Genomic DNA, 144,179 nt, shown 5'->3' with positions numbered 1-144,179 from the left:
CTGGGCCTTGTGTTCAACTTCATCACAGACCAGGGTGGGCGGCGGGGGACCGGAGGTGGGCATCACCGAAGAGACAACAGGTTTCGACAAAGACTTATGGCACCCCGTGCGACCCCTCCTTTTGCGATTTCCAGAGGACCGGTACCCCTTCTGTTCGACTGAGCAGGGGGGAGGGGGAGCGCGATGGCTATGGCAGGACGGCCCCCACTGGGTTAGCTCCCCAGTGGCCCAATCGAATTGGGGGTTGTGCAACGCCAGCCACGGCATCCCTAGTACCATGTCTACCGACATTTTCTCCATCACCAGGAATGATAGACCTTCCGAATGGCGACCCCCCACCATGAGTTGTAAAACTGGGGTCCTCCATGGAACCAAGCCCGAAGCAAGAGGAGTAGCATCAATGCTAGCAAAACGAATTGGCGTCTTCAGCGCCACAAATTCAGCCCTCAGGGGCTCAACGAGACGCATGCTTATCAGGTTAGCAGCTGCTCCGGAATCAATAAACGCCTGCCCTAGGCTGGAGAAGTTCCGGAATCTAACCTGGCAGGGTATCAGAAGTCTAGGACGTACCTGAGGTCCTAGGCGACCCTCCCTGCAGTCGCCTAGGACTGGAAGCCTTTCTGCCGATTCAGACTGTGGACGCTGAGGCCTCCAGGGGCAAGTTATCACCCGATGTCCAGCTTTCCCGCAGTAGAGACAGAGATTATGTAATAACCGAATCCGGCGTCGCTCCTTGGGGTCCAGCGGGTCCAGTTCCATAGGTTCGGGAACAGAGACTGGTACGGACGGGGAGGGAACAGGACAAATGACCTCCCTGACTCTATGGGTCGGTCTATCTTGCTTCCCAGCCCTGAGCCTCCTATCTGCCTTCACTGCTAACTCCATAGCCTCCTTTAAGGACCCGGGAACGGGATGAGAGATCAACAGTTCTTTGACCGCGTCTGAGAGACCTTGCATAAAAACGTCTTTCAGGGCACTATCGTTCCATGCAGTATCACCCGCATAGCGTCTGAAATTGGAGCAATAATCCTCCACACAAAGCGACCCCTGATGCAGCGCCAGCAACCGAGAAACCGCCAACCCCACTCTGTCCGGTTCATCGAAGATGCCCCCAAGTTCCTGAAAAAAGGAGTCCACCGAATGCAGGGAGGGGGAACCCTCGGGAATGGAAAAGGCCCAAGTCTGGGCAGAGCCCCGCAGCAGGGACATTATGAGCCCGACCCTCTGGACCTCCGAGCCGGAAGAGCGGGGACGTATCCGAAAAAACAGGCGACACGCCTGTTGAAAAACAAAAAACTTGTTCCTCTCCCCAGAGAACACCTCGGGAAGAGGGCACTTGGGTTCGGGACTGGTAACGGCATTCTGCTCCTGCGACAATGCCCACTGCTCCTGGGCCACCATGCGAGCTGACAAATCCCGGATCACCGGCACCAGGTCTTGCAGCTGGTTTGCGAGGGCGCTGATCGCCGCCATGAAAAGAAAAACAGTATTTTAAGGGCCAGTTATTATGTTACGGCACTCTGCCCCCCGAGCGCCAGTTGGGGTGCCCTGGTCTCCCGCACCCCCACTGTCCCTGCCTACTTGCCTCGGCCCTGGCTAACCCCAGGCGGACAACTGGACGGCGGTCCCTGCCCTGGCTAGGGACCTGGCGACTGACAAGCAGGAACCTACCTAATGGGGGGAACAGAGTGCCGACAGAGGAGGCAGACGAATCAGACCAACAAAACTGACAAGGCTGGAGATGGAGCTCACAGGCAAACTGGCAGGGTGCTGGATAGCAACTAGTGCTGACTGGGCCAGACTAGATTAGAGGCAAACAGAACCAACTAAAACAGACTGAGTAACAGGGGACCAGAGGGAGCTGACCGACAACTAGGGACTGACTGAGGAGAACCGCAGACAGACTGGCTAGGTGCATGCAGAACCAATAACTGGCAATGAGCTCAGTTCACTGCCAGTCTTTTAACCACAAGGTTCCGCCCAGGGGCGGAGAGTGGGAGGAGGCAACTCCACCCACTGCTGTATAAGAAGCACAGAGGAGTGCGGGCGGCACCCTACGGGCGGGCACTCCCACGCCGCCGCCCACTGGCCAACCCAAGCTGCTGGGATGACCTCGACACAGGGCTCCAGGCTGCTGGAGCCGACGCCGGAGCGACGCGCGCCGACCGCGGGACCCCATGCCGCACTGTATGGTAACAAGTTGATTTTCATTTCTTTTTTTTTAACTTAATTTGTAGATCCCGACTAGAATGTGCTCCATGTTTGGCAATGCCATCCAGTGTGCATCTTGTGCAATGGATGTAGTCCTTGACTGGTCGAGGGTGCATACTGTTGTACAAGATGTATGTATTTCATGCATTTGGAAGCCCAGATCCTGGATCTAAATGAGCGACTTACAACACTGAAAACCATTGACAACATGGAAAGATGTTTGCTGCTCACTGAGCAGGCGCTTGCTGGGGCAGATATGGGGGTGATGGTAGTTTGGGAGAGCAGGATGAGCAGGCAGCTAGCTGGGTAACAGTTAGGAGGGATAGACGTAAGAGATCCAGTAAGGCTAGTTCTAAACTGGCACACCTCAACAAGTTTGCAAAATTGACAGAAGAGGGGGATGCCATTACAGGGTTAGCATTGCTGCAGCACGGCATGCCCTCTGATCATTGGGGAGATGACTGCTCCAGTAAGAGGGGGAAGGGAAGCACAAGGCATGCTAGACAGGTCATAGTGGTGGGGGGAGGGTGAATTATTAAGGGGACAGAAAGGGCAATCTGCCACAAAGACTGGGATCCTCAAAGGGTGTGTTGTCTCCAGTTCGACACATTGCAGATCAGATTGACAGATTGCTGGGAAGTGCTGGTGAGCATCCAGCAGTCATAGTATACATTGGCACCAATGACAAAGTCAGAGGTCAATGAAGGACCCTCAAAAATGATTCCAGGCATCTAATATCTTGTTAGGTTGTGCTGCTGTAGTTTCTTGTTCTACAGGGTTCCAGGGAAACATCTTCACAGGTGAGGATTAATTGAGCTGGCTAGGTGTGGTTGTTTAGGTCAGCTAATCCCCTAGGTCTGGGTGTAGATATATACCCCAGCCTCTCTGCAATGAAGAAGCTGTATTTCCTCAGTCTTGTCTGCTGTGTGAGTAGTGGCTGGTCAGCTTGCAGATTGCTGTGTGAGTAGTTTCTGGTCAGCTTGCAGCTTGCTGTTTGAGTAATGTCCTGTGCTGCCTGTTTAGTGTCTTGCTAGAGTAGGGACTGTAAGACATGAGGAGCCTTATTGGGGCCTTGCAGCTTAAGTTCATTGGCCAATGTACAAACTAATCCCTTGCTTTTATATTCAGCTTTACCCTCTGATTTAGCGTGTGAAGTTGTGTGGTAAGTGAATTTGTGCATTTAATGTCAGTTCCGCCTGGTTACAAGCATCACCCTTTCGAGGAGAGCAGGGCTGAGGTACCTGCTTGTAGGTAGGGCCAAGTCATCTTTTCTGCAGCATAGGGTCAGTTTTCCCTAACCCATGTCTTTGGGGTCACATTCATGTGGGCCTGTTGCTTAGTTGCCCACATGAACGTAACAGATCTAAGCTCAGGGCTAGGTCCTCCAAGGTAGTTTTCTCAGAAATACTAGCTTTACTACGAGCCACACCACAAAGGCAGTGGGAGATGAGGGAGGTAAAGAAGTGTCTCAAGAGTTTGTGTAGAAAGGAAGAATTTGGGTTCCTGAAGAACTGGGCTGACTTTGCTATTGGCTACAGGCTCTACCGTAGGAACAGACTGCATCTCATTGGGGGTGCAGCTGTGCTGGGGGAGAAGATGGCTAGAAGATTGGAGGAGTGTTTAAACTAGGGACTGGGGGGGGGGGCAACAAGAGAAGTAGGGGGAATACAGTGTAGACAAAGTTCTAGGAATAAAGTCAGAACTGACAGAGCAGCAAATAGGACCATAAGTAGCATAAATACAAAAAGTAACCACAACTGTATAAATTGAGCATCTACAAATGCTTGAAGTATTGTCAGTAAAGTGGGTGAGCTTAAAGTAGGAATGTCTCAGGAAAACTACGATATAGTAGGAATGACGGAAACATGGCTTGATGACAAATGTTATCAGACAGTGAACTTACAGGCGTACAATCTCTTCAAAAGGGATTGAGGGAACAAGAAAGGGGGAAGGGTAAGTCTGCATGGTAAATCCTTCTTAATGCCAAAGCTAAGGGAAGATATAGGTGTAGGAGATGAACACATTGAATCTCTATTTGTGGAAATGCAGGGAGGAAAGACTAATAAAATTCAGAATGAAGTATTCTATAGGCTACCAAAAATAACAGAAAAAAAGTAAAACTAATTAATAAGACAAATAGAAGAAGTGTCAAACCTCAACAAAGTAATTATTATGGGAGATTTTAATTATTCGGATATAATATGGGAAGATGAAACCTGTGAATCTCACAAGGGCGATAAGTTCTTGAGAACAATTAAAGATAACTACCTTACCCAACTTGTACTGGAGCCACATTGAGAGAGGGCCATTCTGAACCTATAATTAACCAACAGACCGCACAGAATTAAAGGGGTGCAGATTGTGGGACACTTGGGAAATAGTGACCACAATATAAGTAATTTCCAGTTGTCATTCAATAAGGGAGTGACAAAAAATCAGATCTTTAGTAAGTCAAAATGTAATCAGCTCAGAATTACTCTCGGCAACATTAAGTGGGACTATGTCCTCAAAAACAGTACAGACGAAACATGGGAGAAGTTTAAAAGCATCCTAAATACCTTATGTTAGAAGATAATACCCTCCAAAAATAAAAGAACTACAAATAGAAGGAAACCAATAAACTCAAAAAGACTGTAATGGATGGCAATAAGCAAAAAAAAAAGAAAGTGTTTAAATTACTAAAACAAGAAGGCAGTGAAGAAACGCTAAAAGCATACAGGAAAAAAAAAGAAATTATGTAAGGAAAAGATAAAAACTGCCAAGGAGGAGGCAGAGAGACTGATTGCCAAAGAGAGCAAAAATAACCCTAAACTATTTTCAATTACATAAGTGGTAAAATGATCTGCACTGAAAGCACTGGCCCTTTAGCAAATAATGCAGGAGAAATTATAGAAGATGATTGCGGAATGGGAAATCTATTAAATAAAGACAAATAAATGTCACATCAGATGCAAGGGGATAAAAAATGAACCTTCCACTAAATATCACCTGCCTAAAGCAAGAGTAAGTGCAAGGCCGGCTAAAAGAAATTAAAATCGACAAATCGCCGGGCCAAGATGGAATACACCCAAAGTTTCTAAGGGAACTAAGTGACGTGATATACAAGGCGCTATTTCTTATATTTAGTGACTCTTTTGAGACCGGGGTTGTACCACTGGATTGGTGCATTGTCAATGTGGTTCCAATGTACAAAAAGGGGTCAAGAGAAGAACCTGGTAACTACAGGATGGTAAGTCTCACTCCAATAATTGGAAAAATAATCAATGGGTTTCTGAGAGAAGCCATCCTGGAATACCTCAAGGAAAACAATATTATACTTAAAGCTCTTCCCTGAAAATCACTTCAGGGGTGCCAGCAGTTCATTGTCTTCAATGGAGCCGCCGGCAGCAGGCACGACTTCCTTGAAGGCAATGCGCGCACCTGCATACTTGTGTGTTTTTGCGCATACGGGGCAGCACACATATGTACGCACCTAGCGTATGTACGCACAAACACATGGTCGTGTGAAGCCACCCTAAAGCCGTATGTACGCCAAAATGGTACCAATAAAACTACAGCTCGTCACACAAAAAACAAGCCCTTATTGAGCTCTTTGAAGGGAAAAATTTAAATATTATGGGACTTTGAATGCAATGATGCAAAAAAAATAATGTAAAACAGAGTTTTTTTAATGTGCAAAAGTGAAAAGCCCTAAAAAATGTATAATTTAGGTATCATTGTAATCATACCAACCCACAGAAAAAAATTATCAGATCCTTTATGCTATGTGATTAGCGTTGTAAAGAAAAGCAATGGCAGAATTGAGGTGTTTTTTGCTCCCTGTCCTGCAATAAAATAGAAGTAATTGTAATAGTTATACAATACATTATATGTACCCAAAGAAGGGTATCAATAAAAACTAGCTCGCAAAGCAAAAATCAATTCCGTCATGTGGCCGTGTCGAAGAAATGTTTCTCACATATTGATAGAGTGTCCACATGCAGATGCGCGTCCATTAACTTTCATTGACTCCATTCACCGTGTATCACGCATCCATGCAACATACGTGTGATAGGTGGTGAAAACACAGCCATGGACATGAGCCCTAACTGCTTAGGCATCTAATTTATTATTTGTGAGGTCCCTGACCTGCTTACATTTGGTGTTGCACTCCTCACAATCCTGCACCATGCTTCACAACTAATTAACTCTCCAATGGTGCTAAAGGCTAGATGCTCAAAGACTACCCCAACCCTACCAGGCCTCTAACCACCCCACCACCCACTGTGGCACCATCCTAGGCGTCCTAGGACATGATTCCCCCAAATATCATTTCTTTTAGGAAATGGCAAACTGGAATGCTATTCCTGTTGCCATTAGCCCATAAAAATGTGGAAGCACCATCAGTTCACTAGGAGGGGGTTCTAATATGCAGTTTCTCATTATCTTTTTTTATAGTGAACTCTATACAAATACGACTGATGTTACCTAACAGTGAATGATTTATATGGTACAAGGCTGGAGGGACCGGCTCTGTGGCTTCATTCCTGCCCGGAGGCGTTGACGTACTCTAACTGGGCCAATGATGAATGACAACCCTTCAGATCCGCACCACATCTGATCCTTCCACAAATATATAGAGTTCAGCCCTGCAGTCATAGATTTAGCACACAGCGTTTTTACAAGTCCTGTACTTGTTGCTTTCATTCCAGAACTACGTCAAAGAAATACAAAGTTACAGACCCCGACCATGGTGTAACCGGCAGTTGTTATGTCAGCCGGGGGCCTGTAACAGAGCCTCTCACCATATGTGAATAATAAGACCTGAACCTTCAGGCCTGGGTTTTTATGGAACAAGCTTGCACTTTTATCGGTACCATTTTTAGGGTTTAAATAACTTTTTCATCACTTTTTATTGTATGCTCCGACCCTTGTGAATCGAGGTGCAGACAACAGGAGCCCAATCACCTGATTTGCCAGGTTTCCAAGTGGTGGACCCCAGTTGATAAAATATTGATTACCTATCCTGAGGATAGGTCTGCAGTAGTATTGTGAGTGGAAAACCATTTTAATTTTTTTTTTAACCTCATTTATTCATCCCACAAGGGGACTTGAGGATGGGACCCTATGATTGCTTAGATAATATACTGCACTGCTTATGCAGTGCAGTGTATTATCGGAAACTGACTACCCTAGGCCACCATACATGACAAACAAGAAGGCCATGATTTGGCCTCCAGCTGCTATGTCAACCAACTGATGCAATCTGATTGCAACCCCCCTAAATGTCACTGTCTGCATTGACAGTGGCATCGATACAGTTAAATCTCTAGGATTGGAGATACAATCCGAGTGGCTGCAGATGGACTGCGGTTGTCAGTTAGAGCCACAATCCCCACTCAGTAAGGGCTTTTACCCACTAGCGTTTTTTTTTAACGCTGCAATATCGCTGAATTTTTTTCAATGGGACTGTCTAATGTTAAAATCGCATTGCACAAAAATCGCAAGTTTGTGCTTTTGCGATTTTTGTGCGATTTAACATTAGAAAGTCCCATTGAAAAATATGCAGCGATATTGCAGCGTTAAAAAAAAAACGCTAGTGGGTAAATGCCCTAAGGCCTCTTTCACACAGGCGACGGCGATATCGCCACTACAAAATCGTGGCAAGGTCGCAGCTTTGTTCCCACGATTTTGTAGCCTCAGCGATGCTTTTTCTTGAGAATAATCACACATCGCATCACTGCCGCCCGCGACAAAATCGTGCAATTTTTTTATCGCGGAAATCAATAGGAATTTCTAATGTTAAAATTGAACTGCAAGAAAATCACAAGTTCGTGTGATGCGATGCGCTAAACAATGAGGCTCTATAGGGAAACAAGGGGGATAGAAAATAACACATCCCAGAAGGATAGAGCATGCCGAGATTTTTTTTTATAACATATCATCAGTAGAGATGAGCGAACGTACTCGTCCGAGCTTGATATTCGTGCGAATATTAGGGTGTTCGGGATGCTCGTTACTCGTAACGAGTACCACACGGTGTTCTGGTTACTTTCAGTTTCCTCTCTGAGACGTTAGCGCGCTTTTCTGGCCAATTGAAAGACAGGGAAGACATTACAACTTCCCCCTGTGACGTTCAAGCCCTATACCACCCCCCTGCTGTGAGTGGCTGGAAAGATCAGATGTCACCGGAGTATAAAAATCGGCCCCTCCCGCGGCTCGCCACACATGCCTTGTGACTTAGCTGAGGGAAAGTACTATTGTGCTGGAGCTGCTGTAGGAAAAGCGTTAGGAGTTAGTGTAGGCTTCAAGAACCCCAACGGCCCTTCTTAGGGCCACATCTACTAGTGTGCAGTGCTGTGTTAGCACAGTATTTTTTTTTTTTTTCCAAAATTGGATCTGCAGAGCATTGCACCCTGCAGTAGGGACAGAAGTGGGGGTTAGGCAGGGAGAGTGTTAGGAGTTAGTGTAGGCTTCAAGAACCCCAACGGTCCTTTCTAGGGCCACATCTATCCGTGTGCAGTACTGTCCAGGCTGCTGTTAGCAGTGTTGCATATTTTTTTTTTTTCTCAAAACCGGCTGTGCAGAGCATTGCACCCGGCATTAATACTACAGGGATAGAATTGTGTAGGCAGGGCCAGAAGACATACATTATTCATTGAATACACGCAGTGTGGGTGTTCCTTGTAAAAAGCAGGGAAAAAATTCTATTTGGCCTGCCTCTGACAGTCCTAAGGTCTCCGTGTACGTGTGTGCTGTGCGCTGAACGTTCAGAAAAAATCAGACGCAGTCAGCTACGTTTTACCGCAGGCGTGCGGCAATTTTTTTCCTGCATGGGAAATCCCTGATCTGCTGTAGGTAGCGAATTACTTTGCATCACTGCAGTTCTGGGACAAATTGGCAGGGCCACAACACAGTTATTAAACTTAGTATTCATTGAATACACGCAGTGTGGATGTTCCTTGTAAAAAGCAGGGAAAAAATTCTATTTGGCCTGCCTCTGACAGTACTCAGGGCTCTGTGTACGTGTGTGCTGTGCGCTGAACGTTCAGAAAAAATCAGACGCAGTCAGCTACGATTGAGTGCAGCCTTGCGCCAATTTCTTTCCTGCCTGGGAAATACCTGCTCTGCCACAGTTAGTAACTCTGCAACAGTAAAGTTCTGTGACAGTTTTGCAGGGCCGCAACACAGTTATTAAACTTAGTAGTATTCATTGAATACACGCAGTGTGGCTTGTCCTTTGAAAAACAAGGGAAAAAATTGTATTTTGGCTGCAGGCTTGCGCCACTTTCTTTCCTGCCTGGGAAATCAAATCACTGGTAATACACCATGCTGAGGGGTAGGGGTAGGCCTATAGGACGTGGACGCGGGCGAGGACGCGGAGGCCCAAGTCAGGGTGTGGGCACAGGCCGAGCCAGTGTGGTGGCCAGGGGTAGAGGCAGGGCCAGACCGAATAATCCACCAACTGTTTCCCAAAGCGCCCCCTCGCGCCATGCCACCCTGCACAGGTCAAGGTGCTCTACGGTGTGGCAGTTTTTCACAGAGACGCCTGACGACCGACGAACAGTGGTGTGCAACCTTTGTCGCGCCAAGATCAGCTGGGGAGGCACCACCAACAGCATGCGCAGGCATATGATGGCCAAGCACCCCACAAGGTGGGACGATGCCCGTTCACCGCCTCCGGTTTGCACCACTGCCTCTCCCCCTGTGCCCCAACCTGCCACTGAGATCCAACCCCCCTCTGAGGACACAGGCACTACCGTCTCCTGGCCTGCACCCACACCCTCACCTCCGCTGTCCTCGGCCCCATCCAGCAATGTCTCTCAGCGTAGCGTCCAGACGTCGCTAGCGCCACAGTTTGAGCGCAAGCGCAAGTTCGACGCCACGCACCCGCACGCTCAAGCGTTAAACGTGCACATTGCAAAATTGATCAGCCTAGAGATGCTGCCATATAGGCTTGTGGAAACGGAGGCTTTCAAAAGCATGATGGCGGCGGCGGCCCCGCGCTACTCGGTTCCCAGTCGCCACTACTTTTCCCGATGTGCCGTCCCAGGCCTGCACGACCACGTCTCCCGCAACATTGTACGCGCCCTCACCAACGCGGTTAATGCCAAGGTCCACTTAACAACAGACACGTGGACAAGCACAGGCGGGCAGGGCCACTATATCTCCCTGACGGCACATTGGGTGAATTTAGTGGAGGCTGGGACAGAGTCAGAGCCTGGGACCGCTCACGTCCTACCCACCCCCAGAATTGCGGGCCACAGCTCGGTGGTGGTATCTGCGGCGGTGTATGCTTCCTCCACTAAAGCACCCTCCTCCTCCTCCTCCTCCAACGCAGCCTCTGTCTCGCAATCAAGATGTGTCAGCAGCATGTCGCCAGCAGTCGGTGTAACGCGGCGTGGCAGCACAGCGGTGGGCAAGCGTCAGCAGGCCGTGCTGAAACTACTCAGCTTAGGAGAGAAGAGGCACACGGCCCATGAACTGCTGCAGGGTCTGACAGAGCAGACCGACCGCTGGCTTGCGCCGCTGAGCCTCCAACCGGGCATGGTCGTGTGTGACAACGGCGATAAGCTGGTGGCGGCTCTGCAGCTCGGCAGCCTCACGCACGTGCCATGCCTGGCCCATGTGTTTAATTTGGTGGTTCAGCGCTTTCTGAAAAGCTACCCCAACTTGTCAGACCTGCTCGTAAAGGCGCGCCGGCTCTGCGCACATTTCCGCAAGTCCCACACGGACGCTGCCACCCTGCGCACCCTGCAACATCGCTTTAATCTGCCAGTGCACCGACTGCTGTGCGACGTGCCCACACGGTGGAACTCTACGCTCCACATGTTGGCCAGACTCTATGAGCAGCGTAGAGCTATAGTGGAATACCAACTCCAACTTGCGCGGCGCAGTGTGAGTCAGCCTCCTCAATTATTTACAGAAGAGTGGCCCTGGTTGGCAGCCATCTGCCAGGTCCTTGGAAAATTTGAGGAGTCTACCCAGGTGGTGAGCGGCGATGCTGCAATCATTAGCGCCACCATTCCTCTGCTATGCATCTTGAGAAGTTCCCTGCAAAGCATAAAGGCAGACGCTTTGCGCTCGGAAACAGAGCCGGGGGAAGACAGTATGTCGCTGGATAGTCAGAGCACCCTCCTGTCTATATCTCAGCACGTTCAGGAGGAGGAGGAGGAGCATATGGAGGATGAGGAGGAGGGGGAAGAGACAGCTTGGCCCACTGCTGAAGGTACCCATGCTGCTTGCCTGTCATCATTTCAGCGTGTATGGCCTGAGGAGGAGGAGGAGGAGGAGGAGGAGGATCCAGAAAGTGATCTTCCTAGTGAGGACAGCCATGTGTTGCGTACAGGTACCCTGGCACACATGGCTGACTTCACGTTAGGATGCCTTTCTCGTGACCCTCGCTTACACGCATTCTGGCCACTACGGATTACTGGGTGTACACACTGCTCGACCCACGGTATAAGGAGAGCCTTTGCACTCTCATTCCCGAAGAGGAAAGGGGTTCGAGAATGATGCTATACCACAGGGCGCTGGTGGACAAACTGATGGTAAACTTCCCATCCGACAGCGCTAGTGGCAGAAGGCGCAGTTCCGAGGGCCAGGTAGCAGGGGAGGCACAGAGATCAGGCAGCATGTACAGCGCAGGCAGGGGAACATTCTCCAAGGCCTTTGCCAGCTTTATGGCTCCCCAGCAAGACTGTGTCACCGCTCCCCAGTCACGGCTGAGTCGGCGGGAGCACTGTAAAAGGATGGTGAGGGAGTACGTAGCCGTGACGCCTCTGCCCCCTACAACTACTGGGTGTCGAAGCTGGACACGCGGCCTGAACTCGCGCTGTATGCCCTGGAGGTGCTTGCTTGTCCTGCGGCTAGCGTCTTGTCAGAGAGTGTGTTTAGTGTGGCTGGGGGAATCATCACGGATAAGCGTACCCGCCTGTCAACCGACAGTGCCGACAGGCTTACACTCATCAAGATGAACAAAGCCTGGATTTCCCCAGACTTCTCTTCTGCACCAGCGGACAGCAGCGATACCTAAGCAATACGTAGGCTGCACCCGCGGATGGAAGCATCGTTCTCTCTCACCATCCAAAACGGGGACATTTCTGCTTCATCAATCTGTGTATAATATTCCTCCTCCTCCTCCTCCTGCTCCTCCTCCTGAAACCTCACGTAATCACGCCAAACGGGCAATTTTTCTTAGGGCCACAAGGCTCACTCATATAATTTTTCTAAACAATTTTTATACGTTTCAATGCTCTTAAAAGCGTTGAAAGTTTAACTTGAACCAATTTTTCGTTAAACTGGGCTGCCTCCAGGCCTAGTTACCACTTAAGCCACATTAACCAATGCGATTAATAGGTTTCACCTGCCATCTTGGTTGGGCATGGGCAATTTTTCTGAGGTACATTAGTACTGTTGGTACACCAATTTTTGTGGGCCCTCGCCTACAGTGTAATCCAATTAATTTTTTGCCCACCTGCATTACAGCTGACGTTACATCAGCTGTGCTGGGCACTGCAATGGGATATATTTATGTACCGCCGGTGGGTTCCAGGGAGCCACCCATGCCGTGGGTCCACACGGAGTTGTAACTACATGTGTCCACTTCTAAAAAGCCCCAGTTTGACTGGGGCATGCAGTGTGGGCCGAAGCCCACTTGCATTAAACATGACATTACCTCAGCTGTGATGGGCAATGCAATGGGATATATTTATGTACCGCCGGTGGCTTCCTGGCACCCACCCATGCTGTGGGTCCACAGGGAATTATAAATGCATCTGTTTCCACTTGTAAAGGACCCCAGTCTGACTGGGGCATGCAGTGTGGGCCGAAGCCCACCTGCATTAAGCACGACATTACTACCTCAGCTGTGTTGGGCAATGCAATGGGATATTTTTGTGTATCGCCGGTGGGTTCCAGGGAGCCACCCATGCTGTCGGTCGACAGGGACTTCACAATAGGGAGTTGTACCTGCCTGTGTCTATGAATTAAAAAGCCCGGTCTGACTGGGGCATGCAGACACCTTGACAGAATGAATAGTGTGTGGCACATAGGTTCCCCATTGCTATGCCCACGTGTGCAGCTCCTGATGGCGGTGGCACAGGATTCTATTTCTCATTGCTTCTGTACAGCATTGTGGGCTATCGCCCCGCCCCTTTTAAAGAGGGTCGCTGCCTAGCCGTGCCAACCTCTGCAGTGTGTGCCTGCGGTTCCTCGTCATGGCAGACGCACTTCTAATAAGACATGAGGGTGGTGTGGCATTAGGGCAGCTGAAGGCTGCGCAGGGACACTTTGGTGTGCGCTGTGGGGGGGTGGGGGGGGCGGTTGGGCAGCATGTAACCCAGGAGAAGTGGCAGCGGAGTGTCATGCAGGCAGTGATTGTGCTTTGTTGGAGGTAGTGTGGTGCTTAGCTAAGGTATGCCATGCTAATGAGGGCTTTTCAGAAGTAAAAGTTTTTGGGAGGGGGGGGGGCACTCTTGCCGCTATTGTGGCTTAATAGTGGGACCTGGGAACTTGAGATGCAGCCCAACATGTAGCCCCTCGCCTGCCCTATCCGTTGCTGTGTCGTTCCCATCACTTTCTTGAATTGCCCAGATTTTCACACAAGGAAACCTTAGCGAGCATCGGCGAAATACAAAAATGCTTGGGTCGCCCATTGACTTCAATGGGGTCCGTTACTCGAAACGAACCCTCGAGCATCGCGAAAAGTTCGTCCCGAGTAACGAGCACCCGAGCATTTTGGTGCTCGCTCATCTCTAATCATCAGTGAAAACATCGCTAATGTGAAGATAGCTATTGAAAAGCATGGGTTTCACAAACATGAGTCTTGTAGTGCTGTCACATCGCCGGAAAATTGTGCGATCTTGTAGCCCCTGTGAAAGCGGCATAAATGTACAGCACTGTGGGAAATATGGCTTTTATTCCTGCCCACTTGATATATAGGAATCTGGCACATGGCTCCACTCCAATGAATGTGCTGTCTCCCCCCCACTGAGATCCGTGCACTTTCTAACTTTCAAGGGCAACATGGAAAATGCATAAAATATACAATAAATGTGTTGTTAGGTGAGGAATGCGCTGTAGGCGATGAAAGGAAAGTCATGTTGGCAAATACCTGGCCTGAGGGTAAAATACCTCATTTTTCTGGTCCAACAAGTTAAACTACTAGACTTTAGCAGCCAGCAGATATGAAATAAAAGTCATAAACATTACTACTGGCTGAGACTACACTGATTATAATCCAAACAGGCAATGGTACAATACCACTGCAGTGACACCTATTGGAAGTCAGCTTCCGTATAAATCAATGTCCGACCTTCCAACAAAGATAAAAAAAAGGGGGGGGGGGGAGCAAGACCCAATGAGAGCAGTGAAATAGTTCTGGAGTAAAAAGTGTTTGGAATGATGGAGGTGCTGCCAACCAGATAACGCTCCTCCATGGTGGGCGTGAGTATAGCGAAAGAGAATGTGGTAAAATATTGGTGGTAAAGGCACAAGCTAGTTGAAAGCTAAAGGTCCAAGATATGATAGTGAAAGTACTTCTTTTTTATATAACAACATAAAGAACCAGCAAGTGAATACGCTGAAGAACCTCTTACTTCCCTGTCTCCCTGCCACATACAGGACTTCTGGCACATCCGAAAACCTTGAGAATTGTGTCACCCCCAGGCATCCTGTCATGTTTAATCCACCCGAACTGACAAAGGGACTTGACCCCGACATGCATATTCACCTGCTGGCTCTTTATGTTGTTAAATAAAAAAAGAGGTTCTTTCACTTTCGCATCATGGACCTTTAGATTTCAACTAGCTTAGAGTGTTGGCCTTCACACCAGTATTTTACAACATTCTCTTTCTACCTCCTAACAGACCTTGTAATGTAACTCGGAATATAAACCAAAACCAGAGTCTTCTCCCGAAGGAAAGGATAACCATGTACAGACAGACTGATTTGACTGATTTTGAAACCTGCTGTACATTTAGGAGGGGCAAAACCCTCTAACTTGGATACAGATGTGATATGCGTGGGAATGGAGGTATACAGGTTCTGTATGGTATCGCTTCACATTTGCTGCAACTGGCCTGTCACAATGGTGTCTTGAGCCCAGCCACCTTATGTGCTCTCATGCATCCACTGGTCCTAACATCTCCAAACAGTCTGGAAAGAACGGCCCAGTGAGGGACAATTCGTCGATACGACCATCCAGCTCTGGTAACGGGGTGAAATCTCTTCTCTGCGTCTTAGAGGCGTCTAGTGGTCAACAAGTTCTACACAAGCGGAAGAAGAGGCCACTACACACAAAGAGCCTTTGAAAGACGTTTTATAGACCATGAGTGGAACCACTTCTAGGGCCTCAGCTGACAAGACCGTTAATCTAATCACACCACAACTCTAATTAATTGTATATCTGCCTGAAAGGTAACTGCATGCCGAGTTTTGCAGCAAAACAGCCACTTCTTCTAGGAGCCTGATTTTTTTGACAATAAGTGTATATCATTTTATTAAAGCGAGTGTAGGACCACAGAGTCACGGTAATCTGTTGAAATAATATAGGAGGTATAACTGACTCTACTAAGTCATACATGTATCAGTGAATATGTGTGCTTCCAGCACCTTTGATTGTTTTTCTCTAACCTTTTCCAATCCACTGTCTGACGTCTTCCTACATTATGATTGAAGCCTGTGCAGCTCTGATATCGGAAGACGTCCAGCAGGGTACTCTTACTGTATATTGCCAGCCGCTCTGTTGTCGGGGGTCTCTCCGGCATGTCAGATACTAGCCAGCAGATGGCACCATTGTATAATGACAGAAAGAGAAAGCCACCCAGGAAACCCTGGATCCAAAATTGGAGTGCAAAGGGTTAATGGTATTAACAGAATGCAGCAATGCCACAACCATAAAGCCACAAGACCAACATCATAATACAGTAGTTAGACCAAAGATTCTCCAGCCCAAATGCATCATAGATCCTGCAAAGTATCCAGACAACTTTGTGGCTTGTGGAGATGTGTTTCCTGATTCTTGCTTGCTGCTTACCTTTCCTAGAGTCTGGCCCCACTTACCCCATACTTATGTTTCCCTTAACCACACAATGTCCTGACACTTAGAATCAGTACCTTGTATGTGATGTATCACTCAACATTCCGGCACTGGCCAGCGTCAGAATCTCATGTGAAAATAGGGAGGATGATACTTTCATCTCTTTTTATTGAAGAAATCTAAATCTAATGGTGACTGCTCTCTACTGATCCTCTCATATCTCTCTGCAGTATTTGATACTGTGATTCCCCATCTCCTCCTCAACACGCTCCGCTATTTTGGCCCTCAGTATACTGCTCTCATATGGTTTTGCTCCTACCTCTCTGACTGCTCGTCCAGTGTACTATTCTCCAGCCCTACCTCTTTTCTTTTTCCCCTTGGGGCTCCTCAGGGTTTGTTCCTTGGTCCCCTCCTCTTTTCCATTTATAAACCCCCCATTTGATTAACTATCAGGAGAATTGGCTCTCAGTACCATCTCTATGGTGACATCACCCAATTATGCACTTTTTCCCGTGACATCATACCTTTAAAAGGTATCATATCTACAAGATTACGTCGTTTCTCTTGCTGAGAACAATCACATCATACCTTTACTACTACAAAAGAATGACTCTGCACCTCAAAAACATCTCCAGAATCTGTCCCTATCTTGCAGTACAAAACGGCTTACCCTCACCAAACTCTCTCCACTCTAATCCATCCAAAATGCAGCAGCCACACTCATCTTTTTGTCTTCACTCTCTGCCAGTCACGGCACTGATGCCTCCACCCTGTGCCAGTACCTGCATTGGTTGTCCATGGCTTGTAGAATTTATTTTAAAGTTATCACTGTTATCATGCCTATCCATAAAGCTCTCCACCGTGCTGCACCACGACATACAGTAGAACCTCAACTAACGTCATTAATCCGCCCGGAAGCAATGGACTTTAGTAGAAATCAATGTTAGTTGAGGACATTTTTTTTTATAGAAATTAATGTAAATCCAATTAATTTGTTTCTAGACGTTCCAAAAAACACACCAAACCCCATTTAATAGAGAATAACTCTGGTCTTTAATACCAAAAACAATAACAATACTGAATGCATATAAAACACAACTGTAAAGAATAAATTAACATTTAACAGGTTCTTGGACATTTAGCATACAGTGCTTTGACTTTTGCTCTCTCCTACCCAGGGGGGAGTGAGGTCCTGGGCTACTACCCCCACTCTCAAGAGCCGGCCGGCGGAGGATGGGGATGCTTTGCAACTGGCTACCCAGGAGGGGCTGAGGAGATCTAGCAGAAGACGCAGCGATGTGTCTCCTGCACCCCTCCTGGAGACCACCCGAGGTGGCCATCGGGCTAGCCAGGGTGAGGGACGGCGGCCCTCCGGGACCTCGGCTGCTGGGACTTCCAGAAAAGGCCCTCCTGGAGCCAGGCCAGGTACTTCTGGGGGAGACCCCAGTTCTATCATCGAGCACTGGGGGACACTGCGGCCTAGGGAGGACATTATCGTCTTTGCTGCCAGGCTTGCTTCAAGGACCCAGGAATACCATGAGGCCGGTAGCACCAGCAGAAGGCTTCAGGAGGAGTTAAAGGCAGCCAGGTCCCTAGCCAATAATTCGGGTGGGTCAAGGAGGGCCCAATACAACCAGGCCATCCAGGGTGCAGGTCCCTTCGCTGAGAAGCTGGGCTCTGGCTGGGGTCTGTGAGGATATGAAGGGCCTAGTGTCCAACATGGAGTGGGCCCCTGCTGGAGAACTGCAGATAGCGGACAGTCAGCAGTCCCTGTGCAGTGACCTTCCAGCCGGGCAAGCTACTATTATTTCAAGCTCGGACTCCTCTGGGGAAGAGGGCGAGGACAGCTGCCCAGGGGGGGCAACTAATGGCGTACATAAGTCACCTGGAATCCCCTGGAGGCCTGGAGGGTCTCTATTTTGGCAATGACCTTCCTGAGCGAGACCCCCAGGCTAAAAAGAAGAAAAGTGGCAAAAAGATCAGAATATTGGTACATCAGCCTCCCTGGGCAAGCCTCTGAACCAGGGGAGGGAGGTAGCTGCATGGGTAGCCGCCGGGTCCGACCCAGCCTGGACTCTGCTAATGTGGGTTCAGTGCAAAGGAAGGGGGAGAGTGCTAGGCATCCTGATCCAAACACCCCCTCCGGTTTGTAATGAAAGGAGGGGTGACGGGCAGAAGCTGGTGTCTGACAGCGAGATTCTTAAAGGAGATGTCCCGAGGCAGCAAGTGGGTCTATACACTTCTGTATGGCCATAATAATGCACTTTGTAATGTACATTGTGCATTAATTATGAGCCATACAGAAGTTATAAAAAGTTTTATACTTACCTGCTCCGTTGCTGGCGTCCTCGTCTCCATGGTGCCGACTAATTTTCGCCCTCCGATGGCCAAATTAGCCGCGCTTGCGCAGTCCGGGTCTTCTCCTCTTCTCTATGGGGCTCCGTGTAGCTCCGTGTAGCTCCGCCCCGTCACGTGCCGATTCCAGCCCATCAGGAGGCTGGAATCGGCAATGGACCGCACAGAAGCCCTGCGGTCCATGAAGACAGAGGATCCCGGCGGCCATCTTCAGCAGGTGAGTATGAAGACGCCGGACCGCCGGGATTCAGGTAAGCGCTGTGCGGGTGGTTTTTTTAACCCCTGCATCGGGGTTGTCTCGCGCCGAACGGGGGGGGGGTTTAAAAAAAAAAAAACCCGTTTCGGCGCGGGACATCTCCTTTAAGAGTGGGGGTCATCCGGCGTCGGATGATACAGATAAAATGTCAAAAAAGGCTGCGAAGGTGGGGGGTCATCCGGCGTCGGATGATCCAGGTAAAATGTCAAAAAAGGCTGCGGAGGTGGGGGGTCATTCGGCGTCGGATGATCCAGGTAAAATGTCAAAAAAAGCTGCGGAGGTGGGGGGTCATCCGGTGTCGGCTGGCCCCCAGAAAGGCCCTGCGATGGGCCTAAGTAAAGGGGGTCACCCAGCATCGGGTGATCCCAAAAGTTCACGGAAGGTGGGGGGTCATCCGGCGTTGGGTGGCCTCCAGAAAGGCCCTGCGGTGGACCCCCAAAAATGTGGTTACCCAAAACGACGGAATTCCTTGGCTGGGGTTACGCAGAGTATGATGGCAGGGGGCGGAGCCAAAGGTCCTGAGTGCGTGTCTGGAAGTCCCTTTCCCCCCAGTGCTAAGGGGGGTGGGTCTGGAGGCTCGGAGGGGACTATATTTAAGAAACCCACCCTGGGTTGCTCCCCTGCAGGCATGGTGGGGGATGAAGGGAGCAACATAATAGCGAGTGGTGTGTGTGAGGGAGAGTCTAGGGGTGTGGGGAATCTAAATAATACAAGATTAAATGTTGGGGTGCCTGCTGGTGGAGGAGTATCTGAGGGAGATACAGGTGATAGTAAATTTACAAAAGTCACAAGTGAGGGTGGAGTGTCTGGTGGTTTGGGGAGGAGTGGGGGCCCTGCTCCAGCTGCTTCCCCGGCGGTGACTGCTCCTAGGAGCTACGCTAGTGTTGCCACCAGGGTAAGTGGGGAACCTTTACCTCACGGCTTCAGGGACCCCAGGTCACACGAGCTGTTCCTATCCGCCTTAAAGAGGGGAGAGAGGTCGGACACTATAGAGGGTGAAAAGCACGACCTATCCTTTTGGATAGATAGGTTTGGCACAGGTGCCTTCCGAGAGCGAAGGCAGGGAGAAGAGGCATGGTCACTTCCTACAGACGGGCAGGGGGGAGGGGGGGGGGTCCAGAAGGAATGTGTCTCCGATGGGGAGGCAGTGAAGCCTGCCCTAAGAGTACTAGGGTGGTGGAGCTTCTCCTCGGGATGAAATTCAGGGTGAGTGACATCTTTGCCCTGATCCACCCCTTTGGGACCTCCCTGTTTGATGTTAGCTTTGTGAGACCAGAGGGGCTCAAGCTCTTCTGGTCACAATACGAGCTGGCTCAGACAGAGCCCGAGTGGCGGGATTTTGCGGTTCAAGCAATTTCCTGCCAGAATGACACTAAGAGAGTGACCGTTCTGACTAGTAACGAGTCTCTCCCTTATGTCATAACCTGGATGGGCAGGTATGGGGAGATTCTCCATTCTCCCCAGAAAAACAGGGACGCACACGGTATCTGGTCAGGGGCCTGGACTTTCATGGTAAAGTTGAAACGTGCAGGTAATTCCGTTACCCACATCCCTTCTTCTGCATTCCTGGGAAGGGACAGGATTCTGGTTTTCTACCAGGGGCAGCCGAAGGTCTGCCACAGGTGCGGGGACCCCACACATTTCAGTGCACAGTGTAAGGTGCTGGTGTGTGTGCTGTGTGGGGCAGAGACCACCCATCCTCCTCCTGTGGCAGCATTCGGTGTAACCTGTGTGGTGCTTTAGGGCACCCATTCAGTCGTTGTCCCTTATCCTTTGCCAACATCGGCTGAGCCCAGTCAGAGGGTCAGCGGGCCCATCGCTCCGGGGGCGAAGCTGGTGGCAATAGGGAGGAGGAAGAGCTACGGGGTCTCGGCAGGGTACCTGACCAGCCAGGTCAGGAGGGGAGTCAAGCTGCTGAGGCCCCAAGGGATAGCGATGTGGATGAGGAAACCAGAAGGATGGAGAGAGAGGAGGTGGCTGCCAGTTCTGCCTGATCCTCCTGTGAAGAAAGTGCGGACCAGGAAAACGAGAAATGGCAAAAGCAGAAAAAAAAGAGTAAGGGAAGAACAAGAAAGAAAAATAGGGGTTCTTCCTCTCTAGAGTGGGATGACTCAGCCCCACTCGCTCTGGTGCAGATACCAAAGGAAGGCCCCATCAGTTCCCTTACGGTCGACCTCTCTAATCCGTACCAAGCCCTCAATAACACCTCCTCTTCCCTGCCAGGGGGAGACGCTGGGGGTGAGGTGCCGGAGGTGGTGGCAGAGATAATTGAGGAAGGAACCCCGGGGGACGCTGGGTCTCTTTCTGTGGGGGACCCGGTTTCCTCTGGGAAGGGGGCTACCCTGAAGCCGGGAGGTGAAGGTTATGATGAGAGCGGTGATATGGATGTCTCAATTCACTTAAAAGAAACAAAGGAGATACCTCTTCTTCCGACAGGGAGGAGGGGGACAGTAAGAGAAAAGCCATCCAGCTCGATTACCAATGATGGCAGAACTCACCCTGTTGACGCTGGCATCCATTAATGTTGCCAGCATTAAGTCAGATGCGACTAGGTTTGTGGCCTTTGATTTTCTCAGCCGAGTTGAAGCTGACACTTTATTTTTGCAAGAGGCCAGGCTGACAGATTTGTCGCTCATGTACAAAGCCAAGGGTGAGTGGAGGTGCTGAGCCTCCTATTGGTCTCTTGCGGCCGAGCCGTATAGTGGGGTGGCGGTCCTTTTTAAGACCACACAGGTAGAATGCAGACGGGTTATCGAGCTGGAAATGGGGAGGTGCCTGTTCTTGGATATTCTCATGGGAGGTCAAGAGTTGCGTCTTATTAACATCTATGGACCCCAGTCAAAGGGAGGGGCACAAGGACCTCTTTATGAGAATTAAGCCTTATCTTTTTACAAGCCGACAAGTGGTCTTTGGAGGAGACTTTAATAATGTCACGGGGCTCTATGATAGGGGAGGTTGCAACAATCAGCTAGGCTATGATAGCGTCGCGTTAAATAGCGTAGTTAGTGAGGCACGCCTTGTGGATATCCACGTTCGACAAACGCCAGGGCACACGGGATTCACTTGGTTTAGAGGTAGTTATTGCAGGTCTAGGATAGATTGGTTTTATTTAAAGGAGGAAGCCGTCTCCTCACCGTTATCGGTGGTGGGGGTGGAGTTCTCCGACCACTGTATGATTCTTTTTTCTCTGAATGTCACAGAGACCCCTCGGATGGGCAAAGGTTTATGTAAGTTGAATTCGTCTCTCCTGGAAGAAGCGGAAATAAGATGGTCCTTTGAGGATTTTCTTCAGAGCCAGGAACCGCTACTGGGCCTATGCAGCAGTAAGTCAGAGTGGTGGGAGATGTTCAAGCATTGGGTAAGAAGGTTCTTCCGACAGATCTCCAACCTCAGAAGCCTGAACAGAAAGCGTATGTATCAGAGCGTTTGGTCTCAACTGGAGGTAGCCGCGAGGAGATCTCCAGAGTGAAATCCTTGCTCAAGAGATATCAGTATGATAGACACACATCTTTGGTTCTTGAGAGGGACTTTGGGAAGTACCGCTCGCCTGACCCCTACAAGAACGGTAAGATGTCAGTGAGTTGTAAATTGGTTACGGGTCTTCTAGACAGTATGGGCTCCCTGAAAAGGTCCAGATCAGGGATCCTGGAGGTCGTCAGATCTTTCTACTCGCATCTCTTGGGTGGGAAAGAACTTAATCGGGACAGAATCTCAACTTTCCTGGCAGAAACCTTTCCCGAACCAGGGGTAGACCCCTCTCTTGGCGTTTTGACAGAAGCAATTACAGAAGAGGAAGTCGGACTGGCGATTGATGGGCTCCGGTCCAAAAAGTCGCCAGGCCCAGACGGCTTAACATCTGAGTTTTATAAAGCCTTTAAGGAAATTTTGGCTCCCCTCTTGAACGAGGTTTTTAATGAATGTCTATCCTCGGGCATTCTGCCGGAGTCAATGAGGAAGTCGGCCCTAATTATTCTGTCAAAGGGTAAAGATCCGCTCCGTATTGAGAATTGGTGTCCCATATCGCTTCTCAATACAGACAGAAAGATTCCAGCAAAAGTGCTGTTCAGTAGGTTGGTGAAATTTTTACCCCAGCTCCTTTCTGGGGCTCAGCACTGCTCTGTTTCCAGTTGAAGCACGTTTAGCGCCGTGCTGAGTGTCCAGGAGGCTGTGGAGCAGGGCAGGGCAGGTCTCTGGAAGGGGTTTTTACTTTCCCTGGATCAGGCTAAAGCTTTTGATCGAGTAAACCACGAGTACCTTTGGTCTGTCCTTTTGAGATACGGTCTGCTGGTGGGGTTCGTAAAATGGTTAAAAACATTGCATTCAGGGGCTGAGAGTTTCCCGCTCGTGAACGGTTAGGTCGGCCGTCCTTTTGTAGTCGGGTCTGGAGTTCTCAGAAGGGTAGATGGGGGACCGTTGGCGGGGGTAAGGATGGACCCGGGGGTCCCGGACCTGGCCTTGAGGACAGTGGCGTACGCTGATGACGTTACTATCTTTGTCTCCTCTCAGGAGGAGGCGGGGTGGGTGATGTCGGAAGTTGTCCGCTACTCGGAGGTCTCCGGGTCAAAGATCAATCGGGAAAAGTGTGAGAGTCTCTGGCTGGGAGGGGGAGATCCTGCTTTTGATCTTCCGGATGCTCTCCCAGAACCCCAAGATTCCGCTAAAATTTTAGGCATCGATTTCGACCAAGGGAATTATCCCGAGAAAAACTGGGAAGGCAGATTGAGGAATGCCGCTCAAAAGGTGGATCAATGGAAAGGGTGGTCTTTGACCCTGAGAGAAAGGGTTTGCTTGATCAAGACTTACCTGCTCCCTTTGTTAATGTACTTGGGAAGTGTCTGCATTTTGCCAGAACCTCTTTGGTCACGGGTCTACAGCCTGTTCTTCCAGCTGTTATGGGGGAATAGGTTGAACCCAGTCAAGAGGGAGGTTACTTACCGTACGAGGAGACTAAGCGGGTTGGGTATGGTCAACCCAGTGGTATTCCTCGTGAATACCTTTTTGAAAGCCAATATTGCAAACCTCTGGAAAGAGAGGGCTCCTCCGTGGGTATCCTCCTGTAAGGCATGGTTTTGGCCGTTCTTCCAGGAGTGGGAGACAGGAGGGCGTGTGAAGGACTTTCGTACACCGCACGGACATCTTTCGGCTTACGTTGCACCGGTTCTGAAGGTTTTACGCCAATGGGGGCTGACCGTGGGGGAAGTCAGGACGCTGGCCAGGCGTGTGCTGGACCAGAGGGTCTTGGCAACCCACTTTCAGAATCCATTGGCCCTCAGAGACTGCCCAGGTGGGGATTTGAGGGTGGGTTTGTTTCTTTTAAATTCGGTAAGAATTCCCTCCAAGTATTGGGACTTGACCTGGCGCTGCTTCCATGGTAAGCTGTATATGGGGGACAATTTGAAGCACAAGAACACCGAGGACAGAGGTTGTCCCCGGGAGGCATGTGGCAACACTCTGGAGAGCATGGACCACTTCCTGCTTCATTGTCCCTTTAATATAGAGGTATACAAGAGGGTAGGGGCTTCCATCGGTTGGCCTCGGCTGGCTGACTTTACCTACGCCGAGTGGTGTTATGGAGCATTCAGAGATCTGGGTGGCAGGGACCGCTGCACTTTATTTTTAGTAAGTCTAGTGGTTAGGTATTACACGTGGAGCACACGGTGTTTAGTATCGACGCAGCATAAAATCCTCCTCGAGGACGAGGTAAGTAGGAATATTCTCGGTGACCTGGTGAAGGTGCGTTCTCTGGAGTTTGAAAGGTTGGGTAGGCCTCGAGCAGCCTTCCTTTGGAGGGGTTTTTGCTTTGGGGTTCCCTAGCCTGGAGAACTGTTTCCCGGTGGGGGGCTGGATTCTTTCACCCTAGCTTTTTGTTTTGTTTTAAGTTAAAAGTTGAATAAAAGGCTTACGGGACCCGAACCAGGGCTGGAGATAATAGTTATATTTTTTTTATTTATTTTTCTGTATATTTGGGCTGTGGATTATTATTATGCATTATATGGTTTTGTGGGTGGTATTATGTGTTATGTTTTTTTTTCGTGGGTGGTATCATGTTTCATGGGTGGTATGTGTTTTCGTGGGTGGTATCATGTTTCATGGGTGCTATGTGTTTTCGTGGGTGGTATCATGTTTCATGGGTGGTATGTGTTTTCGTGGGTGGTATCATGTTTCATGGGTGCTATGTGTTTTCGTGGGTGGTATCATGTTTCATGGGTGCTATGTGTTTTCGTGGGTGGTATCATGTTTCATGGGTAGTATGTGTTTTCGTGGGAGGTATTATGTTGAGTTTTTGCGGGGTGTTAGTATTACGTTCTGTGTATTTAAAAAAAACCAAACAAACAAACAAAAAAAACTAAACTATGTTTATAAGCATGATTGGCAGGTATTGGCAGTGGACCAGGGGATGGGTAGAGGATAATGCGTGTGTAGTTTAGAGGGGAGGGGGGGGGGTATACATTTAAAAAAAATTATATATATATTTATTCCTGTTTTACTAATGTGTGTTTTTTTTCTCTGTTTAGTAGGTTGGAATATGCAGCACTACGGGATTATGGAATAGGTTATCTTGCTTTTGTTGTGATATGTTTTGTTATGTAAATTTTGTAGTGTAAATGGGATGTGTGAGATTGAGGATGCGGCCAGACCGGTTTTTCACTCCTGTACGGTTTCTGTAAAATGTTGTAAATATGAATATGTTTGGCTATTATTTCTTGCAAATATTTCTGTTATTTTCTGTTATTTTTGCAAATATTTCTGTTTTGTAAATGTGTGTGTATATATGCTTCTTGTGATTGGATTTGGCAAATTTTTCTGTTATTTTGCTATTTTTGTTATTACGCCCTGTAATGTTTTTTACAATAAAAAGATTATCACTGTTATCTGTGGTTTGACATAGGACTGCGGGGACATCATTATAGCAGTACGTATCACTGTGTTATCTGTGCTTTGACATAGGACTGCAGTACTGTATTTATTTACAAACATTTCTTTACTGTACTGTACTCATCTATACAGTACTTACATTGTGCAGTACAGTGGGGATTCAGGAGGCAGGCAGCGTTCAGCCGTCACTTTGGGGATTCAGCTGCTGTACTGTGTCAGGAGGCAGGCAGACACAGCAACGTTCAGCCGGCACTGTGCACTGTGGAGAGGGGAGGAGTAGGTGCGTGTAGTGATGCAGGAGAAGCAGGATGTGACCGGCATCAGCTGTGCGCCGGCTCACTGAGCGGCGCCCGGGGTCATAGAACGGTCGGCACCCTTATCTGAGGAATGCAACTTTATTTGAGGGACCGCCGCTGCCCTGACACATCGACTTTAGTTGAAAACAGTGTTACTTAACAGCAATGATACTCAAGGGTTTACTGCATCTCCTCCTTCATCTTTGTCTACCACTCTACCCATACTCTCCATTCAGCCAATGACCTCAAACTAAGTTCCGCTGTAGTCCAAACTTTACACTCTCGTCTCCAAGACTTTTCCCGAGCTGCTTCAGTTCTCTGGCATGTGTTATCTTAGAGAATCATGTTAGTCCCCAATACCCACAATTTTAACCCTTAACATGCATCTCTTTAGGGAGGCCTATCACATCCCCTAATCTCTTTCCCACCCATCCTGTTTCTACGCTCTCCTCCCAACTTGACCACAGGATCCTTCTCCCCACATACATATGAATACACTTATGTACATATGTAGATATTGGCTGGGGACCAGTTCACATAGTATTATGTGTAATACCCCAGCCAAACTAATATTCAGAACATACACTTGCTTCTCATGTGTTATCTACTTTTGTCATAGATTGTAAGCTCTTGCGGGTAGAGCTCTCATCTCTACTGTCTGTTTATTAGTTTTATAGCGTATGTAACACCTGACATCATCTCTATGTGTACCTCTATGATTTGTAACGCGCTGCGGAATATGTTAGTGCTATATAAATAAAGATTATTATTATTTTGTGGCCATAGGAACAAGATGTGAGTGGTCTCGATTCCAGTCTGATGACCACTTTAAAGTTTACAGAACTGGTCACCATGCGGGTCATGGCGCATGAGTCTATCGAATGAATAGTAGCACAGATCTCACCCCATAAGACTTGCCTACAGGTGAGACTATGTGGCTCAGTTGCAAGCTAAACTTTTGCAGCCCTTATTGTTATGCCATTGCTGGGATCTACTCAGCACCAACCCACAATCTTCTAGTGGATCACTATAGACAGTCGTTCTGCCAACCCAGGAATTAAGGTATTTTTCACACATGTAACCACTGGGTTGATGAATAATAGAGTTGATGACATTATAAGATTCAGCATACAGCCACCAGTAGGGGGAGCTCTTTGTGGACAGATCAGTACAGGTACCATTCCAACAGTATAAGAAGTCAGCAGCACCACACTGTCTATGCACCAACCCGGTGTGGGAGTACTTGCCGTGCACGCCAAAATCCGGATCCGGACATCAAGAATCCACATATGAATAATCCAAGAAATAGAGGATAGGCAGCACCAGGGAATCCAGGAAGTAGATCAGCACAGGTCAAAGAAATTCCATATTTTTTATCCCTACCTCTGATATCCTTCCTTACCTGCACTGTGAAGATTGTACCTGAATTGCTGTGAATAAGGGCTCCCACCCACTTGCGTTAGCGATTTGCGTTTTTTTAGCTCTGCGATAGAGCGCTAAAACTTTCTACTTTGAAACAAATGGGTTATAATGTGGCTATGTGCACTTGCGATTTTTTCTCGCAGCTCGGGTGCGTTTTTTTTTCGCTTGCGACTGTCCTATATTAGTGCAATGTGATATTTTTCCCTTGCCCATGCAAGTCAATGGTTGGCGAAAAAACGCATCGCACATCGCAGAATCGCATGCGCGACTGCGTTGCGACGCTTTGCTCTATAATTAGTTTTAAGTGTCAAAAACGCTGCGATAAAAAAACGCAGGCCAGCCACAATACATAGAGCTTAGCGATGCGAGTTTAGTGGGGGGAAAATCGCAGCACAATCACACAAAAATCGCACGTTGGCAACTGCGATATCGCAGCGATTTTAAAAACGCACTATCGCCCTCGCAAGTGGGTGGGAGCCCTTATTGTTTATCAAAGTTATTTCAAGTGAAGTTTATACTGGGCCCTAACCGTTTCTGGGGACCTGAGGTACTATATACCAGTGTCTATGTTTATACTCCACCGTGTGATATATCGGTGTGTAGGAACGGTGGTGTCACCTGTGACGACCACTACCCTCATCATCCTGTTTATTGGCATTCCCTATTCTAGGGGTGTCAACGGTGGCCTGCAATCCTGCTCTGGCCTTGGCTACATGTCATCCCTCTGGGAAAGGAAGCCGGTAAGTGCCGCCATGACAAGCCAACACTTAAAGGGGTTGTCCCGCGAAAGCAAGTGGGGGTATACACTTCTGTATGGCCATATTAATGCACTTTGTAATATACATCGTGCATTAAATATGAGCCATACAGAAGTTATTCACTTACCTTCCCTGCGCTGGCGTCCCCGTCTCCATGGCAAGGTAAGTGAATAACTTCTGTATGGCTCATATTTAATGCACGATGTATATTACAAAGTGCATTAATATGGCCATACAGAAGTGTATAACCCCACTTGCTTTCGCGAGACAACCCCTTTAACCCTCCCAGCTCCCCACGTGTGTCAAGTGTCTGGGTGTCTCTATGGGACATTGCAAGTGCAGAATAGATAGGGAGGGAGAGGGAGGATGAGCAAGCAGCAGAGAAGATTTGTAACTCTTCTGTATATCTCCCTGCCCCAGGGGAATGGTTACATGGACTTTTTTTCAATTTATTAAGCCTCCCATGAACCAGAGAGCATATTTGCTCTTTCACTGTCTAATAAAGTGACCCTTAGCCCGTGTAAACAGGCAATCATTCATCTACGAACGACTACCTGCTTGTCGTGAATGGAGGTGGGCAGCCGGAAGACAGCCGCTCCTCCTCCATTCACAACTATCCCTCCTATGTGAAAGCACAGGAGCAATAGTCTTTGGGACGGCTGTCACGTTTAAATGGCCCAGTAGTCTATATGCTATGGAACGTATGGCATAATTAAATACAAGTTATCAAATGCCTCATTAAATCACAAAGAATGCATTTTGACTACTTCCAGGGAAGCATTTAAGGACAGCGTTCTACAAAAATGTATTCAATCAATATTTGAGATCTAGGAACAAAAACAAATATAATACAACCATTAAAGTGAATGGCAACACAAAGAAATGCTCTCAGAGGTAAAAGAGAAACTCCCACGCCTCCAACATACACAAAGAGAATAAACACAGAACAGCCGTCGGCATGTGAAATGAGTTAGTAAGAAGAACAGTTATCGTCCAGGGATCATACTACACAAACACTGCAAGACATAAAACCAGTAGATTGTCAGTATAACAGTACTGGGATTACATGCCAGAGAATGATAATGCCCCTTAACATCGAAATTCCACCTGGTGATCAATGGCAGACGGTCAACCAGGACACTAAAAGACAGAACTACACAGCTAAACCTGCAGCTGCGGAATCCCACACGAAAACCCACCGGCCTAACTGCAGATTTTGATGTGGAATTGCAGGCAGGTATTAAGCCATTTTCAATATGCAGGGAATAGAACCCATTGATTTCAATGGGTTTGTTCACATTTCATATTTTGCGCATGCATTTCCGTCACGTAAAAAAAAAACACAGTATGCTCTACTTTTCTGCGCATTTGCTCATCAAAGGTCCCTGTAGATATCAATGTGGGGTGCGAAAATGCATGAGCAATATGCAAAGAGAGGCGTAATACGCTGCATAATTCTGCTGAATAAGAACACATCTGGAACTCATTAGAGGAACTCTACCATTTCAGGCAGTGGATATGTGTTTGCCACGCGCAAATGAACATGCCCTGTGGGTGGGAAAAGTACATTAAAATATGCCAACATACGCCCAAAAAAGCAATGTTCGTTCTGCAAAAATGCAGCACTGAGGCATGCCCACATACGCATACGCTTGTGTAAAGGAGCTCGTAGCCTGCGGATTTTGGTGTGGGATTTACAGCAGTTGGCGGTGCGTTGTGCAGCCTAAGGCTGGATTCAGATGAACGTATATCGGCCCGGTATTCACGCCCAGCCGATATACGGCGTCTCTCTCTGCAGGGGGGGGGGGGGAGGCTGGAAGAGCCAGGAGCAGTGCGCTGAGCTCCCGCCCCCTCTTACCTCCTCTCTGCCCCTCTGCACTATTTGCAATGAGGAGAGGCGGGACAAGGGTGGGGCTAATTAACAGAACTTAGCTCCGCCCCTGTTCCACCCCCTTTCATTGCAAATAGAGCAGAGGGGCGGAGAGGGGGTGGAGAGGAGGCAGAGAGGGGGCGTGAGCTCAGTTCCTGCTCCTGGCTCTTCCATCCCCCCCCCCCTGCAGATGAGGACAAGTATATCGGCTCGGCGTGAAAACCGAGCCAATATACGGTCGTCTGAATCCACCCTAAAGGTCTCTGAAGAGATCATCTCTAAGGCCGGGTTCACATGGGCATATTTGTGCAGTGTTTTACACGTTCAAACTCTCCGTGTGTAATATGCAGTGAATAGAATTTGTTGATTTCAATGGGTTCAATCAGAAGAGCATCATATTTTGCAGGCAAATTTTGTTTGCATGAAAGAATACACCGCATGTTTTATTTTTGCGTGAATTATGCACAAAAAGAGATTGTATTAAACTTAATTGCCCATTGAAATGGAAGCATGCTTGCGTTTGCTTGTACGTGGAAATACGCACTGCATGCGCAGGCAGAAAAAAGACAAATACAGACAGAAACACGCAATGTTACCTTCTGCATTCCCTTTCCTCTACCTCTCCCTCCCCCTCCTCTCCCCTTCCTCTATTCCTCACCTCTTTCTTCTCCTCTTCCTTCCTCCCTCTTGCCCCCTTTATCTCCTTCTTCCTATCTTCTCTTTTCCCTCTCTCTTCCTTTCCTTATTTTCTCCCCTCCTGCTTTTCTACCTTTCACCCTTCGTATCCCCCTCTCCCTCTAACATCCTTCCCTCTCATCTTCTCCCTTTCTTTACTCTTCCTCACCTCTCCCCCCTCCATCCTCTCCTCTCCCGATTCTAGTCTTCTTGTCCCCATCCATCCTTCTCTTGTCCATCCTCTCAAACTCGTCCCCCCTCCCTCTCCTCTGCTGTCTTTTTCCTGCCTCTCTTTCTTTCCCCCTTCTATCTCTCTTCTCCCTCTCCTTCTTCTTTCCCTCTTCCTCTCTTTTCCCCTTACTCCTCTCTCGCTCATCTTCTCCTTTCCTCTACACATCCTCTTTCCCTATCCCTCTCTCCTTCCCCTTCCCATCCTCCCTTTTACACTTTTGTCCCTCCTTCTTCTTTCCTCTCCTCTTCTTCTCTCTTTTCCCTCTTCCTCGTTTCCTCTGCTCCTCTTTTTCTCCTCCTTGTCCTCTTTCCTCTCCACCCCATCTTCTAAAAACTTCTAAAAAAGAACATTTTTAGTGACTGATATGTTTCCTTAACGCTAACAAAGAGCTTAGAGGAAAACCATAACATCAGAGGCAAAACTATAAGGGGTGCAGTGGACATACGAAAAGAGGCCTATAAGGTCCCTCTACCCCATATGAGGAGACCAGTTCCATAAATGACCCATGAGACTTGGGGGTCCTCTTACAGAATTTGCACTGGAGCCCAGAAGCCACAAATTCCAATATAAAAAGTGATAAATACATTGAATACATGAAAACCCCTGCGTACACAGCTGATAATAGAACCATTTTATTTCATTATTCATCATATTTTATTTCTTCCATGAAGAATCTTTTACTAGAACTTGTACAATTCACCCCAATTCAAACATTTTATGAGACAGAAGGAAAATGAAATAATCTTTTGTTGCTACATTAGAGAAAAAAAATATACACAATAAAGAGAACAAAACTGAGCGGTCGTCATCTGTGATGTTACACGGGTCGTCACTGCTGTGCTGGTTATACTCAGAATATCCTTACTTTGCACATATGTACGTCCTGTCCAAGACCCTCTTGCAGGTGGTATCGTGTGGGCATTGGTGGGCCTTACATGTCACAGCTCCACCTAGTTGGCAGGTGCAGAGCTGCAAGCAGTTATCTCCAAGAAAATTGTCATTTAACTGTGAAAATAAGTAGAATTAACATAGTATCATAGTATGTAAGGCCAAAAAAGACCTATTATCCCCCAATGTTGATCTAGAGGAATGCAAAAAAAAGCAAAAAACAATGAGGTAGAAGCGAATTTTCCCCCATTTAATGGAAAAATTGCCTTCCTGACTCCAATCTGGCAATCAGAATTATTACCGGATCTCCGACCCTATTGAAGCAATCACTGACTATATGTAATATTACAACACTTAAGAAAGGCCACTTTCCTGCCCAAGCCCCCAACTTATCCAGATCTACTTGCAACCGTATTCTGAACTCTCGTGTTATTTTCTTTTTCAGTTTTGTATCATCTGCAAATATTGATATTTTACTATACAATCCGTCTACCATATTTTATATTTCATCTCCATTTATGTTATGCTAGAAGACAGGCACATACTTATTGAATAACTTGACTATTAACCCTTTCCAATCCAATGTCTGACGTCTGAAGACATTCTAATTGAAGGCTGTACAGTTCCGGTGTCGGAAGAGGTGCGGCAGGGTATTCTTACTGTATATTACTGTCCGCTCTATTGTCAGGGGCCTCTGCAGCATGTCCCACACCACAGTGCTGGCCTTAGCAGTAGATGGCGCCATTGTATAATGGCAGAAAGAGAAAGCTCCCTAGGAAACCCTGAATGCAAAATTGGATTGCAAAGGGTTAAATGGCCACTATAACACCCAGACCATTTATCGCAACCCCAGAACTGAACTTAGATCCTCATAGGGTTCTACTAGTATTAAAGTTTGGTTCATTATACCCCACTAGTGGTAAGATCGTGGCATTGACACCATTCTATGGACCCTAAAATGGGGCTTATAATTTGTGAGAAATTGGCAAAAATCTGCCAAAACCTTCAATTCTTTTTTCTTTAGTCTTATACATTATAGGATAAGCGCTTTATGTGAAGGGAAGACCAACGTCCAGCTTTTTGAAAACTCAGATGCAATGCTCACCTGATGGAGTTATGCTCTCACAACAATGTAAGCTTTGGTACGTGATAAACCGGACTGCAGCGGGGGACGAACTGGCCTGATGGGGAGGATCCCACAGGACAGAAAGTGATGAAGGAATGGGTCACCAGTAGAGCCGATACTGACAAAGGCATTTTTCACAGGCTGAAGAGGATTAGTGTACTTTATTGTATATATCCTACTATGCGTTTCGGGATAGGACCTAGCTTTTATCAAGTTTGGGTACTATTAGATGGGATGATTGTTGGGCACCTAAGTGTCCAACAGCTGCTCAGCAATTGTTGTTCCAGTGCTTTTACACAGGAGCGATAGTCATTCAGTAAATGGAGGCGGAGCGCACCAGAAACTCTTGTGATTGCCCTCTTCTATTCACTGTGAACAGGCAGATGCTCAAAGATGAAGGACTGCCTGTTTACACTAAGCAAGAAGTCTCTCACTAGTTTCACTTTTTTCAGTGAGCTGCAATGAAGCGATTAGCGACTAATGAGCGATTTCATTCAGCACCTTATTTGTTCCAGCTTTTACATAGGACAACTATTGGTCAAAATCGTTCGTTTTAGTGATTTTTTTGGCCAATAGTTGGCCGTTGTAACAAGTGTATAGGGCTTACTATAACATAGTATATAAATGTCAGCGTGGTACTACCAGATGGGATTTGTGTTACTATGTAATTGTATGTGTTATAGCAAACCTGAAGAAAGACTAAGTCTTAACATGGAATGCGTAGTAAGGTATAAACAATAAGGTACAGTAATCCTCTGATAGTGCCGGCTCTATTGATGATCCTCGCCATCGCCAATACACAACAGTAGTCATATTGCTATACTGCTTTTGTAGCTTCTATTCATACTTTAGTCTGCAGAATAACGTAATTCATTAGAAGCCTTTCAGCCTTATTTTTCAATATAAGAATTGGCGCGACGTTTATACAATGATATGGCTTATCTTTACAGTTTAGCCTCCAGCATAATGTTACATATTCAATGCAACAGGTAGAAATAAGATTAGGAAAATTTTCCCAAAGGAGAACAAAGCTTCATTCATGTATCAATAAGAAACGCGGCAGCCTGAATGTAAATCATAAAGTGTGATAATACAAATATTATATTACACAAGAGGGTCATGGGGTCCCCTACCATGGGCCATATATAATAGTGGTTACTCTTATGTGGCAGATCTCACCCTCTTCAAGCACCAGGGTCTGGATGTGCCTGGTACTCTGGAGCCTTTATAGTTAGTCCATTTACTGAGGAAAGGGTTCGGCAAGGAATGTGTAAGGGGTAAAATGTGCGTGTGTGTATATATATATATATATATATATATATATATATATATATATATATATATATATATTCAGAAATAATTGTCCAGAGGAGCTCCAATGAGTCTATACATTCAAATAGAGATGCAAAGTTTGCTATGTAAGGTGTAAAAGTATCATGTGTAACACTTGTTATTCAAGAGTCATTATAGACTAATCCGAAGCTCATGAAGCAATGTAAGTTGGACTGAAGTGCCCTTGTTGTGGGAGCTTGAGCGCCTCCTGGAGACCATATTTAGTAATTGTATCCACATTTATTTACTCTTCTAAAGTAAGCCCTCTTCACATTCTATACTTAGTCATCAGTGTTACATTGTGTAATGATTTCTTACATTAAGGGAGTTTACATTATTCCTTTCTTTGTTCTGCTTTGCATTATAAATTAAGAGCTGCGGAATACGTTGGCGCTATACAGATGAAGATCATTCTAAATAACGTTAATACTGAACTGCTCGCTCAGGAAGAGCACAGCGGTGACGTCACACAGCTGATGTCTCTTGTTCTCTCTCCAATGTTCATTGTTAATTAATTTGGAGAACTCAGATCCAGGTTGCCTTATTGCAGATTTTTAAATTTAAAGGGGTCCTCCAACAGCGGACACCACGGCCGGGAGCTTTCTTTGTGGCTCTGCCAATAGTTCCAGAAAGCTTTAACATGACATCATAACTTATGGCAGCTTGCTTGAGCCAAAAGCTTCAGAGAAAGCTTTCCCCGACGATGGATGACACTGCAGAAGCATTGTACCATTTCCCATTCGCATACCAAATTTCCCAGAGGAGTACTGCATGGCTTTTTAAAGTCTCCTCACACCCACAATTATACCCCTTCCGACCCGACAAAGGAGAAAGCATTCTATGAAATGTGTTGAATAGCTTCTGATCCACACCTGGACTTGGATGTTTGGGCTCATTGAAGTTGTTATTTCAGCATACCATTGACACCACCACACAAGTCATGGTGCATGAGGTGGGCCCGGGGCAGTAGGGGCCACAACTCAAGATAGATGTGGGGTCCCAGAGGTGGAATCTGCTGGAGATATTCCCTTCTATGCAGCGCTATCCGTAAACACGGCCCTCCAGGTAGTCCATATAATGCATAATATCACCCATCATCACATAAAGTAGCTCTCATAATGCAGCTTAGTTCGGACATTTTTCGTCTCTCACTTACTGTGTAGTACTTTCCCTCCACAAGGCATCCACATCTGCCATACTGTACACACTTGTCTATGTCACGATAGTAACCACCATCGCACTGACATCCTTCGGAGCATGTGCCAGAGCAGGTCTCAGTGGCATCAATTCTGCTGCAGGTTGTATTACACGTGTCAGAGCAGATTTCATAGTGGCTGTGAACCGGGCAGTCCAAACCTACGTGCAAAGGATTTCACAGAGAAACCGGAATTAGAATTCTAAATTTCGATTTTTGCAATCAGTTATTATTTGAAACAAACTGTTATTTCATCCAATGTCAAAGTTGGAAAAACCTTTAAAGGGGCTCTGACATAAAAAAAAAAAATTTTACTCATCTTGCCTGGCCTGGCCCGATCGCCAGGCATGTCCCCTCCAGCCGGCATCTTCTTCTGTGCCTTGTAAAAGCAGAGCAGGAGCGGTCAAAAAGACCGCTTCCTGCTCTGCTCTGTCCGTCAGGCACTTCCGAGGTGAACGGATGGGCCGCCCACAGCAAGCACGTCACAAGCAGTGCTTGCTGTGGGCGGCCCGTCCGTCCTGGCTGAACTCAGAGATTCTGCGCATGCGCAGTGGAGACGCGGCCCGTCCTGACTCCTGTCAGAGGGCACCTCTCCACTGCGCATGCGCGCAATCCTGGAGCGGCGCAGCTCGTGCAGGAAGAAGAGGATGACCCCGCTGCTGACAACAACAACAGAAGAAAAGGTAAGTATAAGATTTTTATGCTTTAGCAGCCATTAAACCATGGGTTCCCTGTGTCCATTAGGCAGACCAGGGAACAATGGCTGCTAAAGCATAAAAAAATTATTTGTGTCAGAGCCCGTTTAAGAATCAGCATTGATGCAAATGCAATTTAGTTAAATGGTAAGCTTAGCTTTGCTAAATCTGGAGTCTCCATATACAAGGTTAATGGGCTTGGCTGTGAGAATGTGGCTTCACCCTTTTTCTGTCATCAACGCAGTGCCAATTCGGTATTGGACTGCCATTTTTGCAAAGGCAGAGAAGCAAGAAGTTGGCAAGAATTAAGGGAATTATCCTATAAAAGAGGAATAATCCGGAGCATGGATCTACTGCTCTGCTTCTATTGATAGTGGCTTGATAAAGACCGGAAAGGTCGAAACGTTGCCTATATATCTATCTATGGAATAATACAGGCTTTTTTATGTAGACAGCTGTCTGCTTCATTTATGCTGCCATGCTTTATATTTTACACATCCTATGAAACAGGGGTTAACTAGCTGATCGTTGGCTATCCAACTAATTGAACTCCCATCGATCATAAGAATAGGGATTCTTAAGGTCCCCAAATAAATGGAGTGATGATCAAACCTACACTGGACCTTCCATTCATTTCAATGGGACCACCAAGGATCAAGCTTTTGGATATCTCTCAGGATATTATAAGCTGATGTTCCCTCACAGGATATATATATATATATATATATATATATATATATATACACTACCGTTCAAAAGTTTGGGGTCACATTGAAATGTCCTTATTTTTGAAGGAAAAGCACTGTACTTTTCAATGAAGATAACTTTAAACTAGTCCTAACTTTAAACAAATGCACTCTATACATTGCTAATGTGGTAAATGACTATTCTAGCTGCAAATGTCTGGTTTTTTGTGCAATATCTACAAAGGTGAATAGAGGCCCATTTCCAGCAACTATCACTCCAGTGTTCTAATGGTACAATGTGTTTGCTCATTGGCTCAGAAGGCTAATTGATGATTAGAAAACCCTTGTGCAATCATGTTCACACATCTGAAAACAGTCTAGCTCATTACAGAAGCTACAAAACTGACCTTCCTGTGAGCAGATTGAGTTTCTGGAGCATCACATTTGTGGGGCCAATTAAAGGGGTTGTCCCGCGCCGAAACGTGTTTTTTTTTTCAAACCCCCCCCCCCCGTTCGCCACGAGACAACCCCGATGCAGGGGTTAAAAAAGAACACCGGAGAGCGCTTACCTGAATCCCCGCGCTCCGGTGACTTCTTACTTACCTGATGAAGATGGCCGCGGGGATCTTCTCACTCGGTGGACCGCAGGGCTTCTGTGCGGTCCATTGCCGATTCCAGCCTCCTGATTGGCTGGAATCGGCACGTGACGGGGCGGAGCTACACGGAGCCGGCATCCAGCACGAGCAGCCCCATTGAAAAAAGAAGAAGACCGGGACTGCGCAAGCGCGGCTAATTTGGCCATTAGACGGCGAAAATTAGTCGGCTCCATGGAAACGAGGACGCCAGCAACGGAGCATGTAAGTAAAAAACTTTTTATAACTTCTGTATGGCTCATAATTAATGCACAATGTATATTACAAAGTGCATTAATATGGCCATACAGAAGTGTATAGACCCACTTGCTGCCGCGGGACAACCCCTTTAAACGCTCAAAATGGCCAGAAAAAGAGAACTTTCATCTGAAACTCGACAGTCTATTCTTGTTCTTAGAAATGAAGGCTATTCCATGCGAGAAATTGCTAAGAAATTGAAGATTTCCTACAACGGTGTGTACTACTCCCTTCAGAGGACAGCACAAACAGGCTCTAACCAGAGTAGAAAAAGAAGTGGGAGGCCGCGTTGCACAACTAAGCAAGAAGATAAGCACATTAGAGTTTCTAGTTTGAGAAACAGACGCCTCACAGGTACCCAACTGGCATCTTCATTAAATAGTACCCGCAAAACACCAGTGTCAACATCTACAGTGAAGAGGCGGCTGCGGGATTTTGGGCTTCAGGGCAAAGTGGCAAAGAAAAAGCCATATCTGAGACTGGCCAATAAAAGAAAAAGATTAAGATGGGCAAAAGAACACAGACATTGGACAGAGGAAGACTGGAAAAAAGTGTTGTGGACGGATGAATCCAAGTTTGAGGTGTTTGGATCACAAAGAAGAACGTTTGTGAGACGCAGAACAAATGAAAAGATGCTGGAAGAATGCCTGACGCCATCTGTTAAGCATGGTGGAGGTAATGTGATGGTCTGGGGTTGCTTTGGTGCTGGTAAGGTGGGAGATTTGTACAGGGTAAAAGGGATTCTGAATAAGGAAGGCTATCACTCCATTTTGCAACGCCATGCCATACCCAGAGGACAGCGCTTGATTGGAACCAATTTCATCCTACAACAGGACAATGACCCTAAACACACCTCCAAATTGTGCAAGAACTATTTACAGCAGAAGCAGGCAGCTGGTATTCTATCGGTAATGGAGTGGCCAGCGCAGTCACCAGATCTGAACCCCATTGAGCTGTTGTGGGAGCAGCTTGACCGTATGGTACGCCAGAAGTGCCCATCCAACCAATCCAACTTGTGGGAGATGCTTCTAGAAGCGTGGGGTGCAATTTCACAAGCTTACCTCAACAAATTAACAGCTAGAATGTCAAAGGTGTGCAATGCTGTAATTGCTGCAAAAGGAGGATTCTTTGACGAAAGCAAAGTTTGATGTAAAAACAATGTTATTTCAAATACAAATCATTATTTCTAACCTTGTCAATGTCTTGACTTTATTTTCTATTCATTTCACAACGCATGGTGGTGAATAAGTGTGACTTTTCATGGAAAACACAAAATTGTTTGGGTGACCCCAAACTTTTGAACGGTAGTGTATATATATATATATATATATATATATATATATATATATATATTTTTTTTTTTTTTCAATTGCCTGTTGCTATATCTGGCAGTCCCGAACAGGATATATATTTATATACATTTCGGACTGTTACAGATACTCCGAACCCTAATTACCCCCACCCCAGCAGTCAGAACGCCAACAATCACCTAGCTTTCCTCTATTCAAGGGTGTCAGAGTAGCAGGGCAGTGGGAATTGTTATTTTCCTGGCTGCCAGGTTGTAGAAGGGAATGCCAGGATCAGCAATGGAGCAGGAAGAGTCTAACACTGATCTTATTGCTTGGCTTGTGATTCTGAAGTACACAATGCTGCTAAAAGGGGACAAAGGGAAGTTCAGAGAAGAGTTACCAAGATGGTGAGCGGTCTGTCTTATGAGCAACAGTTAAAGGATCTGGGAATGTTTAGCTTACAAAAAAGAAGGCTGAGAGGAGACCTAATAGCTGTCTACAAATATCTGAAGGGCGGTCACAGTGCAGAGGGATCAGCCCTATTCTCATCTGCACAGGGAGAGACTAGAAGCAATGGGATGAAACTGAAAGGGAGGAAACAAAATTAGATATTAGAAAAACTTCCTGGCAGTGAGGGGGATCAATGAGTGGAACAAGATCCCACAGGAGCTGGTAAGTTCTTCTTCAATGGAAGTGTTCAAGCAGAGGCTGGACAGACATCTGTCTGGGATGACTTAGTGAATCCTGCACTGAGCAGGGGGTTGGACCAAATGACCCTGGAGGTCCCTTCCAACCCTACCATTCTATTTGATGATATACAGGACAATGCTTTGGTGTTAGAGTGGAAGAGTGCAGTGATATGCAGTGCCTGAAGAGCCTGTTGTTGACCTGCAAGATCTGTAGGCTGGAGCTTGTCCATCATGGGAATAGCTGGAGGCTGGAAAAACTGATGGTATGCCTAAGGTAAGACTGCATATAAGGTCTACTAAATTTGAGATAGAGACACAGAAAATATGAGGTGCTGGAGTAGTACTGCATAGCAAGGTAGAGATCTGTCACAGAAGAGAAGACAGTAAGCTGACAGGGAGAGAGTGTCTAAAGCATTGTTTGGCTGCAGAGTGACATCAGACCTGAAAGTAGCTCTGTGAAGTCTGTGTGGGCTCTGGGTCACATCAATGCTGAATGGAGCCATAGCGGCGATAGTGTGGTGGTATGAACTATCAGTCCCATGAGCAGCTGTATCCATGTGGGCTGTGAGAGACATCAGCTTGAGTTAATCCCTTGGCCTGCTAGATCTCCAGTAAAGTGGACTGAAGGAAAAGAGGAAAAGAGGTTGGTCTAAGGAGCTTTTGGAATTTTGGTCAAGTAAAGAGAGTGCAATCCTTTTTCTGTTGTAAGTTAATGTGTTAAACACCACTACAGAGTAAGTTACTGCGGTCCATGTTGAAATAAAACTGACCTGTGGAGATTGACTGCCAGAAGTGCAGAGACCCAGAACAGTCACTACATAATGCTATTGATAGCTCTGACAAATTGCATTGAAGTGTCTTTAAATGTGTTATGCACTTTATTGATGTCCAGGTTTGAAGATAGTGACTGAAGCAAAGCATAGTGCAAGGAGAGATAGAACAGCCCAGTGACTCAGCTCCTTTAAGCTGCAGCCAATAAGCACTAAGCTAGTGGGAGAAGCAAAAGTTCTAAAAGTTATTGTAATCTTCTAGAAAATTGAGAAGAAGAGAGTCGAGTTCATTGTAAAGTAGTGAGCTGGTTTAGGGCGTAGAAGCTCACATTCCATCAGTATAAGTGTATCTTGATGCCACCTGAAGCTAGGGGTTTGACAGGGGAAACGCCCCTCTCACACCCCTAGTTTCGGATTGGCTCAAGAGCTGAAGGTCCTAGTAGCCTGGATTTGTGTCAGAAGCTAGCGGGGCTCAACGAAATAGGCTTCGTTCTGTTCCCCCCCCCCCCCCAGCTCGCGATGCTCACCTCCTCTGGCTGCTCTGCAGCCTCCGGCGGTGCACTTAAGGCGTTCCTCAGCTCCCCTCTACCTGCACTTGTCCGCGCTGCGCCGTTCTCTTGCGGTGGCTCAGCGCCTCGACTCCCCAGCCCTGTGCAGTGTGCCGCTCTGTCACCCACTGCGCTGCACATTTGATGCTCCGCCACTGGGTTCCGGACTCTAAGATGGGGCCGCTGCAGTCTCCCCTGTGCTCCGCTGCGGCCTCCGTAATTGGTATGTCTGCGGCGCTGCTCCCCACCGCCGCTGTGCCTCCCTGCTCCTCCGGCCCTGCAGTACCAGGCCTCAGAGAAGGCCTCCGTTGCAACAAAAACAGCACCCAATGTAGCCGCACGGTAGCAGAGACCTAGGAGGCAGCCAGCTGGTGGGTAACACTGCTGCGGGGGCATGGCACAACACGATCACTAACAGCCAATGCGCAGGTAGGGGTGTGACAGTGCCATCCCTCTATGTAAGCCCTGTTACACCCCTACCTTCCGGTGGCGTCAAGATACACTAATACCCATTCCATCTTGGATTTAGTTTCAGAAGGAGCAATAGTATACAGGACAGCTGTACTCCCAAAGGCTGTGGTGAAAAAAATCACATCAGCTGTATAGAGCTACAGTCTGTCTACATATTCTGGGACCATTGCAGAAACTCACATCAACAGTATGGAGTAGGAAAGGCATCACTTGTTTAAGCTGCCATCCTCAGGACTGGACTGAGATATTAGGTTACAAAGGTTTGTACTTTCATAATTTGGATGTTGAATTGTTGTGCTTCTGGATGAAGTAAACGTGAATTGTGATGTTACCCTTATCCTGACTCTCTGTATGCTTCTTTTCCTGGGAAAAAATTATACTACACCACACCCATATACCAGGGAGCCAAGACCAGCCCTTCACCATCACCCCCATATTTCACTGAAGTATAGTCATTTGGGGAATGCTTTACTTTGTAACCACCACCGTGAGACTAATTCCTTCAGCCCAGAATATCACCCCTTCTGACGCACTACAAAAAATACATTTGCAAGCATACTACTGTATTGCTATTGTTACATGTGAAAGGTGAGTGGTCCTTAGAGATGCAGCAGCCTTTTATGAACAAGTGCATGCACTAAGATTGTGACCACCCTGTCATCTGGCACAATGCACTTGTTTGTGCAAAGAGTTTGGTCACATGAATGCTTGTATGCTCACAGCTGAAGAGCAGTTGGGAATAATTCCATTAAAGGCAGTGGCCCATCAGTCATGAGGACCAATAGAGGTACAGGGACTACTTATAATAAGTGACTGGTGCAAACCTGCAAATAACTCGTAGATAGGGATTTGGGGAGGGAGTAGCTTCCCCATTCACCAGCAGCAGCACATAAGGACAAGCAAAGTGCTGCAGTCATTTCAGATGCAACCTAGCTGTGGTTGGCTGTTGGAATATCTCACTGCCCCCAATCCCAGTCAAGAACTGCTTAAAAAACTGTTCAGGTAATTAACATCTTCAGCAACATTCAACTGTTACCTGCAATCAGCAAGCATAGTGTGCCTCCAAGAGTGCTCAGCAGCCAATAAATGTGTTGTGTCACCTATTTGGAAGGCAGAATTCCTGAAGGTCAATGTCAGACCTTTAAATAAGTCTTGTAACAATGACGCTATTATAAACCAAAGCCAAAAAGATCTCCAAAAGTAGAAGATAACCATGTACAGACTATTTCAGGGTGTTTGCCCCTCATCAGTGTGCAGTAGGTTTCTGGCTTGGCTACTTAGAGGCCTATAGATTTGGATGTTGACTTATAAGGCCATACATGCTCCTCTGGGAAACATGCAGATGAGCATGGATGGCCTTCTCATATCTTTTAGGTGTTCTGCATAAGCAGAAATCATATGCTTCCCAACCTATTTTTGTACCCATGTTATGAAAAAAAGAATAGTCATCATTTTAACTAAAACATTAAGCAAACCTTTCTGTAATAAGGAACCCCTCACCACTAACCATCTCTTGCAGAGTTGTTTATGAGGCATGTTCTGGATGCTGGGTTCCAAGGTTTGTGCCAAAAAGACACTAATATGTGGCCAGTGTTGTGCTACATGAGTGGATCCACTGTGCCACTGATTGATTTGACTTTGGGCTATTCCTGGGGGTTGCACCTAGTGTTCCCCTTGTCTTCACACTTTAATCCTATTTTGTAGGATATGGTCTGAGCTGCAGAAGTCCTAACGCCGATATCTCAGAGGTAGTCTCAGTGCAGTGACAGCGGACACAGACAGGTCAGATACATCTTACATGGTACTGCAGGACAGGCAGAAACATAGTCAACATCACAGGTTGGAGTTAGCACAGGTGGGGTACTTGAAAAGGTAGAGAGAAAGGCAGAGAGTCAGGGCAGGTGATAATTGGTTAAATTGTGGTCAAGGTACAAGCCAAGGTCAGGACAGGAGTAGTTGGGAAAGCTGGATAAATAGACATGGGTTAAACCAGGAGTAAGTCAAGAAACAGCACCTTTGTAGAGCCAAATGAAACCTATACTCAGGCACCCTCCAACCAGGAAGGGTGTCTTAAATAACCAAAGGAATGCCCAAATTGTGTGCATGTGCTGGCCATTTAAAAGGCAGCATTGACAAGAAACATGAATGGTGCGGAGACTACCCCATAGAAGCTGAAGGTGACAGTGATGACTATGATCAGCTTGAGGAGAAGGCAGAAGCCTCTGGTTGCAGTTAGTGGCCATAACAGCTAGGGTATTTAGAGAAAACAACCTCTTCCTCTGGTAAACAAAAGCCTTAGGTACATTTCTGGTTAAGTGATCTACAGTATCATATAATAACCATATTTTTGGGAAAAAACATCAGGTTGAAAACTTACGACAAAATCTTTCACTCCTCCATTTGATTTGAGTAATTCCCACATTTTTGCACATCGTCACATAACTCTGTAAACGGTTGCATAGCACTCTTGAGTCTCCATGTTCTCGGCACAGGTCCAAAACACAATTGTCAAAGTATTCAATAGGATCCACATGGTTGTGACAAGCACTGAACAATCCTCCTTCAGCAATCAATAAGCCACAGAAATTCTTCCCTTTATACAATCCACTTTCATTACATGTTGGACAAACATCAACAGAACAATGATTCTTGCAGGTCTTTTCCAGGTTCCAGTCCTTCCAGGCCTCCTCAAATGCAGCATCATTGATTCCCTGGTTTCCATCTGGTTGTGGAGAATCATCTTCATTGTTACCATTGTAATTTCCACATAATCCACATAGTTGTCCATAGAAGCTGCTGGTAATCTTTATGATTATCTGAACACCCAGGTCATAAATGACTTCAAGTCCAAAGTTGGTAGTTAACAATAGGTTTACACCATGCTGCCAGACTGAGACCCCGCTGTCCTGCAGAGTCAGTGGAAGGTTGAAGGACATATCATTCATCTAAAAGACATGACTCAAAAAAGTGAGGATCTGTCATTCATTTTATGATAATTGCTATGAAACCAAATTCCTCAATTACTTTTACCAGTCTAGTAAAACAGCCACCCCTATGATACTTATTAACTGGCCTAATAACAGATTAGGTCTAAGACTTAACTTTTATTAATGTGCATGTAAAAATAAATAATACTAAATACGACACCCTATATACAAAAATAGATCAACACATACGGTATTGATCATAAGACTAGTGTACCCAACACAATCTTAGGTTATTCAGAGTATATGCAAATACTGATATATATATATATATATATATATATATATACAGTAGCTGATATACCCGCCTTCGCCCGAGTTAATTTGGTACTGGCGTTTATCTGGTGTTCACACGGAAAATCTTATGAAGACGTGGTTACTTTAGAGATACCAGAAAAACATATGTTCACCATTTTGCATAGTTCTCTGCGTTACCCAGGAAACACCACGGGGAGGTAACCATACGACATTTCCTTTATATAAAATGACATCAGGAAGTGAGAGAATTAGATTACATACATAAAATTTGGACACTAATTCTTTTGCGCTTAGAATTGAACAATCGAGTTGGGACCCATTAACTTTTCCTATTTATGACATAATCAATGCTTATGCCAAATTTCGAGTTTCTATGACAATGGGAAGTGAGAGAATTAGATTCCATATGTAAAATTTGGACGCTAATTCTTTTGCACTTAGAATTGAATAATCGAGTGGGGACCCATTAGCTTTTCCTATTTATGACATAATCAATGCCCATGCCAAATTTCAAGTTTCTATGACATCGGGAAGTGAGAGAATTAGATTTCGTACGTAAAATGTGGACGCTAATTCTTTTGCGCTTAGAATTGAACAATTAAGGTGGGACCCATTAACTTTTCCTATTTATGACATAATCAATGTCTGTTCCAAATTTCATGTTTCTATGACACCAAGAAGTGAGAGAATTAGATTCCGTATGTAAAATTTGGATGCTAGTTGTTTTGCGCTAGAATTGAATAATCGAGTTGGGACCCATTAACTTTTCCTATTTATGACATATTCAATGCTTATGGCAAATTTCATGTTTCTATGACATTGGGAAGTGAGAGATTTAGATTATGTACGTAAAATTTCGATGCTAATTCTTTTGCGCTAGAATTAAATAATGGAGTTGGGACCCATTAGCTTTTCCTATTTATGGCATAATCAATGCTCGTGCCAAATTTCACGTTTCTATGACATTGGAAAGTGAGAAAATTACATTCCGTACGTAGAATTTGGACGCTAATTCTTTTGCGCATAGAATTGAATGATCGAGTTGGGACCCATTAGCTTTTCCTATTTATGACATAATCAATGCCCGTGCCAAATTTTAAGTTTCTATGACATTGGGAAGTGAGAGATTTAGATTATGTAAGTTAAATTTGGACACCAATTCTTTTGCACTAGAATTGAATAATCGAGTTGGGACCCAATTAATTTTCCTATTTGGGAGATAATCTATGCTTGTGCCAAAATTCATGTTTCTACGACATCGGGAAGTTGGAGAACGTATATATATATATATATATATATATATATATATATATATATATATATATATATCGTCTAATGATCAGATGAATTGGCCCATCGACATATTGGCCATTGTAATCATAGGAAATTAGTCAGTATATCAAATATATCCTCATTAATCCTTTGGACAATAAATTTTAAAAGTGTCTCTTAATGGGATTAATGATAGATGGGTCCAGATTGTATATTCAGATACTATGTGCATCAATCATCAAAGCAATAAATCTTGATAATTTCATTTATAGTGACTTGATAACCTTGACTATAGGCAAAGTACATCTATACTAAGAGGAACAGGATGATAATCCCATATATCCTCTTTTATATATAGAGTTCAATATGGAAGACTAAATACTGTGCTAGCCACTTGTAGTCATTAGTCAGATAGTGTTATATGTACTTCTAGAATGATCACAGTCATTAGACTCTTTAATTTAGCAGGGCCATGAAAAATAAAGGATCATAAAACGTAATCGGACTGAAACCTTGCCTATATGTCACTACAAGCGATATAGAAACTCTACATATTCGTTATTAGGATAGGGTTGTATTCTTACTGGTTCTTTATTAAACTTGCATGTTGGTTGTTAGACCTTTATCTTGTGACTAATGCATGCTTAGATATAGATATAAAGAACCACTGATTAGTATGATAAGCCATATATCGTTAGCATGTTAGGCCACCTGTCAACGTGCTCAAAATAGTCACTTGTTCTTTATACGTTTTCACCAAGGAACAGTTTTGTCTAATCCTCCTAAACCATCCAAAAGGTATATTAAAGTTTCCCAGAGAAGCAGTCCATGCATGTACGCGTCATGGCACCCATTGTGTGTTCCTTTGGTGGCCATGACATCTGTGCATGCGCATTATGCGTTCCATATGGCGGCCATGATGGCCAAACGGATATCATGTGACCATGCAGTATTCCTTTATTACGTCACCTTTGCACCCAGTGTCTCGCAGCTTCGTCGTGGATCCTTCACAAGTGTTCTTCAGGTAACCATTATCATTGTACTATTTATTTTGAACTGTCTACAATGTTAATTGTGCTTGAGAAAGGCGCAGAAATGTGTCGCATGCCACCAGCTTGTTAGTCTGAATATTGTTTGGGGTCTTTAGTCCCATCTATACATTGTATTTTGTTTTTGTAAGTTTTTATTGAGAATACAAAATTCTGGTAATTATTAGTCAGGAGCGCTGAGGAATTTTTCTCATACTGCATTTTGTGCAGTTACTATATACGGGTTGTCACCCACCACGATTACGTGATTTGGGTTTTCCTAATGCTGCCATCCATATCCTTGGATCTCCATGGACTAGGACCAGAGGCGTAACTTGAAGCTCCCGGGCCCCGATGCAAAACCAGTAACAGAGCCCCCAATTATAATGCTTTATTCATAGTACTGGGTTCCCTATATGGAGAAGAGAAGCCTTATGGGCCCCCCAAGGCTCCTGGGCCCGGGTGCAACCACATCCCCTGCATCCTCTATAGTTACGCCCCTGATTGGACTGACTTCCAGCTATCAAAGCCAGCCAGGACTTTAGGAGCCAGCAGGTTAATCCCTTTTAACAAGGACTCCCGTTGGGCTCCAGGTAAGTCACACACCTCCTAAAGGGAGTTTCTTTATTTGTACTAAGGTCCTCTAGGCACTTTCCCACCCACTTTGTGAATCTCTCAAGTAGCATAGGTCCTCCATAATTTTGTCAACCTGCTCATACAGGTCCTTACATGTAAGGCAATTCCATCTGGGGGGAAAAGCTCTAGAATTCTAGTAATATACTTAGAATATTAGAAAAGTAAATACTTTTTAATTTACCTGTATTGTTCCATTTGTGTCTTCTGTCATTATTATTCGAATGTCATTTACAAATACTCCAACCTTCTTCGGAATAGCTGTTGACATAATAACCAAGAAGTTTGATGGCTGACAGCTATTCTCCAAGCAGGCTTGGGTGAGAACATGGGTACACTTTTCTGGGAACTGATATTTGCCACCATCAAATGTATAATAGTGAGAGCCTCCGAGCACTGAGCACATGGCTGCTTCTGTTGGATGACACTTTTTGACACCATCTTTTATCTTGCAGACCTCGTAAAGACCACAGGTATATGGAGAACACTTAACCAAACCGCCATATTCACAAAGACATTTCTTGTCACAGTTTGGGGTTGGGTAGAATATTTCATTGACTTTATAATATATTCCACCATGACGACAGCCGCAATCAGATGCACGGACACATTGGTCACCTTCAAAAAAGTAGCCATCTTCACAAACACAGTTTTCTCTGCAGTGGTTGATACCTTTGGATGGAACAGTAAAGTGGCTGCAGGTCTTCTGGTAAGCATAGGAGCAGACTGTGTAGTAACTATTTTTTGGGCACCAAGCCCCTAGAAAGAGAATATTTGAAATTGGGCATTAATTATTGAAACAAAATTATTATAAATAATCAGAATAACAATTGTACTCATTGATTTTTTTCTTTGATAATCACCTAGAAGCAGTTGTGTTTTTGCTGCAAAACTCAGCAGCTTAGGCAGATATGCAAATGATTAGAGTTGTGGCATTATTAGATGAATGGTCTTTCCCCCCGAGGCCCTAAAAGTGGTTCCATTCTTGGCCTATAAAAAGGCTCTCAGAGGCTACTTGTGTGCAGTGGACCTCTTTTTCCACTTGTGGAAAGCTTGTTGACCACTAGACCTCTATGACGCAATTGAAGAGATTTTGCCCAGTGAAGAGAGTTTGAGAGGGGGTGCATTATTGAATGCAAAAAGCTGGATGGTCATATCGACAAACTGATCGCCACCTGGGCTGTTCTTACTAGACTGTTCGGAGGTCTTGGAACCAGTGGATGCATGAGGACACACAAGGAGATCGGACTCAGGTTCCCTTCTTCAGACTACCACTAGAGAGGAGCCTCTGATGAGCACAAACTGCTCCAAGTGTTTAATTGTCTGCCATCTAGAGACAGTTAATACCATCATTGCAGGCCCCTTTGTCTATCAGAACCATTCTCCAGGCGCTTTGCTGAAGGACATTCGGTTTCACAGTGGCCATAACCTATGCTGCCTTTGACACCCTCCCAGCATTGCCTCTGTTTGCAGTAGTGTCATGAATGATGAAACTGAACTGCTATGGAGTGGAACCGGGTTGCCAGCAATTAATCCAGGCTTAGTTTGGGCACTGGCGATGGCCATGTTCATGTCTGGAGATCTAGGGGTAAGCGCCTCAATTCTGTCTTTGCTGTGGAGCAGCACTCTTTCCCCATTGGAGTGATGATCTGGGGGGGCTATTGCATGTCAGTCGGTCACCCCTAGTGGTGGTACAAGGGATAATAAAAGCTGTGTTCAGGACATCCTGCAGCCACATGTGTTGCCTCTCATGGCAGGTCATTTTTAATAGGCATTTTCAAACAGGACAATGCTCGGCCATACACACTTGGGTGTCATAGGAATGCCTCCACAACATTGACACACTTTTGTGGCCTGCCCGATCACCAGATTTATCACCAGGAGAACATGTATGGGACCATCTGGGATGCCAAATTTAACAGCCTATGAATGTGCACAACCTAGAGGCTTATTTACAGCAAACGTGGACCAGTATGTTGCAGCATATGATACAGAATCTGTATGCCTCCATGCCCACCTGTATCACATCTTGCATTCAAGCTAGAGACAGCCCAATGGGGTCCTAGAGCTTCCCTTCAAGGGGTCAGTTTTCTGCAATAAGTTATCCTGATAACTTGCTCTGATATTGTGATCACTCACTTTTATCAACAGTGCAATCACACATAGAAAGTTTCATTGGATTCAGGTTACACTAGAGGATTGTGAGTGTACAACTGATAAATACGGTCTGGTAACTTACGGCAGAAGTTATTTCCTCGCCATTCTTGGACAGTCCCATTCATTTCATGGCAAGCAGCAGCATATGCTTCAATCACCTTACAGAAAACATTTTGCCTAGCCAAGTGATAACAGAAGTCATGGATGCATTTTTGGAAGTAGGGTTCAGGGTTCACCAGTCTATGACAGTCCCGGAAAGGTCCATAATCTCTCAGAATAATCCCACAATCAGACAGGAGTACCCTTTGAATTTTGTTTAAGAGTTGCAGTAGTCCACAAGGTGCCGGAACCAGTTCACTGCATTCTTCTGTTTTGTCCATTGTCCTCCAGCTTTTTTCAAAAGTCCTCACATCATTGGTCACGTCTCCATTCTTCAACATTAGCTCATCTTCAATGTGGCCATTGAAATTCCCGCAAAGCCCACAGACAGCACCAGCATAGGAGTCTGGAAGGGTAACTGTGACTCGACTGTCCCAATCAAATGTCACTTCCATGCCAAAGTCTGTCGAGATGACCCCATCCCGCCACTTGACAAATACTTGAATCTTGTCCAAGTGCAAGTAAATTGGAAGTCTGTGTAAAAGACCATTTACCTTAAACATGAAAAAATTGGATATTGTTTTTTGTTTAATCTCATATGGTTGCTCTTAAAAATATGGTTGCCCTAATATGGTTGTCAATAAAAATGACTGCCATAACTAAATAGAAAACTCCAATATTTCTGTCAGTTCTTAAAAGATAATGAGCAAACTTTAGCTACTTATCTAACTTCTCATTTACTAATACAGGGTTATTCAAAAAGAAGGAGCAGATTTGGGGATTTAATCCAAAGAACTACAAAAGACCAGTACACAATCTGCACATCACTGAAAAGAGGAAGGGCCAAAGATTTTTATGACATAATAGTAAGTTCAATTTTCTGCCACATTATAGCGCTGTTTCTTGTTTACCATTTATAGGAAAACCAGAAGATAAATGATTTCATGTGTTCGAGTTTGCTAAGCAGAAATGCGTTGTTCAAGTGCAATGTGAATTCTGACAATAACTCCAAAAACAGCGCCTCGTCACAAGCAAATTTGTCATACAACACATGGTGCCCTTGTTGACTGGGTACCATCCCACGCACCTCAGGGACCATAAAACTGTAAACAAGACACCCAGCTCTGTGATGTGGCAGAGAAATGAACTTACTGGTCTGTCATAGAAAAGCTTTGAAGCTTCCCCTTTTCAGTGATATGTAGATTTAGTACCTGTCTTTTCGGTTTGTTTGTAAAAAAATCCCTACATTTGAATGACTCTATATATGGTCAAATTTTATATTTGGGTGAAAATTTTCTCGAACCCCTTGAGGACATGGGCATTTTTTATTTTTGCTTTTCTCTCCCAGCTTTTAAAACAATTTCGCTTTTTTATTTATTTTTGGTTGATATTTTAGTTGTATGAAGACATCTATTGATGAATGACTTGTATTTTTTCAATGGTACCACTAATGTATTTTAAAACTCTTTAAAATATGTGGGGTAAAATGAAAAAAACAAAACAGCACTATTGTTAAGAGAGTTGTTTTTTTCGGCATTCATAGAGTGGTACAAATAACATATTATTCTGCAGTCAATATAATTATGTCATTACCAAACTTAGATAAATGTATTTATGTATTAATACTTTAAAAAAATAAAATACTTTTTTTTTTAACAGAAAAAATATATTTTCTGTCACCCTCCCCCGAGCTCCATAAGTTATTTATTTCTCCATTGATGGACTGGCATGAGCGCTTTTTTTGCAGAGCGAGCTGTAGTTTCCTTTTTTTATTATTTTGGAGTAAATACTGTACAACATTCTGACCACTTTTTATTCAATATTTTCTTGCTGTAAGGCTGGATTCAGACGAACGTATATCGGCTCGGTTTTCACGCTGAGCCGATATACGTTGTCTCTCTCTGCAGGGGGGGGAGGCTGGAAGAGCCAGGAGCAGATACTGAGCTCCCACCCTCTCTCTGCCTCCTCTCCGCCCCTCTGCACTATTTGCAATGAGGAGAGGCGGAACAGGGGCGGGGCTAATTCTAGTAATTTAGCCCCAACCCGTCCTGCCTCCTTTCATTGCAAATAGTGCAGAGGGGATGGAGAGGAGGCAGAGAGGGGGCGGGAGCTCAGTTCCTGCTCCTGGCTCTTCCATCCTCCCCCCCCCCCCTCCCGCAGATGAGGACACCGTATATCGGCTCGGCATGAAAACAGAGCCGATATACATTCGTCTGAATCCAGCCTTAAGGTGACCAAAAAAAGCACAGTTGTTGCATTGTGTTTTTGTTTTCTGTTAACATTCACAAAACATATTTATTTTTCTTTATTTAGATTTTTTAATGCTAAAGATAGAATGGAAAACATTTTTTGCCCTTTTTTCAATATTTCTTTTTTCTTTTTTTGTCTCACTATGGGACTTGATCTTGTGATTGACCGATCGCCTGTACAATATGCTGACATACGTCAGTATGATACTATATTGTGCTTAGAATGACAACCTGCCACAAGCAGGGCTTAATAGACTAAAATCCATAGCAGGTTCTGGAGCCTTCACTAGATTGCCATGGCATCTCCCTAGAGGGAAGCTTCTCTATCTGTTAAGCCATTTAAATGCCATAGTCAGTGCTGACTGTAGCATATAAAGGATTAATGGACAGGATCAGAGTTCTGTTGTCCCAGCCATTGCGACTGGGTGTCATGTGTTTTCCTGCATCCACCGTAAATGAAGTGATCTTACTCCTTACAAACCCTGCACACATCCACTGTATATGTCATGGAAGGGTTAAAGGGACTCTCCACTTTGGAAAATCTCTGCCAGTTAAAGGGTCTGCTGGAAATACACAGTTCACGCCTACTGGGAAGTCCCCATGATTATCTGCAATCTATGGGGAAACCTGGCACTAATTATGCAATTTCCCTGTGGCTTCACCACATAGGAATTTAAGAGTCACACATAGTCCATTTAAATCAAAGGGTTAGACAACCCTTTAATGCCAAACAGGACAGCTGCTTCAGAGCAAGAAATGTTAATTTTAACCCTTCTGAACTCAAGGCAAGAAATAAAGATTCTCTATTAGCTCAGTATACGCTAATGGGGTCTATGCAACTGCCTTCTTCTAAGTGGACAATCCCATTAAAGGTTTAACCTGCCAAAAAATGTACTACCTCTCTACAGGATAGTTAATAAATATTTGATTGCTAGGGTTCCAACTACTAGGACCCCAAGGGATCACAAAAATAGTGTACCCCAAGTCCCCCAGGGAAATGGAGCAGTAGTATGGATGCATGACCACCTCTCCATTAACTGCCAATGGAGATAGCTGAGTGATTGCTATCTCCATAAGCATGTGCAACATTACTCCATTTTTTCGGGAGACTTTGGGCGTGTACCATTCTCTTGATCCCTGGAGGTGCATGTGGTCAGAGCCCTGAGGGATCAAACATTTATTGCCTATCCTGTGGATCGGTGATCAATATATTTGGTGGGATAACTCTTTAAAGAGAGTGGTGTGATGATTGTCATATTCCTTAAGTAATAATGTATGCCTGCCATTGGGCCATGAAAAAGTAAAGTTTCAAATATGTCCGAGTTAATACTTTGAAGTATTGGTAATTGCAATAATTAAAAAAATATCATCCTCACCTCCAAAGATTGATTTTGAATGAGGCAAGGTTTGGACAATTCTCTTCTTCATTCGGATGCACTCTACTACTAATACACTTACCATAGCCTTGCTGGGGTTCATTCTATTGAGCAAGATCTCAACATCGTAGACCCTAACTAATACAGATGTGGTGAAGGAGACATCATTGACACCTCTTTTCTTGTTGGAAATCTCAATAGAATAGTCTGTCAGTCCAAGACTCTTATCACACAATTGCGAGAACTGAAAACTGCACGTGCTATGGATGGTATACCACATCTTATCAAATGTAATGTAGTGAGGGTCTCCGAAGGCAATGCACTGGCCATAGTTCAGTGGATAGCAATTTTTAATGCCATGTTTTACTGCACACTCCTCTCCATCTTGACACTCAGCTTTCCAGCATTTGATCTTCTTTGAGCTCGAGTCACAAGTACATCTTTGTTTGCAGCCACTATCCCCCCAAAATATTTTTCCTGTGGGGTAATAGCGACCATCACAAAAGTGGCCACAGTCAGTTTTTGGAATGCAAACTCCTTCGTGTAATACAAAACCTACATTACATTTACAAGTTTCCATACATGGTAGCCGACAAGAAGATAACTGCCCTGCGCAGGTCTCGGGACACGCATTTCCACAAGGACTATAGTGACTCTTTTCTGGACATTCAATTTCTGCAGATGAAGATAAAATATATTAACGACCTATTCATGTCATGGGTTAGAGTGATGCCAATATCCAAACTATTCCACAACTGTGGGCCAAGTCAATATTTCCACCCTTTTTGACTAATTCATTAATAATATTTTAAATTAAACAACAGTCTTATCAATGTCTTAGTATCTTGGTAGTCTCTGAGGTCTTCAGAAATGTTACCTTTGGGGGCATTTCAAGGTCTTAGTGTACCAAGGAAAGATATAAAAATGTATTGCCTAAATATATGAAAATTTATGATGAATCATCTGTGTACCACTCCAATGGAAATTTATCATTGTTTGTCTTGGTTTCTAGTGGAGTGAACTAAAGATGACAGTAGACAGTTTAACAATTTGGATGCATGAACCAATGATCAGCGACTGTGCAGTATAGGGTAAATCTTACGGAAAATGGCAATCTTAATTGATACAGATGAGCAGGTAGCTCTTGAAAGCACTCCATATAAGATGTGCTCAGAATCAAGGAAACTAAGACTTAATATTCTCTGGCTTGGGAAAGTGTCCCTCAAAAAAGTGACTTTATTCTAAATGATTGTCTACATATCTACTTTCGGACAAAAACAAGTTTACAAGCTATACGTTTTTCTTACCACACCCAACTTTTTTTCTCCATTCCCCGACAGGAATTCCTTGCACTTGACATGCCACAAGGTACACCGACACAGCATCACAGAGGATCTTCCTATAGCCACCATTCTTCACCATATCACTAACACAATCCTTCTGGAATATGTCCGGAGGAATAATCTGGTGACACTTATGGAAGGGACCATTTTTCAGGCTGCTCGGGAAATTTGTAAATGATAAAAAAATACTCTATCAATGTTATTATTAGTAAAAAGTATAATACAGCAACCCAAACTGGACTGGTATAACCCAAATACGTAATCCCCAAACTAAATGAAGAATTTTTAAGTCATCTCCTACCTTATTATCCCACATGAACTAGGATATATGTATTGTAGATCATTTTCAGGTATAACGGGTATGCATGGTCCTTTGCAGTTGTCTGAACAAGTTGAATATTCATCTTTCACTTTCCAGCTCTTCCCAAGTTTCATCATATCAGAAATCTGGGTTCCCTCAACGGTTTCCAAGTCATCATCTTTGATGCCGTTATAGTTTCCACACAATCCACAGATATTTTCATAAAAACTGCTTGGGATCTCAATGAAAAGGAAGACATTCCAGTCATACCGAATTCGAATGAAGCTAGTTTCCAGCAAGGCATGAAAACCAGTAGTTGTGATGTGTATCCTCCCACCATCTAAAAATATGGGCAGCGACCATCTCACATTGTTCACCTAATGGAATCAAAATTGACATTTCATATTACTAGAAGTTTCCATAATCTATTACTGACCAGAATGAAAAGTCCTATCTCACCAAGTCCATGTTCACTTACCCTGACAAAGCCAACCTCAGACTGAGCCATTGTTATAATGTACTCATGAATATGCACAGACACTGTTGCGATGTAAGAGCTTTGGTGAGGTCCACGGTTAAATCTTTTTGCCTCAATGCTAAATTCAGGTAATGTAGAATCACCTCCTGGTCTGAGATCCATACAAGTCTTTGCAAGAATGTAAGTACAGGTGCCTTGAAAGTCATAGGAAAAGCCATCAAAGGTTTGGTAATGAGAGTCTCCCGAAATTTGACAGAAGGCCTCACTGTCGGGGATACATGCTGATTTCCTTTTTATCATTTGACAGGACTCTTTTTTTCTACACTGTTTATTTGCACAAGAGTCTGTACCTGAGGATGAATGGATTACAATATAATGAAATGTAATCTAATCGATGCATAGAGCTCTCAATATTAATATCCTTCAACTCCAAATTATAGCATGGACAAAAGGGGCAAATTCTCCAGGGCCTCCACACCTCGGGGCTCACACTAGCTCAAACATACTGCAAACAGATGTAACCCCGGTTGGGGGTAGGGTGTGAATAATAATCCTCTCCAACAGGCCCTGGTGCAAACAGATATGGGACACGGAGACCGGGCACCTTTGCTGAGTGGAAGAATAAGTGTATAAACTAGTTTCTCGGCAGTGCCTCCACTCAGGACAGAGCCTTTGACATAACAAGGATCCTTTCCTGAGAATTACCTATGCATTAACATGACCTGATAACCAATTCTATATTTACAGTATACAACATCAATAACAATAAAGATCATCACAGCAACTTTATAAAGTCATAATTGGGTATGGGATAAATATACATTACATTGAATATAGCAGTAGTCAATATTTAGGCTTGAAGTCCCAATTAACTGTATATACCCGGGCATATATGTGTGTGTATGTGTGTTTGTGTGTGCACAATACCTCAGAAGCCAGAAGTAAAATGAATCTTGATGCAGGTTCTCCTGTAGCTGGCTGAAAACAAAGTATTCCTCAGAAATAACAGGAGGATCCACTGCAGGTTAGGAGACTAGTGAGGATAATGATGACTAGAAACTTCTTCAGCCGAGGATCATCAAACTGGAAGCCAGATGATGATGGACAGCCTAACTACACTACACTAGGTCTTTAAGGCCCAATGTCCACGGTCGGATCAGACTCTGCAGCGGAATCTGACCCTGCCCGCGACTGAGGACCCTGCGTTTCCTCTCCGGGTCTTCTGCGTATTGTCCGAGTCTTCTATTTCCTGGTGAGTGAATGCATGAGGAAAGCGCTAGCCAGTGCGCCGATGCACATGCACAGTATTTTTTTTGTTTAACTCCTGCTTTCCTGCAGAATCCGTGACCCATCTGCAATTAAATTGTGACAGGCCATAAATCCAACTGCTTCCATTGACTTCAATGAAAGCTGTCCGTGCGGGATCCACACTGAAATGGAGCATGCTGTGATTTGTTTTCCGGACCAAAACCCGCAAATTAAACCCACCCGTGGACATTGGGCCTAATTCTATCCAGTCAACCAATGTGACCGAACCACTACTCTCCCTAAGGGGCTAGTGGTCACCCAATCTGTTGCGATCCCTATACTGGATACTAACTAATACAATGATCACACTGTGGATAGGATATAACCACATATGATCAACCAGAACAGCTTAAGACTTAGCAGTTACCAATGGGTCATATTAGTGACCAACACACCAAACATAAAAGAAGTAATCAGCAACAGTAAAGGTAGCAGAGTTGGGATCACTAGCTCTGCACAGAGAAACTGAAAGTGAATGCAAATGAAAGTATCTGCTGCTCAAATATAGTTTACACGCAACACCAAATATATATATATATATATACATTACTCATAACTATTACCTATTTGGTTACAGCTAGTATGGAGCAGCTCTCTTGCCTATAGGAAAATGTTTGCCGAATTGAACCTCCCTCCTTTTATATCAACCTCGCAACTCAATCTCTGAGGTTTTCTTACTAATGTCCAGGGTTCAGGGTTGAACCAACTTATCCACACCAGGGGGGTGTTGGGCAAGTCCATTATAACACATTTCTAAACCTGAAAACAGTGGTTACCTTACACAGACATCATGGTTAGTGACATGCCTCCAATGGAGGCAGACAACACAGTTGTCAACTGCTGTCAGTATATCGTTGTAACCTGCATGGCTATCTCTGACTCTTTCTGCTCAGAGACTTGGTTTGCTTCTGACATTTACATTAAGTCTCTGAACACAGAGAAACAGAGATATCCGAGCCGGTGGTCTCTTTCTGTTGATCACTAGACTCAACAGGCAGTCTTGTGATTTTCCAGCCTTCACTTCTTCCTTTAGCTGACTTTTCTGTCTCCATGATGCATTCAGAAAAGCTCTTCTACTCCATCCAAGACAACAACCACCTGGTGCAAAGGTAAGCGAAGGGAGGAACCTCAGGAAGTAGTATAGGTAGTATTGGAGACCTATCACATGGAACGGAATAGACCGCAAGACGCACCGCAAGTCATGGTAAATTCCGTACCATAATCCATAGGCTACCTGTGGATTTTGATGCATTGTATGACTAATTTGTGTCCATTTTTGCCTCCGTATTTGCATTCACTGGTATTATTTTCTATTGGGCAAATATGGATCAGTATTCCCCATGTAGAACATAAAACCAATGACAGCAAACACAGATCAAATAGTGGTGAAAATACTGAAGAAAATCTGCAACAAATCCACAAAGGCAAAACTGCAATTAACATTGTAAGAGATGTTTGTATTGAATTTTACATGCACAAAGGTTATCATAGCCTTTAAAGAAATCTCATTCACCTGGTGCAAAAGAAATCCATATTAAATCCATATGGAACTTTACATACAGCACCAATTTTAAATCCTCAGTATCTGCAATGAAATCCACCACTAGAACCCCAGTGATAGGCTTGATTCACATGGCCGTAGGTGTTTTTATGTGCGCTCGCTGGCACTATAAAAATGCATGAATGGGCACACAAGTCTATAATTTACACGGCACAGGTCTGACACATAGACACCAAGGCCACGATGCTGTTGAGCGGGGGGAGACAGTTTAGCTCTGCTGAGCTGTCTCTTCCTTCCCTCCCCCTCGCTGGCTCTCTGTCTCTCTCCTCCCCTCTGGCTGTTTGCAATGGAAGGGGGTGTGATGGGGTGGAGCTAAGCTCCCACCCCCTCCCTGCCTCTTGTCCTCAACCAGCAATGGGAGGGGCGGGATGGGCAGAGTTTAGCCCCGCCCCTGTCCCACTCCAGTCATAGGTGCAGTTGAACAAGAGTATAGAAGCATAGATCCTTTTGACATCAGGTAAAAGCCTTCAAGTGGTACACACAAGTTTCTGGTTCATACTTGATATCTAGTATTCAAGTGATGAACTACATTAACCTGGCAACTATTTTCTTTTGTGGTAAAGAACATTAGTCTCATTACTATTCAACAAACCATGTCAACTTTATTTTATTATTTGTTTATTATAAAACCTAATAAAAATTATTGAAAAAAAATTATTTTGCATTATATGGCACTGTAGGGTAAAATAATGGCATTATTACTTATCATTATCTTTGTTTAACAAAATAATGTTGGGTGGCACACAATACATTTCCCAGCAGTTTCATAGACCTGGATCCAGCCCTGGCATAAAAGCCCTAAAACATATTTTTACACAATAAGACCACATAATATTATTGTGACTTACTCTTGATGCAAACTCCTGACAATCCATAACTGTTGCGTGATGAAATGCCAACATTCAACACAGAAAACATCAATGTTGGATGACTTATGACATGACTTTTGAACTGGCGTCCATAGCTGTAGTGAGCCCAAGAATATTCTGTGCCAAGAATGCTCTTCCATTTTATACCCGATAGACTTATCCTATTGAACTTGATGCCTGAAATGCTTGATGTCTTGGCAGTAATCAGCAGGACATTATTAAATCCTTGAAGGCCATAAACTTGATATTTGAAACAAAATTTCGAAATATCTGGAACATTGATAAAAAAGGGATCAAAAAGACTAGTCCCAGCAAGTCCACCAGTACAATAAAACAAAACTTGGATTGAAACATTGGCAGAAAGTATCAGTGGTGTATCATACTGGATGGCAAAGTTGGAGACTTGTCCTTCATGGATTACAATGCTCCCATTTTTAACGCTTGAGACATATTTAATTTTTGTGTCTTGGGAAGCCATCACATATACAATATTATCACGATGCTGGAAGGGGAAGGGAGTCACATAGTATTCTTTTCCCCAGCCAGATATTGGAAACAGCTGTTCATAAATATGGCCACAATGGTTGTCCTTCCAAGAGCAGATGCCTCCACTGAGTAAAGCAACAACGTTGTTTGACAGCACTCTCGTCCCTGATAATGCTTGAGAACTTTGAAACTGGAAGATTTGATAAGGATTAAGGTCCACAGTGAAAGGATTGGTAGATGTATAGTTTATGCCATTCATTATAGCCCAGGATTTGGGGTAGATTTGGATTTTAGATGGCAAGTCATAATTTATGACTGCAAACTCTTTTACGCTTTGGACATTTTCCTCATCAGGAGTTATAACATAGTACTGAGTGTCTAGCTGGTCGACTGGAAGCACCAAGATACGAGCAGTAGAATCAGTCTTAGAACTCATCGCCAACACAGAGATATCATAATTAGAGCTTATCAAGATAGAGGAATCAAAGATGCCAGAGCCAATCATTTCAACATCAACTGGTAACTTTACTATACTGGAATCTCTGTCATTGAGACGCAACGACCAACTGCGGTTTCTGTCATTCAATGACACTGTTACTGACGTATGATCACTGAATGCTGATATCATCAGCTGAAATTGAGCTTCGACCAGGAACAAATTGGAGTTTTGAAGAAAAGCGGTTAAGAATTCATGTCCAATATGGAGAGAAACGCATGATCCTGCAAAACAGGTTCAATAAAAACAGTAACTTATCTTATTATGTATGTAATTCAATATAACTTGTTTTATGGTTACAGTATTGCTCTGAATGACCTCACCCTGCCAATCAGTAGCTTCATTGGTTCAAAATACATAGCTTAAATGGTTATTAAGATAACATTTCTCCATATACCCTATTAGAACATATAGAAGTCATAGAGGGAGGGACTCTGCTTTGGCCTCCTCTGTATCAACCAGAATGGAGAACAACTCTGCTCCTGTTCTGGAAGACTTAAGTTGTCCATGTATTATATGGTTAGCCTTTCATCTGAATGGCTATCTTGTATTAATATATGTTACCTGCAATGTAAATGCTTTGCTAGTCATGGGGGCCCCATCTGTGGTGGCTCCACAATGAAAAAGGGGAAGCAGATAGGATTTTAAGAGGGCATAAACAATACAGGAGCATAAAGAGTGGAGAGCTGGTGAGGCAAGTACTTGAGCAAGGGGGGTGCCAACAAGACACTTTAGCCAAAACTAGAGCATAGAGCAGAATCTTCCCCCTCAGTGAAGAAAAACCTAACTATGAATCTGGAGAAGTGGAAGGGGGGGCTTTGAAGAGTAAAGAATTTAAAAAGATATTGGTTAGTAAATGTTAAGTGGAGATGGAGAAGAAGGAAATAAGAGGGGGAGGTAACATAGATAGGAGAGTTGGAAAGCAGATAAAAAGTAGGAGATACATTTTTGTTCTCGTAATAGCAACAGATTTAGATATATGAATATGAGTCAAAGTAAATAAATTGAGAAAGGATCCAAGGAACATTCTACAGACTAAATATATACTAATATACACAATCCCAACAGCATCATTTCTGCAATGAGTGAAAAGACACATAGTCAAAAGCAAATAACTCACCTGTCAAATAAAGTATGTAAATCAAGAGAGAAATGCTGGCTGTCATTTTGGAGTTGACATCTAAATAGGAAATAAGAATAAGAATTTCTGTGAACTTGAAAAGTGCCCTTCTATAATTTATAGATAGATAGATAGATAGAACAGATCATACCAGCATGAGTTGTGTTTTCTCTTTCTCGCTGATGCTATATATGTAGAGGAGTTTACACACAATTGTAGCCAATAGAAAAAAGTTTTACGTCTTTTTCTAAACTGATTCCCTTAACATTTCCCTTTTCTGTCATTGTCTGTTTTCCTGTTAATAATGGAGAGATCCATTCATCTCAGGAGGGCAGCTCGTTATAGAAGACCATTGTTAATTGTTCCATGACCTGGTTTTCAGCAGAGCTTGAAGTGTAACTTTAAAGCTGCTCCACCCTGGGAATACATGACTTCTGCAGGATGCTATTTCAAAAAGATTAGTTAATGTTCTGGTGGACACAAATTATCTAACAAAGTGCCAAGACCAATCCACAAAAGAGCCTGAGTCCTTCTGACAATGAAGATGCAGCTTCCGAGCAGTGGGCCCACAGCCGAGGAGATAGCGGGGTAGATTGAGACCTTGTCACAGGGCTCTACCATATCCTCTTCTGGGGGTAGCACGGGACCGATCCAAATTACCGCTGGAGGAGTTTCATGGGGGTAACCCAAGATGTGAATTACCTGAAGGTTCTTTTATCACTCATGATGCCACCATTCCGTCCTCTGTGGTGAATCCAGATGGTAGAAAAATAAGTAGTTGACACACAGGGAAATGTTTATTTCAAAGCCAAAAACAGTCGCCCTTTTATAGAGAGTCCCAATTAGTGGCAGGGCAAAGCCAAAACGAAGAGGCAGGAAATAGATCAGGAGAAATACAGAACAAGGCTAGGTTTCAGCAATGGAACTGCCCAAGTCCTGAATGACCTAAGGGAGACAGCTGCCGACTGCAATGCAGGAGGTTGCAGGTTCGAGCCTTGACATAAGAGATTGTTATTGAGTAGTCATGTTTGCAGTACCAAGGAGGTAGGAGGCGTATTCAGATTGAAGCCAGAGGTCATTATTGAGTAGTCTTTGCAGGAATAGCGGAGAAGCAGGTAACGTGGAGCTTGACTAAACGGTGCTGTGAAGCAGAGTAATCATGCAAGGAGGGAGTTGCAAGGGATGGGGCGACAACAAGTGTCTTTAGCATGTTCGTGGTTAGGAATGGCTGGATTTTAGCAATATTTTGAGGTGCTTGTGGCATGTTTGGGCCAGAGATTGGATATGGAGGGTAAAGGAGAGGTCAGAATCCAGTGTGACCCCAAGATAGGTGTGCTGTCTAGGGGTTATGTTGGTGCCAGATACTGATATAGAGATGTTGGTGGGAGGTCACCTGGTTGAGGGTGGAAAGACAAAGAGGTCAGATTTTAAGAGGTTACGTTTGAGAAAGAGGGAGGATGTGGTGTTAGAGACAGCAGACAGACAGTTTGTGATATCTTGGAGGAAGGGTGCAGAGCTCTCACGGGAACAGGTGTATCATGAACGTAGAGATGGTATTGGAGGCTGAATTTGCTGATGGTTTGTCCATTTGGGGCTGTATAGATAGAGAAGAGGAGGGGGCCAAGGCCTGAGCCTGGGGGACCCCAACAGCGAGAGGAAGTGGAGAGGAGATAAAGCTAGCAAAGGTGACACTGAAAGAGGCATTAGAGAAAACCAGAAGAAAGCAGTTTCCTTTAGGCTGATAGAGCGAAGCATAGCAAGGAGGAGGTCATGGTCAACAGTATTAAATGCAGTGGAGTGGTCAAGGAGGATTAGTAGGGAGTAGTCGCCTCTCGACTTTGCCATCATCAGGTCATTTGATACTTTTGTGAAGGTGGTTTCGGTCTAGTGTATGTGTCAGAAACCGGACTGGAGGGGGTCGAGGAGAAAGTTATCAGAGAGAAAGAGTATGAGGCGGGAATAGACTGGGTGTTCTCATAATTTAGAGATTAAGGGGAGGTTTAAGATTAGTCGGTAGTTGGCAGCATCTGCTGGGTGAAGGGTCACTTTCTTTAGCAGAGGGGATATGATGGAGTGTTTGAATGAGGAGGGGAAAATACTCGAGGTCAGGGAGAGGTTGAAGAATGTGGTGAAGCGGGTAATGACAGCTGGGTAAAGTGACCGGAGGTGTTGAGAAGGAAGAGGGTTGCTAGAGCAGGTGGTGGGGTGAGCAGCGGAAAGCAGTCTGGAGACTTCTTCCTCTGTCGATGGTTCTAATGTAGAAAGTGATTGTGAAATGGATGCAGTGCTGAAGAGACTGGGATCGGGCTAGATGTGCAGTTTTCAGAGATTTCTTTTCGGATGTTGTAATTTTTTCTTTGCAATAAGCGGCTTGTTCTCCAGCATTGAGATCCATCATGGGCCCTGTTTTTTGGGGCTGAGGAGGAAGCATAAGATGTCAAAGATTTTTTGGGTTTGTGGGATAGGCAGGAGATGAGGGAGGTGAAAAAAACTGGTTTACCTTGGTGGAGGGCGAGGTTATAAGTTTTAAGCATGAATTTGAAGCAGAAAAAATCTGCGGGCTGCTTTGATGTTCTCCACAGCTGATTAGCAAACCTAGAGCACCATCAGTTTAAGTGCATTTAGGACATGAGCCAGGGGTGCTGTGGTCTGCGGGTCACAGGGGTGCCACTTCATTCAGGGTACACCCGAGGGATGGTCTGGTAGTGTTTGGCAGCCAGATTAGGGCAGATGAGGAGAGAGATAGGGGACAGAGAGAACTGGATGGTCCTGGTTAAATGATGGGAAGTAAGTTTGGTGCATGAGCCAGGGATGTCGTGTTCTGCAGGATACTTCTCGGCTCATGGGGGGTGCTACTTCGTCCAGAGTGCATCTGAGGGTGGTGTGGTAGTGTTCGGCAGCCAGATTAGGGCAGGAGAGGAGAGAGTTAGGGGACAAGGAGGACTGGATGGTCTTGGTGAAATGATGCAGACGGTCTGAAGGTTCCTAAAGATGAGATCGATATGAGGGTCTGGGAGGATGCTAGGATGCCTGATGGAGAAAGAGAGGAGGTTGTAATCCGAGAGTGGAAAAGAGGAGTTAGTAGACTGGGAGGCAGAGCAGTGGTGGAGGAAAATTGAATCGAGAGTGTTGCCATCTGTGAGTGGGGGAATCTGAGCGTTGTGTTAGACCGAGGGAGGAAGTGAGCAATAAAAGCTGGGAGGCAGATGAGGAGCTGGGGTCATAGTAGGGATATTGAAATCACCAAGGATGACAGTTGGGATTTCATAAGATAGGAAGTGGGGGAGCTAGGAGGTAAAGTGGTCTAGGAACAGTCAAGTGGGACCTGGGGACTAGTAGATGACTGCAACGCACAGGAACTGTGGGCGGAAGAGTCGTAGGGTGTGGAATTCGAATGACTGGAAGGTGAGCAAGGGAAACATGGAAATGACTAGGAAGGTACAGTTTGGTGAGAGGAGGGCACCTACTCCTCAATCACGCCTATCGTCCGATCTTGGGGTGTGGGAGAACTGCAGGCCATCAAAGACTAATGTAGTGGGGGAAGTGGAATTGGACTGCTGTACCCACATTTTGGTGAGCGCGAGCAGGTTGAGTTGTTTGGTAGTGAAGAGGTCGTGGATAGTTGGAAGCTTGCTGCACATGGATTGGGAGTTCCATAGGGCGCATTTGAATGAGGCAGGGAAGGGCGTGGGCTAGTGGATGGGCTAGTAAGGTGGTTTGGTATGATTGGGGGGATTTAGGTAGAGAGCAGCAGTGGTGGGCCAAGGTTGGGGGATATGTCCCCTGCGGTTAGGAGTAGTAGGGTAGTGAGAGTGGCTAAAACGTTTCTTGGTGGTGTAGGGGAGATGGAGGCATCAGAGGAAGGTAAAAAGTGCATTGGAACTGTGCATGGATAAGGAGAGCAGGGAAGAGCTGATATGGATGGAGTGTGTTGGGGTTGAGCTTAGGAATAAAGTGTTATGGCTTGTAGTGAGGATAGCAGTGGAGGTTAGTATGAAGATGAGGATATTTATGTGCAGGGTATGAGTTGTCATGGATTTTACCTGTCTTCTGCTCTGTTAAACTGTGCTGTTTAACTGCAGCATTCAATTACGTAAGATACTTGTTCCTGGACACAGTGCTAGACACCGATGTGCAGCCAGCCAGATGCTTGGTAATGAGGCTAACACTGGATTTATAGTTCAAACTACAAGACTACAACAGGGAGTCGCTAGTTACATTACACTAATCAACCAGCTGACCCCATCATCACAAGGCTAATGAACAGGATGGGGAGTGGGGGCGTTGGAGAGGTTTATTGCCTTCTTTAGATAAACAAAATGTTGAGGCATTACCATGGTACACTCGCAATATGATCAATGTGTTAAGACAACTGGAGGACATTGTAGTAGGCGTTGAGATGTTACTGGCAAGCCTTGATGTGGAATCATTATACAGCTCTATGCCACACACAGGACGATATAAGGCAGTTTCTCACTTTTGCACATAGAGGCACCCAGTTTAAAAACCATAACACCTTCCTGATTGATCTACTAGCTTTCATACTAGAGCACAATTACTTCATTTTTAACAAGAATCTCTTCCACCAGCTCAGGGTTACAGCAATAGGGAGTCCATGTGCCCCTACATATGCAAACCTGTACCTGGGCTGGTGGGAGGAAAAATTTGTTTTCATAGATGCCTTTGCACTTTGGACTGACCTTATATTGATCTGCTTACATTACCTTGACAATATCTTCCTCCTATGGTCCAAGTCAACTGACTCCTATAATGAATTTGTAAAACATCTAAATACAAACTCAATAGGCCTATACTTCACTGCATATATCAAAAAACAGGCCATTTCATTTTTTGACCTAATGATCAATAAGGATAGGAAGGGGAAATTAATCACTACTGTATAGAAGAAACTGATGGCAACTAACAGTCTCCTAATATGGAATAGCTATCATCCAGCACCCTTAAAACAAGGAATCCCAACAGGGCTGTTCCTCAAAATAAGAATAAATTGTTCAGAAAGATCAGATTTTGAAGAAAAAGCTAATAAGACAAAAGAACAGTTTATAGAAAGAGTTTATCCAGGTGAGGTGTTAGGTGAGATCTATAATTAAGCATGTGACCAAACAACGAGTAATCATCTGGTTTTGTGAAACCAATGGAGAAAAAAATGGCAAGGATCATTGCCACATGTGATGATAAGTCAAAGGAAATATATAAGATCCTTGATCAGCTTTGGAGTATTCCACTTGAAGATAGTGACCTGGCAGAGATTCTTCCCACACATCCATTGGTGACTATTTACTGACATTATGGGGAGATACATCTGTCTTCCTGCCTTTATGGGCGGCACATTCAGTGAAGCATAGGGAAACTTCAATTGTCACATGATAGATCAAAATATGTGGGTTTAGCTTATCAGCTTCACAGTGGAGTGTCAGCAATCCATGCCTCCAAGAAGGTGTGACAAGAGAGATGAGCAGTTCGGTATTAGCTGGAGGAGATGGGTCCCCAGGGAGGGCAGCAATAAAGGTGGGTTTCAAAGCTGAGCCTCTGATACAGGAAGTTTAGCTGCTCCCTCATTTACTACCAGTCCACCATCAGGGCTGGTGGTCTTTTCATCTTACCTGCACTCAGTCACTTTGCTACCAGTCCACCATCAGGACTAGTAGTAAACGTAAACAGCATTTTTCTTTGCTGCTTTGGCATGCTTCCCTTCATAGTGTGCCAAATTTTCTCTGTTTCTCAAAAAAACAAATGGCTTCTGAGGAAACTTTTGCAGTAGATACACTGTGAGACATTTTTTCCATAGGTAAAAAATGTCAAATGTTAAAATCCAAATCAGCAAAGAGAGGCTTAAGCGGTTAGAATATCAATTTGATCTGAGAAGGCTATCTGACAGAAAGATTGAGGTAGAGGTGCAGCTAATGATCACAGCCTGATAAGACAGCTGAGAGGAAATGTCGGTTAATCCCGACATCGTTCTTGAGCTGTCATATTTTGCTGAACTACCTAAGCGTGTATTCGCTAGAAGGCCAGCAAGCCATTTAAAACTCAGTGTAGTGAGATATCAGAATTTCACTCAGTCTGAGATAATCTCTTGGGTTCTTTTAATTGGTTGTTGGTCTTTCATCTCAGGGACATTTTTTATGACCCATTTAAGGTCCACACAAATGTAAATTAAATATTGAAGGATAGCCACCATCGATGTCTATCAGTCTCTGTATGTAGGGGAAGAAAAGAAAAAAACTACAAATCTCAGTTTGGGGGTAAATGTGTCTACTAGGTCAAAAAAATCTATGGGCCATTTTCTCAACTTGAGCTTCTATGTTGATTTTCCTGATGAGGTAGTTGTGTTATTTTTGGGTCTGTGACCATAAAGATACCAAAACATACATGGTCAGGGCCAACCTACTATTTGCTGACAGACAGCTTTTTTAGTGCTTTTGTCTTGGAATTATTAGTCCATTATTTTATATTTTTGTGAAATGAATGTTATGTTTTAAGAGAACATGTTTTTCCCACACCTGCCTAAAACTTTTGCGGAGCATTAGAAGGATTATTCTGGAGGGAAAGACCTCCGATCTTTGCCCTGGTAGGCCTCTAGACCCAGTGAAAGTTACAGACCTGTTTCTTGGCCGTGACTTGTCTTTAGACCTCTTCTATATCAAACCAGTCTTTTTATTCGCTGTCAAATTGAGCGAAAAATTATTCCAACCCTGCGGCTGCATTATTTACTTAGGTAGTAGATTAACTTTAATTGTTTATGTCCACCCAGCTTGGACTAACAGTATGGCAGTGATAAACGATTCATTCTTTCAGCTCCAAGATAAACAGTAATTATTCTGACCAGCCTTGGTATAAAGAACGAAGCACTGAAGCACAAATGCAAAATTAATCAGTGCATACCAACTTCATTACCCAACTATATAGATAATTAGGCCCAATTTGAGCATTTGAATGTTTTTTTTATATTTTAGTTTGCAGCATTCAGGGGCGGCTGTTCATGTTTGTGGGCCATTATTCATAAATAGCCGCATTACTATTTCATGGATAACTGATGCCATATTTATAATTACTGTATATTTATGTTGCTTCGTGTTACTGGTATTCAAATGTTATCTTTAGTCCAAGGTTTTAAAAATGTCAACCTTTTTAGATCTACATAAAAAAAAAATAGTTGTGCATTTAAAAGTGTGAAAAATGTTAAATGCCACCTGAAGGACATCTTCACATGAGCGTAATTGGCATTTGCGCACCTGAGTGCTGCGTTTGTGCAGAATCAATTATGCTTTTCTGTACGCGTATCTTTTATTTTACTGTACTTTTTGCCCCCATAAGGCATGCTCATTTGTGTCTGACAAACAAACGCACCGATTGAGATGGCTAAGTTCATGACATGTTCTTTTTCCAGCACAATTAGGCAGTGTTTCATGCATCTCCTTACATATTGTGTGCACCCTCATTGGCTTCTATGGGGACCTTTGATGCACGAATACGCAGAAAAATAAAAATTGTTCTAATTTTTTTGTGCAACCGAAATGTGCATGCAAAATACAGAAATGTGAATCTACTCATTGAAATCAATGGCTTTAATTTTTGCGTATTTTGCGCACATATACACCTGTGTGTAGACGGACTGAACTCGAAGAAAAAAAAATGAAAAAATATTTTCTAACTTCAAATGTTGGCACTTTTAAAAGACATGCAATTTGAACACCACAAAACATTGTTGCTTTTCCCATGACTCCCCCATAATCAGGCACACCCACACTGGATGAGCATGCATGTGCATTGCTATTAGTACCACTTGGAATCAGACATAGGAAGAGAAGGGACTTGTGATTTGTATAGCGGCAACTTATTCCTAGCGCTTTCAGGTAATTTGTTTATTACAACAACCCCCCCTCCCATGCCAGCAAGCTGGGTACTCATTTTACAGACCTTGTAAGGATGAAGGGCTAAGTCAATATTGAGCTGGCTACCTACAAAGAATGGACCCGCAACCTTCAGGTCATGAGTGAGAGCTTAGGACTGCATTCTGCTGCCTTAACACTCTGCACCACAAACATGACTCATCCTTGGTTTCTCTTGACAAAAGACATCGGGGTCTGTTGGAAAGCCTCTCAAACACAGTAGATTACACTGGGGAACAATTATGAACAAAATTTTTGTTGACTTCGGTTTTTCAGGTGATTTAGACTAAAATAGGCATGCTAATTTTAAAAAATGCAGTTAGTTTTCTTCTATTACGTCAGGTTATGTTCTCTACAGCTTATCTTAATGCGAATACCCAAGCCTGAGTCGAGTGGAACACTAGTATTCTCTTATTAGTCGAGAGCGAACCTCCCTTGAGTAGGGAGGGGTAGAGGATGATCTTGGCCACCACCAACATGTTATTTGTCTAGGCTATTCAGTTACACATGCGACAGTATGCTGAGGAGTTGTGTGCCGCCCTATATAGTGAACTACCAAAATTCATTTTAATTACACACTTATTTCCTTTCCTTCAGATCATGTCTGCATCTGCTATTTCTCGTTGTAAGTACCTAAAAAGCCTTGATTCCTTTTTGCTATATCTGTGGCAGTTTCACCATTCCCAGTCAAAGGGCAAACATCAGCACATTTGCCAAGCAAGCCTATTTTTCATATTTGAAAGTTAAACTTGGTAATCAAGATGTCTTGTGCCCCTCGCAAGGTGTGCAAGCAGTGTGTCGAGAATGTGGGGAAAGAGAACTTGTGATAGGTTGCCATTTAGTATACCTATGGTTTAGCGAGAGCCAAGAGATCATTCCAGGGACTGTTATTTTTGTATAGTGAGAACTTCAGCATATAACAAGAAAAATATCCTAGTATACCATCAGCTTTACATCCAGTGTCTCATTCAGCTGAAATCCTACTACCCTCTCTTGGAGAATATGATTATGGTGAAGAACCAAGGGACAGCAACGATGAAGATTTTGAAATTGAAGATGACTTAGTTAATAGGGGATTTGATCAGCATGAGCTGAATTATTTGGCACAAGATTTGGGATCAAAAAAGGCTTCAGAACCCCTAGCATCAAGACTGCAGGAGAAAAACTGACTTGAAAAAAGAGCGAAGGTATCCTATTTGCGATGCAAAACTCGAAAAGTGATAGTGGCTTTGTGTATTGCCATAACATACATGGTTTAATGGAGGAATGGGGAAATCCAATCTATAACTCAACTGAATAAGTTACTTGTTGACAGATAGAACATTATATTACCACCTTTTCACATGAAACTGGACCTCATGAAACAGTTTGTTAAAGCTTTGAAAACTGAAGAAGATGTTTTTAGTACCTCATTTTGACATATTCTGGTCTGTTATTTGAAAAGATAAAAGCCAGTGTGTTTGATAGTCCTCAAATTCGGCAACTCATCAAAAATTAACATTTCGCCGAGACAATCTCAAAACTCCATGAGAATACTTGGCTATTGTTCAAAGACCTTGAACAATTATCAAAGACTTTCTTGGAAATAAGCGAGCAAAAAATGTTAACAAATTATCCAGAAACTCTTGGAGAGCTTGGTTGCAACATGAGCATCAAGGTGCATTTTCCGCAAAGCCATTTTGATAACTTCCCGAAAAACCTTGGTCAGTGATGAGCAAGGTGAACAATTCCACCAAGATTTGAAGGTAATGGAAGGACAGTATCAGGGTACTGATGGCTGACTATTGTTGGAGCATCAGACAAGATTCTCCACAGACTGAACACTCCAGGAAAAGCTAGAAGTGTAAATTTTTACCTTAACTGCTATTACTTACACAATTTGAGGTACAAAAACAATATATCCTTTGTATGGACAAGATAACTTTAAATACATATTACATTGAGGTAATTTTTTGATTTTCCTTCAGCTACCTGCATGGTGAGAGGAGGATGCATCTATATGCACTCCTCAGTCAGTAAGTAACGGCCACTTTCTGTGATTGTTTTTAATTCTTGATTTCCCCTTCTGTGATGCATTTATATTAGTGTAGGGACCCACTACAACGCAAGGAACCGTGAAGTGGTTAGTGGGCTCATGTATCTTGGCCAACATCCAACCAATGCCTTGCATTTATTATCTATCATTCACATGCAGTGTGGCATTAAGACTCCAGGGGGAGCCCAGGGTGGCAGTACCATTGTGGTTCACTGATGGATATGCAGGGCAACCCGCCGAATTATCATGGCGTCATTAATAGGTTGCTTGTCAGCATGGTGAACTACATATATCAGAATGGTCTGGCACCCTGTATCCACTATGTGTGGGAGTATATGCCAAGCATCCACCCCCCTCATTATCAGGAGGCAGTGTGAGTGGGTGTTTCATCGGTGCCCTCACAGGTGTTATTGGCTCCTCCATTTGGTAGTCAGCTACCTGCATGGTGAGAGGAGGATGCATCTACATGCACTCCTCAGTCAGTAAGTAACGGCCATTTTCTGTGATTTTCCTTCGTATGTACATTTTGTGTGGTTTTTGAGAAAAATGGAAGGTATCCTGTATCTTAAAAAGTTGACGTGATAGAGAAAAACTGGGATAATTTTTGGATTCAGAAGCCAAAAGTTAAAAAAAAGTGTAAGATAAAAGTCAACGAAAATTGTGTTCCCCATTGCTATATTATCAGCAGGACTCTTGATTTGTCTGGATCTGCTAATAATTGTCTGACTAATTAAGTATTGCTATTAGTAAAGAAACAGACCACATAAATGCAAAAATTCTAAACATTTAAATTAAGCAAAAAGTTTATTGGTAAATTACAAAAATTCAGATTTTTTTTTATTAATTTCAACAATTCGTATCAGTTGGAATTTTATTTTTATCATTATTGATCATAGTATCTGAACATTTGTAATCACTATGTCCAAAAGTAAAAAGTCAGCAATGTAAAGTGCAGCAAATATTTAAGGAACTAATGTCTGTGGCCTTTAGCTAGAAACTATGATGTGTGCAACAAGCAGTCTAGCAATATAGTATATATTGTAAGCAGAATCCTTTACATGTTAGATGATATGAGAGGCTTTGTTCTATGGTTAGATTCTTCTTCCATGCGTTGACCATGTGGTTTCCACAATTCTACATAATGAATGGATCAACATTTTTGGAATGTGAAAAATTAGTTCTTGTTGTTGAATAATCAGAAGTTAAAGCAGCTTCATTTTGCCTTGGACAGAAGTCGGGATGGAACTCCTTACACCAAGCTAATGGAAAGAGGGTGAGAAACAAGAGTTTATTGTATAGTCAAACCTTAGGATCAATGTTGTGCATTAAGCTGAGAACTGAAAATGATGGATGCATGAGATTCGTACTGTAATTTATTGCACTAATATCCTCTTGAGGTGTAGTTTGAAAATCTGTAGCAGCGCCACAACCTACCATGTGCCATGTTATGGCTACCAGTCACAGTCAGAGATGTGCCTTTTCCCTCACCTTCCCCACAGTCATCAGCATCTTCCTGATCCACGTGTTCTATGCGACAGATGTCCTTTGGCTGCTGCGTCTTCCCATAGGGCAAATATGCATGCTCTATCTACCTTTTAAAGGGCTAGAGTGTGCATCCAGATTTCATGCCCCAGCCTTTCCCAGTCATTCCCGGGGTATTTAGCACATGTTCCCCACTACATGTTGCCTGGGCAATAGGTTTTTAGTGTTTCTGTGAAAGTGTATCTGTGTTCTGATTACCCAGCTTTCCTGAACTGTGCCTGTCGTGACCTCAGCTCATTATATTAACCATGCTTTGCCTTTAAGCTGCCTGTCCTGACATTATATGCTACATTAAATAACACCATTGAAAATCGTTCCTCAAAAAACAACCCTCATACAGCTATGTTGATGGATAAATAAAGGAACTATAATCCTTTAACCCCTTGAGTGGCACGCCCGGAAAAGTTCGGTGACGAGCTCCACTGCTCATAGCAACATAGCCCGGAAGATTTCCGTGCTATGTATCACTATGGGAGCTGCAGAGCACAATGCCACAAGCTGTGACAGTGTGCTCTGCCTGCACAGACCCACAGAGAACAAAGCAAGGGCTTTGAAAAACCAGCAGAAGATATTGCCGACATGTCGGCAATGTCCTGCTTTGTTTACAGGTTGCCATAGAGACCATCGGCTTGTCAGAAGCAAGCCATGGTCTCTGTGGCAGGGAGAGCTGGTGCTTGGCTGTGAGAGGACAGCTAGGTACTAGCTCTTACAGCAGAGATCAGAGAAAACCTCCGATCTCTGCTGTGTTAACCCTTTACATGCTGCAGTCTATGTGACTGCAGCATGTAAAGGGCTGTCACTGCAGCATGTAAAGGGCTGTCACCATCGGACCCCCGGAATGTGATCAGGGGTCCTGATGGGTCCCTGTGGAAGTCCCCTAAAGGGACAAAAAAAAATAAAAAATTTTAAAAAAAATTAAAAAAAAAAAGGAAAAAAAATTATTAAAAAAATAAAAAAAACACTTGTCTCCCTTTACTTTGTAAAAAATCAAAAATACAATCACACATGTGGTATCCATGCGTCGTAATGACCCAGAGAAGGAAGTTAATACATTATTTAACCCCTTAATGACATGGCCCCTTTTTTCTTTTTTCCCCATTTCTTTTTTTCCTCCCCCCTGTTTAAAAAATCACAACTTGTCCCGCAAAAAACAAGCCCTTATATGGCCATGTCAATGGAAAAATGAAAAAGTTATGGCTCTTGAGACGCAACTGCAAAACTAGTTGAAATTCAATGATTAGACCATTTTAAAAAACCTGCCCTGGTGGGCACGACAGGGTGGTAGGAAACCTGCCACTCAAGGGGTTAAAGGGGGAAGGAATAAACGAAAATGGAAAAATGAAAAAAAAAAAAAGCTTGGTCACTAAGGGGTTAACTGCAGCTCTGCTTGTTCTGATTGCCTACTGTGTAGAAACAAGTCCACTATAAGCTCACAAGGTAGTCAACAGGCAGAGCTTTTTTCCATCAGTGTGTGATACCTGTAAACATGCAGACAGTACCTCTAAGGCCTAATGCCTATGGCCGTGACGGACTCCGCCAGTGGAAAACCGCAGCGGAGTCTGTCACGGTGCCCCCTTCCCCCCCAAAGACCCCATACTCACCTCCCGATCTACTGTGCAAGTCCCGCATAAAGCACTGGCGAGCATATGCAGTACAGCACATGATACGCCGGCAGTGTCATATGTCGCAGCCGGCGGTGGGCAGGGAAGCGTATTCACGCTATACTTCCGCTGTGCTACAGTGGAAGTATAGCATGACGCCCGGCTTCCATTGACTACAATGGAAGCCGGCCGTGCGTATTCCCGCGGCAAATAGGACATGCGGCAGGTTATTTCACGCTGCGGAATTCGGTGGTGGAATTCCGCAGGGTGAACATTGCACTATTAGGTTCAATAGAACCTAATAACTGCGGTGTAACGCACGTATTTCAGCCGCGTTTCACGTGGCGGAAATCTGTCCGTGGGCATTAGCCCTAAGATTGTAATAATATTCTATTATTGTATATTGCACCTAGGGTGGTAAATGGTTCTTATGAAATCATCTCAAGATGTTGCAGTAGTTAGAGGGTTAACAAAAGTCAGACAGCTTTGCAGACAGAACAACTGGATTCCCTCTGTAAAACAAGCTGGCTGGTGATTTCCCAAGTCTCACGTAAATGTCAGGTTATAAAAGAGTCCGCACCCAGAATCCAGTGCAGAAGAAAGCTGAAGATAAATGTAACTGGTCCTGTTGTTTCCCATGCTTGGGGGTGATGTGAGGCCTACTACTGAGTAAAGGAGCAAAGATAAGCCTAAGTTGAAGCTGATTACTGTTACCCCAATGCCTGGGGGCTCAGATGTTTATATTTCTGTGATCCAATTTGCCGATGATACAAAGCTAGGAGGGATAGCTAACACTAGGGAGGAGAGAGAGACAGTATTAAAAAAAAAACTTGAAAGGCTTGAACAGTGGGCGGAGACTAACAGAATGGTATTCGACAAGGAGAAATGCAAAGTCCTACATCTGGGCAAGAAAAATGAAAAAAGCACATACAGAATGAGAGGAATTGGAATAAGCAGCAGCACATGTGAAAAAGACTTGAGTATACTAATAGATCATAGACTGAACATGAGTCAATAATGTGATGTAGCAGCCAAAAAGGCAAACACAATTCTGGGATGTATTAAGAGAAGAATAGAGTCTAGATCACGTGAGGTCATTATCCCCCTCTACTCTTTCTTAGTCAGATCTCATCTGGAATACTGTGTGAAGTTCTGGGCACCCCACTTAAAAAAAAAGACATAGACAAACTTGAGCAAGTTCAGAGAGGAGTTACCACAATGGTGAGCAGTCTGCAAATCATATCCTATGAGGAACGGTTAAAGGATCTGAGAATGTTTAGCTTGCAAAAAGAAAGCTGAGAGGAGACTTAATAGCGGTCTTCCAATATCTGAAGGGTCATCATGGTGTAGAGGGATCAGTCCTATTCTAATCTGCACAAGGAAAGACTAAAAGCAAAGGGATGAAACTGAAAGGGAGGAGACACAAATCAGATATTAGACAGTGAGGGAGATCAATGAGTACAACAGGTTGCCATGGGAGGTGGTGAGTTCACCTTCAATGGAAGTGTTTAAACAAAAACTGGACACATATCTGTCTGTGATGATTTTGTAAATCCTGCACTGCAGGAAGTTGGACCAGATGACCCTGTAGGTCCCTTCAAGCTCTATCATTCTATGATTTAAATGAGAAGTCCCGCTGATGTAAGGGTCCCTATTCTAAAGAAGCTGACAACTCCAGGGCAGCCTGCTTAGACAACAGTTAATGTCTAGGAAGTGAACTGCAGTATTATGAGAGGTAAGCCACCATGAGCAAGAGACTGTGTGAAGAATAAAGTTGCCTCTGTGATGACAGATGAATGTAAATGCCAAGCTTATTCGACAAGTAAAGCATGAGTTAACCTTCCTCTCATCTCCCATTTGGGGTTCGGACTACAACATAACATCACATTCAGAGGACAGTACAGCCCACTGCACTACCACCATCACCCCACTACTTGAACTGTGGCAACTGCTTTGGTAGAGAAACATTTGATTCAACCACCATAGGGCAGAAAGTCAGCTGTCTAAAAACCTTATATCTATTTAGAGTCATCAGAATAACAATAATATAATTAGAAGTCACTAGTTTCTCGGGTATGTTGCACACGCATGAGGACATATGGACCTCAATGATGGAGATCCTGGACAACTTCCTTAAATTTATTTAAACTATTACAATTTCAATGTAAGCAATTCTCACCATGGGCTCAAGTGTTTTGCAATCCAAGAGCGAATTGTAGAGGAGATGTCTGATGAGACTTCACCCGTCTTTAGGCGGAGATCATCATTGCTGTCTCTGTTGAAATTTCCACAAGGTCCACAAATCTTTCCGGATAGCTTCTCCTTAGCAGTTATCTGTATTCCACCACTCTTGCTGAACTTCACAGTTATCTCGTTGTACAGCTCTATAGTTGTTTCAGACTGGGATATCTGGATCTTCACAGAACCATTTCCAAGATCTCTTGAGGCTTCCAGCTCCCAACCATTAATCTAGAATAAATAGAGAAAATTACTTATTTTCATTAAAAAGTCTAAAAACTAAAACTGCACTAAATTATATGCCTTCAGTCTACAATCCACTGAAAAAACATTCATAGACCGCTTCTGTTCTAAGATGTCTGGAAACTCCTTAGTCCCTTTCTCATCCCCATCAAAACTGGATCATGAGATGCAAATCAGGTCAAGCAGATGCAAATCTTAATTCATAAAGAAAACAAGAACATTTTCAGTCTCAACATTCAGAAGACGTCCATTACAATCTCACCCAGATCTGCTGACCATTCACAGATATAAGTCCTTGGGATGTGAAGATTTGCACAGCTATTCCATCTCTTGATTCACTACACTTCTTTGTCCCGATGACTACCATGAACTGGACTTCTGCGTCTTCACTGCAAGATGATGACATCACATACGACCCATCCATGGGGAATAGTCCAGAGACTCCATCAAAAGTAATGAAGTTACGGTTTGCTCTTAAGATACATTGAGATGCCAATGGCTGACAGCTGCGCACTCCTTCTCTTACTTGGCATATCTCATTTTTAGCACAACCTAAGTTTACGCAGGACAGACTTCCTGACTGGCATGTGCAGCGCTGGACACAATCTTCTGTAACCACAGTTTCACCATTCTGAAACATAATAATTTGAACATTAGAGAGTTTTTAGTTTTCAGAAGCGCTAAAAAGGGAACTTTGGGAATTTTTGTTGTATAATCCATAATATCCATTAAAATGTCGAATGTCTCTGTTATATATACATATATAAACCTAAACATAAAACCACAATGATAATTCCTAAAGTATCGCATCACAGCTATAAGATTAAATGGCACTTCAGAGTAGTCTACAGAGGGTGGAAAAAAATATGGAAACACTCTATGAAATGCATGCGTTAAGACATATGGGATTATAAATCATATTTCAATAAGACATGTAGAGACCGATTTTAAGTGGAGGTAATATGGCACAGATGCTGCTCTTGCAGCTGTGAATATCTGCCCGAACAACAAGGTTCCATTGGTCAGGGGTTTGCACTCAGCTGTTGTTACCAGCTAGGGCTATCAAAACTACCCAGAGCAGGGCAAGAGGTGAAGTAAACACAAATTTGGCAGGAAAGCTCTCAGCCAAACAGGAGTCAAAATGGCAGCTCAATGCTAATGAATAAAATCCCATACATTTCATACAGTGCTTCCACATTTTTGTCCATCTCCTATATTACCTATGCCTTAATGAAAAGTAGACTCCTTATGTTAAGACCTGGTATTGCAAGTTTTAAATGAATGAATTAATGAGGTATGACACACAAATTTATTTTACAAAAACAGAGTTAACATGATGGTCAGATATAATGAAATGCCTAGTATAGATCCTTCTTAGGCCCCTGGACTCTATCTGTGTTGCTTTTGCTTCAGTACCAATTGAACCTTAGTAGATCTGAGATAGACTGTTGACTAGGGAGAGCGGAGTATCTATGGGGAGTGAAAAAGTTGCAGTCACTTTTGGGATCTGCTGCCTGAAAGAGCCCAAAGGCCCTTCTTCCACATAAGACGGCACAAGCATTATAAAATGCACATTGTCGGTGGGAGGCCAGTAACAGATTTTGCATTGAGGCCCAGGAGCATCATGACTTTAACTAAGGCCATTTTGCCTTGATGAAGGACCGTGTGAGGTCCAAACACTTGAATTAACACCATTTATTTTTGTTAGCCATTAAAAGGTATTATATGTACAAGATTACTTGGTTTCTCTGGCTGGGAACAATCACGCTTTGCTCTACTGGCTAACATGGTACCAAACCATTTTTTCATTTTGACTTTAACTAGGATTATGCTTAATTTAAGACTGTGGTGGTTAGTCAATGTATCCCTAAATGCTAGTTGTTTAGACATGATTCACACGATTAGTTTAGGTCAAAGCTGGATAGGCAACGTACTGATGTCAGAGAAGGTGGAGGAGCAGTTTGGTGGCTCTTAAGGCACGTTCACATTGGTGCAGTAGGCTCCGCTTGGAGCTTCTGGTGCAAATCTGGAATAAATTCCCAGCTGACATAGTTGGGCAGCGTGCCAGAAGCCAGGTGGACCTGAATATAGTTAACTGTCCAGCTGGATCCAGCACTTCCAGTATTTTTGTTGCTCACCTCTGAAGACTGAGCTGAACAAGAGAAATACAGATGCTATTCTGACAGGGGCCTAAACTACAATATTCTCAATTTCAGGCTACAATATTACTGTAGTACCAAGCTGTTCTAAAATTATGTCTAGGTGCAGAACCTCTTTAAAGATGTTCACTAGTATATGCGATTACATTATGATCAGCATTACTTCATATCTCCAATAATCACAAGTATGAAGGCACATAGGCCACCAATTGTGCAGGATACTTCTAATATTTAAAGATGTGTTGTACCTTGCACAGCTGGAAAACATATTTTGAGCGTTCAACTCCAGTTTATCGCGTATTACATCATTGTGCGTGTATTCAAACCTATTTTTTTTCTAAGGCTTCTCATCCATAAATCTCCATATATTGTACTATTTGATCATTGTAAAACATGAGAAAAGTTGCTTATCTCCCAAGATCTTGGCCTACCTTCATATATCTCCCTCTAAGGTTACATCCACACTTTTCCGCTGTAACACATGTCTCGCCATCAAACATATATCCGATGTCACATTCACAACCCTCATAGCATTTGTCACTACAAGTGCTTTCAACCAGGAGAGTATTACACGTGGATTTGCAGGTCTTGACACATACTTCATAGTGGCTGTTGGCTGGACATGATTGGGCTGCGGGGAAATGAAAACACAATATTATCACAGAGCTATAATAGATGGAGAACACACTGGTGCATGGATGCTACCACTTTCAAAGAGATGTTAGTACATAAAATTCAAATGTAGGATAGACCCTGTTCAAACTTGCACCTTTTATGGTCGTCAACTGCGGTCAGTGGTGATTTTCCTCACCTCTACCTCCCACCGGTCACAGCTGTACGTATTTCCTGGATCTTCTGTGTGGCAAACACTGCAATATCCTTTTTGCTGATTCCTTTGCCTGTAGGGCATACATACGCTGCCTGCCTTTTGAAGAAAGTGTGTGTTCACCCAGATTTGCCATGCTCAGCCTACCGAGATGCTTCTAGGTCATTTAAAACTTCCTTCCTGGAGGTTGCTTGGGCAATAGGTTCCAAATAGTTCTGTGAAGGTGTAGCTATATTCTGCTTGAGTTCCAGTTTGACCTTGCCTTTGTACAAAGCAATCCCAAACTTTGCCTGTTCCAATCTTAGTCTATTATCTGACAAAATCTTGCCTGATTGTCGCCTGTCCTGATCTCCAGCTTATTATACTGATTACGTCCTTGTCTGTCTCTCTGGTCCCTTTTAACCCACCCGGGTCAACTGTCATTGCACTGAGATAATGCATGTGGAATCAACCTGTGGGTTCAATGCAGTCAAGACCAGATCCGTCAAAAAGGGGTTAATGGATGATAAGTAGGGGATCCTTTAGAGGAGCCCTCAGGAGTAGCCGAAACCCAGATCAGTCCGTGACACAGAGGGTCCACACCCCCTGCTGTACAGTGTCATTTCTGTGCATAACAGAACCCACAAACTAGCTCCAGATCTGATGTAAAAAAAAGATAAAACTGGCGACCAAATGACTTATACTGAGGTCCATCCAGTTCCTTTGTTGTGTCTGTTGTTTGGACACAAGGAACAGAGCTCCATTCAGCACTATTCTTCCCATCACATCTGACAGAATCTGTAATGGCAGCTCTGAAGCTCCATTGCTAGTCTGCTTTATGGTTCCTGTAGTACTTTGCAAAGCAAATAAAATGTGCCATATGTGTCCCATCTTAAATTATAATGAACCCTAGGATTTTCTATAGGCTAAAAATCATAATAGTGTACAGTGACTTCAACCACAAAAATAATCTTAAAATAGGAAAAAATGCTTAAAAGTTTGAGCCCACAAGCCCAGTCAACATAATTAAGAAACTACTCAGCAGCAAGAATGACTTACAGCAGTTCATAATAGTCCTCCAGGGCTTAATATTGGCTCCTTTCTCTTGGCACAATGCAGTGTAGGCTTGTAGGCTGACACACAGATTCTCCTTAGTACTACTTCCAGCACAAGCATCAAATACACAGCTCTTGACATATCTTTCTGGAGGCACCAATTCATGGCAGTCCTTAAATGGACCTTGAGGATCTGCAATCATTCCACATTTGGTGGGAGAACTGGCTTCAGCCGTTGCAGCTTCACTACAAGCAGGACATTGACTACCAGAACATCCTCTGCATGTTGATCCATCTCTGCTCGCTGTCCAGGACTCAGCAAACAATGCCATATCAGTGACAATGGTGCTATTTGGAAGACGGATATCATCACTAGGATCCTTATTGAAATTGCCACATAAGCCTTCAGTTAGTCCAGCATATGAGCTAGGGACCCAGACTGAAACATAGTATTGTCCATCGAATAACACCCTAAAGCCATGTATGGTCTGAACAATCACATTGTTTCCTTCCTGGTTTACCCAGCATTCCCCTGTTGGTGATCTACAAGGGACATTATACTGTTCTCGGTTGACCTAAAATTTAAAGGAAAACATTTTTTAAATGTAAATCAATATATTTTATGAGACAATTCAAAGAAGATCAAAAGTTAGCCATATCAAAGGTGCATTGGTCTCTCTAACCTCAATGCTCCAAGATCTTCCTCTCTTCAAATGGATGATGTGATCTGCTATGATCACTTTGACTGATTTGGTGACGGCTACATTTCCATATGGCTCATTTTCCACTATCACTACAAAGGTGATTTTATCTGTTTCCAACTTGACAAGGATGTAGCTACAGGTGCCCTGCATATCATAGTTGAGTCGATCAAAGTTGATATAGTGTGGATCTCCCCAAGCAATACATTGGCCAAGCTCTTTAGCATGGCAAGCACGAATACCATCAACCACTTTGCACTCTTCATTGATGCCACAAGTATTGGCCTCGCAGGTTGTGATGCTATGGTTCCCACATATACATTTCTTCTGGCACAGACCATCAAGGAAGAATTCTTGACCCAATTTATAATACGCATTGCCGAAAACACAGCCACATTCTGCAGGAGGCACACAGTCTTGTCCACTGCGTATGAAACCATTGTTACAGTAGCATGCTTCTGTAGGGGTCTTTTCACACACTAGTGGAGATGTGCGTTCATAGCAGGTGGAAGGACATCCATTACCGGAGAGCTCATAATGACTGTTACTGGGGCAATTCCACTCTGTAGAAAGAAAATGATGATAGAATTCATGAAATATGATCCATTATGTAAACTGTTACCAAAAAACCCCAACAAACCAAAAATGAGCCCAAACTGAAAGGAGACTCACCACAGAAAGATGGCGTTCTCCATTCTTTTACTTGGGAACCATTTCTTTGACATTCAGAAACATAAGTAGAAATAATGTCACAGACCCTAGATTGATGTCCCTTGTATGCACATGCATCTGATAGACAGTTGCTAAAGAAGGGAATAGGATCAATAGCCTGATGGCATTGAGTAAAGGGTCCATCAGATTTGATGAGAAGGCCACAGTACTTGTCACTCTTATATGGTTCCTTATCAGCCTCACTGCATTTGGGACAGTCAGAACATCCTTCTGTACACCCTTCCACATCTCCCACCTTCCAGTGTAATCCAAATTCTTCTGCACTTTCCAATATTCTGTTGTCAGCAGTTGTGAAATCATCAGAGGGATCTCCATTGTTGTTACCACACAAACCATTGACGGCTCCTCTGTAGGTGCTGGGCATAACCACAAACACGTTGTTCCAACCATCACGCATCACATTAAGCTCATGGTCAGTTTTCACAACCACTTTATTTCCTGAAGAGTAGGCACTGATCAGATTTCTTCCTTCATTAGAGAGATAGTAAGGTAATTCTGTGAGGAGTCCATCAACCTGAAGCAAAAATAAGGCACTTATATTAAAACACATGTAATAACATTGGGTCACATTCATTTAGACTGGGGTCTCTAAGCTAGTGTTCCTATGACAAATGTATAAAGGCAATGCAAGTCTCTTAATACATTTGTCTTATCTGGTGGCACCTCCATGCAACAGATAAAAACCTATGGATGAAAACAAAGCTAGGAGGGATAGCTAATACTCGGGAAGAAAGAATATTCAAAAAGATCTAGAAAATCTTGAGCAGTGGGCGACGACTAACAGAATGGTATTTATAAAGGAGGAATGCAAAGTCCTAGATCTGGGCAAGAAAAATGATAAAAGCACATACAGAATGGGAGTGTTAAGGTTATGCATCTGGGACCTGTTGTTCTACAGGCTTCTTTGTGCATACCTTCACAGGTAGGGGTTAATTGAGCTGGCTGGGTGTGGTATTCTCCACCAGCCAATTCCCCTTATCTGCTGCAGATAAATACCAGAAAGCTCTTGTGAGAGATTGCTGGTCATGTTAGTTCTTCACGTTAATCCCACTCGGAGCTGGTGTTTGCATGCTTGCCTGTAGTGTCCCTCTCTCCTCCCCTGAAGATGGTCTGGACACCTGCTGTTCCTCCCCTTCTTGCGGTTTCTGGGGTGAGTGCATTGTGTAGTTTGTGGTACGCTGACAACACAGGTGCAGGCGGCCCACAGGTTTTTCCTTATCCCTTGGCAGGTGCGTGTCTGATGTCCTATGTGTGTGTCAGATGGGTGATGCCTGACACTGTTTCCTATGTCAGCACAGTGGCCGACTCTCTATTCCCCTGGTGTGAGGACACTTGGACTGGCTATTGTTGACCATCTGTATGCATGTGAGCTCTGGATGGGGTTCTTGTTATATGTTGTATGCATATCCATGTATGTTGTTGTGAAAAGCGACGTGTGTGGTATATCTGTGCAGGTGACCAGACATGTGCTTTATGTGCAGTCCTGTTCTGTTTACAGTGTGTGTGTGTGAACAGTGTTGTGTCAAACGTGTGTTTAGCGCATCTTCTCCAGGTTCCTGATTAGGGATAGCTAGGTCCCAGATGAAGACAGTGGGTCCGACCTTATCGGGACGATTACCCCGCTTTTAGGCAGGGGTTCTCCACTTTCCCTGGTTAGTAAGGGACAGGGATCCCCCCCATCTTTGCCTGGAGAGGTGATCTTTGTAAATACTATGTGGCTGTTTGAGGTTTTAAATAGGACATGTTTGCGTCCACGCAGAGGTGTGGCGCTTTAGTGTGCCAAGCAGACGCAAAAGGGAGGAATTGGGCTAAGCAGCAGAACATCTAAAAAAGACTTTGGTATAATAATAGATCACAGACTGAACATGAGTCAACAGTGAGATGCAGTAGCGAAAAAGGCAAACACAATTCTTGGATGTATTAAGAGAAGCATAGAGTCTACATCATGTGAGGTAATTATCCACCTCTACGCTTTCTTAGTCAGACCTCATCTGAAATACTGTATCCAGTTCTGGGCACCTCACTTTAAAAAAGACAGACAAACTTGAGCAAGTTCAGAGAAGAGTTACCAAGATGGTGAATGGTCTGCAAATCATGTTCCATGAGGAACGATTAAAGGATCTGGGAATGATTAGCTTGCAGAAGAGAAGGCTGAGAGGAGACTTAAAGAGGTTGTCTCGAGGAAGCAGTGAAATTTGTTTTTTGCCCAGTCCCCCTAATTAAGCGTACATTACTAAGCCCCCTGTAAATGACTTTTCTAGCTGGTTTGTACTTACAGTTCCAGCGTTTCAGCAACTTATAAAAAGTTTCCCCAAGATGGCCGCCGGCTCTTTTCCCGTCGCTTGCTGTAGCCCGACGTGCGTGCTCCCGAGACGCTACCAGCTGTGTCTCCCTGACAACCAGACGCCCCGCAGCCGCCGACCGGACCCCGGGATTGAAAACGGCCGACCAGTCACCCACCGCCAGGCAGCATGTAACCGGCACTAGGCCCCGGCTCCCCCGCACTACGCCCCGGCTCCCCAGCGGTAGACCCCGGGGCCCAGCGGTAGGCTCCGGGGCCCAGTGGTAGGCCCCGGCTCCCCAGCGGTAGGCCCCGGGGCCCAGCGGTAGGCTCCGGGGCCACAGCAGTAGGCTCTGGGGCCACAGCGGTAGGCTCCGGGGCCACAGCGGCAGTCAGTCACGCGTCACCCCCATCAGTCCGTCACCCATCACTTACCTGGGCGGCTGGGCTGGGCTGGGCGGCTCAGCTGGGCGGCTTCTCGGCACGGCTGAGCGGCTCTGCACCTTCCTCTAAGAGAGGATGGTAGCAGAATGGCCGCTACAGCGCGCTCCCGAGAAGATACAGCTCGTCTGCGCATGCGCAGAAGAGCTGTAGCGGCGAGCAAACTGAAGCGGCTCGTGCTCAGAGCAGAAGACCGGACTGCGCAAGCGCGTCTAAAAAAGCGAATTTAGACGGAACCATGGAGACGAGGACGCTAGCAACGGAGCAGGTAAGTGAATAACTTCTGTATGGCTCATAATTAATGCACGATGTATATTACAAAGTGCATTAATATGGCCATACAGAAGTGTATAACCCCACTTGATTTCACGAGGCAACCCCTTTAATAGCTGTCTACAAATATCTGAAGGGCTGTCACGGTGCAGAGGGATCAGCCCTATTCTCATTTGACAAGGAAAGACTAGAAGCAATGGGATGAAAGTGAAAGGGAGGAGACACAAATTAGATATTAGAAAAAACTTTCTGACAGTGAGTGTGATCAATGTCAAACATAGGCTGGACACATATCTGTGTATTTTGGATAATTTAGTGAATCCTGCACTGAGCAGGGGGTTGGACCAGATGACTCTGGAGGTACTTTCCAACTCTACCATTCTATGATTCTATGCCATCTATGAGCTGGTGTAGGTTTAGGCTGTAATTTATGTTAGTTTTTGGTGTACATTACAGCAAATCTATAAATTTGTAAAGCCGTGCCCGTTAACACTAGACCTCACCCAATTTTTAAAAAAGTGTTGGGGCCTGACATATTAGTCCAGAAAACTGGCATACAAAACCTCAAAGACATGCCAAATAACCAATTATCTATCTATATTACAAAATTCAATTTCGACTCAAGAAGAAGCTTTATTGACAGAACCAAATTAATGTTAGCCTATCTATCTATCTATCTATCTATCTATCTATCTATCTATCTATCTATCTATCTATCTATCTATCTATCTATCTATCTCCTATCTATCTATCTCCTATCTATCTATCTATCTATCTATCTATCTATCTATCTATCTATCTATCTATCTATCTATCTATCTATCTCATATCTATCTATCTATCTATCTATCTATCTATCTATCTATCTATCTCATATCTATCTATCTATCTATCTATCTATCTATCTATCTCATATCTATCTATCTATCTCATATCTATCTATCTATCTATCTATCTAATATCTATCTATCTATCTATCTCATATCTATCTATCTCATATCTATCTAACTATCTCATATCTATCTATCTATCTCAAATCTATCTATCCATCTATCTATCTCATATCTATCTATCTATCTATCTATCTATCTATCTATCTATCTATCTATCTATCTATCTATCTCCTATCTATCTGCCTGCCTGCCTACTTCTAGGAGCAGTAGTATTAGTTATCCCTATAAAGCTCTGTGTTTTTTCCAACCTTCCGCCTGGACTCCTTACCTGGATCTGTTGTGGGTGCTGCTTGCTCATGATTATGGTTGTGTTGTGGACCGTGAAGGACACGGCTTTGTTACCCAGGCGGTCATTCTCTACTGTAATTGTGAAATCCGCCAAGGATGAGTCATTGGATGTCTTTTTCGCCAGATGGTGCTCACAGCTACTCATGTACGTAAACATTCTTCCGTCAAATGTCTGATAATGGGAAGTCCCAGAAAGGACACATGTGGAATAATATGAGGGATGGCAGCCATGTCTCCCGTTGACCACCGTGCACATCTCACCGTCTTTACAGCTCACTTCTTGACACTTAACCATTCCGAGTATTGGGTCACACTTGCAGATCTCGGTGCATTTCTCATTGGTCCAGGACTCATTAGGCTCATAATCTCTGCCCTTGTATTGACATCCACAGTTGGAGATAGACACGCATTCGCCACCGCTGAGGACCATGCCGGTGTTGCACTCACAAGTTTCTACGCAGGGCTTTGTGCAATTTGTTGGGGCATTTCTGTCAAAACAGCTGGCCGGACATGCGTTGCCACAGGCATTATAATGGCTATTCTTATCCTTGCACACCTTAGCTGAAATACAAGATAGAACATTTCATTGATAGAAGGACAATGTTGCATATAGCGTGCAAAGAATTAAAGGGGGTCAGAAACGCTATATTTTCTCCTTAGGGAGAACACCTAGACGGTGAGTGAGGAGACACAAAGGCCATTTATGCTCGTCTGGGTAATATGCAAATAAAGGAGATGGAATAATACCTCCACAGTGCCACCTATTGGAAGGCAGCATTCCTTCAAGCCAAAATCAGACTCTATACAAGCCTTGTAACAATTACTGGGAATTAAAAGCAAAGCCAGACTCCATATACAGACAGCTGTTTCAGGGTATTTGCCCTTTATCAGTGTCAAAGTCATAAATGGCCTTTTGAGTCTCCTCACTCACCGTCTAGGTGCTCTCCCTAAGGAAAAAAGATAGTGTTTCTGACCCCCATCCCAGGCCTCTCACTAGCAAAGCCAGACTCCTACTTCACACTGATGAAGGGCAAATACCATGAAACAGCTGTCTGTACATGGAGTCTGGCTTTGCTTTTAATTCCCAGACATTGTTACAAGGCTTGTATAAAGAGTCTGACTGTGGCTTGAAGGAATGCTGCCTTCGAATAGGTGGCACTGTGGAGGTATTATTCATCTCCCTTATTAAGGATTCAAGGAACACTCTGGGAAAAACAGGTTTATGTCTGGTGGACAATCTGAGGGGCCAGAGAATGACATAGGAATTTGTGTCATTCCTGCTCCTTCAGGTCCTGCACTAAATATAATGCAGTCTATCAGCTGGTAGTATCTTATTTATTAGAGATATTAATTTTCTTTTTCTAAAGGCTTTCATGGTGGCAGCATTTAAAAGACACACACATCCGTCTGAATTATCTATATAGAGGTAGCCATACTGGAGACATAGGCATCCTTCCATATGGTCTGTATAGGGGTGGCCATATCTAAGACACATACATCCTTCTGCATTGCCTGTAAAGGGATGAGTAGTACATTGAAGACCCACTTATCCTTCTGTATTATCTGTATACAGGGTGGATATACTGCATGCACATACATCCTTATGTATTGTCTACATAGTGTAGTAGCGCAGTACACAGGAGGGCCTGTAGAGGGCCAGAGACAGGTCTTCTATTGCGAGGGTTGACCAAAGGGTGGAGCAGGAACAAGATAAAAGGCCAGTTCCTACCAGCAGAGAGGGAGTGAGAACCAGCGCAGCAGAGTGAGGTGCTGCAGGCTGGTGGCCTGAAAAGGCTAGAGGTTGACAGGGTGACACCCCTAATCTCAAACAACCAGGTGGGGTGCTTACATGGACTGATGGACTTTATTCTATGAAGGAGTGCATATTGGGACTCTATGTCCGCTATTTTTGTTCATGCTGTGAATAAATGCTGGCAGGCGCCAGTCTTAAAGAGAAACCACGTTTTATGAAGTGTTTCTGTACGTGTGGTGGCCATTCCGGTCAAGTAATCAGCGATCCCGCAGGCAAGAGTACCCCCCTTGCCACAATAGGTATAGCCATTTTGGAAATCCACATATTCTTTGGTATTGCATGTATAGGGGCGGTCATATTGGAGACAGACATAGTACATCCTAATGTATTGCATGTGTAGGGACAGCGGTATTCGAGGCAGACCCATTCTTCTGTATTGCCTGTATAGGAGTGACCATATTAGAGATATATACGTCCTTCTGAATTTCCTGTATATGTGTGATCATATTGTAGACATGCACATCTTTCTGTATTTATTGTAGAGGGTTGTCCATGTTAGAGACACATACATCCTTTTGTATAGGAGCAGCCATATTGGAGACACAAACATCCTTCTGTATAGGGGCAGCCATATTGGAGAGACAGACATCCTTCTGTATAAGGGCAGCCATATTGGAGACACAAACATCCTTCTGTATAGGGGCAGCCATATTGGAGACACAGACATCCTTCTGTATAGGGGCAGCCATATTGGAGACACAAACATCCTTCTGTATAAGGGCAGCTATATTGGAGACACAGACATCCTTCTGTATTGTCTCCATAGGGACAGCCGTATTGGAGACATACACTTACACAAATAAATGTGGTTTCCCTCCGCATGCACGGTGTCCCCTATGCCTAGAACTGCGGAACTATGTGCAGTAGTTATTCCATTTGCAGCTATGCTTTGACTTGATCTGACAGAGGAAGGAGCCTATGCATGCGCAATTTACCTGCTCTGATGCTGGGCGAGCATACGCAGATTTCTTATGCTGCTCCATTCATTCTACTCATACATTCTGTAAACGCTGCTTTGTGCCCCAAAACCTTTGTGAGGCTTTAAAAGACAAAATGTTATTATATGGCACATATTACATGGAACATGAATTGCATTAAAGAACATCTCATAGATTTCTTTACATGTTTATTGAGGTTCTACGCGGGCTCTTATCGTGGCTCTGCAAACATCTAAGCAATATTCTGCTTCCTGCCACACTTGACCAAGAACATCAGGAGCGACAGATTCAACACCTTCCACAGTTCTCTGTTTGAAGTGTATGGTCGTTCAATTCATCATTCAGATGATGCAGATATAAGAACCTGCCGATAATTGTCCTATGTAAACAGGCAGTCCTTCATCTATAATCAACTGCCTGTTTATTCTGAATGCAGGCAGGTGGATGGAAGTGATCTACTCCATTCAATTAAAGGGATTTTCTAGGCAAAACCTATTGATGAGCTATCCTCGGATATCCTCAATAGTTAATTGCCAGTGACCTGCCGCTGTCATTGGAGCTTGCCGGACGTGTAATATAGGCGATGGGAGAGGAAGTGCCCTAACTGGCTCCACTCTCACTGAAATCAACGGGAGCGGAAGTGGCTATTACACTTTCACCAGAGGCGGAAGTGCCAGAAATGTAATAGCCAGCTTAGGCTCCCATTGATTTCAGTGGGAGTGAAGCCAGTTAGGGCATTTGTGTCGTGTGCTGACCTGACAGCAGTCCAGGCGATCATGTGATTGGTGGGGAATGCTGTTTGTCCAGCAGGCTTCCCATATCTTTCAACTGTGTATCCCAATGCAAATATTATTTTCATGTGGTGGTTCTTCATAAACGCACTGAGGTACTCACATTGCACACAAGTCAGAGAATCGAATTTTGCTTGCCATAACAGACTGCACTTTCCTTTAAACAGTCAACATCTTGTATATTTTTGTCAACATTGATATACACCACCACTAATATCAAAATGGAAAACTTGGGAGACTTTGTCTTTCATTTGACCCCTATTTCATGTGTCTGTCATATTTCTATGCGTAACATACTCATTTGAACCACATCATGACTTTGTGGACATGATGTGCATAATATTCTTATCGTACATTCACTTTTAATTAGAAAATAGTCACTATGGAAGTAGAATATCGATTATTGAGTCAATACAGAAGGTGTAAAAGAAAGAGCGTTTAAAGAGTTGTTGATACGGGGAATATTCCAATTGCTAGATTGGAGTCAGGAAGGATTTTTTTCCCCTTAAATGGGGAATATTAGCTTCTACCTCATTGTTTTTTTTAATCTTCCTCTGACTCAACATTGGGGGTAATAGGCTAAACTGGATGGACATATGTTTTTTTTTTTTCATCCTTGCATACTATGATAGTAAGATATTATGAAAAGCAAGTACTTACAACAGTTCAAAGAAGTTCTCCACTCATAGATTTTGAGTCCTTTGCTCTGACATGTACTTGTATATGTTTCTAGTGTCTTACAAAGAGTATCACTTTCTCCATTGTTCATACAGCTATTATAGAGACAACCATCGAAGAATTCAATTGGACTGACTTTGGAGATACAGTCTCGGAAAGGTCCATCCGTTTTGAATAATATGCCACAATAATCATCTCCCCCATAAAGTTTCTTCTTGCTTTCTTCACAGGTTGGACATTCTCCTGGACAAGAGTCAAAGCAGAATGGATCTCGGTCGTAGACTTTCCATAAAGCTGCCCAGTCTATGATGGAGGTGGCCAGAGTTCCATTGGGCAATTTGTGATCATCATTCGGATCTTGGTTGAAGTTTCCACAAAGACCAGACATGGCATTGTAGTAGCTACTAGAAACGGTTACTGTTGTAACCCAGTTCCAGTCGTATGTTGCAGTCACAGATTTAGTCTCGATAATACACTTCAATCCACTGCGTTTGGCAGTAAGTTTCCCTTCAAACAGACTTATGGGCAAGTTTGCCTCCTCACCATTCAACTATTGGAAGGAATAACAGTGAACAATTATAATGAAACTTGATCACCTAATATTCCAATATTGAGCTTTGGTCATCAGAAGGCCGTAGTCTACAAGAATGAAATTGTTCCTGGAACTGTTTCTTAAAGGGGTTGTGCTGAGATACACAACCCCTTTGAGAATGCGAGGAATGGAGTGATCAATTGATCACCCTGAGCCCTACTCTTGTCACCCTCAGTAAATAACTGATTTTGCCGTATCAAGCTGTGGGGGAAAAAATTTAGTATTACTGGATGGCCATTCACATGAAATGAAGGTCCACATACCCGATACCTGTCCTAATAACAGAAATATATGGCAGCTTTGGTGGCCTTTAGAGGGTCCTGACCTGCCATGGCAACTAAATACCAACTCCCAATCTCAATGAGTGGGGTGTTCAGAACCCCCAAAATCCAATCAGAGCATTTAAATGCCACTGTCAGAATTGCCATTTGCAGTTAAAGGGTTAACTGCCGCGATCAATGTGAGTACTGATAGTAGTTGCTGTCAACGAATGTCACCTGTCAGAAACAGCTGACATCCACCCTATTTGTAGTGGAATCGGCTCCAAATCCCGCTCAATACAAACCATGGATGATGTACATGTATACCCAAAAGCGTCAAGGGGTTAAAGTTTGATCCATTTATGAAATGTTATCTTAAGTAGTCATAGAGATGAGCGAGCACACTCGGATAAAGCAGTTACTCGAGTGAGCATCGCTCTTCTCGAGTAACTGCTTACTGGTCTGAGCAGGCTCGGCGGGGGGTGGGGGTGAGCGGGGAGCGGCAGGGAGTAGCGGGTTGGAGAGTGAGAGAGATCTCTCTCTCCCCTCCGCTACCCCCACTGCCCCCCGCACACCCCTGCTCCCCCCCCCCCCCGAGCCTGCTCGGACCAGTAAGCAGTTACTCGAGAAGAGCGATGCTCCCTCGAGTAACTGCTTCATCCGAGCGTGCTCGCTCAGATTCTTGAAATTTCCTAGTATGTCCAAAATATTGCATAACCTACTATTTAACACAAGTTGTCTAGCAGTTTTATATTATATGTATGATTAAAATGAATCATGGATGACTTCCAGTAGGAGGCGCCATATTCCAGCCATATAAGTAAGTAAATATTTTTTTTGCTCTTACTTTGACTTTAGGGAATTCTCCCACTTCAGCGCTTATTGTGGTATTATAAATAGTGATTTCCATCCTTCTGACAAACGACATTTCTTGGTTTCCTCTGTTTTCGCACTTTATGATGACTCGGAATCGTTCCAGGGTGGGATCACTACCAGAGTACTCAGCGAAGACATAGCTGCAGGTGCCTTGGAAGATGTAGGCTTTCCCATCAAAGTTTTGATAACGAGAATCCCCCTGTGCCAAGCACTGGCCAGTGTAATCTGGTACACACTCTGCATTGTCATCTTGAACTTTACAGGTTTCCTTTAGACGGCACGTCTTAAACTTGCAAGGATCTGGAATCATACAAAAAATGTGTCATAAATTAGATGTTTTTGGTTATAAAATAGATAATATAATCGCCTCATTATAGGAAATGGAAAATAGTCATCATATAATGCCAATTGTCCCATGTTGGGGAAATCAATTCCTTGTCCACTCATATGAGTTGTCTTATTTGCAATGCCTTGTGAAAGTATCCACTCCCTTGGTGTCCTTCCTGTTTTCTTACAATGCAACCCGGAATTAAAATGGACTTTAAATTTAGATTTTATGTTCTGTAGCTGACAGAATATCCAAATTGTTACAGTAGAAAGAAAAAAGTACCTAAAAACGAAAAAGTTGAGAGTACATATATATTCATCCCCTTTGTTATAAAACTCCCATATAAGGTCTGGCCCGGCCAATGAACTCCACAAGTCACATTATTAGCTGAATAATGCTACTTTCTCACCTCCGTTAAGAATCAGTTCAGGGTTTCCATCTCTTTGTTCCATTTTTGGTGGAGAGAAATTGAAATATAATGGTAAAAAAACTGTTTTTCCATGGGGTTTAAAGAAATGAAAGCAAATGGAAAGGCTTCCAAGGTTTGCTTTCATTCCGTTAGGTTTGCATTTTTCTTTGCCCATCCAAATAACCCCGGAAACCTAGCAAAACAGAAGTCTTTCGGCTTGCTTTCTGTTCTTCTGAAAACCCCATTGAATGTTTTATTTCAGTTTCTCTCCTCCATTAACGGAGCAGAGACACAGAAACCCTGAACTGAGCCCTAACACGGGTATAAAAGTAGCTTTAGGGCTCTCTGTGCACAATGAAAGTGTCACATGATCTGTCACATGACGTCAGTATTCAGATCTACATGTCAATTATAGCACCAGATTTTCAGTGTCGATTCCACCTCTTGAAATGAAGGCATGAATTCGGTACCGAATCTCATGTCGAACGCTGCTTTAAAATCTGCAACAGCACAGCCTAAATACTCCTGTTCTCAAAGGCCACTGAGTCTGCAACATAATTACCAAGGAGCTCTCCAAACAGTGCAGAGACGACATTGTGGAGAAGTATAGATCAGGAACATCTCACTGATCACAATTACATCCATTGTAACAACAATGAAAGAGAAAGTCGCCCACCAGAACCCACCAACCGGGCAAGGAACAACAAAGACACCAACGGTAACTCTGAAGGAGCTCCAAAGATCCAGATCGGAAATTGAAGTCCCTGTCTATAGGACCACTACAAACTGTACACTCCGCAGAATGGGGCTTCATGGAAGAGTGACCACAAAAGGTCACTTCTTAAAAATACTAGTAAAGCTACACTGGAGAGTGTAAGGGGTAAACCTGAAAATGTCTTGGAATGGTCTCAATGCAATGGAAAATCTGGGGCTGACCTGAAAACTGCTGGACACCAACACAGCAAGCTAATTAAAAAGAGTTGGAGAAATGTTGCCTGGAAAAATATTCGCAAACGTCTATGTATAGGTATGATGAGCTAATAAAGACATACCGTCTGAGCAGTCCCACCCCCCAGCCAACGAATCCATCCATAAACAACAGAAGATGTGCCACTGTTGGTGCCCAACATTGACATTACAGCATGCACTGGTATGAGGATGACCCGGGCTGGGGCTGATGGCATGAAATCACCCCAGACCCAATCCTCACTCTGCAGCCGGCACTGACAGCTTGCATTTTGTGTATCTCACATGGTAAAAACCCACAAAAATCCACTTTAATCCACTCTAATGCCATGCTGTAATGCAACAAAATAAGGGGATGAAAACTTTTGCAAAGCACCGTATCTATAACTGTCCTATAATCTAGAACTTCCATCACCTCTCAGGCCAACCTACTATAAAGCCCACAAATCCCTAACTGCCCTTACCTGTACTGACACAAGACCTCACACCATCCAGAAGCTGACATGTCTCGTCTTCAGCACAAGTCCAGTTTTGACAGGTAAGCCCCTCCTCGGGATGACAAGTACAGACCTGAGTGCAGTTCTCATTCTGCACACTTTCATTTATCTAGAAACATAAAGGAACAGATTTTATGCTACACAATGATGGCCTACTTTATAAAGCAGAGTGTCATTTTATCCTCTTGGTTCACCAACCATATCCTTGAGTATAACGTTATATCTCCATATCTCACCTTTAGATACCTTCCATTTTTCATTACGCATCCACAATGGTTCATTGTCACACATTGGTTGCCATCAGCTATATATCCGGGATTGCACTCACATCCTTCATAACATCTCTTGGTGCAATAGGTTGGAGCCATGAGGTCATAGCAGTGATAACCACAGGTCTGGGCGCACAGAGAGTACGTACTGTTGTCTGGACATGTGAATGCTGGGAGGAGAATACAATACATGAGGTTGGAAAAGTTACATCACAAACCAAAGACAAGGTGCTGGTGGAACATAATGAACATGTATCTTCTTAGAGTCTTGGTCATCTCTACACACATGGATGATCATTAGGTAAATTAGATTTTGTTCATTGTGTGGACCAGAGATGGAAGATCTCAAGTTATAAACAATGAAGATATTCAACTCTGGCACTGTAAATCTTGAGAATGTTTTTTGAATATAGACCGTGTGAACGCGTGTTATGTAGAGCCCAAGCCTTTAGCAATATGGCATCAGAGGGATATTTCTTGTATACTCATATATCCCACATTGAGCAATCATATGGATGTAAAGGGGGTGATATAAAGGAACAAAGGTTTTCCTATTGTTATTCTGATGTGATGCTTAACCTTAATGTTGTAATGGTGTTATCTGTCAGCTCTCAATTGTCTAATATGAAGTTATTCTTATGAGGTGGAGAAATCACGTAAGAATGGGAACCCACAGAGCGCTGGCGTGCTCTATAAAAAGGGGGAACTGCTGACGTCTAGTTGTCAGTCCATGCACACAAAGAGGGGGCCAAGCCTGAGGGCTCCAGGACACTTGCGTTTTTCTCAAGTGATATTGCTGCGTTTTTTCACAGTTTTTTGATTGTCCATGGGACTTTCTAATGTTGAAAAACGCATCGCAAGTTTGTGCTTTGCAATTTTTGTGCGATGCATTTTTAACATTGAAAAGTCCCATTGACAATCGCGTGAAAAAAATGCGCAAGAAAAACGCAAGTGTGCAGGAGCCCTAACACAACAGGTAAAAAGCACTCAGAGACTTCAGCGGTCATAGAAGAATTACCACTGAAGTGGCTGAGCGGTTACGTGCATGTTGAGCGACATGTGAACGCCTGACACTCCTTCCAGTTTCATGCGGTGGACATTGGGGCTGCAGCGCTGGTTGGGGAACCGCCAGGATAGGTGAGAATTCAATCTAGCATTAACTAATTGTATCGTAATTCAATTTATTATAGGGGTGACTTTAGCAAATACATATATTTTGACATAACAATTTATCACTAATTTAGTATATTGTATGTGTGCAATTATTTATTTGGCTCTGTATATATTATCACAGATACCTGTTGCAGTGATTTGGTGTCTTCATATGCAGTGTGAAATTATTGAGTATTTTATTTTTGACCTAATAAACAAAATAACTACAGACCAATATTTAGGGGTTTGCACCCAACTCGTCACAATAATGGTCCATACAAAATCAAACCAAAGCCACCTCAAAGTAATTCATTTTTTCTGTCAAAACATAACCGTTATTGATTTAATTAAACACAACGGAGAGTGGTAAAGAGACTTATTATTGTCCAATTACATTACTACATAACTGGGGTAACTGCCCTGATAAGGATGAACCTGATCTGAAACCTCTACCTGAATAATCCTACTCTAATAGTGATACAGGATAATAAATGACAGTTATTTCTTATCTTGTATCACTATTAATGCTCAGCACAGTCAGTGGGTCCAGAAGAAGTGGACGCCAAAGAGCATGCTGGCTTGACACAATCAAGTTTGACATGAACATGACTGGAAAATCTGAAGGAAGCGGCCAAAGACAGGGAAGCATGGCATATGCCGATCCACAAAGTAACTGAAAGTCGGCAGCAACTGAATGGATAAATCACCAGCATTCTTAGATTGGGTTTTCCAGAGGGAGGTTTGAGGGTGGATCGTCCTTATCAGAGAGGATTCTCCTCTTAGGTAGTAATGTACTAGAAGAATAATAAGGCTTTTTTTCTATTCTTTTTTTGTTTTTAATTTGATCAATTAAAGTTATGTTTTATCAGAAAAAACAGGCTCCTTTCGAGGTGGCTTTGATTATATTTTTAGACATAAAGCTATATATTTTTTATTAGTGTATACTGCACATTATTTTGAGTTGTAGCATATGTCTATATGCAGCCATTAATGTGGATTAATTGGGATCCTTATAATATATATTGCATTATGCTTTGGGTATTATGTCACGATTTGGGGTATTTCTATGGAAAAGAATAGTTGTGTATGTAAGTATTGTAAATAGCATATACTTTAGTCTTAGCCCCAGGGATCAGCTCTTGGGGATCACAGCTGGATGTTAGGTATTACTATGGAAAAGAGTAGTTGTGCACGTATTATAAATGGCATACACTGTAGTCATCGTTCCAAAGATCGGTTCTTGGGGATCACAATTGGACTATAGTAAGAAGTAAGAATAAAGTTTGACTTCTTTAAGAGCAACTTCAGAGAATTAACATGGAGCATAACTTACGGCAGCCAGCAATATCTCTCCAAGATTGAACAATGGCTCCTTTCTCTTGGCACAAAGCTGTGTAGGTTTGTAGGCTGGCACACAGATTCTCCTGAGTACTACTTCCAGCACAAGCATCAAATACACAGCTCTTGACATATCTTTCTGGAGGCACCAATTCATGGCAGTCCTTAAATGGTCCTTGAGGATCTGCAATCATTCCACATTTGGTGGGAGAACTGGCTTCAGCGGTTGCAGCTTCACTGCAAGTAGGACATTGACTACCAGAACATCCTCTGCATGTCGATCCATCTCTGGCCACTGTCCAGGACTCAGCGAACAATGACAGATCAGTGACAACAGTGCCATTTGGAAGACGGAAATCATTTGCAGGGTCCTTATTGAAATTGCCACATAGACCTTCGGTTAGTCCAGCATATGAGCTAGGTACCCAGACTGAAACAAAGTATTGCCCGTCGTGTAACACCCTAATACCATATATGGTCTGAATAATTACATTATTTCCTTCTTGGTTTACCCAGAATTCCCGTGTTGGTGATCTACAGGGGACATTATACTGCTCTTGGTTGACCTGAGATTAAAAAAAAAAAAAAAAATGTAAATTTCTATATTTGATGAGGCAATTCAAGTATTTTCAACAGTTTCAAAATCTAACCTCAATGCTCCAGGTTCCTCCTCTCTTCAAGTGTATGACATGGTTTCCTATGATCACTGTGACTGATTTGGTGACTGCTACATTTCCATATGGCTCATTTTCCACTATGACTATTACGGTGAATTTCTCTGTTGTCACACTGAATAGGATGTAGCTACAGGTGCCCTGCATATCATAGTGGAGTTTATTAAAGTTAATATAGTGGGGATCTCCCCAAGCTATACATTGGCCAAACTCTTTAGCGTGGCAGCCCAAGATGCCATCCACCACTTTGCACTCTTCATTGATGCCACAAGTATTGGCCTGGCAGCTGGTTTTGCCATTCTTCCCACATGTACATTTCTCCTGGCACAGATCGTCTGAGAAGAATTCTTGACCGCTCTTATAATACATATTTTTATATACACAGCCGCACTCCGCCATAGGCACACACTCATCTCCACTCCACATGAAGCCATCATTACAGTAACAGCCTTCAGTGTAGGACTTAACACAGGTTCGTGGAGATGTAAGATCGAAACAGGTGACGGGACATCCATCTCCGAGGAGTTTGTAATGACTGTTCACCGGGCAGGACAGTTCTGAAAAGATAATAGTAGACTCATAAATACCCAAAATCTAAAACAAGGCCACAAATATGAGGATAAACGTCTGTATCTGGATTTGCTGACAATTACAGTCCTTGAATTATTCCTACAGAGAGACTTCTGATACTTTTTGGCACTAATGATATCTGAGTTTAAGGCTCATTTCACACGGCGATCGTACTTTTGCCATGAGAAAATTGCGGAAAAATTGCATATTTTTTACTGTTACTTTTAAGCGTCAGCGCTGCATTTCTCGCAAAATCATTGCTGCAGTGCACGATTTTGCAGCAATTTTTTTGGGAAAGTCAAAATGACTTTTTTAATGTTAAAATGGCAATCGAAATGCAAGTTTGCTGCGTTGCAATGAAATAAAAAGAAGGCTCCACAGGGAAACATGGGAGATAAAAAATTGCACATCGCGGAAAAATAGAGCATGCAGCAATTTTTTGTTCTCTCAACATCGCATCAGTGAAAACATCGTTAATGGGAAGGAAACCACAGAAAGTCCTTGGCTTCATAAATCTGTTTTCCTACACACTTATAACCCATGTGAAACCACCCTTAAACACCTTGCTTTGTGCTGTTGTCTTTTCCTTTACTTAATTCTCTAAATACTTTTAGTTCCCATAAAAAAAAGTATTCAGACGATATTGTAATACTCAAAAATCTAAAAATTCCAAGTGGGTAAGTGGGCATGTCTGTAGTACACAACAGATCCAGAAGCAGAACACGGAATGACTGTTGCGGTAAGCCAAAATGTTTCATTCGATCTGGCAGGCACCAGGTAATCACAGCAGTTTTTCTTTGGTCTTGCGGCCTACAGGGGTCAGGTACAAGATATCACAGTCTAGTCAGGGCTGGCTGGCATGGTCCTCCATTCTCTCATACTGCCAGCTGAAAAAACAGCTGAAAAAGGATACGCCCTTGTACAGTCCAGGCAGGCCACATTAGTCAGAGACCACTCTCCTCCATGTTTCAGACACTTTAGAGACTTGGCCCTGTTGCTCTAGCAGAATGTTTTAACACATCCAACTTGCACCTTTTGGACCAGCACACACTCCACAAACTCCCCCATTCCCACAAGCACCAATTTTCATTCTTCACAAGAACGACGGAGGTAAAATCATGTTATTGTAAGCCCCGCTCCCTGACCACACCCCTCTGTCCCGCTTTGACCCTGGGAAAATCTGGTCACCCTAAACACACCCAACTTCTTGCACCTTTGGCACAGCACAAACTCCACAAACTCACCCTTTCACACCAGCACCAACCTCTCAACTCCTCACAAATAGCTCCTCCATTTATTCTTATTCTTCACATGAACATCCATCTCCACCAGGACAATGACCACTTGTTTCAGCCTTTCAAGTGACCACCATACTGGGCAGACCCCCTTCGACACCCCACACCCCGCCAGTGCCTGTTAGACATAAACAGTTGCAATTGGTTTCAGACTGATACCTCACCCCCGAATAACTACAACTAGGGAGGCGGGCATTCCTTCACCTCCCCTGCAGGCTTTGTTTCACAAATCTTTATAGATCAGGAAAAAGGCTGAACTCAGCAAATTCACATCATTTAGGTACAGAAGGACAATACTCACCACAGAAAGATGGTGTCCTCCATTCCTTGATCATAGAACCATTTCTTTGACATTCAGAAACATAAGCTGCAATGGTGTTACAGACAACAGATTGACGACCCTTGAAAGCACAAGCATCAAATAGACAGTCTTCAAAGAAAGTAGTTGGATCAATAGCATCATGGCATTGACTGAAGGGTCCATTAGGTTTGGTGAGAAGTCCACAGTACTTGTCACTCTTATAAGGTTCCTTATCGGCCTCACTACACTTGGCACAACCTGGACATATTGTTGTACATCCGTCTACTTCTCCAACCTTCCAATGATTTCCAAATTCTTCTGCACTTTTGGCTTCAACACCATCTTTTATGTTGAAGTCATCACTGGGGTCTCCATTGTTGTTTCCACATAAACCATTGACAGCCCCCATGTAGGTGCTGGGCAGTGTGACAGTTGCATAACTTTTTCCATCAAAACTCATACGCAAGTCAAAATCTGTCGTGGCGATTACATGAGTTCCTGATTTGTAGCATATGATCTTTGAGTCAAGATTGCAGGGAAGATTCACAAGACGCCCATTGACCTGTGAGAAAATGTGACACAAGTAATAGTTGTTATTGATATTATAGACCAAAGGCAATGGAATCTGTACAGCAGCACTCAAAGTCCCTAAGGTTCTGTATTACGGAGCTGTAGGCACTTGATGTGTTGTCATAGAGTGCCGCATCGTATTCTTCTCTAGAAGTAATGCTCCTAAGATAGCATTCTTCCATAATATGGCATCTGATGGAACATGCCAGTTTTAATTTCATATGGATTTTATATGAATCTTTCATACAAAGATAAACTTTGTATGAAGTTAATGGCCCAGTATGCCCCATATATTATTACTGATGTAAGATATGGCCTTAAATATGAGGACTTCTGTTCATTTATTTCCATTATTCCCTGAATGCATCATTTCTATTATTACTATCTCCTATATGGCTCTTTTCAGGTCTGTCATGTGGGTCTCCAGTGGTAGTTGCATAGGGGTTTCCACCACATTTCGTGCAAAGTGTAGCCCACCCTGTAGCTATTCTTGCCATTGTAACTGCTAAGTTTTGACGGGACACCAATCACATGTCAGTAGGGTCCACTGTCACTATTTTAATCTATCGTTCACTATCTCTAAGCCTTTTGTGGGGGGGGAGGTGGAGTAAGGCAAATTCATATGGGGCAGATTTGTGCTGGGGGTTCTGCATTAGAAAACTCGGAAGCAAATCTGCACCAAATCGTTATTATTGTGGTTTCTTATTTAATGGTTTTACATGAGAATATTCTATATGGGGATCATTGTGTGTGAGTGGAGCCCAAATTGTGTTAACAGCCCTGAGCCTGTGGTCTCCTTACTCCACCACACCTCTAGTATTTCTTACCTTGATCTGTTGTGGGTGGGCTGTACTCATGGTTATTGTCATGCCGTGGACCTCCATTGTGACCTCTTTGGTGAAGGACACGGCTTTACTACCCCTGTGCTCGTTCCAAACCTTGATTATGAATTTGGGCAATGATGAGTTCTGTGATATGCTAGCTACCAGCTGGTAGATACAAGTGCCCATAAAATCTATTTTCTTCTTATCAAACAAGATGTAATGGGGATCGCCAGAGGCTATGCAGGTGGAGTATGTTTTGGGATAACAGCCTCGTACACCATTGACAATCTGGCATGTTTCACTGTTTTTGCACTTGGCTGACTGGCAGACAACCTGGGCCCGGTCTGGATCACATTTACACGTTGCGCTGCATTTCTCGTTGTACCAGGACTGGTGAGGCTCGTAATATCTGCCATTATGTTGACATCCGCAGCTTGTGACCGGCACACATCTGTCACCACTGAGGACCAGGTTGTCATTGCATTCACAGGTTTCTACACAGGGTCTTCTGCATTTTGCTGGGGCACCTTTGTCAGTACAAGTGGCTGGACAAGCGTTTCCACAGGCATTATAGTGGCTGTTCGGATCGTCACATGTTTTTGCTATAAAAAATGAAATAAAATGATAGAATTAATACGGGCTAAAAGAAGTGAGCAAAATCTGAAACATAATTCCCATAAGTATGGAGTCCACGGATTCAAGGACAGAGTCAGCTCTGCTACCTCTGTGTAGTATAGTCATGTCATTTTGACAAGTCTATCTGTATACCCCGCTGTGAAAAACTTAAGGGAGTTGTCAATGTCTTCTCAGATGGAAGCCGCCTTGTCTGCGCCAACGTCTGGTGCAAGCGGAAGGCAGCCACTCGCTTCCCCTGCGGGCGAGTTGTATTGTTCCCCCTGGACAAATGCTATTTTTCACTGGTATTTAATGTACTGCCATTTTCTCACTGCCAAAACCTTTTATCTTTCCTTTGATAGGGTTGTATGAGGGTTTGCTAGTTGCGGAATGACCTGCTGTTTCTGTTCCTACCATATTGGAGTACATACGTCTATTTGATGGATTTTTACTAAAGATGAGCGAACATGGTCGTCCGAGCTTGATGCTTGTCGAAGTATTAGCATACTCGATAGTGCTCATTACTCAAGCGAGTACCACACCGTGTTCGACCCCTCCCCGTTTTGACCCCTCCCCCATTACCACTTCCTGCTGTGAAGTGCCAGCATGCACATGCACACACATCCGCAGCAGTATGTGGCTGGCTGGGGGGTGGGGGGGAAGAGAGAGAGAGAGAGAAAAAAAGCTCAGCAACCGGCAGGTCCATTGCAGAAATGCTTGAGTCTCCCATTGTCTTCAATGGGGTTCGTTACTCGAATAGAGCTCTCGAATATCACGAAGAGCTCGACTCGAATAACGAGCATTTTGGTGCTCGCTCATCTCTAATTTTTGCTAAATTATTTCTTGGAGACAGGGTGACCAAAAAAAGTGAAATTCAGGAATTGTAAATTTTTATTTTTCAGCCATGCAGGATAAAAAATGCATTTTTTTGATAGACTGGACTTTTACAGATGCAGCAATACCAAATATGTTTAGGGTTTTTTCCGATTTCTTTTTATTATAGACAAGGAAAAAGTTGTTTTTTTTTTTGTTTTTTTTTTACTTTTAGTATCCTTTATCTTTTCTAATAATAAAAAAACATTATTTTCACTTACTTTTACTTTCCTTTTTTACTCCCCATGGGGAACTTGAACTTGCAATCATTTTATTGCTTATATCATATACTGCAATACTTCAGTATTGCAATATATGATATTTCTGATTGCACTCTATTAGGATGGGGCACAGACTTGTCCTATTAGGCAGAAATACATGGCAGGCCTCAGCAGATTCAGAAGGACCTAGTCTGACATGACAACTGCACGCACCTTGTGATCACAACACAAGGGGGCATTCGGGACACCCGAACTCCGACCATGGCATTTAAATGCCACTGTCAGAATTGACAGTGACATTTAAATGGTTAATAGCTGCATCAGCATGAGCACCAATCACAGTTGTTTTCGGCAGGTATCAGATGTCAAAGATAGCCAGTACCCGTTGTACATGAAGCAATATAAGATATAAGCTCCTGCTACATACAAACCAAGACGCTGGATGGAATACATGTACACACAAAGGTGTCTAAGGGTTAATATTAGCTGAACCCAATACCAACAGCTCTTCTTAAATGTTTAAACTCTACAAGTATTGACTTTACATAAGTGTTTTGTCCTTACGGCAATCAACAGGTGTTCTCCAGTCATAGATCTTAATTCCTTGACTCAGGCATGTGCTCGCGTATGACTCCAGAGCTTGACAAAGCATGACTTTAGCTCCATCGTTCATGCAGAGATCATAGAGGCAACCATCAAAGAACTTATTTGGACTGACTTTGGAGATACAGTCTCGGAAAGGTCCATCCGTTTTGAACAGGATGCCACAACTATCTTCTCCCCCATAAAGTTTCTTCTTGCTTTCCTCACAGGTTGGACATTCGCCTGGACAAGAGTCGAAGCAGAATGGATCTCGATCATAAACTTTCCATGAAGCAGCCCAGTCTACGATGGAGGTGACCAGAGTTCCATTGGGCAATATGTGATCATCATTCGGATCTTGGTTGAAGTTTCCACAGAGACCTGACACTGCATTATAGTAGCTACTGGGAAGTGTTACTGTGGTACGCATATTCCAGTCAAAAGTTGCGGTTATACCAGCTGCAGTATCCACAAATGCTGTCAATCCGCTACGAACTATTTCGATTTTCCCATCAGATAGAGTTGCAGGCAAATTTGTTAGTTCACCATCAACCTGCAAGAAAAAGTAGCATTAAAAAAAACCTTTTTTACCTATCTAAAACCCATTTCATAAATTACATGCCCCCTATGTGTGACTTATCAGGATTCTCCACATTGAGAAACCTCTTTTTCGATGAAGGGAGCAGGTAGATCTGGATTGCGGACAATGGCCCACTGGCAACTCTTCTTCATTTAAAGGGGTTGTCGCACTCCTAGCAAATAGCTCTGTACATTGCTCATTGGCCCAGGTTAAGACTGCAGGCTTAGACCCATTCACCTAAATAGAACCTAGCCGACAGTACCATCCCTGGCCCCTGCACAATATATCAACAGATTTGTAGAATGTCAGAGGTAGCTTACATCCAGAGTTTCCATCTTGATCCCAATTTCAGGATTTAGGATGTAAGCCATGATGGAAAAGCTAATTCTGAACTGGCCCTAAGGTGTTGAACAACTTAGCTCTATTCCTCTATATGAAGGGGTATTCCAGCTGAACCCATTCTGACTTATCTTTATCCCACCTCTAGGATCCACGCCAATTAGGAGAACTCGATGTCCAACAACCTTAGGCCTTATTCACACAACCGTATATGCACAGCTATTGTAGCCACATCAAACAATCGTGACCATCTGATGCATCAGATGAACGATTTTTAAGTGCCCTATCTTTTGCCGAGATACACTGGAAGCTCCCATAGACTCCTAAGGGAGCTGAAAAAAAAGGGGAGGGGAGGGAGTTTAGCTGTGTCCAACATTAAGAAAAGACACCTGCCTATATTTAAACATTAATAGTAATTTCACAGATTTCTGCCGACTGAGAGATTTCCATGCTGCAGCATATTTGTTTACTAATGCGCTTCATCTGCCCTCGTGAATGGCTGAGAAAACACTAATTAAGATTGAGACCTGATCGTGGCTATTCTTCATTCATGTGGTTTTTAGCTGTTATCAGCCAAGCGTAAAAACACATACGGTCATGTGAAAGAGGCTTCAGACTGCATTGTGGGCAATGAAGAAGAGTCAGCCTCCAACTTTACAGTATAATTTCTTTGGGATGCTAATTTCTGCATTCACACAACATACTCGAACTTTAGGGAATTCTCCAACTTCAATGCTGATCTTCCTGCCGTAGATATTCATCTCCATCTTCCTGACATATGAGACAGCTTGACTTCCTCTGTTATCATTCTTTATGATGATCTGGTATGGTTCCAGGGTGGTATCGCTACCAGCGTACTGTGTGAGAATATAACTGCAGGTGCCTTGGAAGTCAAAGTTTTTGCCATCAATGGACACAAAGTGAGGATCTCCCCATGCCAAGCAAGTGCCTGTGAAATCCGGTACACACACTGCCTTCTCCTCTTGGACTTCGCAGGTCTCCTTCGGATGACAAGTTTTCATCTTGCAAGGGTCTAAAGGTTACCAAAAAAACAGATTGAGTGTACAATGACTAATAACAGGGTTATATAAATCGTCAAGGGAGACTAATGAACAAAGACAGCTTGCATAGTCAATCAGCTGCTACTAAACCAGCAGGAACCCGTCTTGTCTTAAAACAGGCCTGAATTCATTTTGCATCCACTACTGTTCTACTGAAGGGAACCTCAGTGTACGGCTTAGGACAAACAGAAGATAAGGGGTGACATTTCTTAACTGCTATAATATACATACATTTAGTCACTTTGTGTAGACCCTGAGATAAGTTATCATAGCATGCTACATGTCAAGTTAAAGTCTGCTACATTTGTACTTCATGTAACAATGTATTCAGGATACAATTTTAGTATTAAACCAATTGATCAATCTCACCTTTCTTGACACAAGTCCTAACACCACCATGAATGTCACAATTTTCATCCTCAGCACAACTCATCGGACGACAGCTCATTCCAGCTCCTCCGTTACAAGTACATTCCTGACTGCAGTCATCACTCATCACAGTGTCATTAGCCTAGAAAAGGAAACACATCTGTATCTATTCCATATCTATCTATCTACTTATCTATCTACCTATCTAATGGAACCCTGTCTACTTACAGGAACTGTAGGACCCATCCACTACCAAACCACTGTCACATTATAGGTGGAACTATTGGTCTACGTTTCTAGAAGTTGACTGCAGATGTATCATTAGGGTGGGACCATTGTAACTTGTTCAGTTCTGCTTTGCAAGAGCAGCACATTTCATATCTCTAAACATGAAATGTGAAAATTATATCTAAACTCCCCCCCCCCCCCCAAAAAAAAATAAAAAATCACTTACGACAGAATTTTTGACTCCTCTATGGATGAACAGTCCCTCCTGCATCTTGGCATGCCATAACATACGATGTCATCGCAGAATAGAAGATAGCCTGGTGCTTCTCTACAATGCAGTGATCATACATAGGTTTCTGGGTCTACTAGTGAGTGACAATCACGGAACGGCCCCTTGGGACTCATCAAGACGCCACATTCACTGGCTCCATCTTTTTGCCTTTTCTCTTCGGATAAGTCAGTACAGACAGCACTCCCATCACCTCTACATCTGTAGACTTCCTGAACCTTCCAGCTCTTACCAAATGCTGTGGGGTCAGTAGGCTGTAGTCCATCTTTGGGTGTTAAGTCATCACGGCGACTCCATTAAAATTGCCACAAAGGCCACACAAAGCATTAGCATAAGTCAAAATGAAACATTATTTTCCTTACCTTCAGATACCGACCGTAATGATTACATCCACAAGCATCTACTGTCACACAATTCTCTCCATCGAACATAAATCCGTCATCACACTGACAACCCTCATAGCATTTGTCACTACAAGTGGTTTTAGCCAGGACCCCGTTACAGGTGAAGTCGCAGGTTTTGGTACAGACTTCATAACGGCTGTTGGCGGGACATTTGTATGCTGCAGAGACGTGAAAAGAACAGAGATTATGGATTACTTATCATCTATTATATGAATTCATTTCTGTCTGTCTATACTAAATAGCGACCTTATTAGAGCCTGCAGCCCTTTCATGATTGGAACTTCCCTGTACGGGAATTAGAGTTGAAACCCCGGAGTGTGAACCCACATTAGATGGGAAAATCCAGTGATCTGAGTGACTTCCGTCAAAGCCTGGTCATCGGTGCTAGACCAGCCAAGACCTGGATGTCACTGCCAACCCCTTGGGGTTTTCTTCTGTTACGGTGTGGAGAATATATGGAGAATGGCGTGATCAGGAAAAAACGTCCAGCAAAAGGGTATCCTGTGGACGGAAACAGCATTTTTCTGAAAAAGGGTCGGAGGAGGATATCAGGAATTATTTTGATCAACAGGCGCTGCACAGCCACAAACAGTCGAGTACACCGCTGGTGCTCTAATTAAGGTGTATTTTCTGTCAATATTCAATTCATATTTTTTGCTGACTGAATACAGACAGCGCATGGGCCTACTGAATTAAATTCCTGTATTCAGATGTCAGCTTTTAATGCAGATCAATTGTTGCACGTAAAAAAACTAAACAGAAGTGTTCCCAGCAAGAGAAACCAAGTTATCTTGTAGATATGATACCTTTAAAAGGCTAACAAAAATACATGATGTTATAGCAAGCTTTTAAACCTACCGAGGGTTTTTCCTCAGGCATAGTGAAATAGATCCGAAGAGGCATGCATATACATACACACATCCTTATGACAAGGCACCGACATGGGTGTGATTAATTTGCACTTAACAGAATACCAAAACAGGATGAGTAGAGAAATAAATACTTAAATAGTCCACTGATAAGGATGTGAAGATTTTATGTTCCCTGAATTAGTGTTAGGGGGTCACCAGGCCACAGTGTTATCTGTGCTATAGATTTTCCATACTTCCCATTTACGCATGAATCATCTTGAAGAATTTTACTCTCCGTTGAAAGTGTCAAAAGTTGTTATAAATTTGTACTCCCAAATTCTATGGCTTTGTGATTTTAAGTTGCCATTTAATATAATAACTTTCATGTGTTCTATGTTGCGTCCGTGACTAAAGAATTGCTCCGCCACAGGTGATTCTGTCTTTCCCTCTTTAATTGTGTGGCAATGAGATCTCATCCTGGCTTTCAGTTTTTGTCCTGGTTCTCAAATATAAAGGCCCCCAAAAGGACATTTACTGCAGAGTATCAGGTACACAACATCGGATGTGGAACATCTGAATGTCCCCGGGACCCTATAGACCTGCTGTATGTTGGGGATTTGTATCCTGTCTGCGGTCAGTACATGTGAACAGGTCTTGCTCGGATAAGGCAGTTACTCGAGCGAGCATCGCTCTTCTCGAATAACTGCATTCTCGTCTGAGCAGGCTCGGGGGGGGGGGGGGCTGTGGTGAGCAGGGATCTCTCTCACGCTCCCCCCCGCCGCCCCCCCCTGAGCCTGCTCGGACGAGAATGCAGTTACTCGAGAAGAGCGATGCTCGCTCGAGTAACTGCCTTATCCGAGCGTGCTCTCTCAACCCTATACACGATCGTTTCTTTCCTTCTCTGTGTATCAGAGTATTTGATTTCTGGGTATCCTGGTGGCTCTGATGATTTGGTCATCAATTGAGGTGGGATGGTATCCATGATTTACAAATGTCTTTTTTTAAGATGGTATAGATGTTCCTCTCTGTCTGTTGGGTTGGAGCAGATCTGGTTGTATCTGATGGCCTGGCTGTAGACAATGGACTTTTTGATGTGTTTAGAATGGGAACTATCCCATCTGAGGTATGTGGGCAGGTCAATCGGTTTCCAGTATAGGGATGTCTGTACTGAGTTGTTTTAAATTTTTATGGTGGTCTCCAAAAAGTTTATTTTGGTATATGAGTAGCTTAATGTCAGGTTTATAGTGGGTGGAATGCATTAAATCTCTCATGGAATTTTATTAATTCTTGTTCAGTATTCAAAGTAGGCCAATGGTTTGTTAAAGCAGGAGGCCAGAAAGGCACTTTCCAGCTTCTCCTCTTTTCTCACTCTGGCTTGGTGACCCCCTAACACTAATTTTGAGACCATAAAACCTTTACATCTTTATCAGTGGACTATTTAAGTATTTATTTATTTCTCTACCCATCCTGTTGTGTATTCTTTTAAGGGCAAATTAATCACATCCATGTCTGTGCCTTTTCATAAGTTTGTGTGTATGTATATGCATGCCTCTTCGGATCTATTTAATTATGCCTGAGGAAGAACCCTGAGTAGCTTAGAAAGCTCGCATTAACATCATGTATTTTTGTTAGCCATTAAAAGGTATCATATCTACAAGATTACTTGGTTTCTCTTATTGGAAATTACCACATTTTGCTCTACTGGCTAACACCGTACCAACATTTTTTTAAAATAAAAAAATCAAGGCATGTACTATTTTGGCCCATATTAAGGGACCAAAATCGCCCATTAAAGTCTAGGAGAATGAAAACAAAATAAAGCAATGAACACATATTAGAATCAATATTCACCATAGAATTTTTGCACTCCCTATTTTCTGTGGGTTGTGACAAAACAATCGTATGTGTGCATGTAAAACGGATGACACGTAAATGAAACAAAGATGTTATAAACATACATACGCAGTGTAAAAGGTGCATTTTTCACGCAGCAAAATTGCTTGTGAGAATGAGCTCTAATGTGTAAAAATGCACATTTTTTGCATTTTCCTTTGATATCCGTGGATGGATGCAATGGAGAGTGGCTGTGGTTCTGAGGGTAAAAGAAGGTCCAATGCACTGCTAGCTGGGGTTCTCTAGTAAAGTGGTTATTTAGTGTATTTGTTGGTCTATGTTGGTCTAACTGTGTAAGTAAGCTGGTTGGGGGTGTAGCTAAAGGCTCATGGGCCTAGGTGAAAAAGTTTATCTTGGGCCTCCCCAACTTCTTTTAACCCCTTTACGCAGAGTCATAACTTGAAGCTCCTGGGCCCCAATGCAAAACCTGTAACAGGGCCACCAACTATAATGCTTTATTCATAGTACCGGGCTCCCTATATGGAGAAGAGAGGCCTTATGGACCCCTATGGCTTCTGGGCCTGGGTGCAACTGCATCCCCTATAGTTATGCCAGTGGTTTATATTGTTCATTGTATCACATGCTTATTAGGACAAATATGACAATTTGCATGGGATTCCTTAACCAAAAGACCATAAATTAATATGAAACAAGTCCAGCATTTATAAGATCTGTCTCATCCCCTCATCATGCTAAGAAACTGGGACTAAAAGGGATTCTGTCACATGGTTCATGAAGTTTGACTCAGAGCTGAGCTCTGAGTCACAGAGGCGGGCCGTGCCAGTCTCTCCCCGCCCTCAGCATGCAAAGTGACAGCTGTCTCCCTACTCACAATTCTGTCTCTCTGGTGATTCACTAAAGTAAGTTCCCTTTCTAATCAGGAGCTTCTCTTACTCAAGTAAGCCGGTGGGTCATGTGACCATCGGGGTTTCAAGCTACAGGGTCATGCTAGACCCTGGCCAGCTCTGCCAGTGACTAATGTCACTACCGGGGTTGCTTTTCCCTGTAACTGGAGCTCCTATGGATGCCCCAGATACAGTGGGAAAGTGTTAAATAAAAAAATGGTCTTTTATGACGTCATGGGGGACATAGGTAGTAAAAAATATAATTACATGCATCAGTAAAACAAAATTACAGAATAAAACAATAACATATACATAAGAAACAAAATAACCCAAAGCTGAAGCCAACCAAAACCGTTGCTATAAGTGCTCTGTAATCCAAAACCATACATGTTATATATCAAAACGTCCGAAACAAAATGAGGAATCCGTTTCCATACTTTATTTTAGTGTAAATATACAGAATTTTAAAAAAAACTAAAAAATATTTTAAAAAATCATTTTTTTTAGCTTTTTACCTCCAATAAAACTAAAAAACTGAAAAAAAGCCAGTGAAAAAGATATTTAAAAAATAGCCTTATATGTCACGAAAAAAAAAAAAGCTGCAATTATAATTTTGACAGCTAAAGGAAAAAAAAGGGGCAGTAAAACCACCAAATGAGTAAAATCCCTAAAAAGTGTCTGGTCCTTAAGAGGTTAAGCCTCTCAAGATCTACATGTATAAGTAAACTTTAAGGTGGCCCATTAACACATTATAGAAGGATAATGGTCCAACTTATCCTGTTGGAGAAGCTTAGATTTCCAAAATGCAGGCTTTAAAGTTAGTAAGACGGGGGGAGGGACACGGTACTGCATCACATGACCATGACTGATTCTTATACTCCGGAAGTAAGTAACAGAGGTCCCTAATCAATAAGCGCAAGCAGAGATCTTACATCATTTCTCCTATAGTACATCAAATTAATTTGTAGACACCAGTAATCTCTCTACAATCCATACGAAGAACTGAAGGGGAAGTCACTTACGGCAGCCAGCGATATTTCTCCACTCTCCTATTTTGACTCCTTTTTCTTGGCACCACGATGCATACATTTGTAGGCTGGCACACAATGCATCCTGCTGAGCTCCACTGGCACAAACATCAAACACACAGCTCTTAACAAACTGTTCTGGAGACATCAAGGCACTGCAGTTCTTAAAGGGACCTTGAGGGTCTGTGATCAATCCACATTTGTTGGGTGACTGAGACTCGGCGGTTGCCACCTCATCACAGGTAAAACAATCATCTCCTGAACAACCACGGCACTCTGATCTCAGGTCTCCCACTGCCCATGACTCTGCAAACACTGTCAGGTCAGCAACAACAGTGCCATTCGGAAGGCGGAAGTCATCTTTAGGGTTTTTGTTGAAATTTCCACAGAGTCCTCCAGGGAGTCCGGCAAAGGAGCTCGGTACCGAGATCGAAAAAAAGTACATTCGGTCATATAGCATCGTAATGCCGTATGTAGTATGAATGATCACATTGTTTCCCTCTTCGTTGATCCAGAATTGATGTTTTGGGGACTGGCATGGAAGATGGAATCTTTCTTTGTTAACCTGTGGGAATAGGAAGAGAAACAGAGCTACAGACAGTTCATTACCGTGTGGTCTAGGGTGGAGACAATAATTAGTTCTGAATGGGTGGCCCTATCATCGAGTTAGAAAACAATGAAGTAGCTAAGGAGCACCTAAAATAACGAGGTCAATGCATAAACCAAGGCAAAACACAGTACTTATTTGTAGTCAAAGTGGTCTGTTAAGGCCACTCTCACGCATGCACTTTTTACCACGATTACCACGGTGTTTTTCGCTCCCGTTGATTTCAGTGGGGTCTCGTAGAACTGCGCTCAAAAGCAGCGTTTTCTAATGCTGCGATTTTTGAACGCCGTCTGCTCTGTTTTTGTGCATTTTTGTGCTTTTTAGCGCACCTCATTACTCATCACAATGAAGGGGTGCATTAAAAAGCGCTATAGTATGCTGTATAGTGGGTTCAAAAACGAAGATAAAAATTTTTGAATGGTCATATTAATGGCCAATAATAAATAATTCACAGCTGGGAGGCGGCTAGGTGGCAATCAGACAGACATTTCGGGAAGCAGGGGGGCATTTCACACTTCCATTTAGGCAGCATGCAGGCTTGGGACATCTGTGGTGACATCACACATAAATTTGGCTCTGCTACAGTGACATAACCACATCTAAAAAGTTGTACAGTAAATCGCCCTTCATTTTTATCAACCTTTGGATGTACTACTAACCTCAATGCTCCAGGCTTTTTCTCTTTCCAAGCGTATGACATGGTTTCCTATGATCACTGTGACTGATTTGGTGACGGCTACATTTCCATATGGCTCATTTTCCACTACGACTATTAAGGTGAATTTCTCTGTTGTCAAACTGAATAGGATGTAGCTACAGATGCCCTGCATATCATAATGGAGTTTATTAAAGTTAATATAGTGGGGATCTCCCCAAGCTATACACTGGCCAAATTCTTTAGCGTGGCAGCCCAAGATGCCATCCACCACTTTGCACTCTTCATTGATGCCACAAGTATTGGCCTGGCAGCTGGTTTTGCCATTCTTCCCACATGTACATTTCTCCTGGCACAGATCGTCTGAGAAGAATTCTTGACCGCTCTTGTAATACATATTTTTATATACACAGCCGCACTCTGCCATAGGCACACACTCATCTCCACTCCACATGAAGCCATCATTACAGTAACAGCCTTCTGTGTAGGACTTAACACAGGTTCGTGGAGATGTAAGATCGAAACAGGTGACGGGACATCCATCTCCGAGGAGTTTGTAATGACTGTTCACCGGGCAGGACAATTCTGAAAAGATAAATGTGGACTCGTAAATGCCCAAAATTCAATCTAAAACAAGGCCACAAAAATGAGGGTAAAGGTCTGTATCTGGATTTGCTGACAATTACAGTTCTTGTCTTATTCCTACAGAGAGACTTCAGATACTTTTTGGCACTAGTGATATGTACGTTTTAGAGCACTTTGCTTTGTGCCGTTGTCTTCTTCATTCTCTGAATACTATTGTGTCCTATAAAAAACTATATTATTCAGATGATAGCGCGATATTTAAAAGTCTATTAATTCCAAGTGGGCATGTCTGGGGTACACAATAGATCTATAAGCAGAACACGGGATGACTGTTGCAGTAAACAAAAAAATTTTTTTTGATCTGGCAGGCACCAGGTAATCACAGAAGTTTTTATCTGGTCTTATGGCCCACAGGGGTCAGATATCAAACAGTCTAGTCAGGCCTGGCATGATCCTCCGCTCTCTCATGCAGCCGTGTACATTTTCCAAACCGGATGAAAAAAGGATACAACTTTTTTGTAGTCCGAATGGGCAACATAACTAAGGGACCCCTCTCCTCTATAAATGAGAAACTCTAAGAACTAAGCCATGTTGCTCCAGGAGACTGTTCAAATACACCTAAAGGGACCAGACATCCTGGTTTAGGTGGGACACTCCTACTTTAGGACTCTGTGTCCGGCTTTCGGGATGCAAGTCCCGCTTATAGGACATTTGGTCACCAGAAGGGTGTTTACCAGCTAGGGTCCCGCAGCTCCCTGGCTGGTAATCACTCACTGGCACTGCTGCAGGATGCACACACTGATGGCAGTGTATGCACCTAGGATCCTCCTCCCCTGACCTCTCCTCCTTGGTTCCGCAGGAGGAGAGGAGAAGGGAGGAGGAGTCCAGTTGCAAAGACTTATGTCAGTGGTGCATCCCGAAGCAGCGCCGAGTGAAGGTGCAGCTGCACTCAGAAGACAAGAAGGAGGTGAATATATCGGTCTCAGGGGGGCACTACTACTACTGGGGCTACTATGGGGGGGTACTATTACTACTGGGGCTGATATAAGGGACACTATTACTACTGAGACCAATGTGGGGGTCATTATTACTACTGGGGCCGATATAGCGGACACTATCACAAAAGAGGCCACTCTGCATGTGGCAGCGTACCTCTAGATAACTTACAGTATGTTTAAACATAGCAAAGATGCTGTGGAATGTCCACAGCGGAAGTTTCTGCAACAAATTTCGCAGCATTGTAGCATTCAAAACACAGAATGGAAATCAGCCACATAGCAGCTGATTTCATACTACACGGTGCTCTCATCACCTCCTTCGAAGGCTTCCTGCAGTCAGCCCTCCTTAGCTTCAAGATCCTGGCAGCCTGGTCAGCTGCTGCACCACTGGTCAGGTGAGGCCACTGCAGGTTGCTGGGAACCAGGAGCTGGGGAGCGCCGATAGCGGGAAGTACTCAGAAGAGGTGAGGGGGAGTGCTACATAGTATAAAGTTGGCCACAAATACAAAGCTAATTGCCAGTCAAAATCTGCACAAATTGTATGGATTTTGACTGTATTTTGGATGTGGAAATGCTGCTGTCTTTGATGAAAGGGCCCTGTACTTTTTATAATGATGGAGGTAAAATCATATGTTATTATAAGCCCCGCTCCCTGACCACACCCCTCTGTCCCGCTTTGACCCTGGGAAAATCTGGTCACCTTAAACACACCCAACTTCTTGCAACTTTTGGCACAGCACAAACTCCATAAACTCACCAATTCACACAAGCACCAACCTCTCAATCCCTCACATATAGCTCCTCTCTTCATTCTTCACATGAACATCAATCTCCACCAGTACAATGACCTCTTGTTTCAGCCTCTTAAGTGACCACCCTACTGGGCAGAGACCCTTCCACACCCCACACCCCGCCAGTGCCTGATACACATAAACAATACTAAGCATTTGTAAAGGTTTTCACACTGATACCCCACCCCCGAATAACTACAACTAGGGAGGCGGACAGTCCTTCACCTCCCCTGCAGGCTTTGTGTCACAAATCTTTATAGATCAGGAAAAACAATGAACTCAGGGAATCCCCATTATTCAGGTACAGAGTGACAATACTCACCACAGAAAGATGGCGTCCTCCATTCCTCGATCATAGAACCATTTCCTTGACATTGAGAAACATAAGCTGCAATGGTGTTACAGACAACAGATTGACGACCCTTGGAAGCACAAGCATCAAATAGACAGTCTTCGAAGAAAGTAGTTGGATCAATAGCATCATGGCATTGACTGAAGGGTCCATCAGGTTTGGTGAGAAGTCCACAGTACTTGTCACTCTTATAAGGTTCCTTATCGGCCTCACTGCACTTGGGACAACCTGGACATATTGTTGTACATCCGTCTACTTCTCCAACCTTCCAATGATTTCCAAATTCTTCTGCACTTTTGGCTTCAACACCATCTTTTATGTTGAAGTCATCACTGGGGTTTCCATTGTTGTTTCCACATAAACCATTGACAGCCCCCATGTAGGTGCTGGGGAGTGTGACAGTTGCATAACGTTTTCCATCAAAACTCACCCACAAGTCAAAATTTGTCTTTACGATGACATGAGTTCCTGATTTGTAGCATATGATCTTTGAGTCAAGAATGCAGGGAAGATTCACAAGACGTCCATTGACCTGTGAGAAAATGTGACACAAGTAATAGTTGTTATTGATATTATACACCAAAGGCAATGGAATCTGTACAGCAGCAGTCGGAGTCCCTAAAGTTCTGTATTACGGAGCTGTAGGCACTTGATGTGTTGTCATAGAGTGCAACATCATATTGTTCTCTAGAAGTAATGCTCTTAAGATAGCATTCTTCCATAATATGGCATCTGATGAAACATGCCAGTTTTTCTTTCATATCGGTTTTATATAAATCATTCATACAAAAAAAAAAACAACTTTGCATGAAGTCAATGGCCCAGTATGCCCCATACATTATTACTGATCTAAGATGTAGCCTTGTACATTTACTTTCAATATTCACATCATTTCTATTATGATTATCTCCTCTATGGCTCTTTACACATCTGTGTTGTGGGTCTCAAGCAGTAGTTACATCAGGGTTTCTGCCACTTTTCACACAGTTTTTAGTCCAACCTGCAGTTATTCTTGTCATTGTAATGGATAAACCCTTGATGGAACTGCAATCAGATGTCGATGGGCTCCACTGTCACTATTTGAATCTATTGTTGGATCTGCCGAGCTGTTGCTTCTGATTTGTTCTTCAATTTTGACTCTCTTTCTAGGCTATCACGTTATGTTACAAAAAAAATTTCTTCTGTCCGTTAACAATTTCCCATAGGATTACTTACCTTGATCTGTTGTGGATAGTCTGTACTCATGGTTATTGTCATGTTGTAGACCTTCGTTGTGATTTCTTTGGTGACGGACACGGCTTTATTACCTCTGTGCTCGTTCCAAATATTGACTGTGAAATCAGTCAGTGATGGGTCCTGTGATGTTACACCGACCAGCTGGTAGATACAAGTGCCCATAAAATCTATGTTCTTCTGATCAAAAGTGGTGTAATGAGGCTTGCCAGAGGCTATGCATGTGGTGTACTTTTTGGGATAACAGCCTCGTACTCCATTGCTCATCAAGCAAGTCTCACTGTCTTTGCATTTGATTTCTTTACAAACTACCATTCCAAGACTCGAGTCACATTTACACTGAACGCTACATTTTTCATTGTACCAGGATTGGTCGGGATTATAATACCGTCCATTGTATTGACATCCACAGTTGGAGATAGACACACATTCGCCACCGCTGAGGACCATGCCGGTGTTGCACTCACAAGTTTCTACACAGGGCTTTGTGCATTTTGCTGGAGCATTTCTGTCAAAACAGCTGGCCGGACATGCGTTGCCACAGGCATTATAATGGCTATTCTTATCGTCACATATCTTGGCTGCAGGGAATAAAAGAAAGGGAAAATGTTCAGTACATAAGCGTAGCAATAACAGAGATACTAGGGCTCCTACTTCACATTTCTATGTTTACTTGCTTCTATGTTACTTATGTTATATACTGCAAATACATTGTACTCACGGCAATTAGAAGGTGTTCGCCAGTCTAAAAGCTTGACTCCTTGGTTCAGGCAAGCACTTGCATAAGTCTCGAGTGATTGGCAAAGAATGATTTTAGCCCCATCCGTCATACAAACATCAAAGAGACAAGCCTTAAAGAACTTGACTGCATCGACTTTTGAGATACATCCTTGGAATGGTCCATTCTCTCTCAAGATGATTCCACACTGGTTCTCACTGCTATACAGTTGCTGCTTTGCGTCATCACAGGTTGGACATTTGCCTGGACAATGATCAAAACAAAATGGATCTAGACTGTCAACTTTCCATGATGCTGCCCAGTCTATGATGGAGGTGATCTGGGTGCCATTAGGCGATTTCTGTTCATCATTTGCATCTTGGTTGAAGTTCCCACAAAGACCAGACGTGGCATTGTAGTAGCTACTGGGAATTGTTACTGTGGTTTGCCAGTTCCAATCAGAGGTAACTAGTAGACCACATTCTGCTTCTATGGAGACTGTCAGCCCACTTTGAGTCACTTTCAATTTTCCATTAGCAAAAGTTGCTGGCAGATTGATCATTTCATCATTGACCTGCACAAAGATGTGAATGTAGAGGAGGTCAGATGTTACTTTAATTGTTAGAGTTACAACACTCATGTGACTTTTGGGGCCAGGCCCAGCCTTACAGTTGCACAGGGCACCCTATCTGTCTGGACAGATTACACAGAAGGATATTACTTTGTGTAACTAATAAAATAAAATACTATTGAAATGAATAATAGTCGTCCTCTCATATGCAAATCTGAAATGTGAAAGTGACCTGTTATATCCCCTCAGATCTAAAACTGGTTGCACACTTTTACAGCCTCCTCTTAATTTTAATTGTTATTTTTTTTAACCATGTTGTTGTGTTCACACACAATCGGTGTCAATAGTCTGAGCGCCCAGTACTAAAAAATTGTCCACCTCTAATGGCCCATTTACATGCAAAGACAATCTTTCAAACAATTGAAAGATTGACAGTTTTAGCGATCAATTTGCATGAAGTGCTAATGGACACTAATGCTCTTTAGCACTTTATCAGCTTCATTTGAGCGTAAATGAGCCTCTGGGAGCTGTTTGCAGAGCACTGCTGGTGGTCTGAGCTATGCACACAGCTTCTTTGTTATCACATGGGCTGTCAGCTGAATACAATGTAATCTACGACTCCCGTGCAGAACACAGTGCGCGGTCCCTGTTATCCACTCTCCGGCTGGACGATGGATTTTATGTTCACCTAAAAATCGTCGCTGAGCAAAAAAGTAAACGATGGTAGAGTTTACACACAACGAGTATTGCTCATATGCTATTGTTTGAACGAATTTTGAGCAATAACCATTGCATGTAAAGTATCAAAGGAATGTCGGCTCAGCCATTAACAATGGGCGGTGGAGACCTCCCACCTGAGAATTCACTAGTATTGGGACTGTATCTAAAAAGATCAGTTTTGAGCAAACAGCAGTTGCTAGAAGAAAAAAATGTGCAGGAGTCAGTGAGGAGGCAGCTGTAAAGTTATACAACCAGATTCAGTTTTATGACAATATGAGAAGTCTTAATTAAGTTATTTTTATTGTAGCACTAACAGCAATTCCAGTGTAATCCAATAAATTGATCTACAGTATTTGTGATGCCTTGTAAAATGATCTATTATATGTTCCTATTCTTATATGTTAGCTTATTGCAGATTATTGTAGAGCGCATCATTGGCTCTGGGCACCTAGGGCTTCCCAAGAGTTGTGTCATCGAGGGGACAATCTCATTAGGGGAGCTTTATTGTATCAGAGGAGCATAGAGGTGCGTCAAGCAACCTAGGGCGGTCCCTGAGCGGGTTAGTTATTGGTTTTGACAAGATATTCATCACACTCTTGGATGCACTGAAAAGACCTATGTGTGGTAGATTTTCATTTTCACCCTAGACAAGAACATGTATGATACATCCAGTCATTTGTAGATACAATATTCATATTTCCTGCCTCAAGGTCTCAAAATAAGTCAACAGCTTGATTTTAACTCAAGAAATACTTACTCTAACATGTGGATATTCTCCAGTTACCACTGTAATTTTTATGTTATAGACAGTAACATCTGTGATCTTGACATATGAAACAGCTTGACTTCCTCTGTTGTTAGGCTTTATGACCACGTCGAATGGTTCCAGGTTGGTATCGCTGCCAGTGCACTTTGACAAAGTGTAGCTGCAGGTGCCTTGAAAGTCATAGTTCTTGCCATCATAGCCAACAAAATGAGGATCTCCCCATGCAAAGCACGTGCCTGTGAAGTCTGGTATGCAACGCGCTACGCCATCTTGCAGCTCACAGGACTCTTGTGCACGACAGATTTTGGACTTACAAGGGTCTGAAATACAAAAGATATCATGAAATATAGCAAAACAGACATAGCATCCTAAAAATTAATCGAATATTCATTGACCCGGGACCTTAGACCTCACTTTTATAGCACAACATTGAAAGACCATATTTAGTGATAGCTTTTTCGTTAGAAGCCTCCAGTGAACCAACTAGTTGACCTTAATGTTGGACATTTATGTAGTTAGATTAGTCATACTGTCAAAAACCTGAATGAGCATAAACTGGTGGACTTTGAGCTGTGCACAGGTCCTACTCTGTTCCATGCATGATATCAGTACAGAGATACTGTAGACTCACCAGGATTGACACAAGACCTCACACCATCCACAATTTGGCATTGATCTCCTGCAGCACAGCTTTTGTTTTGGCAGCTCAGCCCTGAGATTGGGTCGCAGGTACACTCCAGACTGCAGTCATCACTCAGCACGATTTCATTGGCCTATGGAAGAAATGAGGGCATTTTGAGATTTTTTACCTTTCTAGAACTATGATAGTATTTTTGGCCTCCAATATTAGGACTCTACTTCTCCACTTCCTCTTGTTGCTAGGGTTCCTCAGGGTTCAGTCCTTGGTCCACTCCGTTTTATCTATCAACATAGCCCCATTGGGGAAACTATCAGCAGATTCAAATTTTCAGTCCCATCTCTACGCTGATGACATCCAATTATATACCTCTTTTTGTGACATCACACCTTCACTACTGAAAACTCCTAGTGATTGTTGGGGGTTCTGCTTTCTTGGGGTCTTTCTATCTTCCACCACTGTTCTCCACCCCCTGTGCCAATCGCTGCACTGATGCCTTTACCATTTGCCAGTCACTGCACTGATGCCTCCACCCTGTGCCAGTCACTGCACTAATACCTCTACCATGTGCCAGTCACTGCACTGATGCCTCCACCCTGTGCCAGTCACTGCACTAATGCCTCCACCCTGTGCCAGTCACTGCACTAATGCCCCCACCCTGTGCCAGTCACTGCACTGATGACTCCATAAATATCAAAAACTCTTATTGTTTTCTTGATCCATTCTTGGCTTGACTACTATAACTCACTACTGATTAGTCTTTTTACTAAACTGTCTCCTCTCCAATCTACAATTGCCTCTACTCCGTGCCACCAACTGCACCAATGCCTCTACTCTGTGCCACCTACTGTGCTAGCCATGTGCAAAGATCGCGGTCATACTGCTCTAAAGATCATGAGAACGGGTTACTTCCAGCTACTTGAAAGTAGCCCGTTCGCACAATCCAAGGTGCGTGCTTTCCAGTTCCCATAGGAAAGCACGTAGCAAAGATAGGACAGGTACTATCTTTGCACACACCATGAAGCTGACATGCGAGTTGCACTCACATTTCCTATCTTTGTTATTTGCGCAAATTTAGTGTGTCTAACAATTGTTCATGTGCACGATTCTATAGGAACCCAATGGTTTTGTGTGCACCCACAGCGCCCGTGTGAAAGAGGCCTTACATTGATGCCTCCACCCTGTGAAAGAAGTCATAAGGCTCTTTCAGACATCATCTCGTCTTTGTTCTATCTAAAAGTTCTTTTTAGATTCTTCTCTCTGCTAAAATGTGGTTCGGCTCAAGTACAGAGCAACTGGAAGAGTACAAGGTGATAGGGTAAATGTAATATATATATATATATTTAAAAAATACTCTATAAAGCATATGCATTTAACCATGTAAATCTTTACCGTTTTGCCTAAGCACTAACCAACAAAAGATAGATAACATGAATGGAAGTAGAATTAACTCAGGAAACTTATACATTACCAAAATACCAAGCCTAGAAATAGTTACTATAGCAAACTGCGCACGACCCAAGGAAGGTTCTGCTTGGATCTGCCTATAGATTGACGTCACTGCTTGTGCTGTGTTTTAATAACCAATGATAATAACTAGAGATGAGCGAATCTACTCGGTTCGGGTGTTTTTGCACTTGAGCACCGCTTTTTCCGAGTAACTCACTACTCGGACAAAAAGATTCGGGGGGTGCCGAGGGTGAGCGGGGGGTTGCAGAGGGGAGTGGGGGGGGGGGGGGTGAGAACTCCCCCCTGTTCCCCACTGCTACCCCCCCCCCCCCCCCCCCCGGCGCCCCCCGAATCTTTTCGTCCGAGTAGTGAGTTACTCGGAAAAAGCGGTGCTCGAGTGCAAAAACACCCGAACCGAGTACATTTGCTCATCTCTAATAATAACTGAATTGTAATAGGCTATGCATAATTATTAGTAAGGCATCACTTAACCCCTTTAGTGACTAGCTGCACTGCCCAAAGTGATATAGCCCAGAAGATTTCCGAACTATGTTTCACTATAGGACCATGCAGAACACAATGCCATAAGCTGTGGCATTGTGTTCTGTCTGCACAGTCCCACAGAGAACTAGTGCAGGACTTTAAAAAGAGAAGCGGGAAGATATAACTGATCTGTCAGCAACTTCCCTCCTTTCCCTCCTGCACTGTTTACAGGTTGTCACAGAGATCATCGGCTTGTCAGAAGCCGGCTGATTGTTCCTGTGGCAGGAAGAGCTGCTTACCGTCTGTCAGATGATAGCCAGTCACCAGCTTTTACAGCAGAGAATGGAGAAAACCTCCGATCTGCACTGTTTAACCCTTTACATGCCACGTTCTGTGCGACAGCAGCATGTTAAGGGTTGTCACCATCAGACCCCCCGCAATGTGTTCCGGGGATCTTGATGGCTCTCTGTGACACCCGGAGGCTTGACTGTAGCCTCCAGGTCTGCCAGTGATCTTGGTTGTTTAACCATTTACATGCCATAGTATGTGCGACCGCAGCATGTAAAGGGATGACAGAGGGAGGGGGCTCCCTCTGTCACCATCAGACCCCCACAATGATAGGTCTCTGTGGCACCTGTAGGTCTGAATATAGCAAATGACATGATATCTTTATTCTATGGGTCAGTACGATTACTACGACACCAAACTTGCATTTTTTTTGCTGTAGTACTTGTATTTATTTTCAAAGACATTTAATTTTTTAAAATATTTTCTCCCGCCATCTTCTGCACGCAATAACCTTTAAATTTTTCTGTCGACGTAGTTGTGCAAGGGCTCATTTTTTGTGGAATGTCCTGTAGTTTCTGGTAGTACCAATTCAGAATACATATGATTTTTTAATCGCTTTTTATTGCATTTTTTCTAGGAGACCGGGTGACTGAAAAAGTGCATTTCTGGCGTAATTTTTTTTTTTTTGGACGACGTTCACAATGTGGGGTAAAAAATTCACTACTTTGATAGATTAGACGTTTATGGACGCAGCAATACCAAATACGTATTTTTCTTTGATGATTTAGATTTTTTAATTATAGATATGGCAAAAGGGGGGTGATTAAAACTTTTATTAGTTTTTTTTTTTTAAATAATAAAACTTTATTGATCTTATTTTTACTTTTTTTAAGCGTCCCTAAGGGTCCACAACTAGCAATGCTTTGATTGCTCCTGCAGTATGACGTAATGCCGTAGCATTACATCATACTGCTATTTGACAGGCAGTCTATCAAGCCACCCCACGGGAACAGCTCCCTGCGATCTCACATGGGGGTGGGGGCATATGGTACGTTCGGGGGATTAAAATGCGGCATTTAAAGGGTTAGTAGCTTTGATCGGCCGCGCGACCGATTGCAGCTCTTGCCCACGGGTGTCAGCTGTAATAAACAGCCACCGCCCCTGCTGTATGAAGAGAGGTCGTGTTGCGATCTCTCTTTATGCACACTCCGACGCTGCAGGATGTAAATGTAGCGGTTAATCTGCAGGGTTCACAGCATGGATGAAAAAAAATTAAAACGTGGCAAAAATAGCTAATTTTGCCAAATTTACCATACAAAAAACGGAATTGAAAGTGATCAAAATGCTGCACGGATCACCAAATGATACTAATAAAAATTACAACTCATCCAGCAAAATAAAAACCCTTACACAGCTCCGATGATATAAAAAAATGTAAATGCTTGGGGTCTTTGAATGCAGCGATAAAAAAAACACTTTTTTTTTACTTGAAAAAGTAGCGAAAAAGAAAAACCTATTACAATTCGGTATTGACATAATCGTACCGGCGTGTAGAATGACTTTAATGCATTATTCATACTGCTCAGAGAATGCAGTAAAAATAAAAATAAAAAGCATGCCAGAATTACAGATTTTGTTAATCTTGCCACTAGAAGAAATGGAATAAAACGCGATTAAATTTTAAATTTTCCAAAAAATTAGATAAATGAAGACTGGAGTTCATCCTGCAAAAACCAAGGTTTTCCGGGGCTCTGACAATGGAAAAAGAACATTACTGCGGCTCTTGGAATGTGGCGACACAAAAGCAAACCTTCAAGAAAAAAAATGTTTTAAATGTACAAAAATAGCAAAACATAAAAAAACTGTATAAACTTGGTATCGCCGGAATTGTGCCGACTCAGAGAAAAATGTCATCACACTATTTATTCTGCACGCTGAACGCCGTAAAAAGGAAATCCAAAAAGCAAATGGCAAAATATCTTTTTTTTCCCCCCAATCTCCCTCCAAATTTTTTTTTATTAAACTTATGCAATACATTATATATACCCAAAAATGGCATTAAAAAGTACAACTTGTCCCGTAAAAAACAATCCCTCACATGGCTGTATCAATGGAAAAATGAAAAAGTTATGGCTCTTGGAACACGACTGGAAAATTAGTTGAAAATGAATGATTGGCCCATTTAAAAAACCTGCCCTGATGGGTCTGACTGGGTGGTAAGAAACCCGCCACTGAAGGGGTGAAGCCTCGTTTTCAATGCCTTTGTCTAAACATCGTATACATATTTCAGATTTTTACTAATAAAAGAGATAATCAGTTTATTACACAAAATGCTGTGTGGACAAGTCAATGATTCTTCAAGCAGCTTATCACATAGCCCTTTTGAATCGAGAAAACAAGAATATACCTACAGGGCTCCATTGTGCAACCAACCCTGTGCCAGCCACTATATTGATGCCTACACCCTGTGCCAGTCACTACATTGACCCCGGGCCAGTCTCTGTATTAGTGCCTCCATCCTGTGCTATTCACTGAATTGATGCCTCTACTTCTGTCTATGCAATCTATACATATCCCTCTCATCGATAAAGCTCTCCACAGTGCTCTACTGCCCTACAGATGTAATTATCTTATCTTAAGCCATTGAAAAGCTATTAAAAGGACAAATACACGGTGGCACAGAAAGATATCCCAATATGTTACGTATAACGTTAAACTCCTCCCTCATCTCGGTCGACCCCCTTACCCTTGCTCTCTATTCTGCTAAAGATCTCAGGCTTAGTTCCTCTATGATCCAAAACTTCAACTCCCATCTCAGAGACTTCTTCCGAGCCACACTAGTTTTCTGGAATGCGTTACCTCAGACAATCAGGTTAATTCCAAATGCCCACAGTTTTAAGCATGCGGTACAAAAAACATATCTTTAGGGAAGCCCATCAGATTCCCAATATACCGTATATACTCGAGTATTAACCGACCCGAGTACAAGCCGAGACAATAATTTTCACCACAAAAAACTGGGAAAACTTATTGACTCAAGTATAAGCCGAGCTATACTAGAGTATATACTAGGTAAAAAAAGAACCTCCATACTCACCTCCCAGCCGGCGTCTGTGGCTGTGCGACAAGCTGCTTGAATTCTCAGCTGGCGCTCGATCCAATCACAGTGCTTACTTACACAGCACTGACGGCAGGGGATTTGAAAGCCGAGCAGGGAGATGACAGCGGGGAGAATTCTAAAGCAGCTTGATTGGCTGTGAATGATTGAGCACCAACTATGATTGGCTGACGCTCGATCCAATAACAGCTCTTACTTACACAGTGCTGACGGCGGGGGATGACAGAGCCGAGAAAAGAGGACGGCGGGGGATGACAGTGGAGAGAATTCAAGCAACCAGCCGCACCGCCGCTGGAGACACAGACGCAGGCTGGGAGGTGAGTATGGAGGTTTTTTTTAAGCCTTGCCTGACTCGAGTATAAGCCGAGGGGGGCTTTTTCAGCACAAGAAAATGTGCTGAAAAACTAGGCTTATACTCGAGTATATACAGTAAATCTCCTCAGTTTACCCCTCTTCTATATTGTTCCTCGAAACCTGACCCCTTCATCCCATTGTATCCCTTAAATTGCATACACCCAAATACACCCCAATTTGAGTTGTTTATCATTTTACTACGGTTTGTGGTGTCTGATTTTGCCGGACATGTTTCCTCTGATTCGTAGAATATGTTGGTGCTATAGAAATAAGGATAATTATAAGAAAGCTCCTCTATGCGCTAATGTTCCATACCTTGTAATAACGACCATTGTCAAAGCATCCACATTCTTCTAGGGGGATGCAGTTTTCTCCATCAAATACATAGTTCTCATCACACTCACAGCCTTCATTATATAGGTCTGAACACTCATAAGTATCGTAGATGGACCTGCAGCTGGTGGAGCACATATCAGCCTTGGTTGTATAATGACTGTGAGGGACACATATTATAGCTGTCGAAAAATCAACAAGAGATGTGAAATATCAGTTGTATTTTATAGATCAGTATAATGGTATAGTAGCCTTACTACACTGAAGTCATGTTTTGAGTCTTATCAAGGTCAACTCTTACATCTGTGATAGGTAGTGGTTGAAAATGTTGGAAGCTGGTGGCCAGGAAAGGACATGCACACAATAGATCCACCGGTGGGCCCATGATCGTACTCAATAATTGGCACTAAGGTCGGTGAGTAGAAAACCCTATCTGGTGGCAACTTTGGATCCAATCACTTGGCTCTAGCCCCTTGGTACATGGGGATGCAGTGATTGTATATTTTTTATTATTGGGGATCAGGATGAAAAACACATTCACCATTTTTTTAACACCAAGAATAGAGATGAGCGAGCATACTCGTCCGAGCTTGATGCTCATTCGAGTATTAGGGTGCTTGAGACGCTCATTACTCGAGACGAGCACCACGCGGTACTCGTCTCGATTAAACGAGCACTGACCATTGAATTCAATGGAGCCGGCAATACAGCCGGCTCCATTGAAAGCAATGGGCTGCCGGCGAGCGCGGGATGAATTTTCGGGAAGGGCTTAAAAATATAAGCCCTTCCCTGAAAGTCATCCAGAAATGTGTAAAAAGTAAAAAAAAAATATACTCACCTTGTCCCGGCAGACGGAGTTCAGCCGCGGCCGGCAGTTCTCCTGAACTGCTGTGAGTAGTATTCAGCAGCCGGGGATTTAAAATCCCCGCCTGCTGAATGAGCTGCCTCTGATTGGTCACAGCCTCACCAATCAGAGGCAGCTCTCACTCACCCATTCATGAATTCATGAATGGGTGAGTGAGTGCTGCCTCTGATTGGCTCAGCGCAGGGACCAATCAGGGGCAGCTCTCAGCTGTCACTATTGTGGCTTAATAGTGAGACCTCGGAGCCCGAAATGCAGCCATGCATGTTGCTCCTCGCCTGCCCTATCCATTTCTGTGTTTTTTACATGACTTTGGTGATTTGCTAAGATTTTCACAAATGAAAACCTTAGCGGAGCACCAGTCATATACAAAAATGCTCGAGTCGCCCATTGACTTCAATGGGGATCGTTACTCAAAACGAACTCTCGAGCATCACTGAAAGTTCAACTCGAGTAATGAGCACTCCAGCATTTTGGTGCTCGCTCATCTCTAACCAAGAAGCAAACAATAGAGCTTTTATCCCTAAAATGAGGAAAATTGGCTTCTACTTCATGAGGGTTTTCTTTTCCTTCCTCTGGATCAAGATTGGGGGTGGATAGGCTGAACATATGTATTTTTTTAGCCTTACACACTATGTAAGGCTATCATTTTCTCTTACCTGTTTTTTTTACTTTAATTTTATGACCCTGTCAGGAACTTGAGCAAGTGATCCTACGATCGCTCAGATAATACACCTCCTGTATTACAGTATATTTTCTCTATTCTTTTACAGTTCCAGCCAAGACAACCAATTGGCCCTCGGTGTTCACATCACAAATAGCCAATGGGCCGACAGAAAGGACACCGCTCTGATAACACCTTAGATGCCCGGTCAACATTGACTGTAGCATATAAACAGTTAAATGGCCAGGATCAGAATTATCTATGATCTTGGCCATTCATGTAGGGTGCCAGTTGTACATAATAATACAGGTGACACCTGCTCCAACACAGTGCTCTAACAGTACAGCATCTTGCGTTAAGCATATGTGAGCTGCGATATTACAACACAGGGTGGGAAGGGGCTAGAGTCTATTTTTTATGGGATGACTTATAAATAATCTATTAGATCTTTTTGGTGATCTGTCTGATGTGTAAAGTGAAAACAATAAGGCCGTCTTCACACATGGCGAATCTGCTGTGGGCTTTTGGCATCCAGAAACCCGCAGCAAATACGCCATAAATCCACAGTGGCCAAATCCACATCTAAATGTTGTGGATTTGGCCATGATTTTTGTTGTGGAAGTGCCACTGGTACAATCCAATTTGTACCCTGGTTTTCCTAGGGAGCTTACTCTTTTTCTGCCATTATAAAACAGCGCTATCTGCTGGCTAAAGCCAGTACTGCATGAGGTGACACATTGGATAGGCTCCGACAGCAGAGAGGCTGGCAATATACAGTAAGAGAACCCCGACGGATGTCTTCCAACATCGGAGCTGTACAGCCTTAAATCATAATGTCTTCAGAGGTCAGACAGTGGATTGGAAAGGGTTAATAAAAAAAAAATATATACTCACCTCCAGGCAGCTGTAATGGGCATGTTGTTCCCCGCTGACTGCCACAATATGCCGTCATGTGACAATCGTATGATCATTGTAGTCAATTCCTGACCTGAGTTAATTAGTGAGGATGGGAATGTCTTCAGCGATCATGTGATTTATCCCATGACCACACAATGTGGAAGTCAGCAATGTACAACATGCCCGTTACAGCTGCTGGGGAGCGATGATGAAGGTGAGTATGTACTGTTTTTCATTTTATTGCATACAAGGGGACATTGGGGGTATTATTTCTTTATGTGGCAAATAGGGGCATTATTTTTCAGAGGGGGAAAAGAGAGTTCTAAATGGGTGCATTATATCTGAAAGGGGACATTGGGGCATTATTTCCAAAAGAACGCAAAGGGGAGCATTATTTCTAAAAGAGGTCAATGGGAATATTATGTCTAAATCAGGAAAACGGCAGCATTACTCTTCAGAGGGGGCAAATAGGGTATTATTTCTAAATAGGGAACACAGGGCCATTATTACTGAAAGAAGGAAAGAGGGGAGATTGGGGCTAACTGCACTCACAATGGGTTTGATTATACTCATTATACTAATAATCTGATATAGGTTTGTTTCAGCTTTCTTCTAATACTTTGACAAATGTTCTACTTACGGCAAAAATCGTCCTTCCTCCAGGTTAAGTCTTCGACTCCTGCATACTTGCAAGCATCAGCGTACATAGTGACTCTGGTGCACAAAACACTGCTGTCTTCTCCATTGGTCTCGCAGAGATCAGAAACACAATCATCTAAATAAGTTTTAGGGTTGACCTTGGAGTGACAGTTTGCAAAAGGTCCTGAGGGGTCGCTGATGATCCCACAATTAATGGGCTGTAGAAATATTTTCTTCTTTTCCTCTTGACACGATGGACAGGGGTTGTCCCTGCCGCCACATCCATCACAGTTTTCATCTGTTTCTCTGCTCACTTTCCACTTATTTCCAAAGGCAGTGATTTCCTCTGGTGTTTTGCCCACATCGTCTTCGGCTATTCCATTGTAGTTGCCACCCAGACCGGACATGCTATTCATGTAGTTACTAGGCACAGTGACCGAAATACTGTTGTCTTGGATGAAACGTACAAAAATGTTGTCATCAACGCTAATGGTTCTGCCTTGACCATTATCCTCCACTCGAATATTCCCGGACAGTAGTGTTACTGGAAGCCGGAAGTTCTCACCATTAACCTAAAAACATTCAAAAAAATCAAAGAAGTATTAAAGCCTGTTTAAGTATTTATGTATGTATCCTTAAAAAAACAAAAAAACTCATTACTTCAGAATTGCAGTTACAGTTCTGCTTGTAGCTACTGGAACCAATCAACTGCTTTGTGACAGTCTTGCTGAGCTCCTATAATTTCCTGTGCCGCACAGTATTGTGGGAGAGCTAGAAATGTCTGCATTAGATTAATGAGCCGTGCCTGCTGCAGGAACTCTGCTTCACAGAAGTCACAATCAGCAGAAAAAGCGGTCTGCAGACACTGAACAAGCAGGGGGTGTTGGAAATTGTGAGGGCTGACACTCACTGAACTATGAATACAGCTCTGGATTGTGATATATGCTGTAACCAAGGCCTCATTCACATGGCCATATGCGTAAAATGCTGCATGCATCATGCAAAGTTTTACCAGCCTATGAGCAGGCGGAGAGCTGGCCATCCCTGTTTATCACAGAGATGTGCACTGCGCATGACAGCGTATCTCATGCTTGTTTCTTTTTTTTTTTTATTCCCCACTTTGTCTTATCGCATAGAATACTACGGCTGTTTGTGTGTGATACATGGTGAAATAGAGCATGCTGCGATCTTATTTACATGCATATATACAAATACACGCTAATGTCAATGGATCAATGAAAATCAATGTACTTTCATTGACTCCATTCACCGCGCATCCTGTGTGTAATGCACGGTGAAATCTCAGTCATGAGAATGAGCCCTTAACCCTTTCCAATCCACTTTGTATCCTGGTTTTCCTAGGGGCTTACTCTCTTTCTGATGTTATACAACGGTGCTATCTGCTGGCTAAAGCCAGTACTGCATGAGGTGCCATATTGGATAGGCTCCGACAGCAGCGAGGCTGGCAATATACAGTAAGAGAACCACGACAGACGTTTTCCAATATCGGAGCTGTACAGCCTTAAATCATAATGTCTTCAGAGGTCAGACAGTGGAATGGAAAGGGTTAAGATTATTGTAAGAAAGGCATAGTATATGTACATTTGCTTGACATCTTTAAAAAGGAAGTAGGAGAAGTAATCGGGTCCCGATGGCCTATCCTAAGTATACGCATGGAAAAATACAATCCCAGTAAAGGAGCATAAAGCATTCAGTGAACAATTTAGTTAATTTTGGAGTTACTGAGGAATGGTTCCTTATTCAAGAATCTTATCCATAAACCCTTTGGTGCCATCTGTCATACATTTACAGCACTGGCACTATGTAATTAATGCCAAACATTGGAAAGGTATGGCTCTGTGATGATGCAGCAGTGGGATCGATAATGACATGGTGTACCACTGGCAGATGTTTGAGGGGTCAGTGGCGGCGGTGGCTCCGATGTTCCCCACCAACACACAGCAGCGACCTACAGACGTAAATATGATGCTCTAGTTTGGCGTTTGGTGCTACCCATGCGTTGTGCAGGGTATGGTGGTAATACGATTGTCAAGTTTGTGATGCCAGCCCGTTTACAGGCCAAAACCTGTTCTGAGCAAAAAAGTAAGTAAAAAGGCAAAAAAAAAGATAAATAAAATGGATGTAGTCCTTTCTCCTGGATGGTAGGGTACGGTACGCTTCAGTGCAGGTGTTAAGGTGGTGAGAAGGGATCTCCAAGAGTCAAGTTAAACAGTAAAATATAAAACAATTTATTTTCTGGAACCACTTCTGTATGCTTTACGTTATAACAAGGTAAGGACAGGAACCATTTCTGTACTCTGTGCTTTGCTTTTCTGCTTTCCTCTTTAATTGTGTCTGTATAGAACTCCTTTTTCTTCCCTTATATCTATCTTTCTTTCTGACTGTAAATTCTGCTTCCTCTATCCTTCTATTCCACATACAGTATTCCCCCCAACTTATCTCTGTCTCTAAATACAATCTTTCTTATGTACTCACACCTCTCCTTCTCGCCACACTGGCTTTCTCTCTCTCCTGCTCTGGTCTTGTGTCCTCTTTCTTCAACTGCCAAACTTCTCCCTTTTCAAACTGCTCTGCTCTGACTGTAATCTCCCAACCAACCTGTATGGAGAGCTGCTCCACCAATCATGGGAACCATCTCCCATCATTTTTTCTGTCCTCCAATCCTTGGGTTATTGCTGGGAGTGGAATGCCCAATGGAAATGAGGGGCTTGGCCACCAATTGGGTACAGAGGTGGTTGTCAGGCAGACTAGGCTGGTTGTAAATGGCATTAAATAAACATATTTGAAGGCACACACACATGTCAAACAAAAGTAGCCACACAGATTTTGTAGTGCCCAACTCTGGGCTACTACAAGGGGTTATCTGAGATGTTTTTTTCTTGTATAAAAAACAGCTTCCCCGCCATAAAATAATAGGCATATGCCCACCTCTCCCAGCTCCATGCTTTGTCCTGTACTGTTTGCTTGGTTCTCAGTGCCTGTGACGCCCTGTAAACAGGCTGGGGCAGCCTATAAACTTGACGTCATGTGGAAGACCGAAAGTGGTAGTGTGGGACAAAACAGAGAGACAGGAGAGGTGAGTATATCCTGATTTGTTATTTTATGGCAGGGGTAACTGTGTTTTACACAAAAGAAAAATACTTTGGACAACCCCTTTAATTACTTAGACACCTCAGTCTTAAGCGACCATGCTCAGGACCCAACTGGGATTTACTCCTTAAGGAGGCTGCACTTTTTTTTTTCATTTTTGTTTTTTTCCTCCTTACTTTCAAAAATATCATAACTTTTGTTGTTTCCGCTCACATAGCTACATGAGGACTCGTCTTTGTTGGTCAAGTTGCATTTTTCAATGTTACTAGTTAATGTACCAGCTTATTGGAAAACTTTTAAACATTTATAAATAGAGTGAAATGAGGGGGGGAACGAAATTCGGCCATCTTTGGTGGGGGGGGGGGGGGTTCTTGATTCTGTGGCATACACATTGTGGCAAAACAATATGAAAACCAAATGTATACCGTTTAAATTTTTCTGTTCTACATTTCAAAAATAAAGTATCTTTGGAAAAAGATTACATTATTTTCTGCCGCCACCTTCTGGCCGCCATAACCTTTTTTAGTTGTGTGAGGGCTAGTTTTTTGCAGGACGTCCTGCGGTTACTATTGGTACCATTTTGGATTACGTCATACTGCAGGAGTGATCAAAGCATTGCATGTTAAAGTCCCCCAGGGGGACTTCAAAGTAATGTAAAAAAAAAATCAATAAAGTTTTTTTAATTGAAAAAGAAAAAAAGTTGCAAAAGTTTAAATCACCCCCCTTTTGCCATATCTATTATTAAAAAATCTAAATCACACAATAAAAATATGTATTTGGTATCACCACGTCCGTAAAAGTCCGAACTATCAAAGCAGCACATTATTTTTCCCGCACGGTGAACGTCGTTCGAAAAAAAAAAAAAAGAACGCCTGAAATGCACTTTTTTAGTTACCCTGTCTCCCAGAAAAAAACGCAATAAAAAGCGATCAAAAAGTCGTATGTATTCCAAATTGGTACTATCAGATGCTACAGAATATCTCGCAAAAAATGAGCTCTTGCTCAACTACGTCGCCAAAAAAATAAAAAAGTTATTGCGCGCAAAAAATGACAGCAGAAAATAATTGAAAAAAATTAAATGTCTTTGAAAAAAAAAAGAGTAGTATAGTAAAAAAAAAACCATACAAGTTTGGTATTGTAGTAATCGTACCGACCCATAGAATAAAGTTATCATGTCGCTTTTGTTGCCGTTTGTGCGCCATAGAAACAAGACGCGTTGAAAGATTGCGAAATCTCATTTTTTTTTTTCATTTTACTCGACTTTACTCGATGGATAAATAAAGGAGTTACGATTTTTTTTGAAGGGGGGAGAAAAAACAAAAATGGAAAAAGAAAAAGGGGCCGCGTCATTAAGGGGTTAAAAATGCTTTTTTTATTATTAATATGGGGAATTTTTTTTTTTTTTTAATTTAACTGCCTTTATTTTTTCCAATAATTAAAAAAAACAACTTTTTTTGGTCATTTACTACATTTTTTTAATCGACTTAGAGGACTTGAATAGCTATCGTTTGATCGCTCATACAGTATAATGTAATACCACAGTATTACATTATACCTCATTATGACAGGTAGTGTATGAAGTCATGCCACAGGCACACCTTCATAAGCATTTTTCATGGCAGCCCTGGGTGCCCTAAGAAGGCCTCCAGCTGCCATTGCAACCAAACAACACCCCATGATCAGGGGAAAATATCTTGCATCGCATTTGTGAGGTTTCGATCCTCTCACATGAGTTTCACATGCAATAGTGCTTCAGAAGTGTTTCCCATTAATTTAAATGGGAAACCTTGTATTGCACTTGCATGCATATTGCAAGGCATGCAAGAACCATGTGAGGCATTAAAGGTCTCATTTTCCTCTACAGAAAATGTATTACTCTGTTTCCTTTCTCACTGATCCACCCCCAAATTCTTATTTTCCTTGCCTGTTCTTAAAGAGTTTTACATGGTTATTTTCTATTATAACCTTCTTATAAATTAAATTAAATTACTGATTAGAGATGAGCGAACGTACTCGTTTCGAGTACTTACGCACCCGAGTACCGCCATTTTCGAGTACTTCAGTACTCGGGTGAAAAGATTCGGGGGGCGCCAGGGGGCGGGGAGAGGCGTGGCGGTGCGGGGGGTAGCAGCGGGGAACAGGGGGGAGCCCTCTCTCTCTCCCCCTCCCACCCACTCCCCACTGCTACCCCCCGTGCCGCCACAGCGCCCCCCGAATTTTTTCGCCCGAGTACGGAAGTACTCGGAAATCGCGGTATTCGGGCAAAAAAGGGCGTGGCCGAGCACGTTCGCTCATCTCTATTACTGATTGGTTTTCATACTAATAAATAAAAGGGCCATTTGGGTGATTTGTTAAATTCATTATATATCTATTAGAGATGAGCGAGCATACTCGCTAAAGCAAACAACTCGAGCCAAAGATTCGGGTGCCAGCGGGGGAGAACGGTGAGTTGCGGGAGTGAGCAGGGGGGAGAGAGTGAAAGAGAGATCCCCCCCCCCGTTCCTCCCCGCCCCCTGCCGGCACCCAAATCTTTAGAGACGAGCGGGCAGGTACTTGCATAAGGCACTACTCGCTCGAGTAGTTTGCCTTAGCGAGTATGCTCGCTCATCTCTAATATCTAGCCACCCAGTATGTATGTGAGCTAGTGTTTCCTTGCTTAGTTATTTCTTTCTGTATGAATCTCCCATACTCGTTATTCTCAAATAGTCATGTAATTTTAATTCTAACCAGCTCAGATCTCCTTGGGGTTATGTGTTCAGTTTCTAGTCAGCTTCTCAGTCTGTGTGATGCTGTTGCATGAACCTATCACAGAAACTGCATAGAGGGGATGCAGGCACTCCTACCATAATGACTGCTGATATCACACAGTTCCTGTCATACAATTAATCCTTCTGATGGTTTGTAGCTTATTTAGGTGAATAAAGAATCTAATGATAATTAAACTTCCCAGGCAACAATGGTATAACCATAGCTAATGGTGTGCTGCTGCATCATGGGATTGATTTCAAAGTGAAAGAAAAAAAATTCACTCTCAGGGCTCATTCACATGAGCGTATATTCACACGAGATATACGCTACCATCTGATGCATGGGGTCGGCGTATATGCCGTCGGGCGGGGAGAGACAGCTTAGCTCTGCCCCCCCCCCCCTCCCATCCCGCCACCTCCCATTGCAAACAGCAGGATGGGGGGGACACAGTTCCAGGACTATCTTTCCTGGCTGGCGTAAAAGCACCAGAGGCTACACAGGCCGGCCGGGTGCTTTTATGCCATGGGAATATGCCCATGTGATCTGATGCATTGGAATCCAATGCATTAGATGGTAGCGTATATTGACCAGCCGTGAAAACGACGGCCGATATACGCACGTGTGAATAAGCCTTTAAGCTAATGCCTGCTAAGCATCAGACAGGGAGTTTCACAGCAGGGAAGTAGCTGCAATACACAAAGGAGACCTTCAGGCAATCAGGTGAGGGTGGCAAGATTGGAAAAAATGTGATTTCTCTAAAATGGATCTTTAAGGGTTATTCCCTCAGTTTCTGGCCATGTTGTGAGTGTTGCTATTTCAGATTAAGCACTTCTGTATGACTTTTCGATGCCAGCAGCTAGTTTTCACAATTGCCGCCATTCGTTAGCCCTTCTCGTAATGGTGGTCTCCAATTGGCGGCAGAATATAAATTGTAGAATTGTTAATTTCTTCAACCATCAACCCCTCCAGCCAGTTTTTCAATACATCAGGGCAGATTTACTAGTACTGTCTAAGGGTGGCTTCATATGAGCGTGTTTTTTATTCCGTACAGTTGTGCACACAAAAAAACGCTCCTATTAGAAACACTGGTTCCCTATGGTGCGTTCACATGTCCGTGTTTTACAGGCATGCAAACGCACGTACCTGCAAAAAAAAGTACATGCGTGCACCATAGGTCCATGGTGTGCATCAATATTCCCTGCGGGGAGTCCCCCTGTCACTGATCAGTGCCAAAAGGACTCCCCGCAGGGAGTAAAGAATCCCCTGCCACAGCTGTGATAGCTGTGACAAAGGATTTCTTCATCTTCGCAGGGAGTAAAGAATCCCCTGTCACAGCTGTCATAGCTGTGACAGCTGGGGCAGAGGATTTCTTCATCTCTGCGGGGTGTAAAGAATCCCCTGCCACAGCCTGTTTTCTTCCTGCACTGCTCTGAAGCTCTTTCAGAAGGCATGGATTTAAAATCCCCGCCTGTTGAAAGGGCTATATCTGCAAATATCGATATTTTACTGTGCAGTCCCTCTATCAGGTCATTGATAAATATACTGAGCAAAATGGGGCCTAATACTGAACCGTGTGGCACCCCACTAGCAACGGTGGCCCAATCAGAGTACGAAGCATTTATTACCACCCTCTGCTTTCTATCTCTGAGTCAGTTCTTTACCCAGATACACACGTTTTTGCCTAGACCAAGCTGTCTCGTTTGATATATCAACCTATTATGCATCATGGTACCAAATGCTTTAAAGAAATCCAGATATACGAGATCATTAGACTCTCCCAGATCTAGCCTAGAACTCACTTCATTGTAGAAGCTGATCAAATTGGTCTGACATGATCAACCCCTCATTATTTCATGCTAATGAGGAGTTATGCCGTTGTTTTCCTTGAGGTACTCCAGGATGGAATTTCTCAGAAACCCCTCGAATATTTTTCCAATTATTGAAGTGAGGCTTACCGGACTGTAGTTACTAGGCTCTCATCTTGACTCCTTTTTGTATATTGGAACCCATTGACAATACGCCAATCCAGTGGCATAAGCAGTCTCAGCAGCAGGACACCTTGTGATCTGCCTAAAGCCTGGGACTCTTATAATGGAAAGGAATTGTCCAGAGTGGAGCACTCCTTTAAGATGCTTACACAAGTGAAAACAGATGAAAGCACAGAAGCTTTCTGAATTCATTCCATTGTTTCATTACCTGAATGATGCCTTTTTCTCCTTGATTCAGGGTCAGGTTCCTTTGATAGACCTCGCAAGTGACGCTTCTGATTGATCCTGGACCAGAACCTTGATTCTCGTGTGTCACAGTCACAGTGAACGGTGTCAGATCGTTTCCTTCCATGTTTTTGCTGCTGCTCTGGGCCAGCACATAGGAGCACTGTCCTCCGAAACTGAAAGATGTATTATCGAAAGTCCTATAGCGGGAATGGCCTGCAGCTATACACGTGGATGAGCCTCTTGGGAAGCAGCCACGGACTCCCTTTTCTATCCGACATTCTTCGGTAGGTGAGCATTGTGATGGGACGCATCTAACCCCGCCTTCAGCGCAGGAGCATTTTTGGGAACACAAATCATTATCATAAAAGCTCTCACCAGAAGAATAGTAAACTCCGTTGTAATTGCATCCACATTCAGATATAGGGACACACTGATCCCCACTCAGCATGAATCCGTTATTACACACACAACCTTCTGTGCAATTTCCAGTACAACCTTCGGGGCGGGACAAGCCATTGCAGGTGACAGGACACGCGTCAGCACAGATATCATAACTGCTGTGAGCCGGGCAGGATAACGCTGCAACACATATGTATGAGATACATGTCATTGTTTATCCAACAATATCTATAGATCTACAGTATTTCTCTCCTATCTCTATCTAATAACAATATTTATGTACACTATCTATCTATCTAATGGAGCCATGGACCCCTGTCCATTTGTAGGTATCCACCACCAAAAAATAGATATACTAATTTGCTCGGGCTGTCACATTGTAGGTGAATCTATTTAACTACCTCCCTAGAAGTTGACTGCAGAGTGGGCGCATGGCAACTTGTTCAATCCTGCATACAAGGGTGTCACATTTCATGTATCTAAACATGAAATGCAAAAATTACATTTAAACCTTTTCTAAAAAGAAATTACTTACGACAGAATTTTTGACTCCTCCATGGATGAACAGTCCCTCCTGCATCTTGGCATGCCATAACATATGATGTTATCCCAGAACAGAAGATGACCTGGCGCTTCTGTAGAATGCAGTGATCATACACACAGCCCTTGAAATAAGGTTCTGGGTCTACTAGTGAGTGACAATCACGGAACGGCCCCTTGGGACTCATCAAGACGCCACATTCACTGGCTTCATCTTTTTGCCTTTTCTCTTCGGATGATAAGTCAGTACAGACAGCACTCCCATCACCTCTACATTTGTAGACTTCCTGAACCTTCCAGCTCTTACCAAATGTTGTGGGATCAGTAGGCTGTAGTCCATCTTTGGGTGTTAAGTCATCACGGGCGACTCCATTAAAATTGCCGCAAAGGCCACACAAAACATTAGCATAAGTGCTGGGAACCGTGACCCTGACAATACTGTTATAGTCAAACGTGATCTTAACTCCATTGTTAAAACTGAAAACGGCAGAGCAAGGGTTGCGATAGAAGGAAAATCGGCCATCATCAGACATAAAAGGTAGATTTATGAGTCTCTTGTTAACCTGAAAAAGAAAAAATTAGAAGAAAAAGACATTAGGCATCGCCTCAAGATCCTAAGGCAAATGTGGTTTATGATTCACTATACAAATAACAAAATTAAATATTTGGGGATTTTGGTAAAATTTTGAATTAAGTGTTGAGTCTTAAAATCTCTATTAAAAAATCTTTGTGCAGAACTATAAATGATAGAAAACCTACTTAATAAATGGTCTCCTACACCTACAAAAGACATACAATCAAATCTTAGGATCTTCAAGTTCAATGTAAAATTTGTACTCAAATAGCTGCTTTCTCAGTTAAATCATCTTTGGATAGTTGATGGATTTTCACCCTTCATTCACCTTGTAGATATTTTGAAGACATCTCACATGTTACATGGCTATGCTTACCATAACTTTATTTGGGTACTGCCTACTGGCCTCAATCTCCATGCCATAGGTTTTCACATAGACCACTGTCGTATAGGAGACTCTGTTGTTGCCTCGATTTTGATTTCGAACCCAGACCTGAAAATCTGTTAATCCACGACTTTGGTTACACAGGCCAGTGAGCAGATAGACACAGGTACCTTGAAAATCATATTTGAGTCCATCATAGCCAATGTAATGTGGGTCACCAGAGGCAGTACACACACCAAAAGATCGGGGATAGCAGTTCTGGATTCCCTGTCTCACAGCGCATTCTTCTTGGGCAGTGCATGGGCTGTTTGTGCATTCCACCTTCCGGGTTTTCTCATTGCACACGCATCTTTGTTTACATACGGTATCATTCCAGAAAGCCTGATTGGGAGCATAGGTGAAGCCATTATAAGAGCATCCACAGCGTGTTTTAGGTATACACTTTCCTTCACTTAAAACAAACCCTTGGTTACACTGACAAGTCTCAACACATGAGTCTGGGCAGAAAGCTGTGCCCTCAGGGTCTTCACATGTAGCTGGACATGCCCTTCCACATAGATTGTAGGTACTGTTCATAGGGCACTGCATGGCTGAAAACATAAAGAATGACATTACAACTTAGCCAGTTCTTGCTTATATTTGTTGCTTACATCTGTGTCTTACTGGTCTACTTACGACATCCAGCAGCCTTTCTCCAGTCCTTAATAGCCACTCCGGCACGCTGACAAGTTTCGGCATAAGCTTGGACAGCATCACATGAAATCTTTTTGAAGCCACCATTGACGCATACATCAAAGACACAGTTTTCCATGTACATCTTGGGGTCTACAAGGGCATGGCACTCACTGAAAGGACCATCGACTTTGCTGATGAGTCCACAGTATGCAACAGTTGAGTACTTATTGGCAGAACCTGAAGGACAACTCAAGCAAGGTCCACGGCAGTCATGCCAACAGAATGTGTTGTCTTCCACCTACAAGTATAGAGAAGAACAGTTCTTTACTCGCTAGTGAAGCCTCATAATTCATTAGTGCATTACTATAATCTATTATGTAGGCATAATGCTATGACAAATGTAAAAAAATAATAAAAAAAAGAAGACTTTGTGTTCAGCAATCTATGATCTAGTGATAGTATTATTGACCTTGAGCCTCAAGAAGAGCCAACGCTGAAATATAAGGGACTAAGTTCTATTTTTTCCCCTCTTTTTGGGTTCTTAGCAGCCAGCTACAGCAAAAACTGGATGTTCTTCATTCGAGTGATTGCCTTCCTACAAGATGAGCTCCCATTGCTGAAGGGCATGTCCTGCCTATATCTTTATGTTTAGAAAAGAAACTCAGTTGCGTCAGGTTTCATTAGTTCTTCACCTGGGTTTTGAAGACTGATGTTTGGAAGAAATAAAAGAAAGAAGACAAAGAAACAAATGATTTGCAGTCATCAATAATGTCTCTGGTGATCAATATCTCTAGGCAAAAAAACAACAACCAGAAACCAGAGAAACTATGTGCTGCTCCTACAACTCCTAAAAACCATGTTGCCAAAAACCACATAAAATTGGATAATGGTCCTATTTAATACAAAGGCAGAGAAAAACAAAAGCAAAACAAGCTACCTTAGATTGATATTTTCTCAGTCTGCTATGTCAGTCAATATGTTATAGCTACCTGCCATGGCTGGCGGTCTTATTGCACACCTCCCCAGCAAGTAGCGGCTTCTATGTGGTAGACCTTATACTATCCTGCTAGCTTTTTCCTCCTCCCTTTAGCTACAGGTTCATGCCTAAGCTGCCTCTAAAAAGGACAGCACACACACCTTTTCTGTCCTCAGCCTAGATTTGTCATTTAACCCTTTCCAATCCACTGTCTGACGTCTGAAGACATTTTGATTGAAGGCTGTACAGCTTCTGATGTCAGAAGACGTCCGGCAGGGTATTATTACTGTATATTACTGGCCGCTCTGTTGTCGGGGACCTCTCCGGATATCACATACCACAGTACTGGTTCTATCCAGCAGATGGTGCCATTGTAAAATGCCAGAAAGAGAAAGCCCCCTAGGAAACCCTGAATTCAAAATTGGATTGCAAAGGGTTAAGGCATCTCTCCTCACTGGGGTTGTCAGAGCAATACGTTTTGTTGTGTTCCACCTGAAGGTGTTCCTGAATTCTGCTTGCTACCCAGTTTTGACCTTGCCTGTGTTGACAATTTTCCCAAACTCTGTCTGTCCCGACCTTTGCCTATTTACCGACTACGTCTTACCTGACTGCTGCATGCCCTGACCTCTAGCCTGCTTTACCATATTGCATGAACTCTGCCTATCCTGACCTCAACCTGTTATACACACTACATCCTTGTCTGTTCCTTTGGAACCACGCTGTGGTGCATCTTGGCCCAGGTCGGCTGTCAGTGCACTGAGACTGCTGTGATGCCCAGATCCCTCTAAAAAGGAGTTACTGGTCATATTTGCCATACATCTATGAAGCCAATTAACTGGTGAATGACTCCCCTGTGGGTCTAATGGCAGCCACCTTGGTTTCCATTCAGCTTTTACCAGAATAGATATCTAGAAAAATCCCTATATAGAACCTTCAAGCAATACTAATAAGCAAGGAGGGAAGGTTCTCCATTGCTGATCTCCAACTAATGTATGGTCATCTGGTGGGAGATGTACTTTGCAGCAGATGGAGAGTACCTGCAAAAAAAATAATCTGATATCTAGAATAACATATACGTCTGTCTTACCGCCCAGCTGGCGCCAAAAGCAGTGGTGTTTGGAGCTAGAGTTCCCTCTGGTGTTTGGAAGTCATCTTTTGGATTTTGGTTGTAATTTCCGCACAAGCCACACATTTTCCCAGCATATTTTCGAGTAATTTCCAACGTTATAACATGATTCCAGTCATATGTTAGCTGTACATCATTTCCCAGATGAATCACTAGTGAGTTCCCACTCTGGAAAATCTTCAGTGTCCCATTAATCAGTGAAATGGGGAGTTGACGAAGAGCATTATCCACCTAGAGAAAAACAGACAACATTTTTGTAAATTTGGAAAAAGTTCTGATTTCTACTTCTGCTCCTGCCTTCGGTCCCCACGGGGATGAAGGAAACTCCTGCCACAGCTGTCACAGCTGTCACAGCTATGGCAGAAGTCCGCAGCATTCTCCCTATGCTTTCAATGGGGCTAGCGCTGCTGTCGCTGGCCCCATTGAAACCACTTGCGATATGCCGGTTCTATACCGGCCTCTTTCTTGCACTGCGATGCGAGATTTTTCTCGTGCTCTCGCAGCGCAAGAAAGAAAATATCGCCAGTGGGTGGGAGCCCTTAGTGCATAGAACTGCATTTTGCTAGAAGCAGACAGCTCTGTACATTGCGCAGTGGGCCCATTCACTTCAGCCTGTAATAGCAGCCTGGGCCACTGAACAACATAACAGGCCGTCTGCATCCAGTGGCAAAACAGCACCATACACAAACATGTTAGCTTGGGGGAACAGTTAATCACTAGCAGTCCTGGGTAGTAGACACCGCTGATATATCGATTGATGACTTATCTTGAGGAAAGGTCATCAATAGCTAGAAGTGGAAGAACCCCTTAAACCAAAGTTCCATCAGAAGATATTTTTGAGGCAATACTTGAGATTAAATAATAATCACCACTCACCCTTACGTGACCAATTTCTCCTTTCTTGGCTACGATTGTGTGGGGTCCTGTTATGAAGGTGACCTGACCCACATAGGACACTCGCACATTGCCTCGATTATCATGCTTAGTTTGGATAGTAAACTTAGGAAGGTCTTTGACATCTCCACACACTGTGGCAAAGGTGTAGGTGCAAGTGCCCATAAAGTCAAAATATATGTTATCCAATGAACGGAAATGGGGATCTCCTGATGCCCAACACAAGTCCACTTGCGGTTTCACACAATTTGGCTTTCCACTCTCTATGATGCAAACTTGGCGAGGAGGACATATCACATTTTGGCAGGATGGTGGTGGGGGACCTGGTTCTGGACAAACAAAAGATCTATCACAATTTACCTTATTACTTATCAATATAAAAAAAATCTTATTCTGCAGCACTTTCAAGTAATTTATTTATTATTTACCACCAAGCTGGGAACTCATTTTATCAACCTCAGAAGGATGGAAGGCTGGGTCAACCTTGAGCCGGCTACCTGAAACACGCGGGGATTGAACTCGCGATCTCCAGAGTGAGAGCTTAGGACTGCAGCCTAACACTCTGTGCCACATGAGGGCCTATCTATCTATCTATCTATCTATCTATCTATCTATCTATCCATCCATCCATCTATACACAGTGTGTTGTGAATTAAGCAGATTTGGCT

The 144,179-nt window shown here is 43.5% G+C and overlaps 1 protein-coding gene across 1 annotated transcript; it reads right to left on the bottom strand.

Annotated features, from left to right (window-relative positions):
• Positions 1-72,401: 72,401 nt before the first annotated feature.
• LOC136631927 (IgGFc-binding protein-like) lies at positions 72,402-143,713 on the bottom strand. The gene is made up of 35 exons (XM_066606420.1): positions 143,494-143,713; positions 142,579-142,848; positions 140,516-140,813; positions 139,832-140,430; positions 138,877-139,444; positions 137,923-138,521; positions 129,869-130,439; positions 126,788-126,987; positions 120,775-120,916; positions 120,135-120,463; positions 118,090-118,660; positions 117,351-117,949; positions 116,106-116,667; positions 113,414-113,994; positions 112,142-112,712; positions 107,489-107,688; positions 106,610-106,751; positions 105,884-106,212; positions 104,243-104,813; positions 101,973-102,571; positions 100,576-101,137; positions 98,386-98,966; positions 97,731-98,301; positions 95,213-95,415; positions 94,944-95,085; positions 92,748-93,076; positions 91,031-91,598; positions 86,809-87,389; positions 82,533-83,106; positions 81,843-82,423; positions 81,164-81,734; positions 79,731-79,930; positions 77,403-77,771; positions 76,839-77,128; positions 72,402-72,775 (listed from the first exon to the last, which is right to left on the bottom strand). Exons 1-35 carry the CDS (start codon positions 143,674-143,676, stop codon positions 72,766-72,768), a joined length of 14,616 nt encoding a protein of 4,871 aa, XP_066462517.1. The 5' UTR covers positions 143,677-143,713; the 3' UTR covers positions 72,402-72,765.
• Between the last annotated feature and the right edge of the window lie 466 nt (positions 143,714-144,179).

This window comes from Eleutherodactylus coqui, chromosome 6, assembly GCF_035609145.1.
Source record: "Eleutherodactylus coqui strain aEleCoq1 chromosome 6, aEleCoq1.hap1, whole genome shotgun sequence".
Classification (NCBI taxonomy): Eukaryota; Metazoa; Chordata; class Amphibia; order Anura; family Eleutherodactylidae; genus Eleutherodactylus; species Eleutherodactylus coqui.
The sequence above is the reverse complement of the archived record's forward strand: the minus strand, read 5'-3'. Positions and strand labels throughout refer to the sequence as shown.

Excerpts from the sequence above, each read along its gene's own strand:
- LOC136631927 (XM_066606420.1), bottom strand. The coding sequence starts at position 143,676 with ATGGGCACTTGCACCTACACCTTTGCCACAGTGTGTGGAGATGTCAAA. Across the intron at positions 102,572-104,242 it reads GAGAACACCTGTTGATTGCC|CAAAAACATGTGACGATCCG; the intron begins GTAAGGACAAAA and ends CATTTTTTATAG. Across the intron at positions 98,967-100,575 it reads GAGGACACCATCTTTCTGTG|AACTGTCCTGCCCGGTGAAC; the intron begins GTGAGTATTGTC and ends TTATCTTTTCAG.